Raw genomic sequence first — 144179 nt, forward strand, 5'->3', positions numbered from 1 at the left:
GGAGATAGGATATCTCCAATAATAATAATAATAATTCCTGGAGATTCCAAGACTAGGGTTTGCCAGGTGTGTTTTTTGTCTGGAACGCCCAGTCAAAAAGCGACCCTGGCCATTAAAAGTCTGGTCAGCGGTGCAGTAAGGCTAAGGCAGGCTCCTTGCCTGGCGTGGCTCTGCATGGCTCCCGGAAGCAGGGGCATGTGCTCCTATGGGTAGGGGCAGCTAGGTGGCTCTGCACCCTGCCCCCACCCCAAGTGCCATCTCTGCAGCTCCCATTGGCTGGGAACTGCTGCCAATGGGAACTGTGAGGGAAGAACCTGCGGACGGGGCAGTGCACAGAGCCATCTGGCCACACCTCTGCGTAGGAGCCAGAGGGACAAACATGCCACTGCTTCGGGGAGCTGCTTGAGGTAAGTGCTGCCCTGAGCCAGCCCTTATCCCCCTCTGAACCTCCCCAGCTGAGCCCAGACCTGTCATCCTCAGCCAGTCTGCACCCCCATGCGGAGCCTTCACACACACCCCCACTTCAAGCCCCTGCCCCAGCCCCCTCTCACACCCCAATCCCCTGCCTCAGCCCAGAGCCCCCTCCCATTCTCTGAATCCCTCAGCTCCACCCCCGCACCCCGGAGACACCCTCCTGCACTCCAAACCCCTCATCCCTGGCCCCACCCCAGAGCCTGCAGCCCCAGCTGGAGCCCTCACCCTCTCCCACACCCCAACCCCTTGAGCCAGCCCCCTGAAAACAAGCAAGTTTGTGAGGGTGCAGAAAGCGAGCGACGGGGGGGGGAGATGGAGGGAGCAGGGGGTGGGGGCCTCAGAGGAGCGGCGGGGGGGGGCAAGGGTGTTCAGTTTTGTGCAAGTAGAAAGTTGGCAACCCTATCCAGGACAATCCTGGAGGATTGGCAACCCTAGGAAGACAAAAGGCACACTGAGGACTAAGACTGTTGTCTCCTGTCCTCCAGACCAGGCTAGGGGAGCATCCCACCTGTGTCAGAGATTTGAGACAAAGAAAACAGAGCAGCCCAGTTTTGTCATCATCCCCATTTTACAGATGGGAAACTGAGGCACAGAAAATGTCTTGCAGGCCAGCAGCAGAGCTGAGAATAGACCAAGGTCTCCCACTTCCCAGTTCTGTGCTCCAACAACTAGAAACAGAAACTAGACTAATTCAGATAGAAGGAGTTGTGATTTGTTTATCAGATATTTTTCTAACTCCCAGAGGAGGAATGGTTGATCAGGTAATGCTCAGTAAATGCTTTGGGGGTGCCAAGTGTTTACTATAAATAAGTGCTGGTGAGAAAAGCTGGGCTGATAGCCCTGGAGACTTCAGAGTACAGGCTGAGGTCCTCCAAAGGGCCCACACTGCCGGTAAACAATAGTAACATTATTCAGTAGAGAGAGCAGCCACTAGGAGTGTAAACCAATGCCTAAGACCAGCTGGCTCAGGTGGTCTCAATCATTGGCTGGAAATCTAACTCAGGTTGGTAGTGACCAACCGCTGCATTAGAACTAGGCCTGTCAATTAATTGCAGTTAACTCAAGCGATTAACTCAAATCAAATTAATTTGATTTTAAAAAATCACAATTGCAGTTTTAATTGCACTGTTAAACTATAATAGAATACCAATTTAAATTTATTATAAATATTTTTGCATGTTTATCTATATTTTCAAATATATTGTTTTCAATTACAGCACAGAATACAAATTGTACAGTGCTTACTTTATATTATTTTTATTATCATTTTTATAGTGCAAATATATGTAATCAAAGGAAATGGTATTCTTCAATTCACCTCATACCAGAACTATAGTGCAACTTACAAATGAAGATTTTTGTTACATAACTGCACTTAAAAACAAAACAATGTAAAACTTTAGAGCCTACAAGTCCACTCAGTCCTACTTTTGTTCAGTCAATCTCTAAAACAAACAGGTTTGTTTACATTTACGGGAGATACTGCTGCCTGCTTATTTACAATGTCACTTGAAATTGAGAACAGGTGTTCACATGGCACTTCAAAATGTACAAAACATCCAAAAATATTTAAATAAATGGTATTCTATTATTGTTAAACAGTGCAATTAAAACTGATTATCACAATTTTTTTTTTTGAATCTCAATTTTTTTTAATAGTTTGACAGCCCTAATTAAAACATGAGCTGTTGGCTTTCGTTCAGTTCCCAGTGGGTAGGAATCCATCACCACTAGCTGCCAATGATTTTCCCCTTTTTGGTCATCACAGGAAGCCAATAGAAACAATCCCTCCAGAACACAGTGGAGACACTGCACAAAATCCAGTGGGGTCAGGATCTCCTGCAGTGAGGGAAAGGAGGTGGAAGTTTGCACTGCTACTATTGGAAGCCAAATGCCAGAGTAGAAAAAGACTCCTTTATCCCTGCACCACACTCAAGGGGACAACATATCACACCAATTTCATAGAATCATAGAATATTAGAGTTGGAAGAGACTTCAGGAGGTCATCTAGTCCAATCCCCTGCTCAAAGCAGGACCAACACCAACTAAATCATCCCAGCCAAGTCTTTGTCAAGCCGGGCCTTAAAAACCTCTAAGGATGGAGATTCCACCACCTCCCTAGGGAACCCATTCCAGTGCTTCACCACCCTCCTAGTGAAATAGTGTTTCCTAATATCCAACCTAGATCTCTCCCACTGCAACTTGAGACCACTGCTCCTTGTTCTGTCATCTACCACCACCGAGAACAGCCTAGTGCCATCCTCTTTGGAAACTCACTTCAGGTAGTTGAAGGGCTGCTATCAAATCCCCCCTCACTCTTCTCTTCAGACTAAATAACCCCCGTTCCCTCAGCCTCTCCTCGTCATGTGCCTCAGCCCCTAATCATTTTTGTTGCCCTCCACTGGACTCTCTCCAATTTGTCCACATCCCTTCTGTAGTGGGGGGACCAAAACTGGATGCAATACTCCAGGTGCAGCCTCACCAGTGCCGAATAGTATAATCACTTCCCTTGATCTGCTGGCAATCTTCCTAAAATACAGCCCAATATGCCGTTGGCCTTCTCTTCTCTGTTTGTCTACGTGGGGATGACACTCAGTTACGACACACGAGGCAGCCTTTGAATGGGGTTTAGTTTGTTTTAAACAAAAGAAGGTAACAGATAAAATTCAAAACATTTATTGGAGTGTGTTGTACAAAAAGATTTCCAGTCATAAAATGTATATTACAAATCATTGAAAGAGACATTTGGCATGCATATTTCTTAAAACAAAAAATTGTGAAATGATAAAGTCTAGATCTTTGTGTAGTTTTCATATGCTCCACACCAACATTTTCTATTTCTCTGTTCTTAACTTAGCAGATTTTTTTTCATAATTACTTATTTAAAAACTCAATAAGCCATTATCAAAAAGCTCTTTTACAGCAAATTTCCCAAGGAAATGTCAGTCAAGGCGAGCAGTGGCCTAGACCTGGAGCTACCAAAAGGCTGTGTTAAAAAATTACAATTCAAGTCAAAAGGCATCACTGTTACGAAAATAGAGTTCAAACAAGACAGTATCATTTTGTCCAAATGTAAAGCCTCTTGGCTTAAACTTTGTTTAAAATAGCTTATTGCTTGCAATATTAGTGTAACAATCTGGGTACTGAAAAACACCAGAATGTCTGTCCGACCCAGCAGACTACATCATGTAGACTACATCAAATCTACATAAACTCCTGACTACAAATTCTTGGAAATTCAATAAAAGACATTTTTCTTTTACTAACCCCAAAGTCAATACAGTGCACTGTGCTTCTTTGAACTAATTCTCTCAAAAGTAAGCATCTTTTTTTCCCTCTAGACGTTAGCATTTCAAGAAAGGCATTATGTTTACAAATAATAATTGCATGTAAATATGGGCTTATATAAAAATCACCTTTAAATTATTTTAAAGCTAAGCATATTTAAGGGCAAATAGAAATTCTGTTTCCCAGGCCACTTGAAGTTTCAAACAGTAAAAAAATCTAACACAATTTGTCTCCACATTCAGCTAATGCAATGCTTTGAAATGCAATCACCAACCATCCTTCCACTCACTGGTCCCTATAAGGCTGTGTTTCCTTCCAAGTCAGGGGTTTGGAATTGGGCCCAACGGTGATGGTAAAGGCCAGTATCCAATATGGACATGCCTGCTGTTTAGAGGTTAGCCTTTCAAAACTAGATATAGAAAGAATAATTATAAAATGGCTTAAGAGTGAGAAAGTGAGATAAGTGGCTACAGGGCATGCATTATATTGCTAAAAGCCTGCCTCTTGTACTATCCTTCTCGTATTAAAACAGGGAAGGGGAGAATACGAAAGGAAGGATTCACCTTTCAGATGGGATGAGGGTGCAGAGTAATCTCTAGGAACCACTTTCTGACCCCTACAGTATGTCTAACCGGTTTCAGGTTAAGGATCTTTACATGGGATGTTTGAAAAGAAGTATTTTTAAGTGTATAAAGAACACTAAACCCCTCTGGGCACATGCTGTGGGTTCTGGGTGCCCTGTTGCTCAACAAAAAAAACATGTATACTGAGTGCATTTCCCTTCACAGTACACTCTGGTTCACATTGTAATGTAACCAACAGCAATTACATTCAACAGAGTCAAATTAAGCTAGCCTTTACATTTCAGGCTGTGGGAAGCTGACTCTCCACACACACCACACACACCCCTGCTTCCTGAGACTATTTTGTGGTTCCTCCTATGAATGCACACTATATGCTGGCCAACCCCCAGCCATTGGCATAGCAACACTGATCAAAGACCTACAAATCATTCCTAACTCTTTCTTTTATAAAAAGAACAGGAGTACTTGTGGCACCTTAGAGACTAACAAATTTATATGAGCATAAGCTTTCATGGGCTACAGCCTACTTCATCGGATGCAACTCTGGACTCTGAATCACCAGGGTGACTCAGAGTCCAGAGTTGCATCCGATGAAGTAGGCTGTAGCCCACAAAAAATGTGTTAGTCCCTAAGGTGCCACAAGTACTCCTGTTCTTTTTGTGATACAGACTAACACGGCTGCTACTCTGAAATCTTTCTTTTATGCTTTCAGGGACAAATCCAGAGTCCTGTACCAGCCCAAGTAGCCAGACTGTGTACAGGGCAAGAGGAATCATGGCCGCTCCATTGCCTGGGCAGAGCTCCCGTTTCCCAGAGTCTATTGCAGCACAATAGTGAAGTGTGACCTGAAGCAGGTTGTCAGGAAGGAGAGGGGCAGGAGGATCTGTGTAGCCATGCCTCTCCCACTGCATGTTGTCACACCAGGAGCTCAGATTCCTCTGTGGCAGGGGTGGGCAAACTTTTTGGCCTGAGGGCCACATTGGGGTTCCGAAACTGTATGGAGGGCCAGGTAGGGAAGGCTGTGCCTCCCCAAACAACCTGGCCCTGGCCCCCTCCCTCTCCCTGCCCCCTGACTGCCCCCCTCAAACACCCGATCCATCCAAACCCCCCTGCTCCTTGTCCCCTGACCACCCCCTCCCGGGACCCCCCTGTCCCTAACCGCCCCCCCCCCCCCCCCCCAGGACCCTACCCCCTATCCAACCCCCCCCCGTCCCCTGACTGCCCCCACTCCTATCCATGCCCCCACCCCCTAACAGGTCCCCTGGGACTCCCACGTCTATCCAACCACGCCCTGCTCCGTCTGCTCCCCTGGGGCCTCCCGCCTCTTATCCAACCCCCCCAATCCCTGCCCCCTTACCATGCCGCTCGGAGCACCAAGACAGGCAGCCACACCGCCCAGCCGGAGCCAACAACACCACTGTGCAGTCTAGAGCACCGTGGCAGGCCAGCGGCTCTCGCAGCCACACTGTCCGGCAGGAGCCGCACCCCCGCCACCCAGAGCACTGGTGGCACGGCGAACTGAGGCTGTGGGGCAGGGGGGACAGCACGGGAGGAGCTGGGGGCTAGCCTCCCCGTCCGGGAGCTCAAGGGCCGTAGTTTGCCCACCTCTGCTCTATGGCCATGCCATGCAGGAGGGTGCTGGATTTGCTCCCCTCCCACACCCCAGGTACCTTCACAATATGCAAACCTGGGAGAGGGAGCATTTATAGTACGTTTTCACATAGCTCTTTGTTGCTGTTCCTGTGCTCTTAGTGAATAAAGGCTTGCCTACATGGGGAAATTGACCAGCTATAGCTATTCCAGTGTAACTCCCTTAGGTCAGAATAAAATGACTTGAATTCCAGAATAGAATGTCCACACCAATGAGTTACATTGGCATAGCTAGAGCAAAATCATTATTTTGTGCTAACTAGACTGATCAATTCTCCCTCACAGGCCAACTCTGCCTTCTTAAGGAACCTGCATTTGTAATATTAAGTCTATTGCCATGGAAATTCTGATGATCTTCCACATACAACATGAATGGCTCACTTGCAGGATCTAATAGAAAAAGATGGCGAGGTAGGGAGAAGCTACACTTGGTCTGAACATAAAGCTTTAATTAACTATTGGGATTGGCAAAAACGAAAAAAGAATAGAAAAATAAATACAAAAAACCCCCAAAAAATTAACAGTGCTGCTTTAGATCTGGTATAGCAGAAAATGCTTCCAGTTTGGAGTGCCTACATTAATCTGATGAAAGAGTCAGGCTGAATGCTCAGCAAGTCAAACATAAATGGGAAAGGGGGTGTTTTCAGAAGAGACACATTAATGCAAACAAGAAGCGGAATACAGTAGTTTTACTGTGTCTTGCACTTTACAATCAGGAATTGCTCCTTACATTTTAAGTAGCCTTCTGAAAAATGCAGTGGTAACAATCACCAAAGCAAAGATGCTTTTAGGAGGTTAGTCTTAGTCTATTGAGCTTCTTATACTGTCCCATCTCACCACCGTCTCTAAGCACCTATGTTACGTAAACATGGCATGGCAGGAGGAAGAAGCAATTTACATCCAGAAATCACTGTTGCAGCCTTTTTTGCCTTTCTTAATGGTGTAAGCTTGTGTGTCAGTTTCAGGCAGGATTATTACAGTTAACAAAGGCCATAAAACATCAAGCTCTTCAACCTTGCATGTGCAGAACTCAGAGGAAGTTAATCTGTACCAGCACTGGCATTTGAACAAGCTTTTAGGAAGTTTCATAGGAAACAACTCCAAACTTAGGGCCCAATTCTGTAGACACTTACTAGGGGATGTTGTGCTCACCACGTTGGCCAGTCCCACTGACTTCAATGAGCCAGTTCAGGGTAAAAGGCACTACAACCAGTAGTAAGGGTCTGTAAGCATCAGACCCTAAAGCAAGACACATTCTCATATTCAGTATGTGTTGCAGAAACTATGGCTCAGATCACATGAGGTCTTTTCTGATACAAGCTGCCCTTCTAGCCCAGACTTTACAAGGAAATTCACTAAATAAAGCCAACTGATTCTTCAATGAACTACATATTATTCTATATAGTTTAAAATATTAAAGGAATAAGTCTACTACAAAGCAGAATGAGCACTCTGAATACTGGCCAACATTAAAAAAAATATAGAGATCTTTAGAAAAAAAACCTATCTTCTATATAAGGTAAATCATGAAAACAGAGTTGGAAAGGGAAACAGAGTCCAGTGGTTAGAAGGTATATTGCAAAAACAGTTTCACCCTGATTGCATTCATTTGCATAACAATAATTTAGAAAAGGTAATTGGCAGTGGTATGGCTGAGAAACACAATTTCAGCTATATATGTTTTGCAGTGATAGGTATGATTTACTACATATTCAACCACCTACTCAAGCAGAGTGGGAATATAAGAAAAATGACCAAATACAAGGACAAAGAGAAACATTCTTCCAAAAATCCATTTCTTTTTACTGCTTTTTCACAATGAACATTGATAATGGACTAAAATATAATTCTAAATACTTTACTAGCATTTAATTGTGATAATTAAATCACCTGAGGTGAACATTTTGTGAACACCTGCAGAAAATTAGCACCTCAGACTTTTTTTTAAACGAGAAGAGAAAGTTCATAACCTTTTTAAAAATCACTTTCCCACCCTGCTTGCATTGTAGCAAAGCCATCAATTAAAGCCACTAACCTGGCCTTCTAAGTTATATCTGTCAGTCTAAATACTGTTCAGAGAACATAATGTCCAAAAGCCACCAAAAACATCCAAACCTTCTAGCTTGTGTGATGAATCTAAACTACTTGAATAACAAGATCAGAGTTCAAGAGTGCAGGTAGTACAAGAGTTCTATGCTGGCATCAAATGGTATCCAAATACTCAACTATTGGGAAAAAATGTTTGCTTACATTGCAGTCAATATATTCTTTGGAGCAATTATACTTCATAGTGTATAAAGGTACACTACCACAAGAATCCTAATGCTTCGGGTAGTCAAAAGTTACCTCTGGTAAAAACACAAGAGAGGAAACCAGAACTTAAGGAGACATTACCAGATACAATAACATTTTTTTAGTAATATCTTACTTCTAATATGAATTGTACTTACATTATTTGTATTTACTTAGAGCATTTCAGTCAGGCTGGACAACCTGCTGCGGCAAACAATGCAAGAAATTGCTTACACCCAAACCAAAAACTTCTCACTTTTTTAAGACATTTTGCAAATGCTTTGTTGCCTAAACTATCTGACAATGTCCCTTTACATACAAAAGAACTATTAATAAACTGAATGTAGCAGTGATAAAAAAAATCAACATTTACGATTGCTTTTTAAAACCCCATCAAATATGTATCATAGCCAAAAATAAAATATTTTAACATCTAAAATCTGAATTATTGAAACCAAAAGTTCTGTTTAATGCCAAATACTTTACAACCATTAGCTCATGATTCATATCATCATATCTATTGTCCATCACAATTTCACTCTTGCATCCACTATTTGTTAGGGTCTCAATCGTGACTGAAAGTCCCGATAAATAAAACTGAAAAATTTCAGCTTTGATCCCTCATTACATTCAGACTATACCTGCCCGAGAATAACTGGGATCCATGATTCTCCACCAGTGTTAGCAATGACCGAGCGATAACGCGGAAAGGTTCAGGTGTTGTCTAATCCTACTTGGAATAGGGTTAAATGCCACGGTACTCTTGCCACCTCTGTCTACACTGTAGCTTCTATCATTGCTTCCACTGGTGGAGCAGCATCTGTGGGAAATTCTGGGTTATAATTTTCCTAGTGTATACAGGACTCAATATATCAAAAGGTTATTACCATTTTCTTAAATGACTCCAGTACTGTGGGAAGCACTCATGTTGGGTTCTCTGAAAGCCCTGTACAGGCTCATACTGCCTTAAATCTGTTATTTAAAAACCAGCTTGAGGTTAAAGAATGACATATTTATTAGGGCTGTCAAGCAATTAAAAAAATTAGTCGCAATTAATCACGTGATTAAAAAAATTAGTTGTGATTAATTACACTGTTAAACAATAATAGAATACCATTTATTTAAATATTTGTGGATGTTTTCCACATTTTCAAATATATTGATTTCAATTACAACACAAAATACAAAGTGTACACTGCTCACTTTATATTTATTTTTGGTTACAAATATTTGCACTGAAAAAAACAAAAGAAATAGTATTTTTAATTCACCTAATACAAGTATTGTAGTGCAATCTCTTTCTCATGAAAGTTGAACTTATAAATGTAGAATTATTTTTTGTACATAACTCCATTCAAAATTAAAACAATGTAAAACTTTAGAGCCTACAAGTCCACTCAGTCCTACTTCAGCCAATCCCTCAGAGAAACGAGTTTGGTTACAATTTGCAGGAGATAATGCTGCCCACATCTTGTTTACAATGTCACCTGAAAGTGAGAACAGGCATTTGCATGACACTATTGTAAGCCAACGTGGCAAGATATTTACGTGCCAGATGCGCTAAAGATTCATATGTCCTTCATGCTTCAACCACCATTCCAGAGGACAAGCGTCCATGCTGATGACGGGTTCTGCTTGATAACGATCCAAAGCAGAGCAGACCGACACATGTTCATTTTCATCATCTGAGTCAAATGCCACCAGCAGAAGGTTAATTTTCTTTTTTGGTGGTTCAGGTACTATAGTTTTTGCATTGGCGTGTTGCTCTTTTAAAACTTCTGAAAGCATGCTCCACACCTCGTCCCACTCAGATTTTGGACGGCACTTCTGATTCTTAAACCTTGGGTCGAGTGCTGTAGCTATTTTTATAAATCTCACATTGGTATCTTCTTTGCATTTTGTCAAATTTGCTGTGAAACTGTTCTTAAAACGAACATGTGCTGGGTCATCATTCAAGACTGCCATAACATGAAATATATGGCAGAATGTGGGTAAAACAGGAGACATATAATTTTCCCCCAAGGAGTTCAGTCGCAAATTTAATTAATGCGTTATTTTTTTAATGAGCATCATCAGCATGGAAGCATGTCCTCTGGAATGGTGGTCAAAGCATGAAGGGGCATACAAATCTTTAGCATATCTGGCACGTAAATACCTTGCAACGCCCGCTACAAAATGCCATGCGAATGTCTGTTCTCACTTTCAGGTGACATTGCAAATAAGAAGCAGGCAGCAGTATCTCACGCAAATGTAAACAAACTTGTTTGTCTTAGCGATTGGCTGAACAAGAAGTAGGACTGAGTGGACTTGTAGGCTCTAAAGTTTTACATTGTTTTGTTTTTGAGTGCAGTTATGTCACAAAACAAATCTGCATTTGTAAGTTACACTTTCATGACAAAGATTGCACTACAATACTTGTATGAGGTGAATTGAAAAATACTATTTCTTTCGTTCATCATTTTTACAGTGCAAATATTTGTAATCAACAATAATATAAAGTGAGCACTGTACATTTTGTATTCTGTGTTATAGAAATCAATGTATTAGAAAATGTATGGAAAACATCCAAACATATTTCATAAATTCCAATTGGTATTCTTTTGTTTAACAGTGCGATTAATCGTGATTAATTTTTTTGAGTTAATCGCATGAGTTAACTGCGATTAATCAACAGCCCTAATATTTACCCTACTCTGAAGGAGTCCTGTCCCATTTTAGCTTAAAATTCATTCTACTGCAGGTTTGTATACAAGACAAAAGTTTTAATGGTGGGGAAATAATCCAATATTCCCATAGTAGGCAAGGGGGGAGGATAAAGAAATCTATTTAAAAATCTTGGCAGTTTTGCTTGATTAATTTTTTTTCTATAAAAATGTAACAAGGAATAAACTTTTAAAGAAATCAGATGATACATATAAAAATAGTTTTCAGTGGCTCTGCAGGAAAAAAAAATAGCAAAAATAAAAGGAAAGAAAGGAAAAAAGTAGCAAATAATGTTTTTTCACATCACTGAACATCCTCTAGACGTTGTCCTGGGATCCCCCTGGAGGAACAAAGAAATTAGTTAGTGCATAATAGAATGATAGCAGGCCACAAGCACCTCATGTCCTGTCTTGACTAGTACAAAAGATAACTCAAGTTAGCTAACATGACTTGAAACACCATTTGGCACCTACTGCAGACAGTTTAACACCTTTACAAACTTGTTAGTTGGTCATGTTGTAACCTAGGCTCAGGTATCATACTGGTTTAAAAAGTATCTTTCTCCTAATCCAGATAGACCCCCGGTGGGGGCTATCACTAAACATGTTGGGAATATGGCAAGAAGCAGTGTTGGCAGAGTTCCCTGCTATTATTCCACACTGGCAGAGAGGAGGGAAGAAGTGTGATATTGAGTCATCTTTGGAACTGTATTATCCTTCCTCTAAATGCAGTCTGTAATAATGCACAAACACACACCAATGAAGCTCGACCAGATATCTGGCACAGAACTGTATCCTGGCACCATGCTTCTATGGATACAAAACACACAACACTGTGTATTTGTTTTCAGATTCTTCCACTCTCTGAATTCAATCTCCTTGAAACCAAGAAATGTCCATAAGTTGATTTTAAAATTGCATTGGCCTAGCCTGCTGAGTTCATTGTGAAAGAGGCTACTAATGCTCACTGATCAAATCTGAATATATGGCAATAGTTTACAGTAGTTTGAAAGTGCCCTCTAGTATAACATGCACAAAGTTTTTCTCTTCTGTCAGCTCCATTAACTGCTGGCCATTCATTCTCCCATACTCATTCTAAAGCATTGGAATTTACATAAAAGGTAATCGTAACAAGGTCAGCCAAGTTTATTTATTGTGTAACATTTGTATCCTGCAGGAAAACACACCAGCAAAGTCCAGCTGCCATAGTGGGAACAGGATTGTCCATTTCCCTGTAATTAACTGCCATATTTTTCAGAATATCTTCTGTCTCTTTAGAGCAAGGATGCTACAGACATTAGTGCTAGCCCTGCTAGTAGGGAAGGCAGCACAGGCTGGTGGGAATCACTGATCACACAATTTCCCAGCTCTTCTTTCATACAGCTGTCGAAGAGCAGCAATAGGAATCTACAGGGCAATAAAGATTTTTCTTTGTTCTATGGAGTTTACACTATCACCAACCTTCACGGCCTTTCTCAAAAACACTCCTGCTGTTTCAAATCCATTAGCACCAGGATTATGTCCCAAAGTCTATGGCACCCTGACCTGTCAGCAGTCACTGCCTACAGTGCATCTTGTGGGGCCCAAAAGGATACATCAGTTCCTCAAGTTAAGAGCTCAGGAGCAGGGATTGCAGAATGCTCTCTTTGGCACATCCTTTACAGGAACCTATTCCAAAAGCTGGGATCAGAATGGTCACAGCTTGCAAAAGCTGTTGGAAGATGCACCATTCCATGCTTGAATCTAACCCAATTCACCAGGAACAAGTGAGGAGAAGTGGGAGGATAGCCTGAGTTTAAACAAACGGTTCTCATCATATTACCTGCTGGTGAAAGAGATCCTCTTCTCCAAACTCTGCTTCATCCTCCTCCTCATTCTCCCGCACCACAACTGATTTTGTGACGCTTCTTACTGCAACTTCCTAGACAAGGGGACAGACACAGGTGTTCGCTTTGCCATCAGCTCTTTCCCTCTCACCCAAACTTTGGGGAATTCCAAGCAGTTGGCCACATATTTGAACGATCATCCCTGGTTTGGGGTTTTTATGAAACCAAATCCTAGCCAATTAGGTTCTGCAAACTACAGGCCCTCCCTTATTTCTGCCCATCTCTAACTGTAGTGATGTAATTTTTGTTTTCAATCATCCTTATCTTTAGCTATTTTCTCTTATTCATAGAAGTTTGAGAGGGAGCAGATAAGATGCCTTTCTACCTCTCATGTGGGGTTTATTCATTTTTAAAAACCTACTAATGGGCTTAACTGGGAACTGTGTCATAAAAGACTGCGGAATGTGCTAAGATCTGATCTATTTCTCTTAACTATTACACAGCTAAACTGAAACCTCTATCTAATTTCCACTCATATTCTATGTCAGTTGCATGTACCAAATATTTGGAATTGTTGTCTTCACTAAGCTACTACAAGGATTATTTTAAAATTCAGGAAGTTTCCTTCCTTTCTAATTTATTGTAGCAAAGATTAGTAATAAGAAGCTGTTGGTCCTCACAGCAGTTGCACATTGGAATTGTATGTAGGGGATACATCTGAATTTCTGGGGAAATCTTCCTAAATACAGACATTTCCAAGTGGAGGGACTGACAAATATCAGGTTGTGGGGAGAGGTTATTTTATTTTTGAGGATCCTTCAGCTACTAATTGAATAAATGTGTCCAATTTGAATACTGAGCCAGTTCCCCTCCCTGTGTATATCTATGATCTTTTATCCTACCTCTGTGTCCTGTGCTGCTGTTCCTGCAATACCTTCATAGAACTGTCAGCAAGAAAGGCATGAAAACTGACACAATGCTGGTCAGTTTTACTTTGCTATTGCTTCTGGACAGCTGAAGCAATGCATGTTTACCAACAGCAGCCAAAGCATGATCCTCCCTTGCAAGATTCTTCTGCAGGGACAGTTTTCAAAAACAGTTGTGGGAGGATGCAGGACAATGAAGAATACTCAGAAACCTGTGCCCAGTGGAAACTCCTGATATGGTTGCAGTACTGAAGAAATCTCTATTTTTTTTGCATTATTATTGTTTACATAGCACCCTAAAATATGCTCAGTATCATCATTTGGAATAATGAGCAATGCACATTTGCTTTCTCTACTGGAAATGTATACTCAAATCCTCTACTCTCCAGGACAGTTCACTAAAAAGATCAACTAAAGTGATCAGTATGTTGAACCATGTTTCCTAAAACCACATTTGAGCTCATAAATGTTTATCACTTAAACGTTACAGACAAATGAAAACACTACTTTGTTTAAAAGAAGAGAGTTAAGGATAGTGTGAAACTGTGATTTTGTCAAAAATGCATAGATGGGTTTGGGAGGTAATGCAGCCCACATCATTTTCCAGAAGACAAAGCTTACCTCTCCATCAGAGTTCACCAGATATGTGCGGATGTCTCCTCCAGTGCCCCAGCTGCTCTGATTCTTCCACACAAGGACAGAAGGGGGGCTATGAGTCACACCTGCATCTGCAGCCCAGATCTAAGAAAGAGAAATTCTATATGCAGATGTTTATGCCCTTTTTCTTTTTATATATATGTAAAAAACCCTATATTTTTACTTTTCTCATTACCCTTTTCTTGCCACCCCACTTGCTCCTTCTCATTTCCCAATGACAGTGAAGTAGATGAAACTAGAGTGAAACTATTTGCAGGAAAATGTTTTTTCCCTTCAAAACGTTAAGAAGCTGCAAGTTAATAGCAACCACAGTTACAGAGAAGAGAAAATAAATGGAGTTTAATATTTCAGTCATTTCTTTTCTGCATATAGCAATTAATCTTCCTGGACTCAGTGCATTTACTATCATGGTAGAGCCCAGAGACAAAATACAGCTGCATACTCATCCCGTTAACCTCTTAAAAGGCTATAAGTTCCCACTTGCTATGGCAAATATTTAAGCAATAATACAAGGAAAGCTGCTCCTTTCCTATGGAGAGACTTTTAATGCAGATTGCAGACAAAATATCTAATTTAGTAATGATTCATTTGGTGAACACAAAAATGCATATAAAATGCCAAATAACAGGCCTAACCCGACAGTTCTTAATCCACTAAAACAGTATTGCAGAAATTCAACTCCCATATCGTATTCTTTAGGAGCATGATCTTACTCCAAACAAAAGTGAGCTCAATGGGAGCAGGGGCAAGCCCTATATCAAGCCCAGTTAAACACTCGCTCACATTCACACCAGATGCCACAGCAACAACAAAAGTGTCTCCTCAGTGACTTACTGTAACAGTTTGCCCAGCCCTGAGGACATACTTTGGAGTAAATTTATAAGCAATTTCTTCCGCATCTCCAATTTGTCTCTTCAGTCTCCAGTTACCCAGAGACTGGTCCTAATGGAAAGATATAGAAGTTTATTTAGGAATAGATATCTAGAGCCAGACAGATGGCATCTCTAATGCCTGTGTATTTATTAAAATGCTAAGGATACAGTCACTAGCTTTTCCCACGGTTTGTTATTGGGTCACATGCACTGTAGCTTCTGGGAGTATTTTTTTTAACCCAATGAACAGTTTAGATTGCAAGCTCCTTATTTAAGGCTCAATCCTGCAAATACACAAGTAAGTAACTTTACTCACCCACTAATCCCATTAGAGTCAATGAGACTACTCAAATGAGTAAACTTACCTAGAGGTTTGTTTGCAGGATCAGGCTACTAAATGGTAAGCTTCTTGGAACACAAACTATCCCCTCTTCTGTGTCCTGTATAGTGCTGACCACAATATTGGTGCTGAAACAATACTATCAGCATTTAAGTACCACTTTGTCACTTCTGAAGGAGCGGTGCCCAAGGGAGACTGGCCATCATCTCTCTCCAGGGTGCAGTATGTTTGGGTTACAAGAGGCCATGTCATATCTGCATGCTAGCTCACTGCGGCCTTTCTAAAGGTTCTACTAACACTCACCTTCTCAGAGTTGTTCTTCAGTTGAACATATTTTCCCTCCAGGTCTATCTCTTCTATGCTGATGCCTCCTGTGGCTGAGGCTTGCTGGGACATTTGGAAACTACTGCTGCTACCGCTGGTGCTACCACTACTACTCCCAGTGCCAATTCCACTTGTACCACTGCCTGAAAGCTCCTCTGCTTCAACCCGTTTTCTCTTGCCTCGAGAAGAGCGAACAACTGAAGTGCTGGTGCTACTGCTGCTGGAGGTAGCCTTGGAGACCGTAACACGGGAGGACGGGCTTGGCGACAGCTTCAATCTTAACGCAATCAAACAGACATTTTAACCAGATGAAGAAGGCTGCAGTTAGATTCTCAGGAGCGGTCCAGGGGATTATTTGAGAGAATTAATATATACAATAACATGCCACAGTACACCAATACCCTAGGCTTTTATATGAACTGCTTTAAGGCATGATGACAGAAGCAGGAGAAACACAGAGTCCTGCAACCTTTGGCAGGTAAGTACAAAAGGAGCTGAATGTCAAGTACATGTTATTCCACAGTATTTCATAAATATTTGAATAGATGGGTGTTCAGATGAGAGCAGCAGCAACTGCCTCATTTTATGAACATTATGTATATAGTGGCCTCAGGTTCCAAGAGGCCAGCGTAGCCCTCGATTAGGCAAAGTTTGTGCACTGGTGTTCAAAGGGGACAAAACAATGTCAGAGCTGGGGAAAATTCCCACCTGTGCAGAGTGTGAAGCATGTGAAACCTATACCTACCTCTTTTCCTCACCCTCCAGAAGTTTTCGGTAGGCACTGATCTCCATGTCCAGTGCTAATTTGACATCAAGCAGTTCTTGGTATTCTGCAAGCTGCTGCTGCATCTGGTCCCTCATTTCCATCATTTCCCTTTCCTTGGCATCTAGCATCTTCCTGAACTTGTCCTGCTCACCAGCCATCATATCCTCCAGTTCCCGAATGCGATCTTCTGCGACACTAGCCTATGGTCACAGTAAAACAAGAAGTCAACCTAGCGTGTGTGGAGACAGAGGAGGATACGTGATTTCCCTCTGACAGGTATTGCAAAAGGGGAAACAAAATCAGACAGCTAGACTCAGGAATTCAATTACAGCCATGCATTTCCAGAGGCAGAACAGACATATGGGTCACCATCTAGTCCATCCCACAGGGAAAGGGCAGTGTATTATTCTCTCTATAGCTTTAAGTGGCAAAAGCAACAGGGCTTTAGGGAACTCTTGGCAGGGTGTGCTCCTGCAACTAAGACATTTGCTAGGCCCCTTGTCTACTGAAATCCAGACTAGTTAATCTTTTGGGAATGCTCCAAAACCCCTTTCATCCCCTGAAATGTAGGAAAAAAGTTGAGTTTTGAGATAGAATATATGCAACAGGGGTTACTGTACCAGGAACAGTTGGTAGGATTGGGGCTATAATGGCAGTTTAATAATTAGTATAAGATGGGATACAGGTCACATTGTCTGATAAGTAACTTTGGAATAAGATTTTCAATGCAAATACTCACAATTACAAGTTTAAAATTCACCTTCCACTAAAATGTGTATAAAATGTACTGTTTTCTACAAACATACCTGCTAGTCAACTCATTCTCCAGAGCATTCATGGAGAGTGAACAAAGGGAAAGGAATTCAAGTTTTATTTGACCGACCGTTCACAGAGTTTTAGATGTACGGAAATGTAGTTCCTTCACCTGTTTTTGCAAGCCAGAAAGCTGGTAGCTGAGAGACTCTATCCTCATGCGAGCTTCCTTCAGCTCTTCCCGGGCAGCACTGGCAGCTTTGTCATTTTGGTCAGAGGACAGTTTGGCATTCTCCAACTGGAAGAGAGTTTGGCACAGGATACTCACATTAGACTAGGCTTCACAGGCTTAGGGCTGCACTGACTAAACCGGCTTGTGCTACTAGAACAGAAAGTCCATCATCTTCTCCATTACACACACTCAATTTTATTATGACTGCAAAACTGGCTAAGAAATATAACTAGGCACAGAGTCTGTGTCTAGAAATAACAGTTTAAAAGAGAATTTCAAATAAGTGAAATTTAAAATTAACTGCTTTCATTAACTTCCTGCAAAGTTAAATGTCATCTGTACAATCATGTTATAGCCATTCCATTAATAAGAAATGGTTATTCACCTATTTTTCTGTAGCTGTTGTTCTTGCAAGATGTGTTGCACATCTCCATTCCACTGTAGGTGTGTGCACACCTACAGCACAGCTGTCAGAAATTTTTCCCATGGCGGTCCCTGTTGGAGCAACTTGAGTGCCCTCTGTTGCCTTGCACTACTGCACGCAGGTATAAAAGATGGAACTGCCCCGACCCCCCTCAGTCTCTTCTTACCAGAACAATTCCGATAGAGAGAAGGAGGGAGGGTCATGGAATAGAAATGTGCAACACATCTTGAAATTACCAAAAAAAAAAGTTAGTAGCAGTCTCTACTTCGAGTGACTGCACATGTCCATTCACTGTAGGTGTCTCACAAGCAGTTTGAACTGGAAGTGGTTTCAGTGTTTACTTTAATAAAGAATAGACGATTACTCATCCAAATCTGGCATTGTCTCTGGATTGCTGAGAGGCAGCAAAGTGAGAGGCAAATGTATGGAATGATGACCAGGTTGCTTTCTTACAAATGTCAAAGATGGGCATATGAGCCAGAAATACCGCAGAAGCTGCCTGAGACCTCGCTGAATGGGCCACACTCTACTCAGGGGCTTCACATTACACTGCTCTACAGCCAAAATGCTTCTGAAATAAATGTAGTCAAACTTTACTAATTCCGGGTCACTGAGAACGAAAATGATGCTTAAAATTGTTGATTGGCTCTAGTTTTCAAGATATGCTATTGGGTCAGTATATACAACCCTTGACTTGGGAATGGCGGAGGATAAGTGAGTTATAAAGGGAAGGGATCTCAATTTAAACCAGAAATGACTAAAATACATCTTTGACTGGATCTATGAATAAATCTATGACTGGGTTTGGACAGTACTTGCTTTTTAGGCAAAACAATGAATGATGTAATCTGAAGCTGGAATTGCGTCATACATGATATGAATTGCATCATGTTATTCCTAGAAGTCATGGATGATGCAATCATAACAAAGCTTACATCACTCTGCTGAACAAATTGCCCTATATCAGCTCTAGAAATCATACAGTGTCGTGCTCTCTTATTTGTCAGTGTTTGATTTTGCAAAGGGACACATTTCTGTTTAGACAAAGTGAGCAGAGATGCCTCGTACTTGTGTGAACAGTGCAGATAACTTCTGCTATGTTTGTGGTGAAGTGACTTTTGCATCACAAAAGCACAGTAATAACCACAATGGTTAAGAAAGCCTATCACCTTTATTTTGGCTGCAAAATTGGAGATCGGGACAAGAGGTGGGCCCCACACATATGCTGCAACACTTGTGCAACAAATCTTCGCCAGTGGTTGAACAGGAAAAGGAAATCTATGCCTTTTGCAGTGTCAATGATTTGGAGAGAGCCAACAGATCATACCAGCAATTGTTACTTCTGCATGGTAACTCCAGTTGGGAAAGGTGTGTCAAAGAAGAAAAAGTGGACTGTGCATTATCCAAACATTCCATCAGCTATACGCCCAGTACCCCACGGAGAAGGACTGCCGGTTACTGATACACCAGAATCATTCTCACTTGAGTCAGACGAGGAAGAGGATGAAACTTCTGGTCCTGAACCATCATTGTCACAGGACCCACATTTTCTCCCATCCTCCTCCTCTGAACCACACCTCATAACACAAGGTGAACTGAATGACCTTGTCAGGGATTTGGAACTACCCAAGAATAAGGCAGAGCTGTTGGGCTCCAGACTACAGCAGTGGAATCTCCTGGCAGGTGATGTTAGGGTTTCCATGTTCCATGACTGTCAAGAGGATCTTGTCCCATTCTTCTTCATGGAAGGTGATCTTGTAGCCTGCAACCACATCGATGGTGTGATGGCAGCCCTCACCATGGTTCACGATCCAGATGAGGGGAGACTGTTCATTGATTCATCGAAGACGAGTCTTAAAGCTGTTTTACTGCATAATGGCAATTTTTGCCATCAATTCCAGTCCATATGAAGGAAACCTATGACAACATGAAACAACTTTTGAGGTGCATAAACTATGACCAACATCAGTGGCAGCTTTGTGGCGATTTGAAGGTTGTTGCTCTCTTGCTTGCCCTGCAGACTGGATACACAAAGTACTGCTGTTTTCTCTGCGAATGGGATAGTCGTGCAAGAGATTCCCACTACATCAAGAAAGATTGGCCACTCCGACAGTCATTGGAGCCTGGGAGGAAAAGTGTTCAGCATCCACCACTTGTTGAATCAAGGAAGATTTTGTTATTACCCTTACACATCAAGCTGGGTCTGACGAAGAACTTTGTCAAGGCCATTGACAAAACACAAGCAGCTTTCAAGTACCTCCGTGGAAAATTTCAAAAGGTTAAGTGAAGCTAAGATAAAGGAAGGTGTCTTTGTTGGTCCTCAGATTCGTGAACTTCTTCGAGATGATGCATTTGACCATGCACTGCGTGGCAAGGAAAAGACAGCATGGAAAGCCTTCCAGTTAGTGGCAATAAATTTTCTCAGAAACAACAAGGCAGACAACTACAGGTTGTTGGTGGAAAACCTCCTCAAGGCATACAAAAGCCTTGGTTGCAACATGTCACTAAAGATACATTTTTTGCACTCTCATCTAGATTTTTTTCCACCGAACTGCGGAGCAGTGAGCAACGAGCACAGTGAGCGATTTCACCAGGACATTGCAACAATGCAGAAACGCTATCAGGGCAAATGGAGCCCATCAATGCTTGCAGACTATTGCTGGACAGTGACAAGAGATGCTCCATTTAATGAATACAAGAGACAAGCCAAGAAGCGCCGAGTAGACACTGAATAGGACTAAACTATGTACATAATAGATTTTTGCCTTTTGTTTCATAATAAATTTTATTTATATAACCCTTTTGCTGATTTTTGAAGTGTTACATAAACAGGACAGGTGAAATATTATCATGTAAAGCAACCATAAACACATGAAAAGACCTAGGTTTACAATTTATGATTAAAACTCTACTATCTACACAATATACATAGACATAAAATGTAAAAACTTAAATATCTTAGAAACAGTAGCCAATCAGTTGTTTTGTCATATTTGAATTCTGCACATCAAAATACATAATAAATAGCACATTTTATCTCTGAAGCAGACGACTTCTCAAAAATTGTAGACCAGTGTTATCAAACTGATAGCGTAACTGAATATAACTGGATATCCAAGAAGAGATTCTCTGAGTGGACACTGGACAGCCTTTCATTCTGTCTGCAATTGTGATGAATAGTTGATTTGGAGACCGAAATGATTTAGTCTGATCCAGCTAAAAAGCCAAAGCTCTTCTAACATCTAGAGTGAGAAGCTTTTCCTTGTCTTTATGCATATGAGGCTTTGGAAAGAAGACAAGTCATCAGATTGCCTGATTAATGTGAAAGCTGGAAACTGCTTTAGAAAGAAACTTCGGGTGAGGACAAAGGCAAACTTACTACAGAAGACCATATAGGGAGGCTCTGACACATTAGCACTTGCAATGTCCCCACTTTTCTGGCCAACATAACAGCAGCCAAAAAAAAGCCACTTTAATTGAAAGGTGTAGCAGTGAACAGGTTGCCAGAAACCCAAAGGGGGAACCCATCAGCTTTGCTGAAACTAGATTCAAGTTCCATGGGGGAGGGGAGTGTCAGGATACTGTATCTGTGGATATAATTTTTTTTTTTGGTGCAGAATTCCCTCAGGAGTAAATTATATTCCTAAAGAATTGCCATTATTCTAAAAGTTAGTAAAGCCTCCGGGAGATTCAGCCTCCAGTGTCTCTCTGGGGTGCAGGAGCAATGTTAATTCCCTCTCTCTCTCAAGTTCAAGCTAAGACAATCCCTGCTGGTTTCCCTGATAGCTTTGTTTGTGACTAATATGTAAACTGAGGTAAACCCACATTTCTTTGTCTAAGACAGACCTGTTTATCACTTTTGCTAGGCTAGGATGTCTTTGTTTTAAACATGTTTTAATAACATTATACAAAGGGTATTAATAACTTCACATATAAATTCAAACACATCTTTTAAGTTGATGACAGCATACCAGTGCCTGGGATACAGAGAAGGAATAATGGAAGCTAGGGTGACCTTCTGGAATTTTATTTTCTTCAGGAACTTGTTGAGTTCTTTCAGATCTAAAATAGGCCTGAGACAGCCTTTTGCTTTCGGGATTAGAACGTAGCAGGAATAAAATCTCTTTCCTGTGAGTAACAGAGGAACTTCATCTATGGCTCCCACAAGACACAGAGATTGGACCTCCTGTAGTACAACAGCCTCATGACAGAGGTCCCTGGACAAGGCCAAGGAACAAGGGCGGGAGGGGGGATGGAAACAAACTCAAGGGTACATCCCAATTCCACTATGCTTAAAACCCACCAATCTGTGGTGATGCCAGACCAAGAATTTAGGAAGTGGGATAGGCGATTAGCAAATGGGGGATGTGAAAAGATGGCATTCTGGGGACTGGCAGTCTGTCCTTGACCAATGCATCAAAATGTTTGTTTGGAGGACCCAGCTTGCCTAGATGAACCGGCACTGCAGAGGCAGAAAGAGGTGGTAGACGTCTCTTGTAACTTCTGCTCTTCTTGCTGGACACGTCCTTGGTACAGGTCATGACATTTGGATAGTGGGAGTGCTATGGGTGAAAGGAGTTTCTTTTTGTTGCCAGCATATAAATACCCAGAGACTTAATGGTCACTTTTGATTCCTTGTGACTATGCAGCCTCTTGTCAGTCTTTCCAGAAAAAAGTGAAGGACCCTCAAAAAGGATCTTGAATGGTCTATTGGCACCACCCCCTATTGTAAGTACCCTTTTGGAGGTTTGGAATAGTCTGGTGAACCTCTGGAGGGGAGGGGGGGATGACCCAAAATGACTGCAGCCATGAACACCATCACCTAATGAGGCCACGTCTCAAGCTGCAGAGTCAGTTGGGTCTAGACCATCCTGCAAAGACGTTTTGGCAACTAATTTCCCCTCATCCACCATCACAGTAAATCCCTGTTTCAGCTCATCTAGTAGCCTGTCCTTAAATTTTACAATTTTACCCCGTGAGATAGTATTGTAATGACCCAGCAGAGCCTCCTGGTTTGCAATTCAAAACTATGAACCTCCTGTGGAATAAAGCTTCCTCCCAAATTAGTCCAATTTCTTTACTTCTTTGCTTTTCAGTAATAACACCTGGTGACCCTGTCTCCTCTTTTTCATTGGCTACAGAGACTACCAGGGAGCGCAGAGAGGGATGATTATAGAAATTTTTCAAGCCCTGTGAGGGGACGTAGTAACTACTCTGCTCTTTTTGCAGTAGTGGGCAGGGAAGGTGGGGTCTGCCACAGAACACTTTCAGGCTCAAGGATAGCCTCCTTAATAGGGAGTGCTACCTTACAGGGTCCCACCAAGGCTAAAATGTCCACAAGCACATGTGACTTTCCCTGGACCTCCTCCGGCTGGATATTCAGAGTTGCAGCCATCCTCTTCAACATCTCCCGATGGGCTCTGTAATCATCAGGTGTGGGAGAAACAGACTCTGCTTATCACTGCCTTATTGGTGGATGACGAGGAGGTGGTCAAGGACTGGTGACGTGAACCCTCTTCTGATTCCTCCAAGGTCAACTCCTGAGAGCAAACCTCTGCATATACAAGTCTCTACCAAGGGTGGTTTGATGTGATTCTGGTACAGACACTCGCAAAGGCAAGTTGTGAGGCATGCTCTAGATTGAGGAGGGAAACCCCAAAGATTCCTGAAAGGCCACTGATATGGCCCCTGGACCCCAATTATGTCTGGGCCATTGGTCCTTGTGAGATAGGCCATGCTGTGACTACGCCTGGTACCATGGTGAATAGGCACTCCATGGGAACTGCTGTATGTATTCGGGCAGTGACATGTAAGAACCTCAGAATCCAATGACAAGTCCTCATCCTCCCACCAGGAGAGAGCTGTCACCATCAGTACCGGGGAGACAGGTTCAGAGCCTGGAGTTGGAGGTACTGCAAGATCATGGCTGGTTTCCCCCTACTTGCTACTGATCTGAGATACACATTAAAGAGTGGGCCTGAAGGTACCGTATGGGGCATCTGAGGAACAGTCGACATTGATACTTTAGACACCGGAGCTGGGTTAGAGTCCTGAACAGCAAGGAAAATCGGTACTGACAGGCTGAATAACTCCCAAACTGCCATAAAAATGGCACTGTGACAGAATGCTGGGCAACAACAGCTGAGCCAGCACTCTGGTCACTGCAGCTCCAATTAAACACTGCAGAACAGACCTGGTTAAGAAGAGCTGTGCCTAACTGGTGAGGGGAGGAGAGTTGGAAGGCTAATTAAGCCATTATGCCAAGGCTCTGCTCTTCCCCGCTTGCCTCAGGAGCTGCGGGCTCCCTAAGATGGTAGGAGTACGGCTATATATTGTACAAGGGTGGTGGGAACCGACATTGTAAATAAACTGCACTGGGTGTGTTACTAGCATAAAGGTCTCTGAATGGTTTGTGGACTTGAGCAGAGGTAGGAGTGAGTGGGCCCTGCCACAGGCACCAGGAAATCCTACAATACTGATATCTGAACTGAGGTCCATCTAGTCCAGTGGAGGTCCACCAGTGCCAGATGCTTCAAAGGAAGGAGTAAAAGCCCTGCAGCTGGCAGATAATCCGCTCCCCTCATTAGGTCTCATGGTGATCTCTAGCAGTTCAGAGGTTGGTTGTAGCCCTGACACGAGATTTATTAACCCTTCCAAAATTTTTGTCAGCATTAACTGTAACACTGGATATTTGTTATCTTTACAAATGTCCAATCCCTTTCTGAATCTTGCTAAATTCTTTGTCTCAATGACTTCCTGAGGCAGTGAGTTTCACAGTCTAAGAAGTGCCGTGTGAAAAAGTATTTTTTTAGTCTATTATGAATTTATCTTCCCTTCTAATTTCATTGAAACTCTCCTTGTTCTTGTGTTATGACAGAGGGAGAACAGAAACTCCTGATACACCACCTCAGACCAGTTATTTTATATACTTTTATCAAGCCTCCCTCCACCCCAGGCAAACAATATGTTTTTTCATTCCCTCTTCATGTGAAAGTTTTTCCACCTCTCTAATCATTTTCAATGTCCTTGTCTGAACCCCCTTTAATTCCATACTATCCTTTTTGTGATGGGGTGACAGTACAGATTTTTATAATGCTATTATAATATATTCTTTATCCCTTTTCTTATACATCCAAACATTTTGTTAGCTTTTTTGACTGCAGCTGATCATCAAGCAAGTCTTCATAGAGCTGTCTACAGTGATGCCCAGGTTGCATTGCTGAGTTAATACATGCAGTGTTACTGTAATCATGTTGGTCCCAGGATATTAGAGAGAAAAAGTGGGTGAGGTAAGAGGAGGTTACTCACCCTGTGCAGTAACTGACATTCTTCGAGATGAGTGTCCCTGTGGGTGCTCCACTCTAGGTGTTGGTGCGTCCCTGCGCCTTCACTCGGAGACTTTTCGTAGCAGTACTCGTACTGGCCACACATGCGCAGAGGCTGCCCCCAGCAGTGAGTCTAGGATAATAGTGTGCATGCATGGCCAATCTCCTCAGTTCCTTCTCTACAACGGAGGCTACCCCAACTCCGAAGTATATGGGAGGAGGGTGGGTAGTGGAGCACCCACAGGGATACTCATCTCGAAGAACGTCAGTTACTGCACAGGGTGAGTAACCTCCTCTTCTTCTTCGAGAGATGTCCCTGTGGGTGCTCCACTCTAGCTGACTTAAAAGCCGTGTATCTTAAGGAGGTAGGGACTTCGGATCTGATAGGAACGCCGTTGATAGTACAGCCCTGCCCAAACGTATATCAGATAGAGGGCCTTGAGTAAGGGCATAGTGTTTAACAAAAGTGTGCTCAGAGGACCAGGTAGCTGCTTTACAGATATCAGCCAGGGGAACTTTGCGTAAGAATGCTACAGAGGCAGCCATAGATCTAGTGGAGTGTGTTCTGATGCCGTCTGGAGGTGTAACTTTCTTCATCTGATAGCACAACCGGATGCACTGAGAAATCCAGTTCGAAAGTCTCTGGGTAGAAATAGGTGTACCTCTGGAACGCTCCGCGATGGAAACAAAAAGTCTGGAAGAATTTCTAAAAGGTTTGGTTCTATCCAAATAGAAGGACAAGGCCCTGCGTACATCTAGTGTATGCATTGAGGCTTCGAACGAGTTCGCATGTGGCTTCGGGAAAAAGGTTGGTAAGTGAATCGGCTCATTAATGTGGAACGAGGAGTGTACTTTAGGAAGAAAATTGGGGTGTAACCTGAGGGTAACCTTGTCTTTGAAAAATATCGTATATGGTGGGTCTGCCATAAGAGCTGCTATTTCTCCTGCCCGCCTGGCGGAGGTAATTGCCACTAAAAATGCTGTTTTCATCAAAAGGTGTAAAAGGGAACACGTGGCTAGGGGTTCAAATGGTTGTTGGGTTAGGCAAGAGAGAACTAGATGAAGGTCCCACGGGGTGGTGGGTGGTTTTATGTCTGGGTATAGGGTTTGGAGTCCCTTGAGGAAGCGCTTGGTGATAGGATGAGCAAATACGGAAGTACCCTCAAATTTGTCATGAAAAGTTGTAATAGCAGCTAAATGGATCCTGATGGAACTGGAAGAAAGGCCGGATTGCTTAAGGTCCAATAGGTAGTCAAGTATGAGCGGAAGAGGTGCTGACGTGGGACTAAGTTGTTTAGTTGAACACCAGTGTGTGAATCGTTTCCACTTACATAGATAGGTGGTGCGAGTAGATTGTGTTCTGCTATGCAGGAGCACTCTTTGAACTTGTTCAGAACAATCTAGTTCATTTTGGGAGAACCATGTAGGAACCATGCTTTGAGGTGGAGCATGGATAAGTTGGGGTGGAGAAAACGGCCGTGTTGTTGTGATAGGAGGTTCGGAATGAGAGGCAAGGGGATTGGTGGTCGAATGGACATTTTGGTGAGAAACGGAAACCAGGGCTGTCTGGGCCATGATGGGGCAATTAGGATCACTTTGGCTCCATCTGTTCGTATTTTTATCAGGACCCTGTTCAGAACCGGTATCGGGGGAAACGCATACAGTAAGTTTTGGTGCCATGGGATCATGAATGCGTCTCCCAGGGAATGTTTGCCTAGCCCTGCTCTGGAGCAAAAATTGGGACATTTCTTGTTTTTTGCAGTTGCAAAGAGGTCTATTACTGGGTAGCCCCAAATGCGGAATATGTCGCGAATGATGTGCTCGTTTAATTCCCATTCGTGATCCCACAGGAAACGTCTGCTTAGTTCGTCCGCTGTGGTATTCATCACTCCAGGAAAGTAGGCCCCTGATACCCGGATGTTGTTCGCAATGCACCAGTTCCAGAGTTTCATAGCCTCTGTGCACAGGGACTGGGATCGAGCTCCCCCCTGCCTGTTCACGTAGAACATGCATGCAATATTGTCTGTCATTATGCGTACGTGTTGGTTCTTGATCAGTGGTAGGAACTGACGGCACGCATTGCGAATGGCTCGAAGTTCTAGGACATTTATATGGAGAGAGGTCTCGGTTGAAGACCAAAGCCCCTGGGCTGTGTGGTGAGACATGTGTGCACCCCATCCTGTCAGAGATGCATCGGTCGTCAGTATGAGGGATGGAGCCTGCTGAAGAAAGGGGACTCCAGAGCAGAGGTTGGAGTGAATTGTCCACCACTGTAGAGAATATTTGACTCGGGCAGGTATGGAGAGAGTCTTGTTTAGAGGGTGCACATTCGGTCTGTACACCGTGGCCAACCACGCTTGGAAGCACCTCATATATAGACGTGCATTTTGAACGACGGAGGTGCACGAGGCCATGTGACCTAGTATTTGTAGGCAGTCCCAGACAGTCACCTGGGGACTGTTGCGAATCCTTGTGGCTAGTTGTCTTATAGAATTGAAGCGAGCTGGTGGGAGAGATGCCAACCCCGTCCGGGAGTCGAGGTATGCCCCTATGAACTCCAGATGTTGGGTGGGGTATAATGTGGATTTGTTTTTGTTTACTTGCAGGCCTAAAGATAGGAAACAATCGATGGTAAGCCGTATGGATCGGAGAGCTTCATCGAACGTTGAAGCTTTGAGGAGGCAATTGTCTAGGTAAGGAAATATTACGACCCCTTGTTTTCTGAGGTAGGCTGTAACTACGGCTAGGATCTTGGAAAAAACACGGGGGGGCGTGGACAGTCCGAAAGGGAGAACCCTGTATTGGAAATGTGTGGAGCCGAGAGTAAAGCGTAGGAATCGTCTGTGGGATGGGTGTATAGTCACATGAAAAAAGGCATCCTGTAGGTCAAGGGCTGAAAACCAGTCGCCCTGCTCCAGCGCTGGGATTATAGTGGTGAGAGTGACCATCTTGAACTTTTGCTTTTTGACAAATTTGTTGAGCCGCCTGAGGTCGAGGATTGGTCGCCATCCCCCATTTTTCTTCTCTGTTAAGAAATAATGGGAGTAAAAACCCTTCCCTCTGTGTCGTTCTGGCACAGTTTCTACTGCTCCCAGTTGAAGGAGATGCTGCACTTCTTGGAAGAGTAGTTGCTTGTGAGATGGGTCCCTGAAGAGGGACGGGGAGGGTGGGTGGGTGGGAGGGAGCGAGAGGAAGGGGATGGCGTATCCAATTGTAACTACCTCTATGACCCATTTGTCGGATGTAATTTTCTGCCATTGATGAGAGAATGGTCGTAGGCGGTGTCCAAAGATAGGTGTGCCGGCTGAAGTGGGAATGCTGTTTTCTAAACCCTCGACCAATGCTTCAAATCTGCCTATTAGTTGGAGGGGGTTGCAGCGCCCCTGTAGAATTAGGACGACGACGCTGGAATCTTGGTCTTTGGCGTCGTTGTTGCTGTTGTTGTTCCTGTGGTCTATAGGAGTGTTGTGAAAGTGTGGGGTAGCGTGGTCGGTGATAAGGTTGATATCTATATTGTCGTCTTCTGGTCGCAGGTGGCTGGAGGCCTAGGGACCGGAGGGTTGCTCTTGCGTCCTTCATCGAATGCAGCATGTCGTTTGTGGTGGAGGCAAAAAGTTTTTCCCCATCGAAGGGAAGATCTTCAATGGTGCTCTGGACCTCTCGAGGGAAGAAGGAGGAAGAGAGCCATGAACCTCGTCGCATGACCACTGCTGTGGCGGTCGACCTTGCTGCAGTGTTAGCTACATCGAGGGCCGCTTGGAGAGCGGTGCGTGATATGGTTTGTCCCTCGGAAACCAGAGCTGTGAATTGTTGTTTCTTCTGTTCTGGGATGTGATCAATAAAATCCATGAATTTATTATAGTTTTTGTGGTCATATTTTGCAAGGACTGCGGTATAATTAGCTATGCGAAATTGTAGCGTCGAGGATGCATATACTTTACGGCCGAAGAGGTCCAGGCGTTTACTGTCCTTGTTGGCTGCAGTGGAGCGGGCGTACTGTTGTTTGGCCCTCTGGTTTGCTGCGTCCACTACCAATGAGTTTGGTGCTGGATGGGTAAAAAGGAATTCAGAGCCCTTTGAAGGAATTAAGTACTTCCTGTCCGCTTGTTTACAGGTAGGTAGGCTAGTGGCTGGATTCTGCCAGATGGATTTAGCGGGTTCTAAAAGGGCTATGTTGATTGGTAATGCCACTCTAGAGGAAGAAGAGGGCTGCAAAATGTCTGTTAGTTCATGCCGTTGTTCAGTGACTTCCTCTAAGTTAATTTTCAAGTCACCTGCAGCTCTTTTAAAGAGGTCTTGGAATTTGGCATAGTCATCCGACGGGGTTGGAGGAAGGGGAAGTAAGGCTTCCTCAAGCATTACGTCGGACTCTGCTGGAATAGGAGCAGGACTCAGTTGCTCCTGGGAGTGTGACGGTGCTGCCTGGTATCTTATGTCACTGGCAGGTCCGTCACGAGGCAGTGCTAAACCGGTGTTGCAGCTGGTCGAAGTGCCGTAGCGCATGTGTTCTCGGGGGTACGATGCCCATGGTGCCCAACATTGCCAAGGTGGTGGGTAGGGCATAGGTGTTGCCATCCAAGGGTTCACTCCCCATGGGGCAGGATACTGAGGACAGGCTGAGGTAGTTTTTTTGTAACCCCTGTTGATCTGGGTCTGGGAGTCTTGAGAAGGAGAAAAAACTGCCTGTGGATCAGTTTCCTCCTCACTGGAGGAAGGTTGTTCTGATCCTGAATCCAGCATTGGAGAAAAACAGGCATTTATCAGGGGAGACTGCTGAATAGGTGAGACCAATAGATCTGCTGTCTGAGTGAATTGAAAAGGTGAGGCTCCTGCATGAGGTGAAAGCTGCGGAGGAGGAAATTGCCCTGAGGGAACATTCCTCTGAGCAGGGGTTTTGCCTTTGATCTCCCTGTCAGCCTGTGCCGCGATTGCCGGTGCCGTGGTAGGTGCCGGGGGGACAACATCAGCCTGCACAGGGTCAGGCAAGGCTGGAAATGTCGGCACCGTGTTCGTCTCGGTGCCGAACGGTGCCATAAACGAGGCAGGCAACTGAAAGCCTGAAGCCTCGGCACCGGAGCTTCGCGCCACCGCCGCAGCCTGGGCGGCTTTCGTGCGGTGCCTGAGGAGCCCGGCTCTTCAAAAGTGCTGAGGCGAGGAAACACAGGCAGGGAAACTGTTGACCTGCCTGAGGCACTTTTGTGCCTCACCAACTTCTTTGCTGGAGAGGGCTGCCCCTTTTTTGTAGCTTTCTTCAGTTTTTTTGAAGCAGGGGGGCTGTGGCGGGCAGTAGAGCTGGAGTCGGCTCCTGGGTCTGAAACTGACCCGATAGACTTCTGCAGGAGGAGCAGTTTCAGTTTAAGCTCCCTGTCCTTTCGTGCCCTGGAACTGAGTTTGGTACAGTGGGCACATTTTTGGGGAATGTGTGTTTCCCCCAGGCATTTTATACAATGAGAGTGGCCATCAGAGAGCGGAATAGCGTCCTTACACGTAGCGCAGTGCTTAAAGCCTGTGGAGCCAGGCATGGTAGAAGCGGCTGCGGCTGAGAGAAATTTTTTTTTTTTAACAGATAAAAGAACTAATGAGCTACACTAACAAGAACTGACAACAAACTAACTACTAGAACAGGTAATAGTAACAAAGTGAGGGATTTCCTAACGAGTCTGCTGAGCTCCGTCTCAGGCCGGGGACGGTAGAGAAGGAACTGAGGAGACTGGCCACACATGCGCACTATTATCCTAGACTCACTGCGGGGGGCAGCCTCTGCGCATGTGTGGCCAGTACGAATACTGCTATGAAAAGTCTCCGAGTGAAGGCGCAGGGACGCACCAATACCTAGAGTGGAGCACCCACAGGGACATCTCTCGAAGAAGAATATCTTTTATTAGATCAACTTCAGTTGGCGAGAGCAACAAGTTTTCAAGCTTACACAGAGCTCTTCTTTGGGTGTGGAAGTTGATACAGTTAATTAGAATCCTGTAAGGTGTAGGAGTAGTTTACCTTTTTCCCTTCAATGTGCATTACTTTATTTTATCAATATTGAACTTCATCTGCCATCCAGACAACCTTAACCTGGCCCTCTGTTTGATACCATTGTTCTCATGGGATTAATTTATATTTCCCACTGTCTGTGGTTTTGAATCTCATGTTAATTCACTTTCACCATTTACAACAGATGTGTTCATTGGTTTATAATAATAGTACTGTTAACTATACTATCTTACTCAGGGGCGGGGTTTCTAATAGATAAGAGCATTTTTAATACATTTATTTGGTAGGTGTTCTATATGAGCACCTGGGTCTGATGCCATCAGCCTTTAGGTAAACTCCAGCTAGTACAGAACTCTGTGACACCTCAGCAACACCGGCTTCTGCAAGAACATCAAATCTGTCATCCACTCCCTACACTGACTTCCCACAGAACACTGAATCAAGTTCAAGGTCTCAAGCCTTATCTTCAAGGTGCTCAACAGCCTGGGCCCAGGGTATCTGAAAGACTATCCAAAGCTCTGGGATGAAGACTGTGGTCCTCGCATAGTGAGACTCCCTACAAGAAGAATAAAGCTTGTCTGTGCAGGAGACAGAGCTTTCTCGAAGGCCAGACCAAGAATGCAGAATTAATTCCCCCAGGAACTAAGAACCATCATAAACCTCCCCATCTTCCACTTCAAGGGCAAGGCACATTATTGTGACCTTGCCTCCTCTTAGAGAAACCCAGAGTAACAAGTGTACTTAGATACATTTTTCAAAAAATATTCAAGATGGAACTAGAAAATTGCACAGGTCCCGTTACAAAGAAAATCCTGGTGTTACCTTAACTATAGAGCCACTCCGAGTGCTTCCATAGTAGCATGAAAGCTCCCTGAGGTAGGGATAGAGTTTTCCCTTTGATTGTGAGGCAGCCAGTAGAACACTAAGATACCAGTAATATCTACCTTGGCCTGATAGGTCTGTTCCAGCTCCATTTTGTACAGTTTGACCTGTTCATCATGTTGATTGCGCAGATCCTGCAGGGCCTGGGCCATTTTGGATTCATACTCCTGCTGGTGACTGCTGTCTATCTCAACTAAACGGTGCTCATGCCGTTTCCTTGTCTCTCTTACTTCCTACATAAACAAAAATGCAGGCAAAGGCCCAAGTTAGGGTAAACAACATGATCAATTTCTTTTACACCACAATTAATTATTTCTGTTATTTAGCTGCCAAGGCATTGAAAGCATATCACAAAGTCCAACACAGTTAAAAACACGAACTTTAGATCTGTTAAGGTGAGCTAAATGTTTTAACAGATACAAAATTATCTGGTCCCTTTCTACAGGAGCTAATTTATAAACATGTTCAAACATTAATTGTCTTCACTTAAAAAACGCAAAGAGATTCTAAAATAAGGGGTTATTTTGTGCTGCATTAACCTAATAAGAGAGAGCAGGATCAAATATCAATTTTAACAGCAGATCGAGTGCAGCACAAAACCCTCTCCCCTCAACACACACACATTAAACCCACTGGTAGATGACACTCTCTGTAGAGATTCATATATTACTCTGGTAAAAATGGGTACACTGTGAACCAGTGACACGAGGTGAAAATAATGAATTCATATGGGTGTGCACTTAAGAGATCAATCTGGATGAGCCCTATTTATTTAAGACTTTGAATTAACAGCAAAAAACCTACATGCATCTTCTTTCCCTGAAGTATAACAGGACCTAAAATGTGATGCTCTTGAATTTTATTGTTTTCACTCAGACATTCTCTCTCTTTCCAGAGAACTGTGAGCTCTTGATGCCCTAAATTAACCTTTCAACATGTTTGCATGCATGAGCAACATACATAGAAGGCTAACAGGAATTCAGAACGACTTTACAAATTGTCTTACAGGAATACCCTACATCTGCAAACAGAAGAGAGACTCTCAAACGACAAAAAAATGTCTTTCCACTCACTGTGATGTGCCTTAATCTGATATAGAGAGAATTCCATTTTATATGCCAAGATAACTAGAAGTGCAGAGCCAGGTAGTTCTGGGTGCTTACCCCAGCTCTGCCACTGATTTAACGTGTGACTTTATGCAAGTCATTTAATAGCTTTGTGCCTCAGTTTCTCTATTTATAAAATGGGGACAATGATGATCATTTCCCTAACTCACAAGATTAGTCATTGTTTGTAGAGCACTTTGAGCAAAGGCTACATAAGCTCTGTGTTATGATTAAGCTGTTGGATTGATCATACCTCCTCAAATATGTTCTTCCGGAAATCCAGGTCCTCTTGTAAGCTCTGGCAGCGATTCTCCAAGTCCACTCGCATCAATGTCTCCTTTTCCAATTGCTTCTTAGCCACAGCATGACCATCTTCTGCCTAGTGAGAAATTCAGAATCCAAATTTTAAAACTGCATTTAAGTTCAACTGGCATCCTTGTTCTCCATTTATGAAATTCTACATAGTGCCCTTAATTTAACTGCCTGTTCCCAAGTGTTCCCAACTATTCATCCGTTCCCAAGTTAACGAGTTTCCCAAAAGAATACCAGTGACTACATTTAAAACAACTTTCATATGCTGGTATCACCTACTACAGTTCATGTTTATCTCAGTACTGTCTGATAACATAACTGGGAATTGTTAGCTCCCCACACTTTATACATGGAGTAGACTATTCTTTAAATATTTTTCATTGGGACAGCGTGGGTATTATTTCTGCATGTACTTGATGATGTAAAAGGATGGTGCTGAAGCAGTGCTGAAATGCCAGGCTTTACTCAAGACAATGTTAGGCTGCCCTTGCTCATGAACAAACATTTGTGGGTTTCATAAACCAGTTGAGAAAGACAGGCATCTGCATACCAGAGTTGTTCTATGGAGCAAGAGCCACACACATGCAAATTTAATCTCTATACTTCATGTATCAATCTCTAAGTAGATATATTAGCATGATTGTGCAACACATTACAACAGTAAACTAAAGTAACAAATTCAACAGGATAGAGTCTTTCTTTGTATGTAGGTAAACTCTAAAATGTTCCTTTACATACCTTAGCAAGCTGGGCCCGCAGGTCAGCAACCTCTGCTTCCAAACTGCGCTTCTCATTAAGAGCAGTACTGAGTTCTGCTTCACTTCTATGGAACAGGGCTTCAAGATCCTTAATGCGACTCTGAGCCACGGATAAATCTGCATCTTTCTTTTTGTAGCTAAAAAAATAATAGATATATGAGTCTTTATTTCCACAAGCTGGCTGCTAGTTTTATTTCTTTCAAAAGGTTTTGTTACATTGAGGTTCCATATCCCAAACTGACCTCTAGCAGTTATTACTCATTATTTACCACTAGGTGGCCCCAGACTACTATCTATTTTTGCGGATACAGACTAACACGGCTGCTACTCTGAAACCTATCTATTTTAAGTTATTAAAAATAAACCACTCTAAAAAAACTTTTTTTCCATTGAGCTGTTGCAAATCTGTTGATTACTTAAGAGAAACTTTAGCAACTTTAGCCACTTGTGGGGGGAAAAGTTACATTAAACTGTCTCCCCAACAGACCGTGATAAAGTCAGCATTAAATATACATACAGCACAATGTCCAGTGCTGAATAAAAATTCCATTAATCAATTAACTTAAAAGTTGGATAGCACATTTCATCCTGAGGAGCCTTACAAACCTTGGACCTGATCCTTAGAGTAGGAGAGCACCTGCAACTCCCACTGAAGTCAATGTGTGTTGCAGGTGTTCAGTGCTTCTAAGGATCAGGGCCATTCTACATAATGTGCTCATTCCCAAACCAAAAAATCGTTTCACCCACCACTGAAATGCAGTCACATCTTGGAGGCAAAGTAGCAATCATTTAACAGTACCCAGTACAATACACATCAAATGATGACAGATCATTTTCCCCAGTGCAGATAGCCAGGAATATTTGATAGTTGGCAATGTGAGTTTGTAGACTGATAGAAGAACAGGCTTTCCTTCTGAAAAGGTCAAGCTTTTTAGAGAGTCCATGTCTCTTGGTGTCATCTTAGGAAATCCTTGTTGTTCAGACTTTTCTTGCAAGAGATCCTGGCACCTGATGTGAGTAGAAATCCTCAAAGCTCTTAAGAAGGAGTTGATATCATCTATCAGCTCTTTTAGACGTAGACAATATCAGAGGTTAGGGTCTGCCACAAGTACTTAGCTGGCTCCAATAATTCCTTGTTGATCAGCATTGCAAGATTTCCAGGCATAGTGTGGTGCAGAATATCAAATAATTTTAGGCTTCTCTTGAACCACCTCCTGTGTAAAAGGTCTCAGCTATATATTTCACAAGGTTGTGGAAGATTCTGAGATTATCTGGTGGGTGGCATGGATGGATTAACAGTGTCATCAGGAAAGGAGGAGGATACTGGAGCTGGAATCAATTGCTCGTCCACCTCTGCACACTGATCTTCCTCACTCCACCTCTAGTCTCTAGATTCGGTGATTGCGCTAGCTGACTTAGGTAACTAACTAACCTGCCATAAGGTGAAGGCAATTTAACCAGTTGGGGGGAGCAGGAAGAAGGAGGCGGGAAGAGGCAGAGGATGGTGGCTTGCAGACATATGGCTACATAACCCATGCCCAGCACAGCCAAGACTGGTAAGCATATGCATACTGGACTGAACACCACAAAGGAGGATACTGAGGGCATGTTTCCAACAAGACTAATGTGTTTTCCTAATTACAGAGTGGTCTTGTGGCATCCCTCCCAGGATCCCAGTATAATGCCCAGGAAGAGGAATGGGAATGAGTAGGAGATGAATCCCAATGGAGAAGATGAAAGAGAATACATCTCTTTTAGTGGCACAACTACCCTTTCCAGTTTGCTATGGCACTCCAGCATAAGAAACATGTTACTGACCTCTCCCATGCAAAATGTGGCACTGTGATTTCAGTGACCAAAAACCTAATCATCGTTGCTGATGTTTGTACAAGCCAACAAGAGTGAGTGTGGTACAAGGCCCATATATAGACTGCTGAACAGGCCATTGATGCCAAGGTGGTCCAATAACAATGTGATGGATACAAACACACTCAGTATCAAGAAAGGCGGCACTGAAAAGTCAGCAAGAAGTTGTTAAACAAGTCTATCCTAAACAAAGAAAGAGGTGGTTATTTATCTGTAACTGGAGGTTCTTCAAGATGGGTGGTCCCTCTTTGTATTCCAAATGTGCGTGCGGATGTGCGCCAAGTGCAGAAAGATTTTCTTAACAGTGTCTGTTGACCCACATGTGTCATGCATCCCCTCATGCTCCCAGACAAGGTTATAATAAGCTGTGTGTATCAACACCTCTCCAGTGACCCTGATACTGCTGAGTTGTCCAGTCTGCAGTAGAGGGGTGAAAGGCAGGTTGTGGAATACAGGTAAGTAACCTCCTCTTCTTCTTTGAGTGATGGTCCCTATATGTATTCCAAATATGGGGGAGTAGTGAGCTGTGATCAACATGGAGTTGGGTGCAAGGATAAAGTGGAAGTGCAGTATCTGTTGCACGGTGTGGCACACTACAGCGTCCGCAGCCGCTCTTGGGTGAGGCGTAGTAGGCTATGAATGTGTGAATGGAATGCTGCATTGCCACCAGAGGCGGATTAAGCTTTTGTGGGGCCCTGGGCCAAAGCAAGTGGTGTCCTCTCCCACCCCTTCTGCCTGCTGTTCCCGATGTCACCCCCGCACTCTTGCCAGGAAAATGGGGTTGGGGCATGGGGGCTTGCCCTGCTCCCCATGGGCAGGCAGAATGGGGCAAGCCCCCATGCCCCAACCCCACTCCCCAGCAGCAGTGCCGGGTAGGCGGACGGAGCAGGGCAAGTGCTACCAGCTGGACCTATACAAAACTGAGGGGAATGTCCAACGTTTTGAGCCTAAAATGGTAATCAAGGATGATCGGTATGGATATTGCACTCAGTTGGTGGTGATGGCAGTGAGCTCATGAAGTGAAACGTTTCCATTTAGCCCAGTAGCAGGCCCTTCTGGATGTCCTCCAGCTTTGAGTATTGAATAGGGTAATCTAGGGGCCAGATCAGACGAGAAACATTCACATAAAAAAGAATCGGACACATCAGAAAAGGGCAGACAAATAAACAGTGACAATTTTTTAAAGTGCTTGTATATAAATGCTAAAAGTCTAAATAATAAGATGGGTGAACTAGAGTGCCTTGTGATAAAGGAGGATATTGATATAATAGGCATCACGGAAACCTGGTGGACTGAGGACAACCAAGGGGACACAATCATTCCGGGGTACAAAATATATTGGAAGGACAGAACAGGTCGTGCGACTGCGGGGGCGGGGAGTATGGAGTGGCAATATATGTGAAAGAAAATGTAGAATCAAATGAAGTAAAAATCTTAAGTGAATCCACATGTTCCATAGAATCTCTATGGATAGTAATTTCATGCTCTAATAAGAATATAACATTAGGGATCTATTATTGACCACCTGACCAGGACAGTGATAGTGACGATGAAATGCTAAGAGAAATTAGAGAGGCTATCAAAATTAAGAACTCAATGATAGTGGGGGATTTCAATTATCCCCATATTGATTGGAAACATGTCACCTCAGGACAAAATGCAGACACAAAATTTCTCGATACTTTAAATGACTGCTTCTTGGAGCAGCTGGTACGGGAACCCACAAGGGGAGAGGCAACTCTCTATTTAGTCCTGAGTGGAGTGCAGGAGCTGGTCCAAGAGGTAACTATAACAGGACAGCTTGGAAATAGTGACCATAATATAATACCATTTAACATCCCTGTGGTGGGAAGAACACCTCAACAGCCCAACACTGTGGCATTTAATTTCAGAAAGGTGAACTATGAAAAAATGAGGGGGTTAGTTAAACAGAAATTAAAAGGTACAGTGACTAAAGTGAAATCCCTGCAAACTGCATGGACCGTTTTCAAAGACGCCATAATCGAGGCCCAACTTAAACGTATACTCCAAATTAAAAAACACAGTAAAAACTAAAAAAGAGCCACCGTGGCTTAACAACCATGTAAAAGAAGCAGTGAAAGATAAAAAGGCATCTTTTAAAAAGTGGAAGTCAAATCCTAGTGAGGTAAATAGAAAGGAACATAAACACTGCCTAATTAAGTGTAAAAATGTAATAAGAAAAGCCAAAGAGGAGTTTGAAGAATGGCTAGCCAAAAACTCAAAAGGTAATAACAAAATGTTTTTTAAATACATCAGAAGCAGGAAGCCTGCTAAACAACCAGTGGGGCCCCTGGACAATCGAGATACAAAAGGAGCGCTTAAAGACGATAAAGTCATTGCGGAGAAACTAAATGGATTCTTTGCTTCAGTCTTCACGGCTGAGGATGTTAGGGAGATTCCCAAACCTGAGCCGGCTTTTGTAGGTGACAAATCGGAGGAATTGTCACAGATTGAGGTGTCACTAGAGGAGATTTTGGAATTAATTGATAAACTTAACAGTAACAAGTCACCGGGACCAGATGGCATTCACCCAAGAGTACTGAAAGAACTCAAATGTTAAGTTGCGGAACTATTAACTATGGTTTGTAACCTGTCCTTTAAATCGGCTTCTGTACCCAATGACTGGAAGATAGCTAATGTAACGCCAATATTTAAAAAGGGCTCTAGAGGTCACCCAGGCAATTACAGACCGGTAAGTCTAACGTCAGTACCAGGCAAATTAGTTGTAACAATCATAAAGAATAAAATTGTCAGACACATAGAAGAACATTGTTGGATAAAAGTCAACATGGTTTCTGTAAAGGGAAATCGTGTCTTACTAATCTATTAGAGTTCTTTGAAGGGGTCAACAAACATGTGGACAAGGGCGATCCAGTGGACATAGCGTACTTAGATTTCCAGAAAGCCTTTGACAAGGTTCCTCACCAAAGGATCTTACGTAAATTAAGTTGTCATGGGATAAGAGGGAAGGTCCTTTCATGGATTGAGAACTGGTTAAAGGACAGGGAACAAAGGGTAGGAATAAATGGTAAATTCTCAGAATGGAGAGGGGTAACAAGTGGTGTCCCCCTTGGTGGAATCTCCTTCCCTAGAGGATTTTAAGGTCAGGCTTGACAAAGCCCTGGCTCGGATGATTTAGTTGGGGATTGGTCCTGCTTTGAGCAGGGGTTGGACTAGATGACCTCCTCAGGTCCCTTCCAACACTGATATTCTATGATTCTATGAAATCCATGCTGGCTGCTAGTGATTACCACTTCGTCCTCCAGGTATTTGTAAATTTAATGTTTTATACATTGTTCTAGTAGCATCCCAGGTATCAAAGTAAAGCTGACCATCTATAGTTCAGTCTCTTTTCACCCTTTTTAAAAATGGGCACTATGTTAGCCCTTCTCCAGTCTTCTGGGACCTCTCTTGTCATCCATGAGTTTGTAAATATTATTGCCAGTGGCTCTGAGATTTCTTCAGCTAATTCCTTCAGTACCCTCAGGTGAATAGCATCCAGCTCCACTGATTTGAATTCATTCAAGTTGGTCAGAAGATCTCTGATGTGTTCTTTCCTTATCCTGATCTGTATCCCTTCCCCTTTATTGTCTATGGTAACTTCACTAGTCATCCGGTCACGTTATTTTTTGTGAGAAGACAAGAAAAGTAGGCAGTGAGCAGCTCTGCCTTCCTATCATCTTCCATTACCAGCTCACCTGCTCAATTGAGCAGCGGACCCACACCGTCCTTGATCTTTCTTTTTTGTCTGACATATTTGAAAAAACACTTCTTATTGCCTCTAACATTCCTTGCCAGCTGTAACTCATTCTTTGCCTTGGCTTTCCTGATTTTGTCCCTACACACTTGCCCATGTATACTTCAATGGTGACATGCCCCTCCTTCCATTTCCTGCATGTATCCCTTTTGGTTTTTAGATAGCTAAAAAGTTCCTTGTGCAGCCACACTGGCCTCCTGTGGCTGTTATCTTTCTTCTGTGTCAGAATAGCTTGACACAGAAGAGCCTCTAGTATTACACCTTTTAAGAACTGCCAGCCCCTTTTGACTCCTTTTCTTCAATTGGTCTTTCCATGGGACCTTGCCTACTACTTCTCTAAGCCGGTTGAATTCTGCCTTTCTGCAGTCCAGTGTCGTCCTTTTGCTGTTCTCATGTCCTCCTTTCTATCAGATCATGATCACTTCCTCCAAAGTTCCCAACCATCTTCACGTTCACAAGTAATTCATCCCGGTTGGTCAAAAACAGATCCAAAATGGACAATACGCAAGCTGTTCCCTCAACATTCTGAATCAGAAAGCTGTCTCCTACACGCTAAGAATTTGCAGGATGTATTATGTTTTGCTGCAACAGTCTTCCAACAGGTATCAGGTAAGTTAAAATCCCCATTTGGTTACCTGCAAACAGAGTACGTCACTCTCTTAGCTAAAAGACTAAGACCACACAGAAACAGGGTTCTGACTCAGGCAATGTGGCGGTAAGAGGGAATTGGAGAGGCGTCGACACGCACAGTCTATTATAACCTCGGCTGGGAACACATGATGCACGTGCAGGTCAACGGACACTGCTAAGAAAACCTGGCTCTGGCACATACGCCCTGGAATACATATAAGCACCATCACCTGAAGAATGTGTGTTTACCTCAATTTACATATAAGTAGTAAACAGGGATGACAGAACAGCAAGAAGGGGAGAACTGGTTTCTTAAAGACAAAGGACAAGCTAACACCTCTAGTCCAGTGTCATCAAAGGTGATTGGCAATCACTGGTCAAGTGGCCATTCTTTGGCAACAAAGGGGGGCAGGAACAGATCGATCTGCATTTTAGCAAGCAACAATATGGAACCTCTTTCACCACAAGACTCCAGATCCCTAGCCTCACAGTCAGAAGGAACTTTACCTAAGAGTCACCCTCAGAAAAAAATGCATTACAAAGGTTGACTGGAATATAAAAGTGAAGAGCAAAACCACCCCAGATTATCTTTCTCTCTCTCCCTCTTGATCACCTAAGAGGAAGGAACCAGCCTTTTGTCAGGATCCTGATGTGAAAATTTGGTTAGCAATGTTGCTGGGAACACATGCTAAGGATTTTACTTTGAACCAAGTCTAGTTTAAGTTTTAGCCATTAGAAAACATTATCTTTATTTCTCTTGTACCCAGTTCTGACTTTATGCAATATATTTATACTCAAAATCTCTTGTAGTTAAACAAACTTTTTAATAAAAACTAATCCAGTGCTGTGTTTAAACTGAGCTGTTTGTTAACACCATTTAAAATAGCAAGCTGTTGGATATTGACCCCTTACAGGGGTGATGAACCTATAATATCTGAACTGTCCAGAAGAGGGTTGGGCACTGCAGATCACACATTCTGGGGAAAACTCAAGACTAGGAATGTGTTGGGGTCACCCTGCAAGTAACAACCAAGGCTGCTGGAAGTCAGAGTGTGGCTGATGTGTTGCCGACAGGCCACTGGGGTCAGAATTGCTGGAGCAGGACATCAGCTATACACAGGACACTCAGGATGTAACTGTTCGGCTGTTTGTGAGCAACCCACGTTGGGAGCTACAAGAGCAAGGCATTGTGAGGCAGCCAAGGTTGCAGTGCTTGGACTGATCTGGACTGCACCCTAAACTGTGACAACTGCATCTCACGTTCATGCTCACCATCTTCCATGATCCAGCCACCAAGGTACTTGAACTGGTCAGTCCACTTTAGTCTCATTCCATTAATCTCTATGTCCAATTTCTCTGTGGCACTTCTACTGACTCTCATGCTCAGTCCTAGTCATGCTCATATATATAAGCACAATCATAAAATTATAAATGCCAGTTTAATCCTTGAGAGACTTAAAGAAAAGAACTGTTCACTAAATTACTAAAGCAAACTTACAGCACTGTGGATTTTACCACAGCTCTTAACACACTTTGTTTTCATCTTCTGGGAACTTGGTTATGTTCTGGAAGAGAAACCAGCAGTGGACAGCTAAGGAAATTTGTAAAATTAATTCACTGGCTTCCGTGTCTGAAAAGAGATGTGCAACTCTGCCCTGCATTGCACTTGTCTACATTAAGGAATTCTGTATAACTGTAGGTACACACCTGTGTGCCACACAAGAAGTTTCTTAGAAACAGAGGATTTGTCAACAGTCAGAAACTTAGCCCTAATATCAACACTGTAGTGGTGCAAACTCCTTATATCTAAACTCTCTGCAGCAGCACAAACTGGGGCTTGAATTAACTTACACCTGTATAAGCCCCACCGTGTGTCAGTGCAGCATGTCTATATAAGGAGCTGCACCACGGTGCATAACTACAGCAATGTAGCTAACCTAAAGCAAAATTTCTGAATGTAGACAAAACCTCTGTTTCCAATAAATTTCTCCATGTTTGGAACAGAGGTATCTAGCTTCAGGAATAGAAGCTCTTTCACTTTAAACAAGTCTCAAACATCTCTGGCTTAATTTATCCATCTATACAATGGGGATATTACTCCTAACACAGGCCTCAGCCTCATCATACAGTGGTAGTGGGAGGATTCACACTCACATTTGCACAAGACTTTGAGATGGAGAGTGCTATATAAATGATAAGTAGCATCCTTATGCAAAATTCTACTACCCACATGTTCAGCACAATTGATTTTTTGACTGACCGGTAAAACATTCTTAGTTTTTTTACTTTCATTACTCATTTCATTTCATTATTTGGTCAAGAGTGGAAGAGCAGCTTTTGTGTCTTGAATGGTAAACTTCCATGGCAATTTTGTCAGGCTATTCTAGCTTGAGTACATAAATATGTACACAAGAGCCAACTGTACTTCAGCTTTGGTCAGCACAAAGCCTTGTTTTTCAACAAATTGAATAGAGCAGGTCTAATGCAATTAGTTTGGTTACATACTAACGTAGCACCACAGCTTTGTGTGGTTTATTTATTTTTCTTCATTAAAATGTGATGTCATGAATTATGAGCTGTGCTCTGGCAGCTCTTGTTTTGCCTGTTACTTGGGATAATGATGAAGAAGCGATAAACAAACCTTATGCAGTTAAATGCATTAGGAGTACCAATAACAGATTTGTATAAAATGTGCAATATGTCTTCAAAATATCACCAGATGGATGTGGCTTGGCAGCACAACAACTCACTGTTGCTATTCATAGCTGGTTGTAGTGATACTGATCATGATACTGTAATTACAAGATTCAGAGGTGCCACTCTAAACACCAGGGGCCAGAGTTTTAAAGGCACCTAAAATGCAGATAGGTGCTTAGTGGGATTTTCCAAAGCACCTAGGCACCTAACTCATTTAAATCAATGGGAATTAGGAATCTAGACACTTCTGAAAATACCACTAGGGACTTATCTGCATCTTTAGGTGCCTAAACATTTTAAAATATGGCCCCTGACCCTCTGACAATATGACATTTGCACACATCTGTTTTACATACACTTCAAGTAACATGCCACTACAGTTTACTAATTCTAAATGACATGAAGCTCTTATATTTCTGCCACTAAGGAAAGAGAAGCCTCCAAGACCCATTTCAATGCAAGTCTAAAGGAAACTACTGATTTTGTTTCCATAACAGATCCATGCTGTTTGTCTCATCCATCCTGATGATGGATTCTCTACATTTCTTACCACTTTTTTTTTTAAGAACATAACGGCCATACAGGGTCAGACCAATGTCTTACGACAGTAGCCAATGCCAGATGCCCCAGAGGGAATGAACAGAACAGGTAATCATCAAGTGATCTGTCGCCTATTCCCAGCTTCTGGCAAACAGAGGCTAGGGACAACATCCCTGCCAATCCTGGCTAATAGCCATTGATGGACCTATTCTCCATGAATTTATCTAGATCTTTTTTGAACCCTGTTATAGTCTTGGCCTTCACAACAGCCTCTGGCAAAGAGTTCCACAGGTTGACTGTGCATTGGCTGAAGAAATATTTCCTTTTGTTTTAAACCTGCTGCCTACTAATTTCATTTGGTGACCCCTAGTTCTTGTGTTATGAGTAAATAACTCTTCCTTATTTACTTTCTCCACACCAGTCATGATTTTATAGACCTCTATTCACATCCTCCCTTAGGCATCCCCTTTCCAAGCTGAAAATTCCCAATCTTATTAATTCTCCTCATACGGAAGCCGTTCCATAGCCCTAAGTATTTTTGTTGCTCTTTTCTGAACCTTTTCCAATTCCAATTTATCTTTTTTGAAATGGGGTGACCACATCTGCATGCAGTATTCAAGATGTGGGCATACCATGGATTTATATAGAAGCAATATGGTATTTTCTGTCTTAATGATTCCCAACATTTTGTTAGCTTTTTTGACAGCCACTGCATATTGAGTGGATGTTTTCAGAGAACTATCCAAAATGACACCAAGATCTCTTTCTTGAGTGGTAACAGCTAATTTAGACCCATCATTTTATATCTATAGTTGGGATAATGTTTTCCAATGTGCATTACTTTGCCTTTATCAACATTGAATTTCATCTGCCATTGTGTTGCCCACTCACTCAGTTTTGTGAGATCCCTTTGGAGCTCTTCACAGTCTGCTCTGGACTTCACTATCTTGAGTAGTTTTGTATCATCAGCAAGTTTTGCTCCCACCTCACTGTTTACCTTTTTTTCCAGATATTTTATGAATATGTTGAATAGTACTGGTCCCAGTACAGACCCCTGGGGACTGACCATTTATTCCTACCTTTTGTTTCCTATCTTTTAACCAAATACTGATCCATGGGAGGACCTTCCTTCTTATACCAGGACAGCTTACTTTGCTTAAGAGCCTTTGGTGAAGGATCTTGTCACAAGTGTTCTGCAAATCTAAGTACACTATATCCACGGGATCCCCCTTTTCCATATGCTTGTTGACCCCCCCACCCCAACAAATTCTGGTATATTGGTGAGGCATGATTTTCCCTTTACAAAAACCTTGTTGACTCTTCCCCAACAAATTATGTTCATCTTAGGGTTGTCAAGTGATTAAAGAAATTAAGTATGATTAATTGTATGAGTAATCACACTGTTAAACAGAATACCATTTATTTAAATATTTTTGGATGTTTTCTACATTTTCAAATATATTAATTTCAATTACAACACAGAACACGCAGTGTACAGTGCTCACTTTTTTTTATTACAAATATTTGCACTGTAAAAAACAGAAACAGTACTTTTCAAATCACCTCATACAAGTACTGTAATGCAATCTCTATCATGAAAGTTGAACTTACAATTGTAGAATTATGTACAAAAAATAATTGCATTCAAAAATAAAACAATGTAAAACCTTAGAGCCTACAAGTCCACTCAGTCCTACTTCTTGTTCAGCCAATCACTCAGACAAACAAGTTTGGTTACAATTTGCAGGAGATAATGCTGCCCACTTCTTATTTACAATGTCACCTGAAAGTGAAAACAGGCGTTTGCATGACACTATTGTAAGCCAGCGTGGCAAAATATTTACGTGCCAGATGTGCTAAAGATTCATATGTCCCTTTATGCTTCAACCACCATTTCAGAGAACATGCATCCATGCTGACGACGGGTTCTGCTTGGTACCAATCCAAAGCAGAGCAGACCGACACATGTTCATTTTCATCATCTGAGTCTGATGCCACCAGCAGAAGGTTGATTTTCTTTTTTTGGTGGTTCAGGTTCTGTAGTTTCCACATCGGATTGTTGCTCTTTTAAGACTTCTGAAAGCAAGCATCAAGTGCTGTAGCTATTTTTAAAATTCTCACATTGGTACTTTCTTTGCATTTTATCAAATCTGCTGTGAAAGTGTTCTTAAAATGAACATGTTCAGGGTCATCATCCAAGACTGCTATAACATGAAATATATGGCAGAATGCGGGTAAAACAGAACAGGAGACATACAATTCTCCCCCCAAGGAGTTCAGTCAGAAATTTAATTAATGCATTCTTTTTTAGAAGAGCATCATCAGCATGGAAAAATTTCCTCTGGAATGGTGGCCGAAGCATGAAGGGGAATACGAATGTGTAGTGTATCTAGCACATACAGTAACTCCTCACTTAAACGTCTTCCCAGTTAAAGTTGTTTTGTTATTAAGTCGCTGTTTATTAGAGAACATGCTCATTTAAAGTTGCACAATGTTCTAATGCCCTCTACTTCCCCCCCCTCCAGCAGGCTCCACGGATCACCGTGTCCTGCCCGCTGCAATCAGCTGTTTCGCAGTATGCAGGGAGGCTGAGGGGGGAGGAATGATGACCCAGTGTGCTCGGGGGAGGGGCCTTGGGTGAAGTGGAGGCAGAACCAGGGGATGAGCACACCCCAGTACTTTGAAAATTTGGCACCTGTGGCCCCAGAAGCCTATGGCTATCTCCAGCTCTGCAGGGATATAGAGGTTCACTGCCTCTGTGTTGTGCATCCCGAGCATTCCATGCAACCTGGCAGATTAGTTCCCTTAAGAGACAACAGGTATCCCCAGCACCCTGGGGGATAGGGGGGCGTTCAGTGACTAACTGGAGCAGGCATTTGTGTGATTTGCTGCTCAAATGGCCAAAGACATCCCCACTGGTGCTTGGGAAGGATGCAGCAGAGTGTTCCTTTCTATGTGCTGCAGCTTGCCTGCTCTGCCTGGCTCCCGTGTTGAGCCCAAACCCGCAGAGCTTATACGAGGAGAACTCTGCAGGCCGATGAGTGGGGGTGTTGTTGGCCCACTACCTCACCAGAGGATATTCACAACTGTGAGTCAAACTGCACATAAGGTCTTTTGTCTGGCAAAAAAAGTTTCCCTGGAACCTAGCCCCCCCATTTACATTAATTCTTATAGGGAAATTCACTTAACATCATTTTGCTTAAAGTCACATTTTTCAAGAACAAAACTACAATGTTAATTGAGGAGTTACTGTAAATACTTTGCAACGCCGGCTACAAAAGTGCCGTGCGAATGCCTGTGCTCACTTTCAGGTGACATTGTAAATAAGAAGCAGGCAGCATTATCTCCTGAAAATGTAAACAAACTTGTTTGAGTGACTGTCTGAACAAGAAATAGGACTGAGTAGACTTATAGGCGCTAAAGTTTTGCATTGTTTTGTTTTTGAGTGCAGTTAGGGAACAAAAAAAATATCCACATTTGTAAATTACACTTTCACGATAAAGAGATTACACTATAGTACTTGTATGAGGTGAACTGTAAAATACTATTTCTTTTGTTTACCATTTTTACAGTGCAAATATTTGTAATCAAAAATAAATATAAAGTGAGCACTATACACTTGGTACTGTGTTGGAACTGAAATCAATTTATTTGAAAACATAGAAAAACATCCACAAATATTTCATAAATTTCAATTTTATTGTTTAACAGTGCAATTAATCAAGATTAATTTTTTAATTGTGATTAATTTTTTTTAATCACTTGAGTTAACTGCAATTAATTGACAGCCCTAATTCATCTATGTGTCTGACAATTCTGTTCTTTACTATAGTTTCAAACAGTTTGTCCGGTACTGAAGTCAGGCTTACTGGCATGTAATTGCCGGAATCATCTTAGGAGCCCTTTTTAAAAACTGGCATCACATTAGTTATCCTCCAGTCATTTTTCAGCCACTAATATAATTTTAAGAACATAATAGCTATTAAAGATGGGAGAGACCATGCTAAACTAACTCCAAGCCATGCTAATGCAGGATTGTTCATTGCAATGCCTCTGTCAGTTCTTTTTCTAGGATAGTTTTAAATGTTTCAAGCAATGGTGTTTCCACCCATTCCCTCAAACCTATTCTAGTCTTCTAGATCTCATCACTATCAATTTTTCCCATTACTCGCTTTCATTTTATCCTTACTGGTTATCCATTATTTTACCATATACAATTTTACATCTTAAATTTACACTGTAAATATTTAAAGATAATGCTCCCTCACACTTTAGCTGTAGCTCAGTCAAGTCTTACAGTACACCTGGATTTAATTCTTTTCATTCTTTCTTCACGTGATAATCCCTCCAGCCCTGGTACTTGTTGCTCCTCTCTTAAACCTCTCACCTTTCTGATAAGGTGCTCAAAAATGAATTAGATATTCCCTTCTCTTGTGATGTGTTCCCTTGTTGTACTCACCCCAAAATCATAAAGGCTTTCTGACTGCCAGACTGCATTGCAAACTCTTATTAAACTGCCTGTCCCCTGTCACTTTCTTCATTCCTGTTTCCAAGGCCCTTCCCCCCCCCTTCTAGTTTGGAGGCCATTTCCCCATATATCTATCTATCTATAGTTGCATTCTTCCAAGCTGAACCTCATGCAAATTCCTGTACCCATATCTAATCTCACTACATTCATTTATTTTATCTTTGTCCTCACTAAGTTTTAATTTCTACTAATTTATTATCTACAACTGTCTGACATGCAGTGTTTTCTCCTCCTCCTCACCCCTAATCACTATGGTATCCCAGGTTTCAGAGTAACAGCCGTGTTAGTCTGTATCCGCAAAAAAGAAGAACAGGAGTAGTGGTATCCCACTAACCTCTCCCCATTATGTGATATTTTACCTCAGGCCCAGTCTATACAGAGCTATCAAACTGAATCAGTTCCTAAATCCATTTAGTTAAATTGGGATAAACACACTGTGTGAATACTATCAATTTAAGATTGCCTTTTATCAATATAAACTGATATTAGGTACTACACAGCACTGAACCTGTTTACAAGCACTTCATTTTGGAAGGTTTACTTCACAGCCATAACAGATAAAAGCTTAATTTTATTAAGTTAAAGATTACATTCTCCAGAAGCTAACAGGCAAGCCCCCTGCTAATCAGGAAATAGTTCCTAGTAACTATCAGCAACTGGATTGTCAACCCCTGCCCCTTCTCTCAGTACAAAGTGCTTCATATGAGATACCAGTTACTCTCACTGTAAAACTGCATTACAGAAACTCCTTCCTTCAATAGTGACCCATAACAGAGGAGTTCTTTTCCCCAAGTCTCGTTCCCTTCTGAGATCAGAAAGATCTGTTTCTTACTACAACTGTTGTATAGAATCTAGCATTTGCTCAATGAGTAGTGCCTACATTTATGACTTAGATATACAGTGGCTGATGAGAGAAAACCAACTGATGTATATTTATTAGCATTTGCAAAAAAGTGAAAGGAAATTAAGTTTTTTTCCTACCTTCTGGGGTAAGTTTGTTTGGGGGTGGGGGAGGAAAGGATGGACAAACAAAGCCGATCCCTACCAGTATGGATATTGGAAAGATCTCTATATTCAATAATCAACTCCTACTAGATGTCATCTTTAATTTGTGAAGTGTGAATGAGACAAAACACTTGTGCTAGTGGAACAGAGTAGTGAACTGGCATGTATCAGAATTTTCAGGTGTAGGTAAGGTTTTAAAATAAGCTATACGTTCACATGCAGACTAGCTCACTAATCAAGCTGGCCCTCACTTACACAGACACTTCCATGCATATACAGGTCTGTGGGGGAAGCTTCACATTTAAAGTGAGTTGTGCATGAAAGCAGGAGCTGGAAACAGCATGAAAGAGAGAGCAGGTCCACCTGAAGCTTACTCCCTGTAAGGCTGGTATGCTCCATGGCCTGAGAGGCTGTCAAACAGTTCTGCTCAGAGCATGGAACAGAAAAGCAGGAGGCAGACAGTCAGACAGGAGCAGATGACAAACCTGCAGGATTCTGATGATGACCATCCTTTTTATTTTCTGGAGCCCTGGCTCAGAAGAACAGGCATCTCTCTAAGATTCTACCTTGTACTACCGTAGCACACAAGCCCTAAGCTTGATCTCCTTGGATGGGTCTTAAATTACCCCTTACACCAAGAAGCATAGGGCCAAATTTTCAAAGGTATTCTGTTGCCTAAAGGTGCAGACAGATGCCTAATTGAATTTTCAAAAGCACTGAAGTAGGCCTACACTATTTCAATGCTTTTGAAAATTCCACCAGGCACCTATTTGCACTTTTAGACACCAAAATACCTTTGAAAACCTGGCCCAGAGTCTCCTTCTGGCTCTGTTTTCTCTGTGATGATTTTTCTATAAATTTTTGCCCAACTTATTCAGAAGGGATGCAACCAGATTGCATGCATCCCCTTCCCAACTAACTTGCACCAGAAGTTAATTTTATCCAGGTCTAAAAATGAGTTTGTCTCTCTCCCCAGCAGCAGAACAGCACAAAGGAAAACCCCGCTCCAGGGGCATCAGGCTCCATTCAACCTTACCCCTTCTGACACAGTTATCTGAGCTCAAAGAAAAAAGAAAAAATCCTCACTTGATCTACCCAGAGACTTAGCCAGCTGAAGCAAAGAAGCATCTGCATGAGGGACCACCAGACACCGATGGCCCTCTGGGCCCCAATGGTGGGTGGGTGGGGGTTTGTGCGTGTGTCCCCAAAGTAAAAACTTTAGACACACACCCAGTGCTAACTGTTCCAACCCTTTCCTTCCAGTCTCTGACTTCTGTCCTTCACCCACACACCTGCCTCCAACACCTCTCCTTTGGCTGTTTAAAATTTTGTGGATAGGTTTTCATGGGGAGGGGATAAAACAACAGAAGAAACGGAATGAACAAGATAGTCATAGGCCTGGTCCCACTAAGTCCCCAAATCTGACTAAGGTACGCAAATTCAGCTACGTTAATAACGTAGCTGAATTCGAAGTACCTTAGTCCGAACTTACCGCGGTCCAGACGCGGCAGGAAGTCTCCCCCCGTCGATGCCGCGTACTCCTCTCGGCGAGCTGGAGTACCGGCGCCGACTGTGAGCACTTCCGGGATCGATCCGGGATCGATTTATCACGTCTTAACCAGACGCGATAAATCGATCCCAGAACATCGATGGTGTGCCGCCGGACCCGCCGGTAAGTGAAGACAAGGCCATAGGCTAACACATTGTTCCCTCTACTTTGTCTCTCATCCCATCCCCTCCCTCATCTATTCAGACTGTAAACTCTTTGGGGCAGGAGCTGTCTCTTATCCTGTTTGCGCACAGTGCCCAACCGAACAAGACCCCAATCTGGGCTGGGTGCTGTAGTTATCTTAATAGAAAAACAATACCATGACAGGCTATAAGGAAGTCAAGTCACCAGGCCTTCCTCCCTGCCTAAATTACAGCCAGGCTGTCTGACCACACCCTCCATTTGCAGCAAGGGACCCTAATCACTTCCTGTGTGCCAACATCAGAGGCTGGAAAAATGCTAAGGACAGAGGGGAGGATAGTATGTATTTACTGTTATGTGTCTATTAAAGGTAGTTGTTTTTTTTTTAAATAATTTAATAGGAAAAATCCTCCTCCTGTTTCAATTTTAAAGAAAGATTTACTACGATAAGGTTAATTTCCTATATGTAGTGTTACAACTACCACTAAGAGCATCTGAAAATATATACATCAAATACACCAGTTATTTTCTATAGTGATAGTTTTTGTAAGGCACCCACATGCACTCTACAAAGCTTATTTTTCTTGACTACTATAAAGGTGCTTCTGTTCATAAGAAAAAGAATCTGAAGTTAGCAGATAGATTTCTGAAGACAGATGGGCTGCTAACAAACACACTGGTTTAGTTTCCCAGCATTTCTGTAAGTAGCAGCATAACTTTCATTCACCGGGGACTGATTCCCTCTTCCTCGATACTCTCATTTTTTTGACTTTGTCAAGATTTCTGTAGTACTTGTTTAGAAGCAAACAATAGAATTAAGTAGATGCCATACTCTCATTATGAAGGCACATAGTAGCAACCTCACAGGTATGACAGCATAGTAAAATGGGCTGAAAATGAGTTATAAAGTCCTCTTCTGCTTCTGAAAGTAGGTGGTCAGTATTAAGTTTCAAACTGGGTTAGTTTTCCTATCCTTTGTTTTTTCTGTATAGTTTGCCTAATTTCTTCATTAATTTTTAATAGGCAGCCCTACATCCTGGGACTCTGGATGAAAATTGCCTTGGAGTCAATTTTTTCATGATTAAACGATCTCTGAAGAAACACTGTATCTATACAACTTTGGTGGTGCAATGAGTAGCTTTAAAAAAAAAGGTGTTGGATTTAGGATATTAGCCACTATTCATATAAGAGGATAATTGTTTTCAAACCTGACTGGACTGGGGTGGGAAGTACAGTTTTCTGGTTGATTACATCCTTCAATGAAGGGTTCATGTACAGCTGCTGGAAGATGAAATAAAATCAAAGTGCCACCAGCTAATCTTGATTAAGATTTATCTGGCAAATTAGTGGAGATAAATTGCTATAAGGCCACTGAGTCAGCAATTTAAATTTAAAGGATGAAACTTACTAGCTTCCTTTGCTTAAAATGTTCACTTTGGTAGAAAAATTATACTACTTCCTCTAAGTCTCTGGTACCCCGTGCATTTCCTGAATACTTTATTTCATTTTGGGGAAGTTATACAGGAGGTCAGACTAGATGATCACAATGGTCCCTTGGGGTTTTGGAATCTATTAATCTGATGGGGTAGAGGCTAAAGGTGTTTCACTTTGAAAAAAGTGTGTTCTTAACTCAAGTTAACTAGGATTTTAACTCAAGTTAGCTAAGACAAGCAGTCTGTAGCTTTCACGTGTGTTAGCAGACCAAGTTAAAGACCAGAGGGAAGCCTACGGTTACCCTGGGTTGACCGGCTAATTCATGTGAAAACTAAACTGACTTGTCTTCACTAAGTTTTTACCTCGTGTTAGCTAACTCGAGTTAACTCCCCTCTTTTTTACCTAGTGAAAACAAAGCCATAGGGCGGGATCTGCTAAAACATTTAACTAACTTAGGGGCACAAGATGAACTGACTTTCAATGGCGCTTGTGCTCTCAAGTCTCAAACACTTTTTAAATGCCCACCCTAAAGCACTATTGATCAGGCCTCTTTCAAATTAAAGATGGGAATACTTACTTCTGCCCTTCTATTTCTGCCAGTTCCACCTTTGCATGCATGCACACACATGCCTGATTTGCACACCATTATCAGGGAAGTAGGGGACTAAAACATCCCCAGATTAAACCTGTTTAGCAACAATATTAAATACCAGACTCAACAGGGTCCCTCAAACTTCTCATCACAAACAAACCATACATTGCATCAATTGTTGACAATGTGTTTTTCATAATTCAGTTGCCTTAAGTAGAAAGGCAGGTTTCACCATGAAACCTGCAGCTGAAATAGGATAATGGACTGCCACTCAGTACAGCTACTTTTTAAAGTCTCCAGCATATAACAAGTTACTTGACTCAAGAGGGAGGACATCAAATTTGGAGCATGGCCAAAAGTTATAAAACCAGATTTAAAGCCTTTTCAGCAGTGATGTATTCAGGGCCGGCACAACCCATTAGGCGACCTAGACGGTCGCCTAGGGCGCTAACATTTGGGGGTCCGGATCTTCGGCCGCCCCGGTTGGCGGCGGTATTTCAAGGGTGGGACCTTCTGCCGCCTAGGGCGGCAAAAAAGCTGGCAGTGCTCCTGGATGTATTCTCCCCCACACACACTTTTTTAAAAAAACAAAACAAAAAAAACACACACACACAGATGAACTAATTAAGGGACTCAGACCAAGACTGTCAAGTTTCATCCTGATATAAGTCTCCTCCTTTTAGGGAAATTATAAAAGTGTGACTATTTATACAACTGCCACATATGTAAATTAGCCTTCCTACAATGGTAACATATGCAGAGGAATCAAATTTTAGCAATTATTTAACATCAGTAATGTTGAACTAGCAGCAGAGTTTCAGATCAAACAGACTGATTTATTTGGAAAACCTATCCCTTTTGGCATCAACACCAAAGTGTTCCAGTCAGTGCAAAGTGAACTGTAAAGTATTTCAAATGTTTCATATCATTTTGCGGAAGTTAAAACAGAAAAATATGCTAAATATTTGGCATTTACTCACAATATGCAGTTTTAAATCACCCATTGAGAACCATTTGGTATGGGGGCAGAGGGATAGCTCAGTAGTTTGAGCATTGGCCTGCTAAACCCAGGGTTGTGAGCTCAATCCTTGAGGGGGCCACTTAGGGAACTGGGATAAAAATCTGGGGATTGGTCCTGCTTTGAGCAGGGGGTTGGACTAGATGACCTCTTGAGGTCCCTTCCAACCCTTATGTTCTATGATTATATGAGTGTGCTTGCCCATATTTACTAAAAGTACATACCAATTGGAAGTGAGAGATTACTAAAGCCGATTTGCTCTAAGTGCTTTCTCCACAGTAGCTTCCTAAACTAAATATATATAATAGGTATCACCTACATTCAGAGGTAATTTTAACATAGGCATGTAATATCTTGAACACCAAACTTGTTTCACATGCTGGACAGTGCTCCCAGAGTAAGGACCGGTCTTCAAAATAACTGCATAAACAGGATGGGGAAGGCAATATTAAATCATGTTGGGTTTTTTCCCTGTTTGGATTTAAAATGTATATGCATACACATATTCCCTATCATACTAGCCTTGCCTGTGTGGACAGAAAAATGTATTATAGCCATAACTGACCATAAACTTGAGCTTTGTGTTAGACTTAAGTCAGAACGGTTTCTGTACAAACAACTTTCCCGTAATAAAGATTCATTTTTATTCAAATATTCTTTGGTGCTGACTCACTCGTCACCTTGTTCAAAAAGCTTTACACTTCTGTGACTCAGTTTGCTCACCTGTAAAATGATGTACATAACTCTCAAGATGCTTTATTGCTTAGAAAGTGATTTGAGAGGCTCTGAAAAACTTCGTGCCAAGTATTAAAACACAAAACAGATACAACCCAGTTATAAATTCTAAATTCAAATTAACAAGAATTATAACATATTAACCAAATTCTATTAAGTAAAGTTATACTGCAAACAAGGAGTTATTTGCATCAGTTTATAAGGAAGCAGGCTTAAGTTTTCAAGAGTAACTAGTAATATTGTATGTGCAACTTGAAACTGCGAAGGTTTTTGATTTTCAATGATCAGATATGCAGCACTTGTGAACATTAGACCCCCCTTTCAGGTACCTCAAGCTGGGAACCCCATATTCAAAATCAGTAGTTGGCTTTGAAAGTGCAGGCCAGTGTTACGAGAAAACCTTATCTGTAGTCGTTCTCAGAAAGCAAAAGTTTTAACTGACATTTACTCCTGAAATAAGGACACCCTTTTATAGATAAGGCCAGAAGGGACCACTGATCATCTAGTCTAGCCTCCTGTGTAATACAGGCCACAGAACTTCCCTGAATCAGTTCCCCGTGATGATCCAGCCCTCACTTTTGCCCCTTCTTTATTAACCCTTTGGAAAAACACCAGCTGAAAAACAGCTTAAATAAAAAGGGATCTTAGTGTTTTCCTGCAATTCAATCTCCTCAGGTCAACAGGAGACCCAGAACTGTTAAGGTGGAGAACACTTAAGGTGCCATATCAACATTTCTGGATTAGTTTCACAACCTGTGTCTGCCCTTTACCACTTCAGAAACCAGAAAATAGCAAGAGCTGGAAATGGATAAGCCAGAGAGATGAAGAGCAACATTACTTCCAAAAACAGGGATCTATTGTAAAATATGGAGAAAGTACTCTTACTCATGAGAGAAATTCATATAGGCATTCCTATTTCTAGCAGATAATTCACAGAAAGTGAATAAAAATATAAAATCCCTCTGGATTTCGTATTGCTTGAGGCCAGAACTTGTGTGTGTAAAAAGCAGTGCCTATAAGTGGCATTCTTTGTAACTCTAAAGAAGTGTAGGATCTCCTAGCATAGAAACAGATCTCGTAATAAAGTGGAAGAGTTTAATTCCAAATAAGCAGTAAGCAACTATAGCAAACATCTGAGAAGCCACACAATCTTCACAAAAAGAACAGGAGTACTTGTGGCACCTTAGAGACTAACAAAGGTATTTCAGCATAAGCTTTCGTGGGCTACAGCTCACTTCTTCAGATGCATACAGTGAAACACACAGACAGAAGATATTTATACATACAGAGAACATGAAAAGGTGGAAGTACGCATACCAATTGTAAGAGGCCAATCAATTGGGTTGAGCTATCAGTAGCAGCAGAAGAAAAAACTTTGAAGTGATAATCGAGATGACCCATAGAAGGTGTGAGAACTTAACATGGGGGGAAAAAAATTCCATTAGTGTAATGACCCAACCATTCCCAGTCTCTGTTTAGACCCAAGTTAATTGTGTCTAATTTGCATATTAATTTGAGTTCAGAGTCTCTCTTTGGAATCTGTTTTTGAAGTTTTTTTGTTGCAAAACTGACACCTTCAAGTCTGCCACTGAGTGATTAGAGAGGTTGAAGTGTTCTCCCACTGGTTTTTGAATGTTATGATTCCTGATGTCAGATTTGTGTCCATTTATTCTTTTGTGTAGAGACTGTCCAGTCTGGCCAATGTACAGGAATCATAACATTCAAAAACCAGTTCAGTTTGAATAGAAGCCACCACATTTGGTTACACATTTATTCTACAAGTGTGGAGAAAGGATGACAAGTACAAATTCTCAGATTAAATTGTGTATGTGAGAGATCCATTCACATGTACAAATCCAATGCCTCATTTGCTTAAGGAGTTAGCAAAACTATATTCAGACCACACAGGTTTTTTTTAAAAACTCTTTTAGATGTTATAACTTGCATAACAGCATTCAAAGAAATCTCTTTATTTGAATGGAACAGAAACATCTCCCCGTTTCAAGTCAGACCTGCCTCTTCACCAGGAAATAGTAGCCTTCACAGAATGATTAAGTTTTGCTCAATTAAATACCATTTTTAAAAAAACAGTTCTATTTGATACACAACTAAATCAAATTCTGACACTGGATTTAAACAATTCTGTAAATGTATCAGGAATAACCTTTCCTGTAGTAACTGGATTTAAACTACAGAAATGTTATCCCCGGAACATTTACACAAATGTTGGCTATGTACATGCTCTGGGGTCTGAACACTAGTGAAGAGGCTTTGATTCTTCATTCTATACTATTCAGCTTCTGGAATATAAATGTGAGCTACAGGATTCATAATAATTTCCTCAGTTATAGCTATGTTTCACACCAAAATTTACAAAAACCGATTTCACTTGTCATACTGACTCACACTATTGTGTAATGTGAAACATTTAGCCACATGCATTCATTAACTGCTCAATAAGGAACAAGACAAGCATATGCAGGACTTGACGTCTGCCAGGCACCTATCATCTAGAGATTTATATCCCAGCCTCCTTCCTTTTCCTGACAGCTGCTGGTGGGCAAGTACCAGGGGGTTTCTCCTGGACCCTTTTGGTGGATGTTCTCCTCCCCACTTGAAAATCTTTCATATCTATTTTGAGGCTGAAGTAGAGGACTAAAACCCACCAGGAAGGCACAGGAGAAACCACCCCCAATTGCATAGTACAAGTCCTGCTCCTATGCAACCAGCTGTCTAGAAGCGAAGAGAACTGGGATTTATCAAGCTGCTGTTTCTGGACACATTTTAGGGGTTCTTTCCCATAGTCTAGTAGGTAGCTGAAAAATGTAAAGTTCAACCCCCTCTAGCTGCTTAAAAAGAATGAATTCCTGCCTCCCCCACACACCTGCAGCAGTCAGGTCTGTTTGAAAGAAGGGAATATGAAGCAGGATCTGCTAGTCTACTCCTCCAGCAGTTTGTTTTGGGGTCGTTGTCGTCCTACGTCACTCCAGTATCTTCCTTTGCTGCTCCTTACTTTACCAAGCAGTCTCTTAATTAACTTGATATTCTCAGTTTTACTGCTGCCCACATGGTATTGAATACAAGCACTGAACCTGGTAAGTTTTGTAACCGCCACTCTACTGCTTCTTGAAGCAGGAACAGACCTGTGATTCCACAGAAGCAGTATAGCTTATGTAGATACCCAATACCTCAGTAGGCAAGGTCTTGTTTTCATCTCTGAGAAAGGTTTTTCAAGCCCTGGGTATACTAAACCAAATCCAGCCGCCTCCCCCGCACACACACACACACTCCTATTAAACTTCAGAAATAAAACATATCTGGACACAGACAAAAAGACAAAAAAAAAACCAAAACCTTTTTGTAACCATTGTTCTTCAAAATGTGTTGCACATGTCCATTCCAATGTACGTGTGTGAGTGCCCCGAGCACAGTTGACAGACATTTCTCTCTCAGCAGTATCCATTGGGTCAGCTCTAACGCCCCCTGTTGTCGTGTGCTCATAGCACCAGTATAAACGGGCCTCGCCGAACTTACCCTCCTTCAGTTTCTTCTGATCGACCGCCTCCAAAGAGGCAACAGAAGGTGCATTTTGGAACAGACGCGCAACACATCGTGAAGAACAGTTACAGAAAGGTTAGTAACCGTTTTTCTTCGAGTGCTTGCACATATCCCTTCCAATGTAGGTGACTTACAAGCAGCTGCCTCAGAGGTGGGTTCAGAGATCAAGGGCAACCTGACTGCAATACAGCCCAGCCAAAATAGTTTCTGGCCTGTTGTGAGATGGCATATAGCGTGGTGAACATATGAACCGACAATCAGGTTGTCACCCTGCAGATGTCCTGCATTGGAACCTGTGGTTAAAAAAGCTGTGGAAGAAGCTTGAGACATTGTAGAGCCATTAGGTTAGCCAGGGTGAGATGCCTTGATACATGAAGTGATCCACAATGAGATTCTCTGTGGCGAAATGGTGAGACCTTTCATTCTTTCTGCATCGCTATAACAACTGAGTGGATCTGTGGAATGGTTTGGTCCTTTGTATGTAGAAGGCCAGGGCATTGAAGTCGTAACACCCCAGCAGCGTCTGCTGGTTTGCTATATGAAGTTGCAGGCCCCCTGAAGAGTAAGCCTTGCGCCCAAGGAGGTCCAGCTTCTTAGGGTCCTTTGCCTTGGGCAGAGAGCTTGACCCTCACTGGCAGTCTTGCACATTGGCCACTGCAACCACCAATGAACCCAGAGGAAAAGAGGTAAAGAGGAACTTATACCCCCTTGGCCAGAACAAAGTATTTACACGCCGAGTGTTTTGCTGTTGATGGAAGGGAGGCAGGGGTTTGCAGTAGTGCCTTAACAGGGTCCACAATGGCATTGTGTAGAAGCAAAGCAACTCTGGACAGGACCACTGACCACAGAATATCCATGAGGCCGTGTCACCTCCTTAACCACCTCCCTTGGACCCCTAGGTTTGAGGCTACCCATTTCAGTAGGTCTTGGTATGCCTTGTGGTCATCTGGAGGTGGGGAGACCGCAGATGCCACTGTGGCTTCATCCAGAGAGTATGAAGAGGAAGCTAAACCCAGATGAGGAGCCTGAATCGGTGTCCACGGGAGCCTCAGGGGCTTCCTCTTGGGGTCTGGTTCCAGGGTCGGTACCAGAGTCTGGTTCCAGGGTGTGTCTACACAGTATTAGGGATACTGTAGCCTCCAAGATGACCGAATAAGATCACCTTGAAGGGGTCCCTTGCGGTGGACGAAACCCCCACGGGTTCCAAAAAGGCAACTGTACGGTGGTTGGGCCCCATGGGTATGGTGGCCAGGCACCCAGAGGTCCTGATGAACTCAGTGTCGTGATGGACTGGGAACACCAAGATCGGTCACTTTGGTGGGGGAATACTAATCCTCCTCCGAGTCCGATGAGGATGAAGAGATGCGTTGCGGAGATCACGGCGGTGCCGTGCCAGTGGGTGCTGGAGAAGGCTGCCTGGGGCACCTTGAGGCTGTCAACGAGGATTTCCTCTTGGACAGCTGACACACTGACTGTCTAGGTACTGGCATCAATTCCCTGCTGTTTGGGGTCACTGGCGGTGCCAAGCCCTGACTATCCGGGGAGCCTGGTACCGGCAGGGTCAAAAGATCCCTGGCAGCCGCAAATGCTTCAGGGATCGACGGGACCAAAAATTGGCCAGTACAACGGGCTTGAGTGGGCATTGTAGGATGCTGTGGAACCAAGGCTATGGGCACCTGGCAACATGGTACCGGGGATGAAGAGCAGCCCGGCATGGGTCTCGTTCTCCCAGTCTTTATCCTTTGGCACTAGAAACCAGCTCTTCTCCTGGTGCTTCTTAGGCACTGGCGAAGACGATCAGTGCCGAGGGACCTGTGTTAATAGAGGAGCACTCTGCAGCGAGGCTGAAGCTGCGGGTCCGAGGCCAGTCTGAAGGCTGCCTCCATGAGGAGGACCTTCAAGTAAGAAGCGTGGTTCTTCTAGCTCCAGGGCTTGAATTCTTTACAAATTTGGAAGCAGTCTTTCCTACAAGCTTCCCCTAAACACTTGAGACAGTTCGAGTGCGGATTGTTCAAAGGCATAGACTTGCTGCATGAAGGCAAGTCTCGGCACCAGGACAAAGGACAACTCTGCTAGCTATGGACAGAGGCGTCCAAACTATCTAACTACTCTACTACCTACCCTAACTACTAAAAACTATGAGAACTATTTACACTAAAGATTAGAAAACCATTAAGGGAGGAGATTGCCAGCAACGATCACGGGCAGTAAGAAGGAACTGAAGGAGAGCAGGGTCGGCAGGGCCCCTTATACCGGTGCTATGAGCATGCAACACCAGAGCGCGTTCGAGCCAATCAACGGATACCGCTGAAGGAAAAATTTCCAGCAACTGGGCTCGGTGTGCACACACACTTACATTGAAATGGATATGTGCAAGCACTCAAAGAAAGTGGTCAGATTTTAATGCCATGAGAGGCAATTATGGTCATCTGGTCAGAATTCTGCACAAAGCAGGACAGATAATTTCACCAAGTGATTCCTGCATCAAGCCCGTAACTTCTTGTAAAGCTATAGCACACTTTAGAAAGCCATCCATCAATCCCAATCTAAAATGTGCTAATGTTACCCATTATTCTGAATGGGAGTAAAATCACACTGAAGTTCAGTTTCCTTACCTCTTATTGACCTCATCAAGTTCTGCTCTTAGCTTTCCTATTTCAATCTGCAGTTTGGCCCTCTCTCTTGCCGTCTCATCCAGAACTCTTCGGGCATCAGCCAGCTCAGATTCATAGAGGGTCTTGACTCCACTCACCTAAGATACGGAAAGAAATAGATACAGTGATTATCCTAAAGACTGAATTTCAAAGTAAAAAAAAAATAAGTTTTATTTCAATGAAATCTCTATTTATGAAAGTGACTAATGGCTTTCTTGATTCTTGTCTTAAAACAAGAAAGATACACCATGCTACTCTGAACAGAAAGCATGGACCTACTGTTTAGAAGTGATCCATTCCTTTAATTAAGGATTTATTTAAAGAACAAAAATAGAGAAATGAACGTTCACATGTTTACGGCACCCAAGTCTAAGAACCAAACTGAAGTGGATTAAGCCCTAGGATCAGATACTATCTATTCCCATTTACTTAGAATATTACCGCTTTATAGGGTTACTTGAGGTAGTATCATCCCTTAGATATAAGCCACAAGTGACTTTGGATTGGGGAAATTAAGATTCGGTATTTTAACCCAGTTTCACATCTTTAAATTTAGAATCCAACAATTAGTCTGGCCAACAGTTTATTTCCAGTAATACCTACAAAGACATGCTTCCACTCCTGCTTTTCCTACTATGTAGTAGGAGTTTCCCCCCTGAAATCCTAGAAAATGTAAGCCACTTCCACGCTGCCTCCAGCCACCCATCCAGTCCCTTTTTCTGCCTAATAGCCTTCTCTCTTTATGCTTTTGTTTTTAAGTTGCCAAGCTTTTTCTACTTTTAGGACACAATGAGACCATAAGCCACATATAGCAGGTACAAGATTTTAGGTCCAACCAGGATCACTGCAGGTGATCTATGAATGATTATGGGAACACTCTTCAGAAGTATGAAGGAGATTAACAACAGCGGAAAGATCGGGGGGGGGGGGGGGGGGAGAAGAGGACCAAGACACTGGTGAAAAGGAAGAGAAACTTGATGGCAAAGCAGGAGAGACAGATAAGGAAAAATAAAGCGTGCTGCACTATCTCCAGAAAAGCCAATTCAGATCAGAAAGTGGCAGCAGCAGTAAGAATGATCTTAAATACCTAATCTGAAGAAAAAATGGGGTACAACTACGATTCTCATCCTGTTACATTTCTGAAGTGAGGCTTGTTTTTGCCAAGCAAAACTTGACAAATTACTTAACACACAAGAGTCATTTTTTAGTGACGTAACTTTAGTTTACTTGCTGCATATGCATTCTTACTCATTTCCTTTCACTCACTGCCTAGTATTTGAAGGTCTAGTCACCAGAAGTTTAGTTTACACAGCTGAACCATGGAGGTTGTATGTAGCACATAGGAGCTTAGCTCAGTATGGAAGTACCGAAATTTAGGAAGTTCTCCTCAGAGATTCAGTATGGTTATAATAAAAAGAACAGGAGTACTTGTGGCACCTTAGAGACTAACAAATTTATTAGAGCATAAGCTTTCGTGGACTACAGCCCACTTCTTCGGATGCATATAGAGTGGAATAAATATTGAGGAGATACATATACACACATACAGAGAGCATAAACAGGTGGGAGTTGTCTTACCAACTCTGAGAGGTCAATTAAGTAAGAGGAAAAAAAGAAAAAAAAAACTTTTGAAGTGATAATCAAGATAGCCCAGTACAGACAGTTTGATAAGAAGTGTGAGAATACTTACAAGGGGAGATAGATTCAATGTTTGTAATGGCTCAGCCATTCCCAGCCATTCTGGATTTCTACATAGATTGCTTCCGTCAACGTGCAAAGGCTGAAATTGTGGAAAAGCAACATCACTTGCCCCATAACCTCAGCCATGCTGAACACAACGCCATCTACAGCCTCAGAAACAACTCTGACATCATAATCAAAAAGGCTGACAAAGGAGGTGCTGTCGTCATCATGAATAAATTGGAATATGACCAAGAGGCTGCTAGACAGCTCTCTAACACCACATTCTACAGGCCATTATCCTCTGATCCCACTGAGGATTACCTAAAGAAACTACACCATCTGCTAAAAAACTCCCTGACAAAGCACAGGAACAAATCTGTACAGACACATGCCTAGAACCCTGACCAGGGGTATTCTATTTGCTACCCAAGATCCATAAACCTGGAAATCCTGGACGCCCCATCATCTCAGGCATTGGCACCCTAACATCAGGCTTGTCTGGTTATGTGGACTCTCTCCTCAGACCCTACGCTACCAGCACTCCCAGCTATCTTCGAGACACCACTGACTTCCTGAGGAAACTACAATCCATCGGTGATCTTCCAGAAAACACCATCCTGGCCACTATGGACGTAGAAGCCCTCTACACCAATATTCCACACAAAGATGGACTACAAGCTATCAGGAACAGTATCCCCGATAATGTCACAGCTAACCTGGTGACTGAACTTTGTGACTTTGTCCTCACCCACAACTATTTCACATTTGGGGACAATATATACCTTCAAGTCAGCGGCACTGCTATGGGTACCCGCATGGCCCCACAATATGCCAACATTTTTATGGCTGACTTAGAACAACGCTTCCTTAGCTCTCGTCCCCTAACGCCCCTACTCTACTTGCGCTACATTGATGACATCATCATCATCTGGATCCATGGAAGAGAAGCCCTTAAGGAATTCCACCATGATTTCAATAATTTCCATCCCACCATCAACCTCAGCCTAGATCAATCCACACAAGCGGTCCATTTCCTGGACACTACTGTGCTAATAAGCGATGGTCACATAAATACCACCCTATACCGGAAACCTACTGACCGCTACACTTACCTACATGCCTCCAGCTTCCATCCAGGACACACCACACGATCCATTGTCTACAGCCAAGCTCTAAGATATAACCGCATTTGCTCCAACCCCTCAGATAGAGACAAGCACCTACAAGATCTCTATCAAGCATTCTTAAAACTACAATACCCACCTGCTGAAGTGAAAAAAACAGATTGACAGAGCCAGACGAGTACCCAGAAGTCACCTCCTACAAGACAGGCCCAACAAAGAAAATAACAGAACACCACTAGCTGTCACCTTCAGCCCCCAACTAAAACCTCTCCAGCGCATCATCAGAGATCTACAACCTATCCTGAAAGATGATCCTTTACTCTCACAGATCTTGGGAAACAGACCTGTCCTCGCTTACAGACAACCCCCCAACCTAAAGCAAATACTCACCAGCAACCACACATCACTGAACAAAACCACTGACCCAGGAACCTATCCTTGTAACAAAGCCCTATGCCAACTCTGTCCACATATCTATTCAAGTGACATCATCATAGGACCTAATCACATCAGCCATACCATCAGGGGCTCGTTCACCTGCACATCTACCAATGTGATATATGCCATCATGTGCCAGCAATGCCCCTCTGCCATGTACATTGGCCAAACCGGACAGTCTCTACGCAAAAGAATTAATGGACACAAATCTGACATCAGGAATCATAATATTCAAAAACCAGTGGGAGAACACTTTGAATGACCAGACAGGTTAATGACAGACCTGCGGGTGGCTATATTACAACAGAAAAACTTCAAAAACAGACTCCAACGAGAGACTGCTGAGCTGGAATTGATATGCAAACTAGACACAATCAACTCAGGATTGAATAAGGACTGGGAATGGCTGAGCCATTACAAACATTGAATCTTTCTCACACTTCTTATCAAACTGTCTGTACTGGGCTATCTTGATTATCACTTCAAAAGTTTTTTTTCCTCTTACTTAATTGGCCTCTCAGAGTTGGTAAGACAACTCCCACCTGTTTATGCTCTCTGTATGTGTATATATATATATCAATATTTATTCCACTCTATATGCATCTGAAGAAGTGGGCTGTAGTCCACGAAAGCTTATGCTCTAATATATTTGTTAGTCTCTAAGGTGCCACAAGTACTCCTGTTCTTTTTGCGGATACAGACTAACACGGCTGCTACTCTGAAACCTATGGCTATAATATTGCTCCTGCACACAGCACTTGCCAGTGACACTGTCATAACTATAAAGGGAAGGGTAATAGTTGTCCTGTGTACAGTACTATAAAAATCCCTCCTGGCCAGAGACTCCAAAATCCTTTTCCCTGTAAAGGGTTAAGAAGCTCAGGTAACCTGGCTGGCATCTGACCTAAAGGACCAATAAGGGGACAAGATACTTTCAAATCTTGGGGGGGGGAAGGCTGTTTGTGTTCTTTGTTTGGGAGTGTGTTCGTTCTCGGGACTGAGAGGGACCAGACATCAATCCAGGTTCTCCACATCTTTCTAAACAAGTCTCTCCTATTTCAAACTTGTAAGTAAATAGCCAGGCAAGGCGTGTTAGTTTTCCTTTGTTTTCTCAACTTGTAAATGTACCTTTTACCAGAGTGTTTATCTTTGTTTGCTGTACTTTGAACCTAAGACTAGAGGGGAGTCCTCTGAGCTCTATAAGTTTGATTACCCTGTAAGGTTAATTTCCATACTGATTTTACAGAGATGATTTTTACCTTTTTCTTTAATTAAAAACCTTCTTTTTAAGAACCTGATTGATTTTTCCTTGTTCAAGATCCAAGGGGTTTGGATCTTGATTCACCAGGAGTTGGTGGGAGGAAGGAGGGGGAATGGTTAATTTCTCCTTGTTTTAAGATCCAAGGGGTTTGGATTTGTATTCACCAGGAATTTGGTGAAGGTTTTTCAAGGTTTCCCAGGAATGGAATCCATTGAAATGGTGGCAGCCGAACCAGAGCTAAGCTGGTAGTTAAGCTCAGAAGTTTTCATGCAGGCCCCTACATTTGTACCCTAAAGTTCAAAGTGGGGATCCAGCCTTGACAGACATCAATAGAAATGTAGCAGTTTTCACATCCAGAGGACCTTTCATTCTGGGTGATCCATCAGTGCCATACATAAGGGTACATTGGAATCACACACTATTTGATGCAACTTTCCATAGGGTTTGATTTCATTTTCACCAGGAAAATCTCCCACAAAGAGACAGACTTTAAGATCAGAAGGGACCATTATGATTATCTAGTCTGACCTCCTGCACAACGCAGGCCACAGAATCTCACCCACCCACTCCTGTAATAAACCCATAACCTATGTCTGAGCTATTGAGGTCCTCAAATCATGGTTTAAAGACTTCAATGTGCTCGTCAATTGAAAATGAACAAATTAGACTTAGGAAATTGGAATTTCAAATCTTTCCTAGGCTATATCAGGGGTAAATTCTTCTGTGCCACACCCAGTGTGTTCTTCCATCTAACTCACGCATTGCTCAACAACATGGGACAGGGATGGTGTCCCTAGCCTCTGTTTGCCAGAAGCTGGGAATGTGCAAATGGGGATGGATCACTTGATTACCTGTTCTGTTCATTCCCTCTGGGGCACCTGGCATTGGCCACTGTCAGAAGACAGGATACTGGGCTAGATGGACCTTTGGTCTGACCCAGTACACCCGTTATGTCCTTAACATGGGGACAGCACACAGTATACCACGAAAAAATTCGATCCTTAGACAGTTCCATGAGCCAGAAAAAGGAGCAACCCGCAAAGCAGAAGATGCATGCAGAGCTAGAGACCACTGTTCAAAACTTGTGGAATCTTAAAGCCTGCTGAAGGTTTTCAGAAGCTCCTATGGTCTCTGTTCCTCCAGTACAGTATGACTGTGTGGAGTTGTTGCTGAACAAAGGCTTCTGCTCCATCCCCATTCAGCATGCCAGGAGTCTTAGGCCTGGTCTACACAAAAGTAGTAACATTATAACTACATCAGCTGGGGTCGTGATTTTTGCCAGCATTGCTATACTGGAATATGCCCTAGTGTGGATACAGATGTATTGGTATAACTGCTTGTCCAAGTATAAGCACGATTATACCAATACAACTTCATCTACACTGAACTGGTTTTGCTGGTAAACTATGTTGGAAAAACCCTCCTAGAACAGACAAGCCCTTATATAAATGGGAGAGTGGCTTTGGATCCTATGTGCCTCCGACAGCCTGCAGTAATGGGATGAGGGAAAGATGTGAACTCCAACACACAGTCTGTTACACCCTGCTCATTTTTTTCCAGCAAATTATGTCAACTAGTGAGGATTTGGAGATTATGTAGAATCATAGAATCATAGAATATCAGAGTTGGAAGGGACCTCAAGAGGTCATCTAGTCCAACCCCCTGCTCAAAGCAGGACCAATTCCCAGCTAAATCATCCCAGCCAGGGCTTTGTCAAGCCGGGCCTTAAAAACCTCCAAGGAAGGAGACTCCACCACCTCCCTAGGGAACCCAGTCCAGTGCTTCACCACCCTCCGAGTGAAATAGTTTTTCCTGATATCCAACCTGGACCTCCCCCACTGCAACTTGAGACCATTGCTCCTTGTACTGTCATCTGCCACCACTGAGAACAGCCAAGCTCCATCCTCTTTGGAACCCCCCTTCAGGTAGTTGAAGGCTGCTATCAAATCCCCCCTCATTCTTCTCTTCTGGAGACTAAACAATCCCAGTTCTCTCAGCCTCTCCGCATAAGTCATGTGCTCCAGACCCCTAATCATTTTTGTTGCCCTCCGCTGGACTCTTTCCAATTTTTCCACATCCTTCTTGTAGTGTGGGGCCCAAAACTGGACACAGTATTCCAGATGAGGCCTCACCAATGTCGAATATAGGGGAACGATCACGTTCCTCGATCTGCTGGCAATGCCCCTACTTATACAGCCCAAAATGCCGTTAGCCTTCTTGGCAACAAGAGCACACTGTTGACTCATATCCAGCTTCTCGTCCACTGTGACCCCTAGGTCCTTTTCAGCAGACCTGCTACCTAGCCATTCGGTCCCTAGTCTGTAGCAGTGCATGGGATTCTTCCGTCCTAAGTGCAGGACTCTGCACTTGTTCTTGTTGAACCTCATCAGGTTTTTTTCTGCCCAATCCTCTAATTTGTCTAGGTCCCTCTGTATCCGATCCCTACCCTCTAGTGTATCTACCACGCCTCCTAGTTTAGTGTCATCTGCAAACTTGCTGAGAGTGTAGTCCACACCATCCTCCAGATCATTAATAAAGATATTAAACAAAACCGGCCCCAGGACCGACCCTTGGGGCACTCCACTTGAAACCGGCTGCCAACTAGACATGGAGCCATTGATCACTACCCGTTGAGCCCGACGATCTAGCCAGCTTTCTATCCACCTTACAGTCCATTCATCCAGCCCATACTTCTTTAACTTGGTGGCAAGAATACTGTGGGAGACAGTATCAAAAGCTTTGCTAAAGTCAAGGAATAACACATCCACTGCTTTCCCCTCATCCACAGAGCCAGTTATCTCATCATAGAAGGCAATTAGGTTAGTCAGGCACGACTTCCCCTTCGTGAATCCATGCTGACTGTTCCTGATCATTTTCCTCTCCTCTAAACGTTTCATAATTGATTCCTTGAGGACCTGCTCCATGATTTTTCCATGATTGAGGACCTGCTCCATGATTAGGGTTGGAGAGAGTGTCATTTCTGGCACTGTTACAGATCTGCTACCCTAGCAGCTGCACAGAGGCTCCATCTATACTAGGGGTTTGTTGTGGGTGGTTTTTATTTTTAAGTTTCCCACTCTTGCTAAAACCAGTAGAGATAAACTGATATTCACATTATACACAGGCCAATGGTTGCTGGCAATGTTTACCACCATGTTATGCAACCCTGTTCAGAGCAGTGCTAACCAACTGTGTCAGAAGAGGCAGTCTATAGTAGGACTCTTCGTCTTAGTTTAGAGATGGAGTTACTGGGTACATTAGGCCAGTTTGTGCTGTTATGGAACAGTTGCTAAGTGAGTGAATTGAATGTAATTCTTAGATCTCAGATTGAATAGTATGCACTCTTTAATAATGTGTCTAAGACCTAAGATAGACCCTTAAGAAATCCAAATACACCCATTATTCAACATTGGTGAATAATGATTCACTGCATGCCCAATTATATTTCTCCCCAGCAACTCCATCTTCCTTAGGTAGTCTCACATCCAAGTATTGAATGTGCCTAACTGCTTAGCCTGCGAAACTTGATAAGATCAAAAGTCTGTGCATTTGAAACTCAAAGACAAACACTAAACCAAGGTGCAAGGCTTGGGGACAAAATTCCTGTCTACGTATTTTAGTATTTGGTTCCACATTATACTCTAAGACAAAGGAAGAGTGTATTGTAAGTGTTTCAGGGTGTAATAGGCACCAAGTAATGTATCCTTATGAAGCACTTGTGCCAAGGCACAATAGAAGTACAATAAAACAAAGCAGCGGCAATTCAGTAAGGAGAACGGCAGTCAGATCTTTTACGTCATGTCTGTTTAGAGATAAAAAAATTTCTCCCACACACTTTCAGGTTCACTTTAACTATTTAGGAAGGACAGAATGGATATGAGAAGATGTGGCATTCTATATCAGAGATTCCATTACCTATTTTAAAGTTAATTCAGAAACAGGACTTGGAAGTCTTCTGGATCAATGTTCTAACTGATGAAGCAAGAGTTGGGGCACCAATGTTACAGACAATGACAAGACATTCTTTAAGCATCTTTCTACCATGTATAGGAACAAAAAAACTGCATTATCTTGGGATACACTTTGGGCAAACAGACCAGTCTCAAATAAGATTTTTTTTGGGGGGGTTGTTTTTTGTTAAAAAAATTATTTAAAGGGGTCAAATTCTCAAAGCTAAATAATGGAGGAATTTATTGGAAAAATTTCTGTTCACTTTTAGTTTTTTTGGTCATCAAAAATATAATATAACTTTACAGTTCTGTTGCAAGAGAGGCTACTTTGGTTCGAAAGCCATCTTGGTTAAGTGGGGACATTAAGCAACAACACAAAAATGAGAAAGCAAATGGAAAATAAGTGAGATGATAGTCGGAGAATGTAGGCAATTGATGGGAGAAGGAAATGGTAACCATATTGGGACCACATATTGATAAGGACAATAAGGAGGAACTTAAAAAAAACCAGGAACAAAAGAACATTAAAATTCTGTTGTCACCTGAAAAGACTGCCAGATATCCAAACTATAAAAGGCTACACAGCTAAAGGGAAAGGAGTACAGAAAATTTGTTTTAAAAAGCATTAAATCTGGGTTTTAAATGCTTTAACTATTTGTGTGCGCACACACACGTGCACAACAGTAGAGTGAGAATGAGAGAAAGCCAGTGGCAGAGTTACAGAACTCTAGACTACAGTTAACCATTCAGTGTTGTAACAGTAAGCAAGGGTTTTGGTAAGATCTTATTCCTTGGTGGACCTGAGATCCCACAAAAGATGCAAGTGTATTGGTAGGAAGATTGAGTTTTCAACTGCCAATCCAATTAACCCATGTTGTCTGGGCAGCCAAAATCGAAACCATTTCTGCCCCAAAATGAAGGAATTCACTTCTATTTTTTCTTCAGCGTCCCCCACCCTTGCCACTTCCATGGGATGCATCTTTTTGCCACATACCACTATGTTCAGATGCATCACAACACTGTACACAGAGGTGAAACAAAGGCCCTCCACTCAGCTTAGACTCCTCCACCTCCTGCTACATGATAGGAGAGAAGGTCTAAAGCTACTCCCTTGCCCCAGCTCTACAGTGCCCAGGCTGAATGGAACAATGCCTCCCCCTGCAGACTCAAAGGATTCTTCCACTTTGGGTAACAAGAAATATAAGGGCCACTGAACAACTGTGCTTTTCATGCAGTCATGGAGTGACTATAAAGCCCCAATTGATGTCCTGCAGCCAAATACTGACTTCAAGTAGAAGCCATCATCTCTCCTGTTACAGACTTGTTCCTTGGACAACATCAGCCACAATTAGGGCAGCAGATTTTAAAAGAAGCCATAAGTCAAAGCGCAATGATGGTAAATTTAGTAAAAAGTCAGGTTTAGTGACTTGTGTGATATTTGATAAAAAATATCCTAACAAATGAGGGGACACCCACAGCAGCAGCACCCTCCACCCCAGCAGCACCCTATCCCTAATCCTGGCCCAATGCAGAGGGAAGGCGTAACTGGAGAGCAAGCCTGCCCCACATTCATGGGTGGCTCCTCTGAACCACAAGGCTGGACCCCAGGTTTGAAAAGGAGCCCATCTTTCACTCACACCAGTCATGGTCACCGGCAGCTCCTGTGTCCCTCGGGGCTGACATGGCTCTTTATTTCCCCATCATAGAGTCATAGACTTTAAGATCAGAAGGGACCATTATGATCATCTAGTCTGACCTCCTGCACAACGCAGGACACAGAATCTCACCCACCCATTCCTGTAATAAACCCATAACCTATGTCTGAGCTACTGAGGTCCTCAAATCATGGTTTAAAGACTTCAAGGTGTAGAAAATCCTCCAGCAAGTGACCCATGCCCCACGCTGCAGAGGAAGGTGAAAAACCCCCTCTGACAATCTGCCCCGGAGGAAAATTAATTCCCAACTCCAAATATGGCGATCAGCTAAACCCTGAGCATGTGGGCAAGACTCACCAGCCAGACACCCAGAAAAGAATTCTCTGTAGTAACTCAGATCCCACCCCATCTAAGATCCCATCACAGGCCATTGGGCATATTTACCGCTAATAGCACTGCTCTACAGCCAAAATGCTTCTGAAATAAATGTAGTCAAACTTTACTAATTCTGGGTCACTGAGAACGAAAATGATGCTTAAAATTGTTGATTGGCTCTAGTTTTCAAGATATGTTATTGGGTCAGTATATACAACCCTTGACTTGGGAATGGTGGTGGATAAGTGAGTTATAAAGGGAAGGGATCTCAATTTAAACCAGAAATGACTAAAATACATCTTTGACTGGATCTATGAATAAATCTATGACTGGGTTTGGACAGTACTTGCTTTTTAGGCAAAAACAATGAATGATGCAATCTGAAGCTGGTATTGCATCATACATGATATGAATTGCATACATATGTTATTCCTAGACGTCATGGATGATGCAATCATAACGAAGCTTACATCACTCTGCTGAACAAATTGCCCTATATCAGCTCTAGAAATCATACAGTGTCGTGCTCTTATTTGTCAGTGTTTGATTTTACAAAGGGACACATTTCTGTTTAGACAAAGTGAGCAGAGATGCCTCGTACTTGTGTGAACAGTGCAGATAACTTCTGCTATGTTTGTGGTGAAGTGACTTTTGCATCACAAAAGCGCAGTATAACCACTATGGTTAAGAAAGCCTATCACCTTTATTTTGGCTGCAAAATTGGAGATCGGGACAAGAGGTGGCCCCACACATATGCTGCAACACTTGTGCAACAAATCTTCGCCAGTGGTTGAACAGGAAAAGGAAATTTATGTCTTTTGCAGTGCCAATGATTTGGAGAGAGCCAACAGATCATACCAGCAATTGTTACTTCTGCATGGTGCCTCCAGTTGGAAAAGGTGTGTCAAAGAAGAAAAAGTGGACTGTGCATTATCCAAACATTCCATCAGCTATACGCCCAGTACCCCACGGAGAAGGACTGCCGGTTACTGATGCACCAGAATCATTCTCACTTGAGTCAGACGAGGAAGAGGATGAAACTTCTGGTCCTGAACCATCAATGTCACAGGACCCACATTTTCTCCCATCCTCCTCCTCTGACCCACACCTCATAACACAAGGTGAACTGAATGACCTTGTCAGGGATTTGGAACTACCCAAGAGTAAGGCAGAGCTGTTGGGCTCCAGACTACAGCAGTGGAATCTCTTGGCAGGTGATGTTAAGGTTTCCATGTTCTGTGACCGTCAAAAGGATCTTGTCCCATTCTTCTTCATGGAAGGTGATCTTGTAGCCTGCAACAACATCGATGGTGTGATGGCACCCTCAACATCGTTCATGATCCAGATGAGTGGAGACCGTTCATTGATTCATGGAAGATGAGTCTTAAAGCTGTTTTACTGCATAATGGCAATATTTTGCCATCAATTCCAGTTGGTCATACAGTCCATATGAAGGAAACCTATGACAACATGAAACTACTTTTGAGGTGCATAAACTATGACCAACATCAATGGCAGCTTTGTGGCGATTTGAAGGTTGTTGCTCTCTTGCTTGCTCTGCAGACTGGATTCACAAAGTACTGCTGTTTTTCTGCAAATGGGATAGTCGTGCAAGAGATTCCCACTACATCAAGAAAGATTGGCCACTCCGACAGTCATTGGAGCCTGGGAGGAAAAGTGTTCAGCATCCACCACTTGTTGAATCAAGGAAGATTTTGTTACTACCCTTACACATCAAGCTAGGTCTGATGAAGAACTTTGTCAAGGCCATTGACAAAACACAAGCAGCTTTCAAGTACCTCCATGGAAAATTTCAAAAGGTTAAGTGAAGCTGAGATAAAGGAAGGTGTCTTTGTTGGTCCTCAGATTCGTGAACTTCTTCGAGATGATGCATTTGACCATGCACTGCGTGGCAAGGAAAAGACGGCATGGAAAGCCTTCCAGTTAGTGGCAATAAATTCTCGGAAACAACAAGGCAGACAGCTACAGGTTGTTGGTGGAAAACCTCCTCAAGGCATACAAAAGCCTTGATTGCAACATGTCACTAAAGATACATTTTTTGCACTCTCATCTAGATTTTTTTCCACCGAACTGCGGAGCAGCGAGCCACAAGCACGGTGAGCGATTTCACCAGGACATTGCAACAATGGAGAAACGCTATCAGGGCAAATGGAGCCTATCAATGCTTGCAGACTATTGCTGGACAGTGACAAGAGATGCTCCATTTAATGAATACAAGAGACAAGCCAAGAAGCGCCGAGTAGACACTGAATAGGACTAAACTATGTACATAATAGTTTTTTGCCTTTTGTTTCTTAATACATTTTATTTATACAACCCTTTTGCTGATTTTTAAAGTGTTACATAAACAGGACAGGTGAAATATCATCATGTAAAGCAACCATAAACCCATGAAAAGACCTAAGTTTACAATTTATGATTAAAACTCTACTATCTACACAATATACATAGATATAAAATGTAAAAACTTAAATACCTTCGAAACAGTAGCCAATCAGTTGTTTTAATTGTCATATTTGAATTCAGCACATCAAAATACATAATAAATAGCACATTTTATCTCTGAAGCAGACGACTTCTCAAAAATCGTAGACCAGTGTAGTCAAAGATCAATTAATTACCAAAATTAGGCTATCCCATCATACCATCCCCTCCATAAAGCCAGAAATGTCTTTTGCCCCCACTACTCCCCTTGGAAGGCTGTTGCCAGAACTTCACTCCTCTGATAGTTAAGATACCTTCGCCTAATTTCAAGTCTAAACTTCCTGATGGCCAGTTTATATCCTTTTGTTCTTGTGTCCACATTGGTAACTGAGCTTAAATAACTCCTCTCTCTCCCTGGTATTTATCCCTCTGATATATTTATAAAGTGCAATCATATCTCCCCTCAGCCTTCTTTTGGTTAGGCTAAACAAGCTGAGCTCTTTGAGTCTCCTTGCATAAGACAGGTTTTCCATTCCTCGGATCATCTTAGTAGCCCTTCTCTGTACCTGTTCCAGTTTGAATTCATCTTTCTTAAACATGGGAGACGAGAACTGCACACGGGTATTCCAGAGGAGGTCTCACCAGTGCCTTGTATAACTAACACCTCCTTATCTCTACTGGAAATACCTCACCTGATGCATCCCAAGACCGCATTAGCTTTTTTCACGGCCACATTACATTGGCGGCTTATAGTCATCCTGTGATCAACCAATACTCCGAGGTCCTTCTCCTCCAACTTCCATTACTTCCAACTGATTCACCCCCAGTTTATAACAAATTCTTATTAATCCCTAAATGCATGACCTTGCACTTTTCACTATTAAATTTCATCCTATTACTATTACTCCAGTTTACAAGGTCATCCAGATCTTCCTGTATGATATCCCGGTCCTTCTCTATATTGGCAATACCTCCCAGCTTTGTCTCATCTGCAAACTTTATTAGCACACTCCCACTTTTTGTGCCAAGGTCAGTAATACAAAGATTAAATAAGATTGGTCCCAAAACCGATCCCTGAGGAACTCCACTAGTAACCTCCCTCCAGCCTGACAGTTCAACTTTCAGTATGACCTGTTGTAGTCTCCCCTTTAAACCAGTTCCTTATCCACCTTTCAATTTTCATACTGATCCCTATCTTTTCCAATTTAACTAATAATTCCATGTGGAACCGTAACAAATGCCTTACTGAAATCAAGGTAAATTAGATCCACTGCGTTTAAAAAAATCTGTTACCCTCACAAAGGAGATCAGGTTGGTTTGGCATGATCTACCTTTTGTAAAACCATGTTGTATTTTGTCCCAATTACCATTGACCTCAATGTCCTTAACTACTTCCTCCTTCAAAATTTTTTCCAAGACCTTGCATACTACAGATGTCAAACTAACAGGCCTGTAGTTACCCGGATCACCTTTTTTCCCCTTTCTTAAAAACAGGAACTATGTTAGCAGTTCTCCAGTCGTACGGTACAACCCCCGAGTTTACAGATTCATTAAAAATTCTTGCTAATGGGCTTGCAATTTCATGTGCCAGTTCCTTTAATATTCTTGGATGAAGATTATCTGGGCCCCTGATTTAGTCCTATTAAACTGTTAGAGTTTGGCTTCTACCTCAGATGTGGTAATATCTACCTCCATATTCTCATTCCCATTTGTCATCCTACCATTATCCCTAAACTCCTCATTGCCCCAGTCTTTAATAAAAAGAAGAACAGGAGGACTTGTGGCACCTTAGAAACTAACAAATTTATTAGAGCATAAGCTTTCGTGGATACAGACTAACACGGCTGCTACTCTGAAACCAGTCTTTAATGAGGCTAAAGTATTTGTTTAGATATTGGGCCATGCCTAGATTATCCTTAACCTCCACTCCATCCCCACTACTACTTTCTTTGTTTTCTTCTTATTTATATGGCTATAGAACCTTTTACTATTGTTTTTAATTCCCTTTGCAAGGTCCAACTCTACATGGCTTTTGGCCTCTCTCACTTTATCCCTACAGGTTCTGACCTCAATAAGGTAGCTTTCCTTGCTGATCCGCCTTTAGATCCACAAGTTCTTCAGTCCAATCCATTTCCTTAACTAATTTCCTTAATTTTTTTTAAAGTTAGCCCTTTTGAAATCAAAAACCCTAGTCACAGATCTATTTTTGTTTATCCTTCCATTTAGTTTGAACTGAGTTAGCTCATGATCACTCGAACCAAGGTTGTCCCCTACAACCATTTCTTCTATGAGGTCCTCACTAAAACCAAATCTCAAATGGCATCCCCTCTTGTTGGTTCAGCAACTACTTGGTGAAGGAATCCATCAGCTATCGCATCCAGGAAAATCCGAACCCTATTATTACTACTAGCACTTGTCCTCCAGTCTATATCTGGGAAATTGAAGTCTCCCATAATCACGCAATTCCCATTACTATTTACTTCATTAAAAACATTAAAGAGATCTCTATCCTTTTCCAAATCAGATCCCAGTGGTCTATAGCACAGCCCAGCACTATCCCAGGGGAGGCTCTAGTAGCCTTCTTCCCCAATGTGATTTTTGCCCAGAGACCGTCTTATCCATTCCATCATTTATTTCTTTACAGTCTACCTCATCATTAATATACAATGCTACTCCACCACCTTTGCCTTTATTTCGGTCTTTCCTAAACAGCACATACCCTTCAATACCTGTACTCCAGTCATGGCTACTATTCCACCATGTTTCTGTTGTCCCTATAATATCTGGTTTCACTTCCTGAACCAGTAGCTCTAGTTCCTCCATTTTGTTACCTAGGCTCCTCGCATTGTTGTACAAACACTTAATTTTTGCTGTTTGGCTTCGCTCACATTCTTTACCCGATTAGGCACAGACATTCTACCGCCAGTATCACCTATTAGACTGGTATCTACCGTACCCTTCCTCCTTATGTCCATTCTCCTACCCACAGCTTTATCCTTTCTTACTTCGTTTTCTTCACTCTCAATGTTAAAATCCGGCATGGAGATTATCTTGGACATCTCCCAACCATCTCCCCCAAATTCCTAGTTTAAAGCTCTCTTAATCAGTTGTGCCAGCCTCCATCCTAGAAGTCTATTTCCCTCCCTACTCAGGTGAAGTCCATCCCGAGAGAACAGTCCTCTGTCCATTAATGCCTCCCAGTGGCCATACATCCCAAAGCCCTCTTTATAGCACCACTGCCTGAGCCATCTGTTTATCATTATAATCATAGAATATCAGGGTTGGAAGGGACCTCAGGAGGTCATCTAGTCCAACCCCTGCTCAAAGCAGGACCAATCCCCAACTAAATCATCCCAGCCAGGGCTTTGTCTAGCCTGACCTTAAAATCCTCTAGGGAAGGAGATTCCACCACCTCCCTGGGTAACCCATTCCAGTGCTTCACCACCCTCCTAGTGAAAAAGTTTTTCCTAATATCCAACCTAAACCTCCCCCACTGCAACTTGAGACCATTACTCCTTGTTCTGTCATCAGGTACCACTGAGAACAGTCTAGATCCATCCTCTTTGGAACCCCCTTTCAGGTAGTTGAAAGCAGCTATCAAATCCCCCCTCATTCTTCTCTTCCGCAGACTAAACAATCCCAGTTCCCTCAGCCTCTCCTCATAAGTCATGTGCTCCAGACCCCTAATCATTTTTGTTGCCCTCTGCTGGACTCTTTCCAATTTTTCCACATCCTTCTTGTAGTGTGGGGCCCAAAACTGGACACAGTACTCCAGGTGAGGCCTCACCAATGTCAAATAGAGGGGAATGATCACGTCCCTTGATCTGCTGGCAATGCCCCTACTTATACAGGGCAAAATGCCATTAGCCTTCTTGCCATCAAGGGCACACTGCTGACTCTCATCCAGCTTCTCATCCACTGTAACCCCTCGGTCCTTTTTTGCAGAACTGCTGCTTACTCACTCTGTCCCTAGTCTGTAGTGGTGCATGGGATTCTTTTGTACTAAGTGCAGGACTCTGCACTTGCCCTTGTTGAACCTCATCAGATTTCTCTTGGCCCAATCCTCCAATTTGTCTAGGTCCCTCTGTATCCTATCCCTACCCTCCAGCGTATCTACCACTGCTCCCAGTTTTGTGTCATCTGCAAACTTGCTGAGGGTGCAGTACACGCTATCCTCCAGATCATTAATTAATAATTTTGTCACACCTTTGTTGCCTTCTCTAGGAAGGGGCAGAATCCCACTGAAGATCACCTGAGCCTCCATTGCCTTAAGTGTCTTCCCCAACCTGGTATAGTCTCCCTTGATACGTTCCAGCGAGAACCTAGCCGTATCATTTGTTCCCACATGAAGGACAATCAGTGGATTCTTTCCCGCTCCAGTTAGGATCCTCTTCAGCCTCAGGTTCACATCCTGTATCTTAGCACCCAGCAGACAGTACACACTTCTGTTCTCTGGATCAGCTCTGGTTACAGGCCTGTCTATTCTTCTCAGTAAGGAGTCCCTAATCATGTAGGCCTGCCTTTTCCTGGTGATAGTGCGATTCTCCGGTCTATCCCCTGTTCCCTCTGGCTGCAAGTCTTCTCAATTACTCTTCTACCTTGTAATCCTCTGCAACCCATCCTGTATCCTCCTGGGGCTCATATTTGGTGTTATCTCCCTTGACTCTTCCCCTCTTCCTATAGGACTAGCTGCTCTTTTCTTCCTTGCCTTCCCACCTTTGGTGATCACCTGCTGTGCCTCTTCTTCATTTTCCAACTCCACAAACCTGTTCCTGAGCTCTATTTCTCTCTCACTAGCCCGGCTTTTCCTGTGCCTGGTTCTCTTAGTCACATGCTTCCACTGTCCACTTTCCTCACCCAGCAGTCTCCCCTCAGAGTTTCTTGGTCCTGCTTTCATCTGCAAATCTGAGCTTGTCCCTTCAGCCTCCTCATGTCTTTGCACCATCATCTGCTCAAACCCCCTTCTAAACTCAGAGTTTCCACTTGCATCTCCAATCCTCGGATCTTTTCTTCCACCAGCTCCATCAGGCAACACTTCATGCAGACGAAACTTTTCAGGTATCCCCTCCAGGATCATGTACATACTGCAGCTTCCACAGCCAGTCATCTTCAATGTGTCTTCCACTGCATGGGTCACTACTACTGCTGCCTCTGTATCTGTCATAGCCTTCTCACCTAAATCCTGTTAGTCTGGGAAACACAAACCAAACCACCACCATCCACAGCAAAACAAACCCCCAACAAGCACCACAACGCTGCCAGAACAGCACACACCCCCTTCATGAGCCTGTCTGTTCCTCTGCCTGGTTCTCTTAGTCTTCCCCCAAACTCATGAGAGGGGGCAGGAGAGTCAAACCTGAGCTGCAACATCCAGAGTAGGAAGCCAGGCCCAACCCCATGGGACAGGAGCCACCATTGCGGGTGAGTCACAGATACAAGAGTGTCACAGACAAAACAGGAAAGTTATACTCAGTTTTTCCCCCCTGCCACGACAAACTTTTAGACATATAAATAATTAATTTTATTTCACATTCTCCTAGAGAGTCTTGTGCTTGGGGCTCATGGTAGCTACATTATTTTAGTTAAGACTTATTTTAACAAGAGCTGTAGGCAACATCAGCCTTAACAGTATGTCTCAAACAAATGCCTATTTAACCAGTTTCAAATGAGATTAATTACCCTGTCTTCATATTCATTGACAGTTGAGAGGCCACAGAGAGATCCAGGCCAATGTCAAAGCATGCTTTAGGATCAAGTTGTCATAGAAGAGGATTAACAAGAGGGAGGGGACCAACTCAGGGACAAAGCAAGCAGAATACTGATATTAAGGTGTTCAAGTTCATTTTCTAGACACCGCACGAAGGAACAAAGTACAGACATACTCCAAAATTTGAGTAAGGTCTTTATATAGTCTGTGCACAACCATGTATTACACCAGGAAGTTTTCACCAGGACTGTATACAGTGTAATTGTAGCTGTGTCAGTCCCAGGATATGAGAGAGACAGGGTGGGTGAGCATACATATATAATTGTTCCACCTTGAATGGTCAATTATAATGTGCGCTAACTACTTTGCTAAACAAAATGCAAGATGGGACAGATTACTGAGAGGTTGGGAGTACCTTTCCCAGACCTGAAGATGAGCTCTGTGTGGCTTGAAAGCTTGTCTCATTCACCAGGATTGGTAATTTATAGCTTAAATGTGTTATCAGAAGTCAGTTTTTATTAACTTTGAAGATCAAGTGAGGAGGAACACACATTTTAGGTATAGGGAACAAGGATATTGTGCACTTCAAGGGACTGCACAGACATGTCTCACATATGGCATCTGCAGAGCAACATTCTATAGATGCAGTTGTAGGTCCATAAGCCATTCCAAGGCCTCCTCTATAACACAGTGGACATCATTCAGTTAATCTTTGAATCTGCATTATGATGCATTCAATGGTTTTGATGTTCTCACCACAGTTCCATGAAGAGGAGTCTGATTTTTCACTTGTGCATCAAGTAGCTGCATCTTCCATGGTTTGTTTGGATGTGGATCAACGTGGTCCAAAGTCTGCATGGCAAGTTGAAACTGGAAGGGCAGCTTGTTGGATCAGTAAAAATGTGCTTGTTTGGGACATAACAGCAATACTGGATCAGATCAATGGATCATCTAGCTCAGGGGTGGGCAAACTTTTTGGCCCAAGGGCCACATTGGTGTTGCAAAACTGTATGGGGGCCTGGTAGGGAAGGCTGCGCCTCCCCAAACAGCCTGACCCCTCCCCCTGCTCCCCTCAGAACCCCCGACCCATCCAACCGCCCCCCCCCCACTCCTTGTCCCCTGACCGCACCCTCCCATGACTCCCCCCCCCCAACTGCCCCTGGGACCCCATCCCCTATCCAAACCCCCTGCTCCCAGTCCCGACTGCTCTGACCCCTATCCACACACCCCGCCCCTTGACAGGCCCCCCGGGGCCCCATGCCTATCCAACTCCCCATTCCCCATCCCCTGACCCCTATCTACACCCCTACCCCCTGACAGGCCCCCCTGGGACTCCCAAACTTATCCAATCTACCCCCTCGAATCTCCACCCCATCCAACCGCTCTGACTGCCCCCTGGGACCCCCCCGCCCCTTATCCAACCCTCCGGCCCCCTTATCTTACAGAACAGCATGTCTGGCAGCTGCATTGCCTGGAGCCAGACACGCTGCCGCTCTGCTCGACAAAAGCGTGCAATCCCACCGCCCAGAGCACTGCCTGCACAGCGGCGGCATGGCTGCAGGGGAGGGACGACAGCAGGGGAGGGACCAGGGGCTGGCCTCCCGGGCCAGGAGCTCAAGGACCAAGCAGGACGGTCCCGTGGGCCACCGTAGTTTGCCCACCTCTGATCTAGCCCAATACCCTGTCTTCTGACAGTGGCCAATGTTAGGTGCTTCAGAGGGAATGAACAGAACAGGCAAATCATCAAGTAATCATCCCCTGTTGTCCACTCCCAACTTCTGGCAGTCACAGGCTAGGGACACCCAGAGTGTAGGGCCCTAACCATCTTGGCTAGTAGCCATTGATGGACCTATCCTCCACAAACTTACCTAATTCTTTTTGATTTAGGTGGTTGTGGACTTCAAAACATTCACTGACAAGTTCCACGGGTTGAATGTGTATTGTATGAAGTAGAACTTCCCTTTGTTTTAAACTTGCTCCCTATTAATTTCATTGGGTGATCCCTGGTTCTTGTTATGGGAAGAAGTAAATAACACTTCCCTATTCATTTTCTCCACAACATTCACGATTTAATAGATCTCGACCATATCCCCCATTAGTCATCTCTTTTCCAAGTTAACCAGTCCCAGTCTTTTTAATCTCTCCTCATATGGAAGCTGTTCTATACCCTTAGTCATCTTTGTTGCCCTTCTTTGTACCTTTACCAATTCTAACAGAACCTCAAAGATACAAACACAAGAGTTACAGACTGATCGGTCAACTGGACGCCATGTGAAACCAGAAGTAACCAATCAGGCAGGAGCGGAGACAAAAAAAAGGAAATACTGTACTGTGCCTGTATTGCATCTTAAAGATAGGCACATCTGGGCTGCCTGTCCCCACCCCTATCCCCATCTCCACATGGGGGGCACCCACTTACAGTTAGGAGGTTGCTGAGATTCACAGACAAAGCTGTGAGCCCCTACTACCAGCCCAAGTCAACCAGAGCAGGAGCAGCACTGGGGTATGCGCCACTTTCCTGTAAGACATGGGTGCTGTTTTCACACACACCCCACCGGGAGGATGACGTGCTGTTTTCACAACCACCACCACTCCCAGCTGGGAGGGAAACAAGCTTGCCCAGGAAAGAAGCTGCCTGCAAGGAAGCTGCCTAGCTGCCTCTGGAACCTGGCCGAGAGCGTGAACTGCTGGAGCCAGAGTTGTGTTTTGTTCAACGTTATGAACATTTCAGAGTTATGGACAACCTCCATTCCTGAGGTGTCCATAACTCTGAGGTTCTACTGTATATCTTTTTTTGAGATGGAGCAACGAGAATCGCATGCAGTATTCAAGGTGTGGGGATCCCATGGATTTATATAGCAGCATTATGATATTTTGTCATCTTATCTATTGCTTTCCTAATGGTTCCTAACGTTCTTTAGCTTTTTTGACTGCACACTGAGCAGATGTTTTCAGAGAACTATCCACAAGAACTTCAAGATCTCTTTCTTAAGTGGTAACAGCTAATTTAGACCCCATCGTTTTGTATGTATGGTTTTAAATGTGCATTTACTTTGCATTTATCAACATTGAATTTTATCTGCCATTTTCTTGCCCACTCATCCAGTTTTGAGAGATCCCTTTGTAACGCTTCGCAGTCTGATCTTCACTATCTTAAGTAGTTTTGTATCTGCAAATTTTGCCACTTCACTTCAAATTTTGCTCTTTTCCAGATTATGATTATATTAAACCTCTCTCCATTCTGAGAACTGACCATTTATTCCTAGCCTTTGTTTCCTGTCTTAACTAATTGCTGATCCATCAGAGAACCTTCCTTTTTTTACCATGACTGCTTACTTTCCTTAAGAGCCTTTGGTGAGAGACCTTGTCAAAGGCTTTCTGGAAGTCCAAGTATACTTTATCCACTGGATCCCCCTTATCAACATGCTTGTTGACCCCCCAAAGAATTATCATAGATTGGTGAGGTCTGATTTACCTTTACAAAAGCCATGTTGACATTTCTCCAATAAACTGTATTAAGCTACGTGTCTGTTCTTTACCATAGTTTCTACTAATCTGCCTGGTACTAAAGTTTGGCTTACCAGCCTGTAATTGCCAGGATCACCTCTGGAGCCTTTTTAAAAAACTGGTGTCGCATTAGCTATGCTCCAGTCTTCTGGTACAAAAGAAGACTGAAGTGATTGGATAACTATTAAGTGTGGTATGTAACCTATTTCATATTTCAGTTCCTTCAGAACTCTTGGGTGACTACCATCTGGTCCTGGTGACTTATTACTGTTTATTTTACCGATTTGTTCCGAAGTCTCCTGTATTGATACTTCAGCCTGGTACAGTTCCTCAGATTTTACAACTAAAAAGAATGTCTCTCACACCTGAGCCACTCTCACTTTCTCTGCAATGAAGACCAATGCAAATAATTCTTTTGAATTCTCCCCAACAGCCTTGTCTTCCTTCATTGCTCCTTTAGCACCTTGTCAAGTGGCCCCACCGATTATTTGGTAGGCTTCCTGCTTCAGATGTACTTAAAAAAATTTTGCTGTAGGTTTGAGTCTTTTGCAAGCTGCTCTTCAAATTCTCTTTTGGGCTACCCAATTATTCTTTTACACTTGACTTGCCAGAGTTTATGCTCTTTTCTATTTCCCTCACATGCCAGATGGAGAGGCCTGGATGGTCTCCACCACGTTTAAGTTCTCATGCTATGGCTATATCTCGGATAGCTGAAGATTCAATGTTTGCTAATACAGAAAGCGATAACAGAAGGGTTGATTTTAAGAAGTTCCCATGATGATTCACATGTCTGATTCAGCTGCCTTTACACAAGTTGGGTATGGCAGCTTCTTGTCCACACCAATGAACAGTACTCTGCAACTAAATACGCCAAGGCCAATGTTTGTAGTACTGGGCCTGTTGATTCCCAGCTGGTTCCAGTTAACTTTTGAAGCATGTTGATGCAAGTCTTCACTTTAGAGGCTTCTTTCTTGAGGTGGCTGTCATCCACAGTGGGCCCAATTCGGTTCAGAATCATACACGCCACCACTTTGTGCTCAAGAGGGAGATTAGCCTACAACTAGAAAGGTGATCTGCAGGTTTTCCAGGCTTTAGAAGTGCAATGACTGTAGCTTCTCATCACACCAGGGATTTCACCAGTCTGCAGGATGTTGGTGAAAATCTGCTTCATACATTTCCATACCACCAGACCCAGATTATATAGGAACTCAGGACAGACATCTTTTCCTGCTGCTTTTCCCAATTTTGTGGCTACAATGGCTGCATCTATCTCCTCACCTGTGAATGGTCCTTTGGGACACTGGACTACATATGGACATCATCTGCCCAAGCTGATGCTGGACGTGTCTGTGATACTGTTTGTCCACTAGCTATTTTGACATCCACAAAAGTTTAGCAACGATGGCATTGATTTTCACCTGCAGCACGGTGGCATGTGTGGTATTTGCAGCCCCCAGCTGTCTCAGCAGGTTCCAAGCGTGTCTGCTCCAGTGTGAAGTTTAGACCTTCTACACATTCAAGACACCATTTCTGCCTTGCTACATGCAGTGACACCAGGAGGGCTTTTCCAATTTCTGAGTCTCTACACATCATATTTGTGGAGGAGCTCTTGGCTCTCTGCAGCCCAGCAAGGAACGTATGGTGACCTCTCCCCCCTCCCGCCCCCCGCCACTCCCCCAGGGGATGTTCTTCTTTGTGACAGAGATTAGGAGTGCAGCAAAATGGTCAAAAGTCTTTGGCATTGTGTATGGGGGGGGGGGCTGAGAGAGAGAGAGATTGTATTGTCCACAGTTATTGTGAATGTGGTCCAGTCTGATTTTTTGTAGTTCCAGAACAATGCTGGTTTTGAGTAGAAAACTGGGATTAGGATGCCAATATGGGTCAGTACTGGTCTGTATTGGCTGTTCGGAAAGTCATTAAGGACAATCCACAATGCAGGCATCTGTGTCAGTACCCAGCCCGGGAAGGTAATGATCCAACCAGTGGTCCAAATACCTGGTCATGCACCACCTGAGGCACGTTGTGCATACGCTAAGAATATGTAGTTCAGTGTTCTGCTCATAACATCAGTGAATACCTGAAGAGCGATGTAAGGTGGAGAGGAGAGGTAGCTAGAGACATTTCCCCCTCCTCCTTCTTATACTCCAAACCTTGTGTACTGGAAAAATCCTTGCTGGGTCACGTGGGCAGGCAGTTCCATGGCATATGCGAGCTCCAAACTGTCCTCCAGATGAATTGTAAATTTCCTGTTTACAACTCCCCTGCTGGTGAATCTCTGATTAAGCAGGTAATGGCATTTAGCACTTCACTGGCGTGCTAGTGCGTCTATGTCTCTGAGGAAATGGCTCATGGGTATTACCCAGAATTACAATATATTTCAGTAACAATCATACAACAAAATCTCATAATTACACATGCAGTGTTGTTACACTCATTTCAACAGGATAATATTCAGCAGATTGAGTTTCTAATGATATCTCACAAGGCATACTTTCTACAAAATATAACAACTATATAAAAGCGGTGAACATGGGGTACACGGTGTCACACCCGCTTTATGACCGCTTGTATTTTGGGTGGTAATTGCTGGCAATTAGGATTTCGTAGCAACAGGCTTTTTGTTCATTTGTGACATGGGTTTCCTGGAGGGTGAGGACATCAATGGTGGTCATCTTCAGCATTTTCTTCAGGGAGTCACACTTGGACCATGAGAGGCCTTCAACATTCAATTGGCAGATCTTTACCTCAGATCTGATCTGCTTAGAACGTTAGTCCTGGGAAAGTAGACTTATTTTGTTGACCTGGTCAAAAGAGCAACAACCAACATTCGGTCACAAGTTTGATGATGTTAGTTGTGGTTTCCCACTTAACAGGATGAAACATATAAAGGTTGTCATCTTCCATTCTGAACCCTGAATACATGGGTTCATATGTGGAAGTGTTTGCAAACCTGTGCTATCCATCCCAAGCAAAGTACTCAACTGACATTCTAGGGGTTTGCCTACACTTGAAGTTCTACAGCAGCACAAGTACCAGGGGGTAGCCGTGTTAGTCTTCTTGCATCTGAAGAAGTGAGGTTTTCACCCACGAAAGCTTATGCCCAAATAAATCTGTTAGTCTTTAAGATGCCACCAGACTCCTTGTTGTTTTTACAGCAGCACAGCTGCACCCCTGCAGCTGGGCTGCTACAGCACTTCAGCGTGGACACTACCGGTGCCAACAGGGTTCCCCCATTGGCATACACAACCCACTTCCTTAAGAGGCAGTAAGTAGGCTAATGAAAGAATTATTACGTCAACCTACCGGTCTCTACACTCAGGGTTATGTCGGCTTAACTACACTGCTCAAAGGTGCGGATTTTTCACACCCTGAGCAATGCAGTTAAGCAGACTTAATTTTCTAAGAAGACCAGGCCTAAGTGGGGAGCAGAAGAGAAACCAGCATGACATCTTGGTCTATGTGATTTAAAGACGCCAAATCAGACAAAACAAGAGTAGAAAACTAATCTGTGAATACTGGCCATGGTCTCTAGTTGCAGCAGCAGAAAAGTTATTAATACAGCCCTGCAAATATGTGATTATCAGCGGACCATGTTTGCGGATGGACGTGGATTCAAACGTTATGTCTAGAGCCCTGCAAATCTGCAGATATCCACTTTATATCTGCAGACCATGTTTGTGGATCGGATGCAGATACAAATTTTGTTTCCATGCAGAGCTCCAATTATAAAGCAGAGCAGAGCATTCTCACAACACTGAAGACACCAAAGAGTCCCACCATTTTTGCCTCCCAGAAAGGTAATATTCCAGACACCTTATCACTTCCCACTTGAAGATGGAAACTAAAATGAGCACAAGAAAGAAGAGATTGACAGTTGAGTGGGAGGAAAGGGCTCAGAACATCATTTAAGAACCATACTGTCCAACATATGGAATTAGTTAAGACATGCAATGAAGTACAGCTCAAAGACAAACAATGCAAAGTAATCCCTTATTCTTTGAACTGTGGCTTGGGGCAAATTGTGAACAAATTTCAACCTAAATAAAACTAATTTTCAATTTAAGGCTTTTGGCTTTTTGAATATCTGCCACTACTCACATCTTGAAGAATGGCTGATACATGCTCTGTTCTCATGTCAGCTCTTCTAGGAAATCACCTTGCCACAGAGGAAGTATTTTTCCATGAAAAACTATACAATATTTAAATTGTAAGCTCTTTGGGGGCAGGGACCATCTTCTTTGTTATTTGTACAGCACCCAGCACAGTGGAGTCCAGTCCAAAAATCTAGCGTTTGCGGGAGCTATGGTAATACAAATAAATATAAAACTGGCCAGGTGACAATGGAATGCAGCATTTTTCCTCAGTTCTTTCCACAATCAAGGCAGGAATATGAATAACGTTTCGATCCTTGATATGCCTGTGGAAAATCCTCATTTGCCATGGCTTTATGAATGGTCATGCCTGAGCAGATCACTGTTGTCCATCCATTTGGCTGCCTATTTAATCACTGAGCCTTCATTAAAATTCTGAAGCTAAAAAACAATAACCACCTGCAATATTCTAAGACGATAAGAGAACTTAGGAGGTGCAGCCTCAAAGATTTAGCGTAGTTTCAGTGAAATAGAGATTTACCTAATGTCTGTATCGTGAAGTTATTGTAAGGTCTGAAAAACTCCATAACTGAGACCTTTCAGGAAGAGTGAGTTTCCAGCAAACCGATCCTGCTTAGCTACATGAACATACTATTAATTTTCAGAAAAAATGCTCAATATCAGTCATAAGAAACAACATGTTCATTTTATAAAGTTTAGAAAAAGGTTGACTGATCTAATATTATCTACAATAGAGCCTTGGAATCCAACAAGAGCAGACATGTTGAATCTGGATCGCCTCTGATGACCTTCTCTGGCTTGTAGAGTCAGCACTGTGCGTGCTGCAGAGCGTCTGCACCAATGGGTCACAGCACCTCTCACTCTACAGCAGGGATTCTCAAACTGGGGGTCAGGATATAGTGCCCCTCTATAAAAAGGGAAATAAAAACAACCCAGGAAACTACAGACCAGTCAGTTTAACTTCTGTGCCAGGGAAGATAATGGAGCAAGAAATTAAGGAAATCATCTGCAAACACTTGGAAGGTGGTAAGATGATAGGGAATAGCCAGCATGGATTTGTAAAGAACGAATCGTGTCAAACCAATCTCATAGCTTTCTTTGGTAGGATAACAAGTCTTGTGGATAAGGGAGAAGCTCTGGATGTGGTATACCTAGACTTTAGTAAGGCATTTGATACAGTCTCGAATGATATTCTTATCGATAAACTAGGCAAATACAATTTAGATGAAGCTACTCTAAGGTGGGTGCATAACTGGCTGGATAACCGTACTCAGTTGTTATTAATGGTTCCCAATTCTGCTGGAAAGGCATAACAAGTGGGGTTCCGCAGGGATCTGTTTTGGGACCGGCTCTGTTCAATATCTTCATTAACGACTTAGATATTGGCATAGAAAGTACGCTTATTAAGTTTGCAGATGATACCAAACTGGGAGGGATTGCAACTGCTTTGGAGGACAGGGTCATAATTCAAAATGATCTGGACAAATTGGAGAAATGGTCTGAGGTAAACAGGATGAAGTTTAATAAAGACAAATGCAAAGTGCTCCACTTAGGAAGGAAAAATCAGTTTCACACATACAGAATGGGAAGAGACTCTCTAGGAAGGAGTACGGCAGAAAGGGATCTAGGGGTTATAGTGGACCACAAGCTAAATATGAGTCAACAGTGTGATGCTGTTGCAAAAAAAGCAAACATGATTCTGGGATGTATTAACAGGTGTGTTGTGAGCAAGACACAAGAAGTCATTCTTCCGCTCTACTCTGCGCTGGTTAGGCCTCAGCTGGAGTATTGTGTCCGGTTCTGGGCACCGCATTTTAAAAAAAGATGTGGAGAAATTGGAGCGGGTCCAGAGAAGAGCAACAAGAATGATTAAAGGTCTTGAGAACATGACCTATGAAGGAAGGCTGAAAGAATGGGTTTGTTTGGCTCGAAAAAGAGAAGACAGAGGGGACATGATAGTTTTCAGGTATCTAAAAAGGTGTCATAAGGAGGAGGGAGAAAACTTGTTCACCTTAGTCTCTAAGGATAGAACAAGCAGCAATGGGCTTAAACTGCAAGGGAGGTTTAGGTTGGATATTAGGGGAAGTTCCTAACTATCAGGGTGGTTAAACACTGGAATAAATTGCCTAGGGAGGTTGTGGAATCTCCATCTCTGGAGATATTTAAGAGTAGTTTAGATAAATGTCTATCAAGGATGGATCTAAACAGTATTTGGTCCTGCCATGAGGGCAGGGGACTGGACTCCATGCCCTCTCGAGGTCGCTTCCAGTCCTAGAATCTATGAATCTATTTGGGGGGGGGGGTGAGTCAAGAGCTGTCAGCCTGCACCCCAAACCCAGCTTTGCCTCAAGCATTTATAATGGTGTTAAATATATCAAAAAGTGTTTTTAATTCATAAAGGGGGTTGCACTCAGAGGTTTGCTATACGAAAGGGGTCACCAGTACAAAAGTTTGAGAACCACTGTTGTTTTCAGAAACTTTTTTTCTGGGGACCCAGTTAAAGAAAACTGTTGATGCCTACAACCCAACAGAGCTGGGGATGAGGGGTTTGAGGTGTGGGAGGGGCTCAGGGCTCTGGACTGGGATGCAGACTCTGGGGGGGGGGCAAGGATGAGGGGTTTGGCATGCAGGAAGGGGTCCCAGGTTTGGGGGGGGGGGGGGGAGCTCAGGGCTGGGGCAGGGGACTGGGGCATGGGCTTACCTTGGGTGGCTCCCGGTCAGCAGCAAAGCTGGGATGCAGAGGCAGGCTTCCCGCCTGTCCTGGCACCGCGGACCGCACTGCGCCCTGGAAGCAGTCAGCCACAGGTCTGGCTCCCCGTGGCCCCCCTGTCTAGAAACCAGAACCGCTGCTTGCCACATCCGGGACACAGCGTAGTTTCGGAGCAGGTAGGCCTTAGCTGGGCAGCACCACCAACAGCACTTTTAACGCCCCGGTCGGCAGTGCTGACCAGAGCCGCTAGGGTCCCTGGGTTCTGAGCAAGGCGACCCAGTGCCTTACATGCCGCAACCCAGTACTGTGTAGCGACCCGAACTTTGAAAAACACTGCTTTACAGCACGCACACAGTACTGCAAAAGAGCAACAGCCAGTAGGAGCTGGCATAGAGTTGCCATATCAACCCTACAAGCAGGAAGCAGTGGCACTGACTCAGGTTTGGGACAGGCTGGAAAATGACTTGACCTTCTTGGGGTGGGATCAGGCCAGGTGGTTTTGGGTCCATGCCAGGCTTAAAAATTAGACCTGAGCAGAATTCTAATCTACAAGCGTCAAACAATAACACAGCATGTACTCCTAGTTTGGGGATGCTTGGCCAACAAGAGAATCAGCTTCTAGATGAAGTGTCACTTGCATCCTGTGAACAGCCATTCACTAAAAAAGTGATGTATAACGTTTATTTTAATACCTATGTTAAAGCTTCTTGAAACATCAGCACATGTCAAAGTATATGGAATTACTGCAAGATTGCAAAAGAAAAAAAATTGTTCCTTTACTACCAGAAAAATGACTATTTGCCAGTCTTCAAGAGGTTAGGAGTCTTAAAATGCATAATTCAGTGCCAGGATGTTTCCCACCATGGCTTTCTATCAAGTAGAATGAATATATTTAAAATGCATGAATCTAAGCAGGAAGAGGTATGCTAAAGAGGTTTTCTATGTATAAATATATCTATAACTGGTTCAAAATATACAGGTTACACCAAGGGTCTCAATCACGCGGCCCGCGGGGTTATTTTCTGCAGCCCGCGAGATCCTCGCGGCCCCCCTGCCCTCCCCCAATGTTTACCTAGAGCGGCTCCGACCCAACGCGCACTGGGAGCAGGGCAGGCTCCCTGCCTGCCCTGCCCCCATGCCGCTTCCCGGAGCAGCGTGGGGGAAGGGAGCCTACCCTGCCCCTGTTGTGTGTCCGGCTGAAGCCCGCCCCCCGAACCCCTCCTGCAGCCAAACCCCCTGCCCTGAGCCCCCTGCTGCATCTCAATCCCCTGCCTATACCCCCTCCTGCACCCCAACCCCCTGTCCTGAGTCCCCCGCCACACCCTGCACCCCAACCCCTTGCCCTGAGCCTCCTGCCACACCCCACACCCCTGCACCCCGCACCCCTCCTGCACCCTGCACCCCAACCCCCTGCCGTAAGTCCCCGCCACACCCCACACCCCTCCTGCACCCCCTGGGGGCAGGGAGGGGGCAGAGTTGGGGGAGATTTCAGGGAAGGGGTGGGAAGAGACAAGGCCGGGGCGGGATCTCATGGAAGGGGTGGAGTGGGGGCAGGGCCGAGGGGGAGGGGTCAGTAAATGCAGCCCTCGAGCCAATGTACGAGTCCTCATGTGGCCCTCGTGGTCATTTGAGTTTGAGACCCCTGGGTTACACTATCACCAATACTGTGAAACTAACCTTTAAGCACAACAGAATAGAGTACTTGAACTCAGTTTAGTTCCCAGGTAAACTTGCTATTCTCAAAACAAAACTCTCATAGACAATCTACAGGAACTCACTACATTAATCCAAAAACAATAATCTGACTTTTCAACAAGTCAATACCAAACATTAAAATAAAGAAAAAACAAGAGTTCTGTCACCATTCTTGGCATCAACACCTATTGTAACAGGCAGTTACATTCAACAGCCTTTTCACAGAAGTTTAGTTTCAACAATTTGCTCTCTCACTACTGTTACAAAATGTGGGTTCTATGCATGTACAGTAGCAAGTGAAATAACTATCTTTGTCTAAGCGTTGTTTAATCTGTATGCCACCCAAAGCTACCAAAATCCATCCTTCCAATTACACATCCAAACTATATTATACTAACAAGCTAAACTTGTGACTATTGTAACTATAAAGACCGATACTCAACTCCTTTAAACAGTAATTTATCTATTACTCCTGGGGAAATTCTGTGCTGTATGTGTGCATAATTAATGAGCCACAAATTTTTAAATTTTTAGAAAGAAAAAAGCTTCTGCTGAAATGTTGCTGCAGTTCTGCTTTTTGCCCACCAGAGGGCGCTGTGGTGAACGACCACAGCAACAGTTCCCAGCCAGCTAAGGAAAAGAAAGAGCCTGCCTTCTTCGTAGCGCCTGTCAGGCCAGGTCAGGAGACGGGGTTATGGGGAGACAGGGGCTTATAAGGACTAGTGGGGGAGGACAGACTGGGGCAGGGGGCTAAATGGAACTGGAGCATAGGGCCACAGAGGAGAGGGAGGTGTAAGGCCACATGGTGATGGTGGGCAGTGGATAGAAAGCTGGCTAGATTGTTGGGCTCAACGGGTAGTGATCAATGGCTTGATGTCTAATTGGCAGCTGGTATCAAGCAGAGTGCCCCAGGGGTCGCTCCTGGGGCCGGTTTTGTTCAACATCTTCATTACTGATCTGGATGATGGGTCAGATTGCACCCTTAGCAAGCTCGCAGATGACACTAAGCTGGGGGGAGAGGTAGATAGGGTCCAGAGTGACCTAGACAAATTGGAGGATTGGGCCAAAAGAAATCTGATAAGGTTCAACAAGGACAAGTGCAGAGTCCTGCACTTAGGAAGGAAGAATCCCATACACTGCTACAGGCTGGGGATCAACTGGCTAAGTGGCAGTTCTGCAGAAAAGGACCTAGGGATTACAATGGATGAGAAGCTGGATAGGAGTCAACAGTGTGCCCTTGTTGCCAAGAAGGCTAACAGCATATTGGGCTGCACTAGTAGGGGCACTGCCAGCAGATCGAGGGAAGGGATTATTCCCCTCTATTCGGCACTGGTGAGGCCACATCTGGAGTAGAGTGTTTGTAGAGGCCTGCAGGGGCAGGGTGCTGGGAGGGACGCCGAGCCCTGATTAGGGGGCGGGGCTTGGCTGAGTAGGGGGCCCATAAAGGCGGCCGCCCAGCCAGGCAGCGGCACAGCTGCGAGCAGCGGCACCGGAGGCAGCAAACAGGGCGGCTAACAGGGGAGTTTGCAGGGGGAGGTTAAGGGGGAGGCAGGAGGGCGCGGTGTGTTGTGTGCTCTGTGCCCTCAGATGCAGAGACCAGAGACTGCAGCAGCCATGAGCCAAGCAGCAGGAGACAGAATGCAGATGGCAGCATGTGGAAGCTGTGGTATGTATATACTCCTAGCAGGGGAGCTGGAACACAGGTATGTTTGTATGAAGTGTCGCCTTATAGTGTTACTGGAGGAAAAGATTAAGGGGTTGGAGATGCAGGTAGACACCCTGGTGGAGTTTAGATGGGGATTTGAGCAGCTGATGGAGGACAGGCAAGTGGGTGCTGAAGGGGAATGCTCTGCAGTGCAGGTGGAGGCAGAGGTAGAGGTCGGTGAGAGGGGAATGGAAGAGGGAGAACAAGGGAGGTGGAAGCATGTGACTGTGAGAAGCAGGCCAAGGAAAAGGAGGGCCAGTGAGGGGGGGATAGAACTCAGGAACAGGTTTGGGTGTTTGGATGACGAGGTGGACAGGCAGCAGGTGGTGACTGAAGGTGGGGGGGTGAGGAAGAAGAGAAGAGCAGCTAGTCCGAGAGAGAGAGGGGAGGTGTTGATGGAGACAGCACAAAACCTGGGCCCCCAGAGGATAGAGGAAGGCATAAGGGGGAGCATAAGGAAAGATAGGAACAGACACGGGTCAGGACTAGAGGGATCAGAGACTAGATTACTAGATCGCACTGTTGCCAGGCGACAGCAGGTGTATGTAATTGGAGACTCTTTACTGAGGAGATTGGACAGGCCTGTGACCAGGGCAGACCCGGAGAACAGAAGGGTGTGCTGTCTACCAGGCGCAAAGATACGCGATGTGGACCTGCGGTTGAAAAGGATCCTAAAAGGAGCAGGTAAGAACCCCTTGATAATCCTTCATGTAGGAACGAATGACACGGCTAGGTTCTTGTTAGAGAGAATCAAGGGAGATTATGCCAGGCTGGGGAAGACGCTCAAGGAGATAGAGGCTCAGATTATCTTTAGTGGGATTCTGCCTGTTCCTAGGGAAGGGCAGCAAAGGGCTGATAGGATTGTGAGAATAAATAGCTGGCTAAGGGAGTGGTGCTATAAGGAGGGCTTTGGGATGTATGGCCACTGGGAGACTTTTGAGGACAGACACCTGTTCTCGCGGGATGGGCTTCACCTGAGTAGGGAAGGAAATAGACTTCTGGGAGGGAAGCTAGCTCACCTTATCAAAAGAGCTTTAAACTAGGAAGTTTGGGGAGACGGTTGGGAGATGCACAGTTAATCTCCACGCCAGATTCCAGTATTGAAAAGGTGAGTGAAATGAGAGGAGACATAGCCGGGGAGATGAGATTGGACATAGGAGGGACAGGGGGAACAGACACAAAGAGGCCCGCAACATATAGTGTTACTAATGGGAGACAGGCTAAACAACATACATTAGGGTGTTTATACACCAATGCAAGAAGCCTAGGTAATAAAATGGAGGAATTGGAGCTCTTGGTCCGAGAATTGAAACCGGATAGCGTAGGAATAACTGAAACGTGGTGGAATGGCAGTCACGACTGGAGCACAGGTATGGAGGGGTATGCACTGTTTAGGAAAGACCGGGACAAAGGTAAAGGTGGGGGGGTGGCACTGTATGTCAATAGTGAAATAAGCTGTAAAGAAATAATAGTTGATGGAATAGATAACACGGAGTCTGTCTGGGCAATACTCACACTGGATAAAAGGACTACTAGAGTCTCTCCAGGGATAGTGCTTGGGGTGTGCTATAGACCGCCGGGATCGACCCAGGATATGGATAAGGAACTATTTAATGTGTTTAGAGAAGTAAATACTAATAGAAACTGTGTAATTATGGGGGACTTTAACTTCCCGGAGATAGATTGGGGAACAAACGCTAGTAGCAATAATAGGGCTCAGATGTTCCTAGATGTGCTTGCTGATCAATTCCTTCATCAAGTGGTAGCTGAACCGACGAGGGGGGAGGCCATTTTAGATTTCATTCTGGTAAGTAGTGAGGACCTCGTCGAGGAAGTGGTAGTAGGGGACAACTTGGGCTCCAGTGATCATGAGCTAATTCGGTTTAAACTAAATGGAAGGAGTAACAGAATTAAGTAAAAGACTAGGGTTTATAATTTTAAAAAGGCCAATTTTAACAAATTAAGGGGACTGGTAAGGGAAGTGGATTGGGCAAACATATTAATGGATCTAAAGGCAGAAGAAGCCTGGGATTACTTTAAGTTAAAGATGCATGAGCTGTCAGAGGCCTGTATCCCAAAAAAGGGAAAAAGATTACTAAGCAAGAGATTTAGACCAAGCTGGATGAGCGACCGACTCAAAGGGGCGATTAGGAAAAAAACAGAAAGCGTACAAAGAGTGGAAGAGGGGAGGGATCAGTAAGGAAACTTACCTTAGTGAAGTCAGAGAATGTAGAGATAGAGTGAGAAAGGCCAAAGGCCGTGTAGAGTTGGACCTAGCGAGGGGAATTAAAAGCAATAGTAAGAGGTTTTACAGCCATATAAATAGGAAGAAAGCAAAGAAAGAAGAAGTGGGACCGCTGAAGACTATAGCCGGAGAGGAGATTAAAGATACTCTAGGCATGGCGCAATATCTCAATGAATATTTTGCATCGGTGTTTAATGAGGCCAATGGAGGTATTAGGGATACTAGCACTGTGACAGAAGGGCATAACCGTATCCGAGGTAGAAACAAACCTTGAACACCTTAATGGGGCTAAGTCAGGAGGACCAGACGATCTTCATCCGAGGATATTGAAGGAATTGGCACGGGAAATAGCAGGCCCATTAGCGATAATATTTAATGAATCTGTAAACTCGGGGGTGGTCCCGTTAGACTGGAGAATAGCTAATGTGGTTCCTATTTTCAAGAAAGGGAAAAAAGTGATCCGGGTAACTACAGGCCTGTTAGTTTAACATCTGTAGTGTGCAAGGTGCTGGAGAAAATTCTGAAAGGGAAACTAGTTGAGGACCTTGAGGTTAATGGCAATTGCGATAAATTGCAACATGGTTTTACGAAGGGCAGATCGTGCCAAACGAATCTGATCTCCTTCTTTGAGAAAGTAACGGACTTATTAGATAAGGGAAATGCGGTGGACCTAATATACCTGGATTTCAGTAAAGGGTTGGATACTGTACCCCATGAGGAATTATTGGTTAAACTGGAAAACATGGGGATCGATATGAAAATCCAGAGGTGGATAAGGAATTGGTTAATGGGGAGAATGCAGCGGGTCGTATTAAAGGGTGAACTGTCAGGTTGGAGGGAGGTTACTAGTGGAGTGCCTCAAGGTTCAGTTTTGGGACCCATTTTATTTAATCTATTTATAACTGACCTCGGAACCAATTGCAGGAGTGGGCTGATAAAGTTTGCGGATGATACAAAGGTGGGAGGCGTTGCAAATTCGGAGGAGGATAGGGATATTCTGCAGGGAGACTTGAATGAGCTTGTGAATTGGAGTGTCAGAAATAGGATGAAGTTTAATAGTGAAAAGTGTAAGGTGATGCACTTGGGGATGACTAATAACAATTTTAGTTACAAGTTGGGGACGCATTGGTTAGAAGTAACGGAAGAGGAGAAGGACCTAGGGGTCCTTGTAGACCGCAGGATGACTATGAGTCGACAATGTGACGTGGCGGTGAAGAAAGCCAATGCGGTCTTGGGATGCATTAGGCGAGGTATATCTAGTAGGGATAAGGATATCCTGCTTCCGTTGTATAAGGCACTGGTGAGACCTCATTTGGAGTATGTGTGCAGTTCTGGTCTCCCATGTTTAAAAAAGATGAACTCAAACTGGAACGGGTGCAGAGAAGGGCGACTAGGATGATTAGAGGAATGGAAAACCTGTCGTATGAAAGGAGACTAGAGGAGCTTGGGTTGTTTAGTCTGACAAAACGAAGGCTGAGGGGGATATGATTGCTATCTTTAAATATATCAGAGGGGTAAATACAAGGGAGGGAGAGGAATTATTCCAGCTTAGTACTAATGTGGACACGAGAACGAATGGATATAAACTGGCCGTGGGGAAGTTCAGGCTTGAAATTAGACGAAGGTTTCTGACCGTTAGAGGGGTGAAATATTGGAACGGCCTTCCGAGGGAAACGGTGGGGGCGACGGACCTGTCTGGTTTTAAGATTAAGTTAGATAAGTTTATGGAGGGAATGGTTTAATGGTAAAACATAGTAGCCAAGGAATACCAAGCAATGGTAGGTAAATAATATAATGGCTAACAGGGGTCAGGCTAGAGACTCTTGCCTAAATGCTCGGGGTCTTACTGATCACCATATTTGGGGTCGGGAAGGAATTTTCCTCCAGGGTAGATTGGCTGAGCCTCTGGAGGTTTTTCGCCTTCCTCCGCAGCATGGGGCAGGGATCACTAGCAGGAGGGTCTCTGCCAATTGAAGTCACTAAAACACAGGATTGGGGACTTCAACAGCAGAGTCCAGGGAAGGGGTAGGGACGGTTTTGTGGCCTGCAGCATGCAGGGGGTCAGACCAGATGATCATAATGGTCCCTTCTGACCTTAAAGTCTATGAGTCTAGGAGTACTGCGTCCAGTTTTGGGGCCCCCACTCCAGAAAGGATGTGGACAAATTGGAGAGAATCCAGGGGAGGGCAATGAAAATTATTATGGTGCTGGGGCACGTGACTTATGAGGAGAGGCTGAGGGAACTGGGCTTATATAGTCTGCAGAAGAGAAGAGTGAGGGAGGATTTGATAGCAGCCTTCAACTACAAGGAAGGGGGTGGGGGGGGGGTTCCCAACGAGGATGGAGCTCGGCGGTTCTCAGTGGTGGCAGATGACAGAACAAAGAGCAAAGGTCTCAAGTTGAAGTGGGGGAGGTCTAGGTTCGATATCACTGGTCTACAATTTGAGAAGTCGTCTGCTTCAGAGATAAAATGTGCTATTTATTATGTATTTTGATGCGTTGAATTCAAATATGACAATTAAAACAACTGATTGGCTACTGTTTCTAAGATATTTAAGTTTTTACATTTTATGTCTATGTATATTGTGTAGATAGTAGAGTTTTAATCATAAATTGTAAACCTAGGTCTTTTCATGTGTTTATGGTTGCTTTACATGATAATATTTCACCTGTCCTGTTTATGTAACACTTCAAAAATCCGCAAAAGGGTTATACAAATAAAATTTATTATGAAACAAAAGGCAAAAAAATATTATGTACATAGTTTAGTCCTATTCAGTGTCTACTCGGCGCTTCTTGGCTTGTCTCTTGTATTCATTAAATGGAGCATCTCTTGTCACTGTCCAACAATAGTCTGCAAGCATTGATGGGCTCCATTTGCCCTGACAGCGTTTCTCCATTGTTGCAATGTCCTGGTGAAATCACTCGCCGTGCTTGTCGCTCACTGCTCCGCAGTTCGGTGGAAAAAAAATCTAGATGAGAGTGCAAAAATGTATCTTTAGTGACATGTTGCAATCAAGGCTTTTGTATGCCTTGAGGAGGTTTTCCACCAACAACCTGTAGTTGTCTGCCTTGTTGTTTCCGAGAAAATTTATTGCCACTAACTGGAAGGCTTTCCATGCCGTCTTTTCCTTGCCACGCAGTGCATGGTCAAATGCATCATCTCGAAGAAGTTCACGAATCTGAGGACCAACAAAGACACCTTCCTTTATCTTAGCTTCACTTAACCTTTTGAAATTTTCCACGGAGGTACTTGAAAGCTGCTTGTGTTTTGTCAATGGCCTTGACAAAGTTCTTCATCAGACCCAGCTTGATGTGTAAGGGTAATAACAAAATCTTCCTTGATTCAACAAGTGGTGGATGCTGAACACTTTTCCTCCCAGGCTCCAATGACTGTCGGAGTGGCCAATCTTTCTTGATGTAGTGGGAATCTCTTGCACGACTATCCCATTCGCAGAGAAAACAGCAGTACTTTGTGTATCCAGTCTGCAGAGCAAGCCAGAGAGCAACAACCTTCAAATCGCCACAAAGCTGCCACTGATGTTGGTCATAGTTTATGCATCTCAAAAGTTGTTTCATGTTGGTCATGCAGTCCATATGAAGGAAACCTATGACAACTGGAATTGATGGCAAAACATTGCCATTATGCAGTAAAATAGCTTTAAGACTCATCTTCCATGAATCAATGAACAGTCTCCACTCATCTGGATCGTGAACGATGTTGAGGGTGCCATCACACCACTGATGTTGTTGCAGGCTACAAGATCACTTTCCATGAAGAAGAAAGTGACAAGATCCTTTTGATGGTCCCGGAACATGGAAACCCTAACATCACCTGCCAGGAGATTCCACTGCTGTAGTCTGGAGCCCAACAGCTCTGCCTTACTCTTGGGTAGTTCCAAATCCCTGACAAGGTCATTCAGTTCACCTTGTGTTATGAGGTGTGGGTCAGAGGAGGAGGATGGGAGAAAATGTGGGTCCTGTGACATTGATGGTTCAGGACCAGAAGTTTCTTCCTCTTCCTCAAGTGAGAATGATTCTGGTGCATCAGGAACTGGCAGTCCTTCTCCGTGGGGTACTGGGCGTATAGCTGATGGAATGTTTGGATAATGCACAGTCCACTTTTTCTTCTTTGACACACCTTTCCCAACTGGAGGCACCATGCAGAAGTAACAATTGCTGGTATGATCTGTTGGCTCTCTCCAAATCATTGGCAGTGCAAAAGGCATAGATTTCCTTTTCCTGTTCAACCACTGGCGAAGATTTGTTGCACAAGTGTTGCAGCATATGTGTGGGGCCCACCTCTTGTCCTGATCTCCATTTTTGCAGCCAAAATAAAGGTGATAGGCTTTCTTAACCATAGTGGTTATACTGCGCTTTTGTGATGCAAAAGTCACTTCACCACAAACATAGCAGAAGTTATCTGCACTGTTCACACAAGTACGAGGCATCTCTGCTCACTTTGGCTAAACAGAAATGTGTCCCTTTGCAAAATCAAACACTGACAAATAAGAGCACAACACCGTATGATTTCTAGAGCTGATATAGGGCAATTTGTTCAGCAGAGTGATGTAAGCTTCGTTATGATTGCATCATCCATGACTTCTAGGAATAACATGATGCAATTCGTATCATGTATGATGCAATACCAGCTGCAGATTGCATCATTCATTGTTTTGCCTAAAAAGCAAGTAATGTCCAGACCCAGTCATAGATTTATTCATAGATCCAGTCAAAGATGTATTTTAGTCATTTCTGGTTTAAATTGAGATCCTTTCCCTTTATAACTCACTTATCCTCCGCCATTCCCAAGTCAAGGGTAGTATATACTGACCCAATAGCATATTTTGAAAACTAGAGCCAATCAACAATTTTAAGCATCATTTTCGTTCTCAGTGATCCAGAATTAGTAAAGTTTGACTACATTTATTTCAGAAGTATTTTGGCTGTAGAGCAGTGTATTAGGAAACACTTTTACTACAAGGGTGGTGAAGCACTGGAATGGGTTACCTAGGGAGGTGGTGGAATCTCCATCCTTAAAGGTTTATAAGGCCTGGCTTGACAAAGCTCTGGCTGGGATGATTTAGTTGGTGTTGGTCCTGCTTTGAGCGGGGGGTTGGACTAGATGACCTCCTGAGGTCCCTTCCAATCCTAATCTTTTATGACGTGGTGTAGAGCTACATAGCGCCAAAGGGTGGCTGAGTGGGGGCACAGAGACAGATGGGGGTATAGGGACAAATAGGGACAGGGGAGGGGCTGAGTGTGGGCACAGAGACACATGGGGACAGGGGAGCAGGGCCATCTGGGGATGGGAAGAGGGGGTGTATGAGTGGGGGTGGAGGGGCATGTGGACAAGGAGTGCAAGGACTCATGAGGTGCAGGAACACACAGGAGCAGGGACAGATGTTCCTGACTGAATGGGAGAGAATAGGGGTGAGCCAGGGTCTACATGGGGGAAGCTCCCTAACAATCCCTCCCCACACCCCAAAAAATACCTGTTGCATACTTTTCCCACCCATACCCAACAACCCTCCAAGTTTACACCCAGGCACCTTTCCAGCAATTTACTTCCCTCTCCCTCAGCTCCATCATTACTCCTAACTCCCCCAAGCCTTTGCACTGCTTCTGAGGGATGCAGGAAATACGGTTCTGTATTGTAGTTTAAATAAATTATTACTCAGAGTTCTGTAGTAATATGCCTAGTAAGGAATCTATTTGTCAAAAAACATTTCCTGAATCTTTTTTGTTGTCTGTATTGTTACCCACATACTTGCTGACAGGTTTTTTGAAATAAATCATCAAAACTAATTGAAACTGGTGAGATTATATTGTGTTATTTTGACAAAATATGCAGAATTTTTATTTTTTTTTTGGCAGATTTTTAATTTTTTTGGTGCATAATTCCCCCAGGCTTAATTAAGATCAAGAATTTTGTTTACCCTAAATACAGTTTCTAACTCTAAACTGTTAAGTACTACCTGCCAGGCAAACAATATTTTCCTGTAGTTCCAAATATCACATGAAGACACACTGATGTGAAATGAAGCACACTGAAGGCCACCTTGGAAGTTAATTACAGCAAAATAGCATATCTATATCTATAGGACAGATTTCTTAGTGGGATGAGGTAAACACACAAAAACAGGAGTAACTGACTTTATTAGCAAGCCTGGCAGCATTCGTTGACATGTATCAGAGGGGTAGCACCTGGTAGTCTGCATCCAGAAAAACAACGAGGAGTTCGGTGGCACCTTAAAGACTAACAGATTTCTCTCTTAGTCTTTAAGGTGCCACCGGACTCCCTGTTATTAGTTGACAAGATCACCTTATATAAGAACAAGTGACACAGAACTGAGAGGAGACTATGATAAAGATGAACAAAGCCAGCCATTTCAAGTATACATCTAACCTACATCACTGGGAATTAAAAATATAAACATGTTTTTCTTTAAAAAAAGTGTTAATGCTACAACACTGTAATAGCTAGTAACACACTACAGAATACTTCGCAATTATTCACCGATCTAGCTAGGTTCTTATAGTCACAACCATTACCATTGTATCTGAGCACCTCCCATAAGTAGTTTTAGAGACACTTCTGTTTCCAAAAATCTTCTCTATTGAGATCACAAATACGACCATCGCATAACTAGAGCACAAATCTCTATTACTACAATTTAGATTCAGATATTTGAAAGACCTCAGAGTTCATTCCTGCTCGCTGGTTAATCAACTCCACCAAACAAATACAACATGTAACGCTAGGGTAACAGCCACCACACCGACCTGCCCTAGCCTCCCCGCCACAGCCCCTCCACCTCGGCCCATGCCTCGCTAGGCGTGACCCCCACAGGCAGCCCCCCCCCCATGCCTCGCTAGGCGTGACCCCCACAGGCAGCCCCGCCACAGCCCCCCCCCCATGCCTCGCTAGGCGTGACCCCCACAGCCTCCCCCCATGCCTCGCTAGGCGTGACCCCCACAGCCTCCCCCCATGCCTCGCTAGGCGTGACCCCCACAGCCCCCCCCATGCCTCGCTAGGCGTGACCCCCCACAGCCTCCCCCCATGCCTCGCTAGGCGTGACCCCCACAGCCTCCCCCCATGCCTCGCTAGGCGTGACCCCCACAGCCTCCCCCCATGCCTCGCTAGGCGTGACCCCCACAGCCCCCCCCCATGCCTCGCTAGGCGTGACCCCCACAGGCGGGACGGAGTGTACCCCCAACACACACTGTGCAAACGGCGCCCAGAACGGGCGCAACCTCTCTCTCGGAGCAGTCTTTCGAGACCGGGGACCAACCAGAGACCCCCGCCGCCCCGGCCCCGCAAGGCTCAGGCAGGGCAGCCGGTCGCGAGCCCCCGCCCCTCACTCAGGTAAGCCCCCAGCAGCCGGGCTCCAAGGAGGGCGGGCGGGTCCCGGCGGCCCCGCTCCCCACGCTACCTCCCGGGTGGTGACCTCCTCCTTCTCGGAAATCTTCAGCAGTAACCGGTCGTTCTCCAGCTCCAGCGCTCGCACCCGGTCGATGTAGATGGCCAGGCGGTCATTGAGCTGCCGCAGCTCCTCCTTCTCTTGCAGCCGGGAGATGCGGGCGGGGGAGAGCGGGGTCCCGCCGGGGGCGGCGCGGCTCGGGGTGCCCGACATGGCGCTCGTTTCGCGGGACGAGCAAGCGGCGCGCTCATTCAATCCGGCCACACTGAGGGAGGGAGGGAGGGAACGGCAAGATGGCGGAGGAAACCGCCTCCCAGCTGCGCGGCGCCACCTGGGAAATGAAGTCTCCGCGCCAAGATGGCCGCCGGCGGCTGTGCTCTGGGAGTGGCCGAGGGGGGCGAGGAAAAAAAGATGGCGGGAACTCCTACCGCAGGGCATGCTGGGGATTGTAGTCACAACCTGGCCTCCATTTTGTGGCCCGATGCCAACAACCCTGCATCCGCCTCCGCGCAGTCTCTGTCAGCCCTTATTTCCCGCGTGTAAGGCTGAGCTTGGAGGTGCCCTGGCTGGCCCTATGCAAGGGGCGGGGCCTCCCCTCCCCACCCCACCCACACACCCCCTCAGGCCCTGGCCTGGCAGGAACCGGCCGAGGTGCACTTTGGAGTGTCCTTTTCATTGACTAGCAGTGAAAAGCTCCTTCATGAGGCAGGCTGACCCCTTTGAGGCCATTTTAGCAACCTAGGCTCCCCCAGGAGTCTCCCTTAGGCTACAACAAGGCCACTAGCTGGCTTCAAGCATGACAGCTGGCTTTTCAACTGTAGCTGCCACATCTGAAAACCAGGGCCGCCCTGGGCCCTGCAGGGGTCCCCACCAGAATACAGTATTCTGTTGTACTGCAACTTTTTTTATGGGTCCCCGAAATTGCTTTGCCCCAGGCCCCCTGAATCTCCTGCTGAAAACCACTCTCCTTGTGCTGCTCACCGCTTTGTCTAGGCTAACCTCCGAGAACAGAGGTGGTGTTGGATGGAGTTAACGAACTCTAACAAGCTGGAAACCTCTGTGCTGTAATGCGACCAGTTTGGCATGTGTTAAATTACACACACTTTCAAGCACCTTAGTTAACACCTGACATCACACCATCAAATCCCAAACTAGACAAGGCCTATAACAGGATTAGGGGATCCCTTTATCAGTAGGAGAAGGGGGAACTCTTCCCGACAGAGTCTTGTAGCTAGAGAGTAGGGTTGCCAGGTGTCTGGTTTTCGACCAGAACACCCAGTTGACAAGGGACCCCAGCGGCTCCGGTCAGCACAGCTGACTGGGCTGCTAAAAGTCCGATTGGCCGCAGAGTCAGCGGGGCAGTCAGGCTCTGTTCCCAGCTCCGCGCAGCTTGGGGCGGGGACTTTGGGGAAGGGGCGGAGTTGGGGCGTGGGCGGGGCCCCGTGGAGTGTCCTCCTTTTGGAGGCTCAAAATATGGTAACCCTACCCTATCCCAGCCTGGTGAAAATGAGCAAGTGATTGAGGATGGGGGAGAGCGAGGGAGGGAGGGAGGGGGGATGGCATAGGTTGGGGGGGGCTCGGAGCAGGGGTGAGGAAGGGGCGGGGTCTGGGGGAAGGTGCAGGGAAAGGGTGTTTGGTTTTCTGCAATTAGAAAGTTGGCAACCCTACTAGAGAGAAACTCAACAGGAAGCGAGAGGCAGCAAGGGCCAGATTTCCCAGGGTATTTAGTTGCCTAAAGATGCTGATAAACACCTAATGGGGTTTTCAAAAGTACCTCAGCAGGTTAGGTACCTAATTTCAATTGATTTCTGTGGGAGTTAGGTGCCTAACCTGCTTAGCCTGGTCTACACCAGCAAATTTGGTCAGTATAACTATGTCACTCAGGGGTGTCAAAAATCCACAATGCACACAGTGCTAGCTTAGCGGGAGAATTCTTTTGCGGGAGGTAGATTCACTGAAGCATTGCTACAGTGTGTTAAGTGTAGACAAGCCCTTAGGTTAGAGTTACTATATGTCTGGGTTTTCCCTGACATTTCCTGTTTTTTGATCCTCTGTCTGGGTGTATTTTTCAAATTAGAGGAAATGTCCGGGATTTTTGCGGAGAAGATGTTGCAACTCAGAAAGAGCTGTCTCCAAATCCGGATTGGTCCCTCTACTGCAGCCATAGATGCTGGATCCTGCCCACCAAGGCCCCAGCTCCCAGCCCTGGAGAGGGTGAGAGGCAGGGAAGTGTTGATGGATGGATGGCGTTGCATCCGGGGCCTGCACCAGCCGCCCTACTATCGTGACAGGAAGTGACACTGCACCCCATCTTGAGATTGAGATTGCAGGTTCCCCTTCCAGCACCCCCAGGTACCCCTCCCAGTACACAGACCCCTCCAGCGCCCCCCAAATGCCCCCACACAGTACACACACACCCTTCCAGCATCATATCCTATCCAGCACTCCCCAACTGTGCCCCCCTTCCAACTCCCCCCGCTTTCGGCTGTGTCCTCTTTTTGGGAACCTGAAAGATGGTAACCCTACCTTAGGCACTTTTGAAAATCCCAGTAGGCACCTATCTTTATCTTAGGCACCTAAATACCTTTGAAAATCTCACCTGAGATCACTGCATAGGAGCCCAAAACTCATTCCAGCAATGATGGAAGTAATGAGCATTAAGACCCAGGTCCATAAAGATTTAGGCACCTAAATCCCAGTTTTAGGCACCACTGCAATCCACAGCACTCCTGCAGCCGAATCCTGTAGGTGCCTAAGTTTTCAAGGTAAAAGTTTCCTAAGTACCTCTGTTTCTGCCTCTAGGCATATGCACTTCTGCCTTACTGTAGACGTCCAGATGCCTATCTCCTGCCTAAGGATGATCCATGAACCGGGGATGATAGGTGGAGGAGCCCGTATCTCACCTGCAGGCCCTGATCCAGCAGGCATGCTTACAGGCTGCCTGCTGGATCAGGCCCCATTCAAAAGCTGGCTCGAGGAGGACAAGAGAGAGGCGGCAGTGCCCCTCTTATAGCTTGTAGCCCACTGTTAGCATGCCCCCCCACCCAGGGCCAGCTTTAGGAATCGGGCCCCGTGCCCGCGCCTAAGAGAGCCCCGCACCTTAGGCGCCTTTTTAAATTTTTAATCTTTTTTACTCACCCAGCGGCAGTCCGCTCCAGGTCTTCGGCGGCACTTCGGCGGCGGGAGGTCCTTCAGTGCTGCCGAAGACCTGGACCGCTGCCGGGTATTTGAATCGGGCCCCGCAGGTCCTAAAGCTGGCCCTGCCCCCACTCCTACACACACATGTGGGAGACACAGGTTCAAGTCCCCCTTCAGCTGCGCTCTAACCACTGGGCTAAAAGTTATAAGGTGCGCAGCGCCACCAGCTCTGGCCATTTTGTGTGCAGTGTGGCAGACACCTAACAAGAAAAGACTTAGGTATTGCAGCTGCCTGACTCTAGAAGAATGGTTCACATTCATGGATCACAAGCAGAGATTGGTGCCTCGCTGCAGCCCAGAATTATGCACATATCTCTGGGATAGAGGCATGGCTTTGGAGACACCTTTCTTATTAGCATCTCCCATTGGCTAGTTTAGGTGGGTCCCCAGCTAGTGTGCTGGCTTTTGTGGATCGCATTCTTAGGTGCCAGAGTAGCAGCCGTGTTAGTCTGTATCTGCAAAAAGAACAGGAGTACTTGTGGCACCTTAGAGACTAACAAATTTATTAGAGCATAAGCTTTCGTGGACTACAGCCCACTTCTTCTTAGGTGCCTAACCTTCCCTATTTATTGCATAGGGAGCCTAGGCACCTAGCTCAGGCTTCAGGGACTGCAGTGCTATTCCTGTGATTTTCTAGGTACCTAAAACTTGACACTGCGACTCCTAAGTCCCTTTGTGGATCCAGGCCTAACCCTATATTTTATTACCTCATTTTAAATACAGTTATACCTAACTTAAATGCACAGGAATAAGGTTGCATCTCCTGTATATTCAGCTGCAGTATGATGCTGTGATAAAGTGATACCATGATATTCTCAGGGCTGGGTATTTTGATCTTTTCTGAAATTCTAGATGACAATTTAAAACAATGAATACATGGGAAGTTCAAGCAAAGGACATGGACGTATTGTAATCACGCAGTACCAACAAATATGTTTTCTTATTTGGAAAATTTCAGTAACTTCAATATAAAAATAATTTTGGGGGGAAAAGGCAAATTCACTAAAATCCTAAAGAGTTAATTAAATTTAACTGCACAATCTCGATTAAAGCTCTATTGAAATAATACTACCAACACCATAACCGCATTGAAATCTTCAGATTAGGGAGGTAAAAATGCCTCATGGAAAACAAGGAAAGACATTTTATCTGAAAGGAATTTTGCTGTCCATACAGTATGTAATTTTACAGGGAGGTTTCACCTCTCAATAATTTCCATAAAACCAGGATCATTGTTGCTCAGACTTGGTCCACATGAGGAACTTATGTTGGTATAACTATGTCACTCAAGGGTATGGAAAATCCACACCCCTGAGTAACGTAGTTATATCGACCTAACCCCCAGTGTAGACAGCGCTCTGTCAATGGGAGGGCTTCTCCCATCGACATAGATATGACCTGTCGGGAGGTGGAGTACCTACGCTGACAAAGGAAGTTCTCCCATTGGTGTAGGTCAGGGGTAGGCAACCTATGGCACGCATGCCGAAGGTGGCACGCAAGCTGATTTTCAGTGGCACTCGCACTGCCCAGGTCCTGGCCACCAGTCTGGGGGGCTCTGCATTTTAATTTAATTTTAATGAAGTTTCTTAAACATTTTAAAAACCTTATTTACTTTATATACAACAATAATTTAGTTATATATTATAGACTTATAGAAAAATCTTCTAAAAACGTTCAAATATCTGACTGGCACGTGAAACCTTAAATCAGAGTGAATAAATGAAGACTCGGCACACCACTTCTGAAAGGTTGCCGACCCCTGGTGTAGGTAATGTCTTCACTAAGCGCTACAGCAGCACAGCTACACTGTCGCAGTTGCAGTGCTAGAAGTATAGACAAGCCCTCAGTAATTCATCAACTACTGCTGTTTATTCCTCACTTAAAGACATACTCAAACTCTTCTCTAAACAACTGTGTTGCAAAATAATTGTGACCATGGGTGAAGAATAAGGAGCAGAAACAAGTCAAACTCCTAAAATACAAGAATCTTGTAAAAAACTGGAAGGAAAATAAAGTTGCAAATAAGCAGATTTAGCCAAATCAAATGTCTATCAAACATTTCCAGGAGGCATCAATTGTTTTTAACCTGGCAAAACTGAAGCACTTTGCTGTGCTTGGAACCATCTGTGCTGGGCTTCTTCTGAGATGCAAACTCTCAGTTTTTATATCTGAAGACTCACCAATTGCTACCAAACAGCTGAGCAGCCACCACAGCACACACTGTTCGTCAATTAAGCAATTTTTGTAAATTCAGCCCTGTGTGACCAGGGCTTGAGAGAGGGAGCTGGAGAAGAGAGATCTAATATACAAATATCACTGGTCTACAATTTTTGGCCAATCTTTCTTGATGTAGTGGGAATCTCTTGCACGACTATCCCATGATTCATATAATGTATGACGCAATACCAGCTTCAGATTGCATCATTCATTGTTTTGCCTAAAAAGCAAGTACTGACCAAACCCAGTCATAGATTTATTCATAGATCCAGTCAAAGATGTATTTTAGTCATTTCTGATTTAAATTGAGATCCCTTCCCTTTATAACTCACTTATCCTCCGCCATTCCCAAGTCAAGGGTCATATATACTGACCCAATAGCATATCTTGAAAACTAGAGCCAATCAACAATTTTAAGCATCATTTTCGTTCTCAGTGACCCGGAATTAGTAAAGTTTGACTACATTTATTTCAGAAGCATTTTGGCTGTAGAGCAGTGTAATTGAATACACCTCTACCCCGCTATAACGCGACCCGATATAACACGGGTTTGCGTATAGTGCGGTAGCAGCGGGGCTCCAGTGGCACTTTAAAGGGTCCGGGGCTCTGGCTGCTGCGGGGAGCCCCGGGCCCTTTAAATCACCGCCGGAGCCCTGCCGCTCCTACCCCGGGGCTGCGGCAGTGGGGCTTGCCGGTGATTTAAAGGGCCTGGGGCTCCCCGCAGCGGCTGGAGCCTGGAGCTCTTTAAATCACCGCCAGAGCCCTGCCACTCCTACCCCGATATAACGGGGTTTCAGCTATAACGCGGTAGGGATTTTTGACTCCCCACGACCGCGTTATAGCGGGGTAGAGGTGTACTCAAACAGCATACACCATACACACTCTGTAAAGCAAATTCATTAAAGATGGTATAGTGCTGCCAATTCTCATGATTTTATTTCAAGTCTCACAATATGTCATTTATAGGCAGCACGGGTAGTGAACCTATGGTTAAGGCTGCCTAAAAAGTTCCATTATAAGCAGGATCGGCTTTAGGCCAATTCATCCAATTTCCCTGAATCGGGCCCCGCGCCTAAGAGGGCCCCGCGCCCAAGCCCCGGTACGGCGTACCGGCGTGGCCTGGCTTCCCCAGGGGGCAATTTAAAGGGCCTGGGGCTCCCAGCAGGGGCTGGAGCCCCAGGCCCTTTAAATTGCCACCAGAGCCCCACTGCTGGAGCCCTGGGGTAGGGCTGCGGGGCTCTGGGGGCTATTTAAAAAGTCCGGGGCTCCCGCTGCCTCTACTGCCCCGGCCCTTTAAATAGCCGCTGGAGCCCCGACGCTTTCCCAGGGTTCCCTCGGCTATTTAAAGGGCCAGGGCGGTAGAAGCAGGGGAGCCCCAGGGCCTTTAAATAGCCCCCATTGCCCTGGGATAGCGGGGGCTCGGGGGCTATTTAAAGGGCCAGGGCTCCAGCTGCACCCCCTGCCCACACCAGCCCCACACCCCCTGCCCTGCCCGCAGCCAGCCCCTGTCTCCAGCCAGCCCTGCACCCCCTGTCCACAGCCAACCCTTACCGCACCCTCTGCTCTGTCTCCAGTCAACCCCTGCCACACCCCGCTGCGGACCTGCCCAAAGCCAGCCAGCCCCACGCACACCCCTACCCGCACCAGCCCAGCACACCCTGCCCTGCCCGCACCAGCCCTGCACCCCCTGCCCTGCCTGCAGCCAGCCCCGCACCCCCTGCCCAGTCTCCAGCCAACCCCTGCCGCACTCCCCTGCCTGAAGCCAGCCAGTCCCGCACTCCTCTGTCGCCAGCCCTGCCAACCCCTGCCACACACCCCTGCGACCCTGCCTGAAGCCAGCCAGCCTGCCCCACACACCCCTGTCTCCAGCCAGCCCTGCACCCCTTGCCCGGCCTGCAGCCAGACCCTACCTCCAGTCAGCCCCTGCCCTGCCTCCAGCCAGCCCCATGTCCACTGGTGACCTGCAGTTCCCAGGGCAGTAACCCTGCACACCTGCTTCAATGAAGGGGGCAGGGAGCAGCTGGGACCCACACACGTGCACACCACCCCAGGGAATGGCGGGGACCCACACATGTGAAACGGAGCTCATTAATAACCAATCAACAGCATATATGACGCAATGTACATAATATATAATTTTATTATTTATATAGTTATGGAAAGTAAATAATACATGGAAGAAACAAAAGGCTTTTTTTTACATGTTTTTTTGTTGTTGTTGTTAGTCATCCCTGCCGGGGCCCCGCCGAAAATGTTTGAATTGGGCCCCGCACTTCCTAAAGCCGGCCCTGATTATAAGGCTCTGTTTTCAGTTGCTTATAACTTTGCCAAACTTTAACTATCTGAACAAACTATCTTAACAGCAAAGTTCTCATTTCCTAGGCTGAGTGGGGTAACAGAGTGGCTCACAGTTCTGGGAACCCCAGCAGGTTATAAAGGTCTAGCCTCTAAGGCGTTGTCTATACTGGCAAGTGAAAGACAAAACTTTTGTCGTTCAGAGGCGTTAAAAAAACACACATCCCAAAAGACAAAAGTTTTGTCGACAACAGGCGTCAGTGTGAGCAGCGCCTTGTGAGCAGGAGCACTCTCCTGCCGACATGCTAAAGCTATTCATTGGGGGTGGAAGATTTTTGTTGGCAGGAGAGCTCTCTCCTGCCAACAAACAGCGGCTACACTGCATGCCTTTTAGCTGTGTAGTGTAGACATAACCTAAAAGCACACTCACCCCTACCCAACCCGAGAACTGAACCCAAGATTCCTGCATATCAACATTGCTTTGTTATCCAGCAAATAGCTGTGAATCCCCTTGTATCTTATGGTACCTGCGTTTAGTGCCTGGTCCACAAAGAGGATTACAGCCTACTGCTGCTTCTAGTTACTCAGTGAGCTCAAGTGATAGAGGTCTGTGCAGTGAATCTAAAATTTCCAACATTGGTGTTGGAATGTGACTGATGAAATGGAATGGTGGAATTTCTGGTTTTCTTAGTTTGTGCTTTTAAAAACTTCAGAAATTGGACAGCCTTAATTCTGGCATTTCCTAACTTTTGTGTGCTTGACTGTGCAAGTCTAATGTTTTAGAGTAGTTTTTGCCCAATGTGTGAGCTGAGGGGTAAAAACATTATCTATCTACCCTAGGTACTTATCTATCCCTCATCACTATGTATCTGTGCACCTCACAGTCTCAAATGTGTTTATCCTCATGAGTCACAACACCCCATGAAGTGGAGAAGTGCTGTGATCCCCATTTTAGAGATGGGGAACTGAGGCACAGTGATGCTACCTTTAAGACTAACAGAAGTATTGGGAGCATAAGCTTTCGTGGGTAAGAACCTCACTTCTTCAGATGCATTACTTGCATCTGAAGAAGTGAGGTTCTTACCCACGAAAGCTTATGCTCCCAATACTTCTGTTAGTCTTAAAGGTGCCACAGGACCCTCTAAAAAGAACAGGAGTACTTGTTCTAACACGGCTTCTACTCTGAAAAAGGACCCTCTGTTGCTTTTTACAGATTCAGACTAACACGGCTACCCCTCTGATACAGTGATGCTACATGACTTACACAAAATGACACACGAAGTCTGTGGCAGAGCAGGGAATTGTACCCAGGTCTCAGACTAGCACTATACCAGGGGTAGGCAACCTATGGCACGCGTGCCGAAGGCGGCACGCAAGCTGATTTTCAGTGGCACTCACACTGCCCAGGTCCTGGCCACCAGTCCGGGGGGGCTCTGCATTTTAATTTCATTTTAAATGAAGCTTCTTAAACATTTTAAAAACCTTATTTACTTTACATACAACAATAGTTTGGTTATATATTATAGACTTAGAGAAACAGACCTTCTAAACACATTAAAATGTATTACTGGCATGTGAAACCTGAAATTAGAGTGAACAAATGAAGTCTCGGCACAACACTTCTGAAAGGTTCCCGACCCCTGCACTAAACGTTTCTCAAATGTGGCCACCGTGGCCAGATGCGGCCACAAGGCGCTTTTCTTGCAGCCACAGCCTTCTGGACGGTGACTGGTGGGGTGGAGGCAAAGCAGCGACCCCTTCCCTGGAGCTGCAAGAAGGGGTTGAGCCCTGTGGTCCTCTGGAGCCAGAAACGCTGGAGGAGTAGGCAGCCAGTGAGCTCTCCATCTTTCCTGGGATGGTGGGGTTCTGGCTTCTGGCTTCAGCCCTGGGGTGGCGGGTTGCAGGCAGCAGGTTCTGGTCACGGACTCTGACCATGGGGATTTAGGCTTCGGGCTTTGGCTGCGCATCAGTGGCCTCCGTCCCCCAGCCGATGGACTTCAGGTTCACCAGCCCCATCATTGCCCCTGGCCCCCGCTGCTGCCCCCAGTCCTTCACCTATCCACCCCATCACCCCGGACCCCCACTGCCTCCCTACCCACTCCCCAATCCAAGGCTTAATTTGTCCCCCAGCTCGCCAGAGCTGAGTAAGTCTGCTGTGAAAAGTGACATTTGTATGATTGTTAATATCACTTTTCACTGACTCCCAGCCAGCTAACATGTCTGCTGCTGTGAAAAGTGCTATTAACAAACATACAAATATCACTTTTCACAGAAGCAGACTTACTAGCTAGCAAGTCTAAAAAAATAACTGCAGCCAAAAAAGCAAGAGAAACAACAACAAAAAAGACAATAACATGCAAAGCACCTTATTTGTGTTTCTATTCTGTTTAGGTCATAGAATCATAGAACATTAGGACTGGAAGAGACCTCAGGAAGTCATCTAGTCCAACCCCCTGCTCAAAGCAGGACCAACACCAACTAAATCATCCCAGTCAGGGCTTTGTCAAGCCAGGCCTTAAAAACCTCTAAGGAAGGAGATTCCACCACCTCCCTAGGGAACCCATTCCAGTGCTTCACCACCCTCCTAGTGAAATAATTTTTCCTAATTTCCAACCTAGACCTCCCCCACTGCAACTTGAGACCATTGCTCCTTGTTCTGTCATCTGCCACCACTGAGAACCGCCAAGCTCCATCCTCGTTGGAACCCCTCCCTTCAGGTAGTTGAAGGCTGCTATCAAATCCCCCCTCACTCTTCTGCAGACTATATAAGCCCAGTTCCCTCAGCCTCTCCTCATAAGTCACGTGCCCCAGCCCCATAATCATTTTCATTGCCCTCCACTGGACTCTCTCCAATTTGTCCACATCCTTTCTGGAGTGGGAGGCCCAAAACTGGATGCAATATTCCAGATGTGGCCTCACCAGTGTCGAACAGAGGGGAATAATCACTTCCTTTGATCTGCTGGCAATGCTCCTACTGATGCAGCCCAATATGCCGTTAGGGTCCTTTTCTGCACAACTGCCGCTTAGCCAGTTGGTCCCCAGACTGTAGCTGTGCCTGGGATTCTTCCATCCTAAGTGCAGGACTCTGCACTTGTCCTTGTTGAACCTCATCAGATTTATTTTTGGCCCTATCCTCCAATTTGTCTAATTCACTCTGGACCCTATCCCTACCCTCCAGAGTATCTACCTCTCCTAAGGTGACAGATGTCCCGATTTTATAGGGACAGTCCTGTTTTGGGAGGCTTTTTCCAATATAGGCACATATTACCCCCCACCTCTTTTTACACTTGTTATCTGGTCACCCTAACCTCTCCCCCAAGCTTAGTGTCATCTGCGAACTTGCTGAGGATGCAATCCATCCCATCATTCAGATCATTAATGAAGATGTTGAACAAAACCAGCCCCAGGACAGACCCCTAGGGCACTCCACTTGATACTGCTTCAGGTCCAGTAAAGAATAGAGATAACTGTACGTTATTATTATTGAGTCTGAAAAAAAAAATCCTACATAAATAAATGACTATGGGTTGGGCATGTATATGTGCATATTTAGTTCTTTTTCCTAATGTTAATTAAGTATTTTAGGAAAAAATGTCATAGCAGCCACCAGCAAGAGTTGGTGGCCGCACTCTGAGGCCACCAAAAAATGTGTTGTGAGCATCCAATACTACATACATTATCTGTATGAACTGACTCTCTATTCATATCACTAGTTTTCGTTCCTTTGTGTAAGCTGGGGTCTGAATGAGCTCTCCCCTGACATCCACAGATGAACTGGCATAGGCGTGCGCATGGGGTGTGCCGGGTGTGCCCGTGCACACCCTAATGCAGGGCAGTCAGAGCTGTGGGGGGCGGGACTGCGTGTATGGCTCCGCGCTGAGCCAGACGCTGCTAGGAGCCTGAGGGGGCTTGGACAAGGGGTGGGGGCAGTCGGGGGACAAGGATCAGGGTGTGTTGGGCTGGGGGGTGGGGTGCTCTCATCTCGGGGGCAGCTCCCCCCTCCCCAGCATCCTTGCGTGCAGGGAGAGTCTCGGCAGACGCAGGGCAACGCTGCACAGTGCCCCCCTCCCAGCGCTGACCCGGTTCCCAGCCCATTGGCCAGGAACCCCGGCCAATGGGAGCTGTGGGGAGGGGGGGCGGCTCTAGAGCTCCCTGACTGTGTCTCCCCAGCAGGGAGGGGGAGGGAGCTACTCCAGCTCGTCTTGCTCAGGCTGCCTCACCTCCCGGGGCTGAGCCGCCTGGGATCAGTGCAGGGACCAGGTCATTCTCGGCCAGCATGGGGGGAGAGGGCTCGTCTGGGCCCCAGGCAAGGGAGTTATGAGCGGGGCAGGCCCGCTCCCACTCTGATTCCCCCACCAACCCCAGCGGTGACGCTGGCTCAGCCCAGGCAAGGCAAATAGCCCCCGCCCAGCAGGCCGGTGAGTGTGGCTGGGGGGCAGGCAGATAGGGGCGCTGGGTCTCTGGGGATGGTGCTGGGCAGTGGGGGTCTGTGTGGGATACTCCTGGGCCCCAGGGGGAATGAAAACAGCCCAGGTCCCCCTCCTGCAGCGTTCTTTGCTTCCCTGCAGAAAGTGAAGGAGAAACAGGGGTGTGTGATTGGGAATGTTCATGGCATAGTTTGGGGGCATTACCCCCCAAATAGAGGTGAGAGGTGGGGGGCCACATGGGATGCAAGGTCACGCCACTGTCCCCCCCACCATTTCTGTGAACACAGAGTTGCTGCAGCCCCACTGAAAAAAGAAGGCGCTGCTCAGCTTCCTGGATTTTGCAGCTGGACACCACCTTCTGGGTCCTAGGGCTGGTTGAGCTCCCTTCTGTGTGCTGGGAGCCATCCTTCATCTTGTACAACAGTGAGTTGTGGGGCGGGGCAAGGGAAAAGAGGCAGGGGGGAAAGAAGGGGGTGGGATGGGGAGGAGATGGAGTGCTGGGGAAGGGGCATGGAATGGGAAAGAGAAGGGGATGGGGGAAGAGGGGACAGGGGGAAAGAGGCAGTTTGGGAAGGAAGGGGGTGGAATGCAGAAGAGATGGAATGGTGGGGAAGGGGCATGGGATGGGGAAGAGAAGGGGATAGGGGAAGTGGGGGCCCAGCGTGCAGATCCCCTTGGCAGCAGCTGGGGCTCCCCTGTTAAGCAGGCCCCTCAAACCCTCACTCTGACAAGCCCCACCTCCCCTGCATCTGTACCACCCTGATGAGCCCCCCCAGACACCCTCCCCACTGAGCCCCAACCACCTACACTCAGACCCTCACCCAAATGAACCCCAACTTCCCTGCACCCAGACCCCTTCCCCGGCTGTGTTCCAGCCACTTTCAGTTGGTCCCCCGTGCAGACTCCCATTACCCCTGCACCTGGAATCTCCCTGTACATCCAGATCCCCCACTGAGCTGCCTGCACCCAGACTGCCCCACACAGAACCCTCTTACCCCCGCCCAGCCAATCACCGCCTCCCCAGCGCTACACATGATCTTTGTTGACTTACATCAGTCATAGCGCTCTTCCACCACTGCGCTCCAGCTTGGTTGGCGCTCTCTGCACCCGCCCTGTAAGTGCCATCACGCCATTTGTCAAGGGGATGTCCAGGGGGTGGGATTTGGTGGGGACTCTGTTCGGAGCTGCAGCGTGGTAAGGGGGCCGTGCCGGGCGGTTTGGATATGGGCCAGAGGGTCTCGGGGGCAGTCAGGGGACGGGGAGCAATTGGATAGGCATGGGGGTTCTGGGGGTCTGTCCGGGGGCAGGGGTGTGGTTAAGGGTCGGGGCAGTCAGGGGACAGGTAGGGGGTTGGGTCCTAGAAAGCAGTTACAGTGGGGGGGGAGTCTCAGGAGGGGGCAGTCAGGGGACAAGGAGCAGGGGGGGTTGGAGGTTCTGAGGGGGGCAGTCGGGGGCGGGAAGTAGGAGGGAGTGGATGGGAGCAGGGCAGGGGCGGGGCTAGGGGGGGGCTCCCTGGGTGCACACCCTAATGACATGTGCTGCGCACGCCTATGTGAACTGGGGGAAAACACCTCAGGAACAGACCAGATTTGCATAGAGATGAAGACTCTGCCTACGTGATAAGCAGAAAGAGCTGCTTTGCCAAAGTGATACATTTTGTCTGTTTTGGGTTAAAATTCACTTTAGTCTTGAATGCAGAGGTAATGAAATGTTATTACCCTTATTGTAGGACTAAAGGGTAGCAGAAATGTATGTAATATGCCCTCACTGAGGGGTAATTCTAACTTAACTTCACTCACTAAGCAGAGGGTACTGATGCCAAATCCAAGTAAAATTCAGAGGGAGTGGGGATACGTATTCCTTCCTGCTGTTGTGGATGCTATTTGACATTCTTTTGATCTAGGGATAGTGTTGCAGCAAAAGACAAGGGAGAGGCTGCAGCCGCAGTAGAGATTCCCCACTACCTGGTAAAATCATTAAGAGCTGGGCTAAGTGGTAGTACCTCAGAACATGGTATTACAGCTAGACACACATAAGAGAACCAATGGCCTGGTGTTTAGGATACTCACCTGGGAAGTGGGAGATGCAGGTTCTAAATCCAGCAGAGCAGGGATTTGAAAACAAGTCTCTCACGTCACGGGTGAGTGCCTGAATGGCTGGGCTATTCGGTGCCCTGAGATGGACAGACCTAGCCAGCTCCCAGAATTCCCGTTCTGATCACCCTCTTGGCCAGCTTTTGTGCTCCGAGCACACCTACCAGACCGGGCTCACAGGCGAGACGGAGAGACGGCTAGTTTGCGAATCCTGCCAGAGTTTAGGTGACAGCTTGGGGCGGAGCAGCTTGGCGGGGCCAGGACTGAGGCAGTTTTCTGCATGTCAGCTGGCTGAAGCTTAGGCATCTCCAGGGTTAGATGGCAGCTGATGTCCTCAGAATTTACTTGTGGCCTGGGTTTAATGGCCCCTCCCGCTTGGTTGATGGAGAGGGCCTTTAGCTTTGGACTGGCTTAGGCCCGCTGTCTCCCAGCAACCACAACAGGTACAGCTAGAGGCAGAGGCAGCAGCAAGTGGCAAGCATTGCCAGAGATAACAGTGGTAGTGATGAGCAGCGGCAAGCGGTGGCAGAGACAGCAGAGAGCAGCAGCAAAGGAGGCAGTGATGGTGGCAAGCAGCAGCAGAGTCATTGCTTGACCCCACCCCTAAAGGGGTGGGTGTTGAACCCACAGAAATACACCTCTGGTACTTTGCTGACTTCAGACAACCAGCTGTGGGTGCGGTGGAGCAGAGTGAAAGGAGAGTGGCGTATTAAAGGGACATGTGTCCATCGGACTTTCACACCGTAACGTGGGAAACTAAGACAAGGGACGCTGCCCAAGATACTGTGGGGCAGGTGATTACTTCTCACATGCATACTTTTGAATTGTTGTGGTGGTGTTTTCCCAAATTAATGCTGGGTTCCCTTTCCCTTTTAATAAAAGTTTTCCTTTGTTATACACAGACTCAGCACTTGCAAATAGGAAGCATTGCCTCTTAGAGGCAGCTAGGGGTGGTGGTTAGTTTTCCGAGACTTATTGGTGGGAGCTGTTTTGTAATGTTAAGAAGAACCCCTAGTTGTTGAACCTGGCACTTGTTGCTGCCAACACCACCTGGCAGAAGGGTTAAAATTGCCTTTGAACTCAGAACCCTTCTGTAATGGTGACATTCCTTTTGCATGTTGCTATATGACCACAAGCACTCTTTTCAGTTCGGTGCTGACTATTAATATTCTAACCAAGTCAGTTCAAATGATATGGCCCTGCTGTGACTCTTGTCCCAGGATGAAATCATAAGCAGCTCGGTTGGGCTTGGATTTGTTGGAAAGAGGTGGAGCAAAAGGCAGACTACAAATCCCACAGTGCTTTGGGCTCTTCACTCAAGTGGAGGCTAGGCCATACACCATCTGTCAGCCCAGGGCAGAGAGCCACACCAAGGACGGCCCATTGGCTGCTGGAAGCCACTTCCTTCCACATTGTTTTCAGCTGATCCTTTGGATTTGAAGCACAGTGCAGTTTTTGAATTTTGGCGCCTGTCTAAATCTGCAAACTAACAGCTGCTGGCCCAGCTCCAGAGCCCAGCCACACCCCTCTCGCTGGGGTGAGTCAGTGTCTGTGTGCATGTATTGTTTCAAATCTGCCTTCACCGTCACCAGTTAAAGCAGTGAGCTCTTGTCAGCACCAAGCTGTGCACTTATGATGTACTTCTTGTCTCTGCCAGCATTCGTGGTTCCCAACACCAGCAAATAGTTGGAAGATCAGTACCAAGAGAGTTTTAGAATCAACTACCATATGATTTTTAGGAATGCAGAAAAGCCCCCATCTAACACTTTTTGTTTTGTTTAGCTTATTTCCTCCTTCCTGCTCTGCCATTAAATCCCTCACGCATGGTGTCTTGTGAACTCATTTAAACCCTTCCCTCCGTCATTTTTACTGGTAACTTAATCCTAATGTTCATCCCCCTTTGCTTGAAGCAGTTCAGCCCCAGCTCCCCTACTCTGACTCGTCTCAATTTTAGATGATGTGTTTGACGCTGTCAGAGTTATGGAAGATTTTTCCTTGACAGTTTTATCAATCCCCTTCAAAATACAGAAAACTTCTACTATATCGCCACAAAACCTCCCCTTGTCCCACATCAGCTTCCTTCAACCTTCCTCACAACGTATAGATTCATAGAGACCATGGTGATCATCTAGTCTGACCTCCTGTATGACACAGGCCAGAGACCCGACCCAAAATAATTCCTAGAGCAGAGCTTTTAGAAAAAAAAATCCAATCTTGATTTTAAAATTGTCAGGGATGGAGAATCCACTACGACGCTTGGTAAATTGTTCCAGTGGTTAATTACTCTCTCTCTCACCATTAAAAGTTTACACCTTATTTCCAGTCTTAATTTGTCTAGCTTCAACTTCCAGCCCTTGGATCGTGTTAGACCTTTCTCTGCTAGAGTGAAGAGCCCATTATCAAATATTTATTCCCCCACAGATAAGTATATAGACGGCAACCAAGTAACTCCTTAACCTCTCTTTATTAATTACATTGAACTCTTTGAAGCTATCACTGTACGTACAGATATGGTTTTGGCATAGTACAATTAGGCAAAATTCAAGGAGCAGTCATGTTAAAAATATACAAAATCGGGGTATGGTCACAGCGGGGCCCAAGCCCAGCCGTGGGGGGACCGAAGCTGAAGAAGTCACTGAGATCTGTTAAAGTCACATAATCTTTGACTCCCGTGACCAAATCATATTCTTAACTATAAGGCACGTTTTCTAATCTTTTAATCCTTCTCATGGCTCTTCTCTGAACCCTCTCCAGTTTATCACCATCCTTCTTGAATTGTGGACGCGAGAACTGGACACGTTATTCCACCAGCGGTCACACCAGTGCCCAACATAACATTTCTACTCCTAATCGCAAAAAGAACAGGAGTACTTGTGGCACCTTAGAGACTAACAAATTTATTAGAGCATAAGCTTTCGTGGACTACAGTCCACGAAAGCTTATGCTCTAATAAATTTGTTAGTCTCTAAGGTGCCACAAGTACTCCTGTTCTTTTTGCGGATACAGACTAACACGGCTGCTACTCTGAAACTACTCCTAATCGAGATCCTCCCCTTTATGCATCCCAGGATTGCATTAGCTCTTGTGGCCATAGCGTTGCAGTGGAAGCTCAGGCGCCATGTTGGAGGTTGGGGCTTCCCTGAGTTCCTCCTAGACCCACTTCCGGCTGTTTATAATGTCCTCCGCCAGTTTGTAGCATCTGAGGGGTTCACCAAGCAAACAAAAGAAAGGTCCTTTTCTCTCACTTTCCCTTATGAGAGAGGGGAATCAGAGTGAAAGAAAAGAAAGGCAAAGGTGGCCTGTCTCTTAGGCAGTCTTTTGGGATTCAGACCTTTGGGGCTTGGCTTATCAGCTGGTTTGTTGTCTTTAATAAGGATCTACCCTCCTCTTTACAGCTGGTCCATGCAGTTTCAGGATCATGAGGTTTGCCAGTGTCTCCCTCTTGGCTGATCAGTTTCTGTAGTCAGTAACCTCTGAGGTGTATCGGTCACTGTCTTCTTCCTGGTTCACCGCCCCTTCCTGTGGCAGGTTTTTCCCTTTTGAGCTCCGCTCCCCTCTTCCAGGCAGCATAGGCCTTACAGATGCACCTCGTTAGTGCTGAACGAGCCCAGAAGAGCTCATTAGTCTCTTCTCCACCAGAATGTGGGTGTGCCCCTTCACACACCATGGGCGGCAGGTATAATAGGCCAGGAGAGGCTGAGCCTCCCCGGCGGAGCTGCCGCCGACTCTGCTGCCAGACACGTGGGCCGTGGTGGTCCCGCCTCTTCCCCTCCCTGCTGGCAACAGGCTTCCGCGGGAAGTTTTTGCTTATGTATTATGTGCCATGCAGGTTCCCGGGCGGCTGAAGAGGGGCTATTTGCTACTCAGCTTCCTAGGTCCCTTGGACTCCCCAGGGAGATTACTGATGAACCCAGGAAGCTGAGTCGCAGATACCACCTCCTCAGCCGCCCGGGAACCTGCATGGCGCATATAAAAGCTCAGCGTGCTTCACCTGGCTGCTCCTTTCCAGCACTCTCCACTCCCCTCTTTGGAGGTCCCCGCTGCTGCTCGCCGGTTCCTCCTCTCCTCCCCGCTCGGCCCCCCCCCCCGCCACCACTCGCTGGTCCCTCCTCCCTCCCCTCCCGCTGGTGAGGGGGGCCAAGTGAGGACGGGGGAAGGAGAGGAGAGACCGCATGCGTCAAGAGACAGTGGGCGGACTGAGCGGAGAAGGGGGAAGGAGAGGAGGGATGCAGGTGGTGAGAGGCGGCAAGGGGGGCCGAGCGAGGGAGGAGGTGGGGCCTGGGGCAGAGCAGGGAGGGGCGGGGCCTTGGGCGGAGTGGGCGTGAAGTGTGGGCGTGGCCAGGGGCAGAAGAGGTGGGATGGGGAGCTAGCCTCCCCCGGGGGAAGCTTCACCTGCCGCCCACACATGACCCCCAAAGCTTTTTCAAAGTCACTGCTTCCCAGGATAGTCCCCCACCCTGTAAGTATGGCCAACGTTCTTTGTTCCTAGATGGATACATTTACATATAGCTGTATTAAAACATATATTGTTTGCTTGTGTCCAGTTTCCCAAGTGATCAAGATCGCTCTGTATCAGTGACCTGTCCTCTTCATTATTTACCACCTCCCAATTGTTGTGTCATCTTTATCAATGATGATTTTATGGTTTCTTTCAGGTCATTGATAAGAATGTTAACTAGCAAAGGGCCAAGGAATGATCTCTGCAAGACCCCACTGGAAACTCAGCTCCATGATGATTCCCCATTTACAATTACATTTTGAGACCCATCTGTTAGCCAGTTTTTAATCCATTTAAAGCATTCCGTGATAATTGTATAGATTCTTATGGTCTTAATTTAGACTCTTAAGATCTGATATTGTCTACATTATCTTACACAGCCCTGTGACAGGGCAGGGTCACACTTCTGTCTCTTCTCAAGCAACAAATCTCTCGGAGACCTTCTTCTGGTCAAATACCTCATGATTTATTCACCGTTTTCTCCCAGCCCTCATACAAATCTGTGCAGCTCTGTATTTACAATATCATGCATTCCTGAGTTCTCTCAGCCAAGAAGAGGGAGACGGACAGTACTTTGCCCCTGAAAGATCTCTTCTGACTCTGAGAAGCTTACCAGTCTCTCATTTTCCCCCTGAGCACTTCCTTCCTCTGCCTTTCCTACTTCTTGAGTAATGGGCGAATTAGCCTTTTGGGCTCTCGTCAGCCTATCCCAATCAGAGAATCATAGAAGATTAGAAAGAGACCTCAGGAGGTCATCTAGTCCAATCCCCTGCTCAAAGCAGGACCAACACCAACTTGAGACCATTGCTCCTTGTTCTGTCATCTGCCACCACTGAGAACAGCCGAGCTCCAACCTCTTTGGAACCCCCCTTCAGGTAGTTGAAGGCTGCTCTCAAATCCCCCCTCACTCTTCTCTTCTCCAGACTAAATAACGCCAGTTCCCTCGGCCTTTCCTCGTAAGTCATGTGCCCCAGCCCCCTAATCATTTTCATTGCCCTCCGCTGGACTCTCTCCAATTTGTCCACATCCCTTCTGTAGTGGGGGGACCAAAACTGGACTCAGTACTCCAGATGTGGCCTCACCAGTGCCGAATAGAGGGGAATAATCACTTCCCTCGATCTGCCGGCAATGCTCCTACTAATGCAGCCCACTATGCCGTTAGCCTTCTTGACAACAAGGGTATACTGTTGACTCATATCCTGCTTCTCGTCCACTGTAATCCCCGGGTCTTTTTCTGCCGAACTGCTGCTTAGCCAGTCGGTCCCCAGCTGTAGCAGTGCATGGGATTCATTAATGAAGATGTTGAGGACCTGCTCCATGATTTTTCCGGGGACAGAGGTAAGGCTAACCGGTCTGTAGTTCCCCGGATTCTCCTTCTTCTCTTTTTTAAAGATGGGCACTATATTTGCCTTTTTCCAATTGTCTGGGACCTACCCCGATCACCACGAGTTTTCAAAGATAGTGGCCGATGGCTCTGTGATCACATCAGCCAACTCCCTCAGCACCCTCGCATGCATTGCATCCGGCCCCATGGACTTGTGCGTGTCCAGCTTTTCTAAATAGTCCATAACTTGTTCTTTCACCACTGAGGGCTGCTCCCCCGATAATCCGCTGCTTAGGAAAGAATGTTCCTGCTTGCAGCTTTCTGAGCAGTCCTGTGTTCTTAGTGATGCAAGCATCATGCACCTTGTGTGACCAGCCCATGTTGATACTGGTAAAACTTCTCCCCACCTGTGATCCACCAATGTGTGCATAATTATAGAAAAGTAGCTGTGACGGGTTGGATCACAGAAACCCCCTTGGGAGCTGCCAACTGATGTGCCAAGACTACTTCTGCCCCTGCTTTCCTGCCCTGTCAGCTTAGGACTTCAGTGCCCTGCCCGGTTTGAGCCAGACTTGCTAGCCTGTTGCAAACCCAGACCCAGGTCTGAACCACGTCTCCTAACAGCTGTAGCCTTGACTGAAAGCAGCTTACAGAAGTGTTCTTATCTTTAACTCTCAGATGCCCAACTCCCAATGGGGTCTAAACCCAAATAAATCCGTTTTACCCTGTATAACGCTTATACAGGGTAAACTCATAAATTGTTCGCCCTCTATAACACTGATAGAGTGATATGCACAGAGCAATCATACCGTTCTCTTACATACAGTGCAACTCCTCCACCTTTCCTCCTGTACCTGTCCTTCCTGACCAGTTTATACCCATCCATGACAGTGCTCTAGTCATGTGAGTTACCCCAGCAAGTCTCTGTTATTCCAATCACATCATCGTTCCTTGACTGTGCCAGGACTTCCAATTCTTCCTACTTGTTTCCCAGGCTTCTTGCGTTTGTGTACAGGCACCTAATATAACTAGCCGATTGCCCTACTTTCTCACTATGAATCAGGAGGCCTCCCCTGTTGCACCCGCCTCTCTGAAAATATCCACTCAATGTGCAGCGGCAGTCAAAAAAGTGAACAGAATGTTGGGAATCATTAAGAAAGGGATAAATAATAAGACAGAAAATATCATATTGCCTCTAGATAAATCCATGGTACACCCACATCTTGACTACTGTGTGCAGATGTGATCGCCCCATCTCAAAAAAGATAAATTAGAATTGGAAAAGGTTCAGTAAATGACAACAAAATGATGAGGGGTATGGACGGCTGCCATATGAGGAGAGATTAATAAGACTGGGACTTTTCAGCTTGGAAAATAGACTACTAAAGGGGGATATGATTGAGGTCTATAAAATCATGATGGCTGTGGAGAAAGTAAATAAGGAAGTGTGATTTACTCCTTCTCGTAACACAAGAACCAGGGGTCATCAAATGAAATTAATAGACAGCAAACAAACAAACAAAAGGAAGTATTCACACAACACACACTCAACCTGTGGAACTCCTTGCCAGAGGATGTTGTGAAGGCCAAGACTATAACAGGGTTCAAAAAAGAACTAGATAAGTTAATGGAGAATAGGTTCATCAATGGCTATTAGCCAGGATGGGCAGCGATAGCCAGGTTGGGCAGGCAAGTCATGCCTGACCAACGTGATTGCCTTCTATGATGAAATAACTCTGTGGGTATGGGGAAAGCGCTGGACGTGTTGTGCTGCTGAGTCGTGCCTGACTAACCTAATTGCCTTCTATGAGGAGATAACTGGCTCTGTGGATGAGGGGAAGCAGTGGATGTGTTATTCCTTGACCTTAGCAAAGCTTTTGATACGGTCTCCCACAGTATTCTTGTCAGCAAGTTAAAAAAGTATGAGTTGGATAAATGGACTATAAGGTGGACAGAAAGCTGGCTAGATTGTCGGGCTCAACGGGTAGTGATCAGTGGCTCAATGTCTAGTTGGCAGCTGGTATCAAGAGGAGTGCCCTGGGGGTAGGTCCTGGGGCCGGTTTTGTTCAACATCTTTATTAATGATCTGGATGATGGGTCAGATTGCACCCTCAGCAAGTTTGCAGATGACACTAAGCTGGGGGGAGAGGTAGATACTCTGGAGTGTAGGGACAGGGTCCAGAGTGACCTAGACAAATTGGAGGATTGGGCCAAAACAAATCTGATAAGGTTCAACAAGGACAAGTGCAGAGTCCTGAACTTAGGAAGGAAGAATCCCATGCACTGCTACAGGCTGGGGACCAACTGGCTAAGTGGCAGTTCTGCAGAAAAGGACCTGGGGATTACAGTGGACGAGAAGCTGGATAGGAGTCAGCAGTGTGCCCTTGTTGCCAAGAAGGCCAGCGGCATAGTGGGCTGCATTAGTAGGAGCATTGCCAGCAGATCGAGGGAAGTGATTATTCCCCTCTATTCGGCACTGGTGAGGCCACACCTGGAGTACTGAGTCCAGTTTTGGGCCCCCCACTATGGAAGGGATGTGGACAAATTGGAGAGAGTCCAGCGGAGGGCAATGAAAATGATTAGGGGGCCGGGGCACATGACTTACGAGGAAAGGCTGAGGGAACTGGGGTTATTTAGTCTGGAGAAGAGAAGAGTGAGGGGGGATTTGAGAGCAGCCTTCAACTACCTGAAGGGGGTTCCAAAGAGGTTGGAGCTCGGCTGTTCTCAGTGGTGGCAGATGACAGAACAAGAAGCAATGGTCTGAAGTTGCAGTGGCGGGAGTCTAGGTTGGATATTAGGAAGCTCTATTTCATTAGGAGGGTGGTGAAGCACTGGACTGGGTTCCCTAGGGAGGTGATGGAATCTCCACCCTTAGAGGATTTTAAGGCCCGGCTTGACAAAGCCCTGGCTGGGATGATTTAGTTGGTGTTAGTCCTGGTTTGAGCAGGGGATTGGACTAAATGACCTAGCCTCTGTTTGCCAGAGACTGGGAATGGGCAACAGGGGATGGATCACTTAATGCTTACCTGTTCTGTTCATTCCCTCTGGGGTACCTGGTATTGGCCACTGTCAGAGGACAGGAGACTGGGCTAGATGGACCACTGGTCTGGCCCAGTATGGCCATTCTTATGTTTTTATGTTCTTATGCTGCACACAGCCAGCCAGCCAGCAGCGCATAGTACCACAGTGCACAAACCCAGTGGCAATAAACTATACCAAACTTCACAAACCCAGTCAGCAGTGCACAGGACCAACTGCACAAACCCAGCCAGCAGTGCACAGCACCACACTGCACAAATACAGTGTCACGGACTCACAGGTCGTGCCCACTCTTGGCTCCGTGCGGTCCAGGATGGGAACCCCTTTCAGTGAGACAGCCCTCTTCCCGGGGGTCCACTCTCTCTCGGGGTTAGGCCCCTCCGCCTCCTGGAGCCGCACTTCTCTGAGCCTTAGCTTGCCTGTCTCTCGCTGTGGGCCCCCTCAGGGAGTCCACTTGCTCTGGACTCCCGGGGCCTCCACCCCCCGAAGGGGACGATGCAACCCTGTTCTCTAGACTGGAGCGACTCTCAGCCAGCGTAAAACAGGAGGGTTTATTGAGCGTTGAACACAGCACAGGAAACTCTCAGGGCCTCAGGCCTGGCCTTCCTCAGCACAGCACATCCAAGTCTCCCCTGCATCCAGGTGGGCTCTGCCTGCTCCCCCTCTCCAGCCCCGAGCCCCCCTGCTTCCCAGAGGAGCATCTGAGATCACCGGCCCCAAGCCCCGCCTCTGTCCATTGTCTTCTCTCCAGGGAAACAGGGTCATAAACCGAGTTGCCTAGGCCTCCTCTCCTCTCCCCTGTCCTCTGGCCCCCTCTGTCTGGAACCGGCTGGGTAGGTCACAGGGTCCTCTTTTTACAGCCCATTGTCCTCCCACTGGCCAGAACTGGCTGCGACTCCTGAGCTGGGTCCTCGGGTGGTCAGGTCACCAGCAGGGCCGGCTTTAGAATCATAGATTCATAGAATATCAGGGTTGGAAGGGACCTCAGGAGGTCATCTAGTCCAACCCCCTGCTCAAAGCAGGACCAATCCCCAGACAGATTTTTGCCCCAGATCCCTAAATGGCCCCCTCAAAGATTGAATCCACAACCCTGGGTTTAGCAGGCCAATGCTCAAACCACTGAGCTATTTCTCCCCCCAGGTGGGCTGTAGCCATTGAAAGCTTATGCTCAAAGAAATTTGTTAGTCTCTAAGGTGCCACAAGTTCTCCTGTTTTTTTAGGAACTGCGGGGCCCAATTCGAATACCCGGTGGTGGTCCGGGTCTTCGGCGGCACTTTGGCGCCGGGGGATCCTTCACTCGCTCTGGGTCTTCCTTAGCACTGAAGGAGCCCCGCCTCCGAAATGCCGCCGAAGACCCGGAGCGAGTGAAGGACCCCCCACCGCCAAAATGCCGCTGAAGACCCGGAGCGAGTGAAGGACCCCCCACCGCTGAAGACCCAGACTGCCACCAGGTGAGTAAAAAAAATTAAAAAGGCACCTATGGCGCGGGGCCCGATTCCAGGGAATCGGCCTAAAGCCAGCCCTGGTCACCAGTTGCTGTGGGGTCCATCCTCGAGGCCATTGGCTGGGATCCCAAGTTCCCTCTCTGGTCCTCTGTAATAACAAACTCCCTCTCCCCTCACCTGGTTAAACCAGTAACACTCAGGGACACTGAGCCCCACTCCCTCTGCATGCAAACCATTGGAAAAACTAGGAAACACAAGAAAATCCCCCACTTTGTCACACCCAGCCAGCAGTGCACAACACCACAGTGCACAAACCCAGCCTGCAGCACACTGCACCACATTGTACACATCCAGCCGGCAGTGCACAACACCACAGTGCACAAACCCAGCCTGCAGCACACTGCACCACATTGTACACATCCAGCCGGCAGTGCACAACACCACAGTGCACAAACCCAGCCTGCAGCACACTGCACCACATTGTACACATCCAGCCGGCAGTGCACAGCACCACAGTGCACAAACCCAGCCTGCAGCACACTGCACCACATTGTACACATCCAGCCGGCAGTGCACAGTACCACACTGCACAAACCCAGCCTGCAGCACACTGCACCACATTGTACACATCCAGCCGGCAGTGCACAGTACCACACTGCACAAACCCAGCCTGCAGCACACTGCACCACATTGTACACATCCAGCCGGCAGTGCACAACACCACAGTGCACAAACCCAGCCTGCAGCACATTGCACCACATTGTACACATCCAGCCGGCAGTGCACAACACCACAGTGCACAAACCCAGCCTGCAGCACACTGCACCACATTGTACACATCCAGCCGGCAGTGCACAGTACCACACTGCACAAACCCAGCCTGCAGCACATTGCACCACATTGTACACATCCAGCCGGCAGTGCACAACACCACAGTGCACAAACCCAGCCTGCAGCACATTGCACCACATTGTACACATCCAGCCGGCAGTGCACAGTACCACACTGCACAAACCCAGCCTGCAGCACACTGCACCACATTGTACACATCCAGCCGGCAGTGCACAGTACCACACTGCACAAACCCAGCCTGCAGCACATTGCACCACATTGTACACATCCAGCCGGCAGTGCACAACACCACAGTGCACAAACCCAGCCTGCAGCACACTGCACCACATTGTACACATCCAGCCGGCAGTGCACAGCACCACAGTGCACAAACCCAGCCTGCAGCACACTGCACCACATTGTACACATCCAGCCGGCAGTGCACAGTACCACACTGCACAAACCCAGCCTGCAGCACACTGCACCACATTGTACACATCCAGCCGGCAGTGCACAGTACCACACTGCACAAACCCAGCCTGCAGCACACTGCACCACATTGTACACATCCAGCCGGCAGTGCACAACACCACAGTGCACAAACCCAGCCTGCAGCACATTGCACCACATTGTACACATCCAGCCGGCAGTGCACAACACCACAGTGCACAAACCCAGCCTGCAGCACACTGCACCACATTGTACACATCCAGCCGGCAGTGCACAGTACCACACTGCACAAACCCAGCCTGCAGCACATTGCACCACATTGTACACATCCAGCCGGCAGTGCACAACACCACAGTGCACAAACCCAGCCTGCAGCACACTGCACCACATTGTACACATCCAGCCAGCAGTGCACAGTACCACACTGCACAAACCCAGCCAGCAACATACTGCACAAATCCAGCCTGCAGCACACAGTGTGCAGCACATTACACAAACCCAGCCTGCAGCACACAGCACCATGCTGCACACAGCCAGCCTGCAGTGGACAGCACCAGGCAATGCAGGAGTTACAGACCCCCTTTGTGGACTCCCTGTATCCTGTCCCAATAAGTTCTTCAGTGTTTGGGGACTTCTGCATCCACGTGAGGAAGTGGGGGCAGGCTTTGTCCAAGGACTCTAAATAACAAAGGACAGAATAGAACCCAAAGCTCCTGGGACCCAGCATCAAGAGGGGTAAGAATGTCCCTGTAAATAAAGGTGAGGGGAGGAACGTGAGTACGGTACCAAGCACCGTGGACTAGCTTTACCTTGGGTGCTGTGGGGAGACCTAGAGCCAAGGAACAGAGGGGAACACAGTGTACATTTGGGGGACTAGACCAATACAGGTTGGATACTGTCTGTAAAACAAGTGCCCGTTCGGGACAGGATGAGATGTGTGTCAGACCCACGAACTCTTTGCCAAGTGGCTTTCCCTCAGTACTGTAACCAGACTTCGTGCACAGGGCTGCCCAGAGGATTCAGCAGGCCTGGGGCAAAGCAATTTTGGGGGCCCCTTCCATAAAAAAAAGTTGCAATACTATAGAATACTATATTCTCGTGGGGGCCCCTGTATGGCCCGGGTCCTGGGGCAAATTGCCCCACTCTCCCTCCCCTCTCCCCGGGTGGCCCTGTTCGTGCATGGGGCTTCTTGAAACTTATGGCAAAGTTATCCTCACAGAACTATAGATCTCTTATCTGCAAGGTCGATCGTGGAACACAGGAATTGCCATACCAGAGTGGCCCATCCCATCCAGAATCCTGTGTCTGACCATGGCCAGTACCAAATGTTTCAGAGGAAGGTGCAAGAAACCCAGTGGTGGACATTGTGGAATACCCTGCCTACAGGAAATGTTTCTTTCTATCACCGGATTGACTAGTACCCTGAAGCAGAAGGGTTAATATCTCTCTATTGCATAATCAGCACGCAGGTCATGGGAATTTTGTACAGGATGAGGGCAGAATACACAATAGACCCACGCGGGATGGGGGGGAAGCGCCGACTGGAGAGGAGAATTTTAATCTGTGTTTGGAATTCCTGGCTTCTTCTAGCACAAAAGAAAGTGCCTCCCATTAGCAGGGCGTTGGGATCCTTTTGTTCTGAAATTGAAGAGGCCTCTGAGAAACAGAGAAAGGTGGAGCTGGGGGCTCAACGCAGCACACGCCAGTGCCTTGGCCAGAATTGCACTTGGCTGCACTTGCCTGCTGAGTGAGTCACTCAGAAGGTGCAGTCACAAACATCAGAAAACTGTGTGCCAAAGTGAGCCATCTCAATAGTACTGCGGAAGAGAAGGAACTTTCCTGGGTCCAGGTAATTCGCCCTCGTCCGCCATAGAAATGAAATGCCTTCCCACTTAAACCAAAAGGCAGCTAGTGAGCAGGGTACAGCAGGTTTGAGTGGAATATAAACTGCTGGATTTTGCCATTATAGGCTCATTATAGTGCAGACACGCTGCAGAACAACAGGACTATGATGGAGTTAGGGAGAATCTAAACTGACTTCACTGTCATGGTTCTTCGTGTAAGTTTTAATTAGAAGCCAGCACTTCTGCTCCCAACAGACCCAGAATTTGTGCCGTTTGAAATTCTGACCCAGGGCAGCGTTTCATTCTAGTTATATTTGATAGAGCCCCAAAGTTAAAAAAGCCCTTGCAGGGAGTTGTGGCAGCAAGTGAGGCTTTGCAAATGAGAGGGGCCCAAACCAAACCCAACATTCAAATTCTGGATATGATTGACACTTTTAACGCAACAAAGTCACTCCTGGATTACACCGGTGCAATCGGAATCTGACCTGCATATCTGCATACCTCTGTCATCTCTAGAATGAAATAGCCTCATGTCCTCCAGCTGGGGCTGCCCAATACATCCTTTCAGGAGCTGAAGTTGGTGCGGAAGGTGGCAGCCTGTTTGCTAAGTGGACTGTCCAGCCAGAAGCATATGACACCTGCTCTCTGGGAACTGCATTGGCTTCCAGGAGATGAAGGTGTTGCTTTTGACTCATCAAGCCCTAACTGGCTTGGACCTTCCTCCTTGTGAGGCTCCTCTCTCCCTCTCTTTGTGATATTGCTGAAGCTGAGGCCTGAGCTATGACATTCAGGGGCTGAAAACCCCACAGCCCGGCCTGCCACAGCTGTGCTGACCCAGGGTAGACTCAGCTCTGTCAGTGGACGAATGCTTCCATCAACCTAGCTACCATCACTTGCAGAGGTGGCATTCCTGCAGCAATGGAAAAGCCTGCTGTCACTGTAGGTTGTGTGTATGTAACCCACACACCTTCTGGGTGTGGTGCTCTGTCCCCTCTAGTGGACCACTTAGGGTACGTCTTCACTACCCGCCGTATCTGCGGGTAGCAATCGATTTATCCAGGATCGATATATCGCGTCTCCTTAAGACACGATATATCGATCCCCGAACGCGCTCACCGTTGAGTCCAGAACTCCACCAGAGCGAGCGGCGGTAGCGCCGTCGACGGGGGAGCCATGGACGTCGATCCCGCGCCATCTGGACCCCAGGTAATTCGATCCAAGATACTTCGACTTCAGCTACGCTATTCGCGTAGCTGAAGTTGCATATCTTGGATCGATCCCCCCCGCAGTGCAGACCAGCCCTTAGAGAGAGATTAATAAGTCTGCTCTACAGCTTTAGCTAAGGGCCACATGGCTTTTAGATCACGCAGTAGAGCCTCATGCATTTCGCTCCCGAGGTTCCCAGGTTCGATCCTGCCGCTGATGACCAGGGATCTGTCGGTGTTACATCGACACTATGAGGTTATGCCAGCATAGCTATGCTGCTATGGTCCCCATAGTATAGACATGGCCTGAGGCCAGTTGAAAGTGTTCAAACTGGCACTCCCAAGGTATAAAAGAGGGCACTCTGTGAGGGGTCTCTGCTTTACAATTCACTGTGCCTCACTCCAAAATAGCCCAGATCTGTTGACCTTCCAGGCACACTGCAAAGCCCATGTATAGAGCTGTAGACATTTTCTATTCAAAACCCTTTTTGACCAAAAATAGCCTTTTTCAGAAATAAACATTTTTGCAGAATTTTTTTGGTTAAAAAAATCTAATTTCTGATTACAAAAACAAACCAAACCTTCCCTCCTCCCCAATACTTGAAAACAGGTTTTGGGGCGTTATTATTCAGCATTTGTTTTTTTTCCTCTTTCTTTCCTTTTTTTCCATGTTGCGTCTAAAAAAGGGGAAAATAAAAACTGAAGCTTTTTTGGGTTTCAGTATTTTGAAAAAAAAAATGGATTGTTTTTAAATGTGAATCACACTCACCTCATTTCAGTTGCCAGCTCCTCCACCTTTGTGAGTGGGCTTTTGGGGTGGGAGAGAGTGGGTGGGGCAGGGTCTCCTGGGAGGGGATTTGGTGATGTAATTGAATGTGCATATTAATGCGTGTCTGTAGGGAGATAGGGTTGGTTTGCAGGGATATATTGGTTATAGCTTGTGCACCCAGCTCTCCACTGCACTTGAGCACCACTTGGATACAAAGGAGAGGTGGAGCTGTAGGGAGGTGGCACAGGAGTTGTTTTTGCTACTTCTGATGCCTTATGCCAATGGGGAGTTTCCCTGCACAGGGGCCATTTTCCACTGTGCATTTATGGCCAGAATTCAGCCCCTTTGTGCTGCTGAGTGGTGCAAAGGGGCTATAGCTGATGAGAAAATCCAGCCATGTGTCTTTAATTCACAGAGGACCATAAGGAACCTGAGACTGGTGTATCTGAGGTGTGTTTAAATCGAATTAAATTAATATAATGGGCAGAATCCTCAATTCAAACTCCAGATCTGAATCCAAATGACCTATCTGTCTTCACGAACAAGGTCAGCTCTCAGACTGCTGCACTGGCCAGCACAGTATGGGGAGAAGGTGACCAGCCCTCTGTGGAGAAAGAAGTGGTTCGGGACTATTTAGAAAAACTGGACGTGCACAAGTCCATGGGGTCGGATGCACTGCATCCGAGGGTGCTAAAGGAGTTGGCGGATGAGATTGCAGAGCCATTAGCCATTATTTTTGAAAACTCATGGCGACCGGGGGAGGTCCCAGATGACTGGAAAAAGGCTACTGTAGTGCCCATCTTTAAAAAAGGGAAGAAGGAGGATCCAGGGAACTACAGGCCAGTCAGCCTCACCTCAGTCCCTGGAAAAATCATGGAGCAGGTCCTCAAGGAACCAATTATGAAACACTTAGAGGAGAGGAAAGTGATCAGGAACAGTCAGCATGGATTCACCAAGGGGAAGTCGTGCCTGACTAACTTAATTGCCTTCTATGAGGAGATAACTGGCTCTGTGGATGAGGGGAAAGCAGTGAATGTGTTATTCCTTGACCTTAGCAAAGCTTTTGATACGGTCTCCCACAGTATTCTTGCCGCCAAGTTAAAAAAGTATGGGCTGGATGAATGGACTGTAAGGTGGATAGAAAGCTGGCTAGATCGTCGGGCTCAGCGGGTAGTGATCAATGGCTCCATGTCTAGTTGGCAGCCGGTTTCAAGCGGAGTGCCCCAAGGGTCGGTCCTGGGGCCGGTTTTGTTTAATATCTTTATTAATGATCTGGAGGATGGTGTGGACTGCACTCTCAGCAAGTTTGCAGATGACACTAAACTAGGAGGCGTGGTAGATACACTAGAGAGTAGGGATCGGATACAGAGGGACCTAGACAAATTAGAGGATTGGGCCAAAAAAAACCTGATGAGGTTCAACAAGGACAAGTGCAGAGTCCTGCACTTAGGACGGAAGAATTCCATGCACTGCTACAGACTAGGGACTGAATGGCTAGGTAGCAGTTCTGCAGAAAAGGGCCTAGGGGTCACAGTGGACGAGAAGCTGGATATGAGTCAACAGTGTGCTCTTGTTGCCAAGAAGGCTAACGGCATTTTGGGCTGTATAAGTAGGGGCATTGCCAGCAGATCGAGGAACGTGATCGTTCCCCTTTATTCGACATTGGTGAGGCCTCATCTGGAGTACTGTGTCCAGTTTTGGGCCCCACACTACAAGAAGGATGAGGAAAAATTGGAAAGAGTCCAGCGGAGGGCAACAAAAATGATTAGGGGTCTGGAGCACATGACTTATGAGGAGAGGCTGAGGGAACTGGGATTGTTTAGTCTCCAGAAGAGAAGAATGAGAGGGGATTTGATAGCAGCCTTCAACTACCTGAAAGGGGGTTCCAAAGAGGATGGAGCTCGGCTGTTCTCAGTGGTGGCAGATGACAGAACAAGGAGCAATGGTCTCAAGTTGCAGTGGGGGAGGTCCAGGTTGGATATTAGGAAACACTATTTCACTCGGAGGGTGGTGAAGCACTGGACTGGGTTCCCTAGGGAGGTGGTGGAGTCTCCTTCCTTGGAGGTTTTTAAGGCCCGGCTTGACAAAGCCCTGGCTGGGATGATTTAGTTGGGAATTGGTCCTGCTTTGAGCAGGGGGTTGGACTAGATGACCTCTTGAGGTCCCTTCCAACGCTGATATTCTATGATTCTATGATTCCATGATCTCTATAAGTGTGCAGAACCAAACCCCAGATCTGAACTCTCTGGAATTTGGGGGTTCGGAATCCAGATCCCAACTTTCTCCATAATTCTGGGCTTTGAGACTAGCTGTTCCAGTTTGGCCCATTAGAGGAATAGCTTGCACACTTGGCTTTTGGGTTCATAACCCACTAGTACAAACATGACTGAATGATCACTGTTGAGTTCTTAATAACGTGCAGAATTTCAGGTTTCACCAATCTGCAGTAGGGTGAACCCCAGCAGAACTAATCATCTGTTTGACATTTGTTGGACACTAACGGTCACATGTTCAGTATTAGTAGAGGAAGGGGGTTGCTGATTAAATCTGTGAATTCATGACACTCCCTTTATTAGTCCTCCCTAGTCCAAGCTGTAGAGCCTGGTGTAGCAATCACTGAAATCATTGCTGCCCAGGCTGCGATGTTTTGGAGGGGAGCTGCCTTGCACACAGTCCCATACTAATACGACATAAAACCTTGGCAGTGGTCCCAACAGCAATGCAAACAAACTCCGTATTCTTTCAAAAACATTTGGCGCCTTATTTTCAAATCTGCAGACCAACTGCTGCTGGCACAATGCCCATCACCATGAAGCTGTTTACATTTTTTCTCCAGCAGCTGCAGTGGCCTGTTATGCCCCTCCTCGTGCCTGCCCAGGCTGACCTAAGGTCTCGGTCAACGTTTCACCAGAGGAAGGGGAAAGAGTTCAGTTTATTCTGTTAAAGAAAAGCCGACTCCACTAGGTGCTGATTGAGGGGTCGGCAGAAACCTTTGGCAAAGAGGAGCACCACTCTGAAAGGTAAAGGAGGCTCAAACTAGAATTCGTTATAACAGAAGAGGTGTTTTTACTGAGGGAAACTGGAAGTGCTGGAGTTCCTAAAGACGGGAACATTCTTCTCCTACCGTCAGTCTAGTGTAGAGTGTACGGTGCGAACACAGCTCTGGCCACGTCTACGCTACAAATTTTGGTTGACGCAAGTTTTGTCAGTGTACAGCTGCCACTGTTAGTAGATCGCACAGGGGCACGCACACTTGGCTGTTTGCATCAGCACAGCTTGTACTCACCAGGAGCGCTGGTGTCAATGCAATGTGCAGTGCACCACTGTGGCATATGGCACCACCCAGTGCAAAGCCTTTGGGAAAGTTTTCACAATGTGTTGGGGGGTAGAAATGTGCTAGGGATCAAGTTCCCAGAATACATCATTCTCCATCCAATAATACCATTCTGATCCCAGATTTTTTGTGCCTTTTTTTAAACCCCACAAACCTATGCAACACTTTTCAGTGTCTGCCACATCTCTGACAGAAGCCTGGAGTCCTCAGAGCTCTGCTCTGTTCTCATGAACATTGCAAATACAGGACAAATGATCCTCCAGTATTTGCAGACCCATAGGAAGAACTGTAACAACGGGGGATATGATGCTTTCTTGGACGACAGTTTGCTAAGGGAGATAGTGAAAAAGACATTGGTGGTGTTCACGGAGCAGCTACAAATGGTGGAGCAGCACTTCTGGGTCTAAGAAAGGAACACTAACTGGTGGGATCTCATTGTCATGCAGGTTTGGGATGTCAAGAAGTGGCTGCAGAACTCTTGGATGCGCAAGACCACACTCCTGGATCTGTGAGCTGAGCTTGCCCCAGCTCTCCGCGCAGGGACATCAGAATGAGAGCTGCACTGACAGCTGAGAAGCGAGTCACAATCACACTCTGGAAGCTTTCAGTGCTGATTTTTACTCAGTCGAGGTGTTTGTCCTGGGGCCCCCCCTGCAAACCTCAATTTCTCTCAGTGCCAGGTAGGGGCCCTGGTAGATGGGGGCAGTGGGAGAGCTGGGAGAGGCCCAGGGAAGCAGGGGGTGACATCCCTAGAGCCTGTCCCATCCCCGCCTCCCCCTGCATCCCCCTGCCTGTGCCCATCTCCTGCTCCTAGCTGGTCACTCCACTCTCTAGGCGGCCCTGCTTCTCAACTCCGCACCGGCAGCAAAGCACTGATAGGCTCATAAGCATCCTGGAGCGCCAAGCAGATGCTATCTAGTAGCTGGTAGCCCGCCCCCCCCCCCCCCCACAGCCCTTGTCCCAAACCTCTTTCCGTTGTGCCCCACTGTCACCTCCAACCCAAGTCATTGCCCACATGGTATCTTGTATGTCTCCAGGAAGACTTCTTATATGGATTGGAGTATTCCAAGATGCATTGTTTCTTAAGTGCTTCTTGACTGGGCACTTAACTTTGTGAATTCCTTTCTCCAGGAAGTGACCAGATGCCTTACAAAGCTTACTAAGGCCTTGGCTACACTTGCAGATGTACAGCGCTGAGTTAAACCTGACTTCGTGCAGCTGAGTAGGGAAAGCGCTGCAGTCTGTCCACACTGACAGCTGCCCAGCGCACTTTTGTGGCCACATTTGCAGCAACTGCAGCGCTATTGGGAGCGGTGCATTATGGGCAGCTATCCCACAGAGCACCTCTTTCCCCATTCTGGCGCAGTGGGTTGTGGGAAGGGGGCGTGGGGTGCAGGGGATTCTGGGTCCTGTCCCAATGCCCCGTGATGCATCGCTTCGCATCCCAGAAATCCCTTTGTTTCCGTCCACCTTTGGCGCCTTCTTTCAACGGTTTCTGTGCAGCGCGATCTGTCTGCGGGAAATGGAGTCCGAACTGCTGAGGCGTATGCTGACGAGTCTCGCCAGCACGTCACGTTTGGGCTGTCGAACTATTCCTTAAGATCCAAAGTGACAGTGAGAGTGAGAGGTGAGGAATCCGACGATGCTATCGAGCCGCATAACGCGTACGACACGAAATTGCTTGTGGCATTCGTGGACGTGCTCAGCACCATGGAACGCCGCTTTTGGGCTCGGGAAACAAGCACCGAGTGGTGGGATCACATCGTCATGGAAGTCTGGGATGACGAGCAGTGGCTGCAGAATTTTTGGATGAGAAAAGCCACTTCCATGGGACTGTGTGAGGAGCTCGCCCCCACCCTGCGGCGCAAGGACACGAGATTGAGAGCTGCCCTGCCAGTGGAGAAGCGGGTGGCTATTGCAATCTGGAAGCTGGCAACTCCAGACAGCTACCAGGTTGGTCGCAAACCAGTTTGGAGTGGGAAAGTCGACCGTTGGAATTGTGTTGATGCAAGTTTGCAAGGCCATTAATCGCATCCTACTCAGAGAGAACCGTGACTCTAGGTAACGTGCAGGAAATAGTGTATGGCTTTGCACAAATGGGGGTTCCCTAACTGTGGAGGGGCGATAGATGGATGCACATTCCTATTTTGGCACCACCCCCACCTAGGATCCGAGTATGTTAATCGGAAGGGATATTTCTCTATGGTTCTCCAGGCGCTTGTGGATCACCGTGGGCATTTCATTGACATTAACACAGGCTGCCCCGGAAAGGTGCATGACGCACGCATCTTTCGGAACACTTGGCTGTTCAGGAAGATGCAGGCCGGGACTTTTTTTCCAGAGCGGAAGATAACGGTAGGGGAAGTTGAAATGCCCATTGTGATCCTTGGAGATCACGCTTACCTGTTAATGCCGTGGCTCATAAAAGCCTACACAGGGAGCCTTGACAACAGCAACGAACGGTTCAACTACAGGCTGAGCCAGTGCCGAATGACTGTGGAGTGTGCCTTTGGCCGTTTAAAGGGCCACTGGCGATCTCTCTGTATGGGAAGCTGGACTTGGCCGAAAACAGCATCCCTGTGGTTATATCCGCATACTGTGCCCTCCATAATATTTGTGAATGGAAGGGTGTAAGCTTCACACAGGCATGCACCTCCGAGGTTCAAAACCTGGAGGCTGAATTTGCACAGCCAGAGAGCAGGGCTATTACAGGGGCCCAGCGCGGGGGCTACAAGGATTAGGGATGCCTTGAGGGAGCAATTTGAGGCTGAAAACCAGCAGTGATATCTGGGTGCCCTGCACAGGAGTGAAGTGCAGTAGCTCCAATCTTTAGGAATCAGTATCTGCTTAGCAGACAAGCAGACTTGCAGTGCCCTGTTTATTTCCTGGGCTAAGGAGTCTTTTACTTTATGCAATAATAAAGAATGTTTTCAAAGCCAAGGAATCCATTTATTGAAAAGAAAAAAAAATTATTTATTGAAAAGAAACAAGGGGGTGGAGTGGGGAACAGAGCAATCACAGATTCGCGTATGTCCTGTCTGGTGTGCTGTGCAGTGAGTGCCTGCACTTCAGGGCAGCTATACTGCATGGTGATTGGGGGTTGAGTGCAGAGGGAAGGGTCGTGGTTTTCAGGGCTGGGTGGTGAAGATACAGGTGTTTGGAGGCAGCGGGTGGCGTGAAGAACACAGAAGTTGGGGAAAGTGGGTTGAAGGTGACAGTCGGGCACAACGGAAGAAGAGTTTTGGGACAAAGGCTGTAGGGGGGGGTGGCGTTTTCTTTTGCGGTACTGCTCCTCTTTCTGCATGGCTACAAGCTCCTGGATAGCATCTGCTTGGCGCTCCAGGATGCTTATGAGCCTATCAGTGCTTTGCTGCTGGTGCGCGGTGCTTTGCCGCCGGTGCGCTGCGTTTTCTCCTGGCGGATCCTGCTTTCTCTCTCTCCCTCCAGTCCTGTGCTTTCTCATTCTCTTTAATAGATTGCCACATTACTTCTTGCAGCATGTCTTCTTTGCTTTTTCGCGGTCTCTTCCTGAATCTTTGTAGTCTCTGAGCAGGCGATAAGAGGGGACGGCTGAGGTCTCAAGGTTGATGCAGCTGTATAGGCAAAATGCAACATTTAACAGAGGCAGCATTGTTTATACCAGACAAAGTAATGATTCCCCCGCACCCTAAGGAGTAGAAAACACATAGGGTCTACACAATAGCATAATTTTCCCGTCTGAAACAGAGCACACATATAGAATCATTGAATCATAGAATATCAGGGTTGGAAGGGACCTCAAGAGGTCATCTAGTCCAACCCCCTGCTCAAAGCAGGACCAATTCCTAACTAAATCATCCCAGCCAGGGCTTTGTCAAGCCGGGCCTTAAAAACCTCCAAGGAAGGAGACTCCACCACCTCCCTAGGTAAAGCATTCCAGTGCTTCACCACCCTCCTAGTGAAATTGTGTTTCCTAATATCCAACCTAGACCTCCCCCACTGCAACTTGAGACCATTGCTCCTTGTTCTGTCCATCTGCCACCACTGAGAACAGCCGAGCTCCATCCTCTTTGGAACCCCCTTCAGGTAGTTGAAAGCAGCTATCAAAATCCCCCCCCCCCCCCATTCTTCTCTTCTGCAGACTAAACAATCCCAGTTCCCTCAGCCTCTCCTCATAAGTCATGTGCTCCAGACCCCTAATCATTTTTTGTTGCCCTCCGCTGGACTCTTTCCAATATTTCCACATCCTTCTTGTAGTGTGGGGCCCAAAAACTGGACACAGTACTCCAGATGAAGCCTCACCAATGTCCGAATAAAGGGGAACGATCATGTTCCTCGATCTGCTGGCAATGCCCTACTTATACAGCCCAAAATGCCGTTAGCCTTCTTGGCAACAAGAGCACACTGTTGACTCATATCCAGCTTCTCGTCCACTGTGACCCCTAGGCCCTTTTCTGCAGAACTGCTACCTAGCCATTCGGTCCCTAGTCTGTAGCAGTGCATGGGGATTCTTCCGTCCTAAGTGCAGGACTCTGCACTTGTCCTTGTTGAACCTCATCAGGTTTTTTTTGGCCCAATCCTCTAATTTGTCTAGGTCCCTCTGTATCTGATCCCTACCACTCCAGCGTATCTACCACGCCTCCCAGTTTAGTGTCATCTGCAAACTTGCTGAGAGTGCAGTCCACACCATCCTGCAGATCATTAATAAATATATTAAACAAAATATCCCACGGGAACCTCAAAATGGTGAGTAAGGGGGGACTGATTGTTTCAGGGCTGCACTGTCCTCTGGGTTTCTGTGCCTTGGGGAGAGCCAACAGCTTCAGGGGGCACCTACACTGAACACTGTCCCAACATTTTCCACAGGAGTTCGTCCTGGACGATATCTCGCTGCTGAGGGGTGACCTGGGAAGCAAGGGAGGGTCTTCTACTGCAATGCGGCTTCCGCCCTGGCCCATATGCCGCTTGCCTGTGTGCAGCAATGGCCCCGCCCCTCGCGGCACAGTGGCGCAGACACGTTAGCCTGGCTGGGGACAAGGACCCACGGTGGCTCTCTCCCGATAATCCTGCACAAGTGCATTGCACACATTCTGGATGAGACATTCGAGGAGATTACCAAGGCCGATTACCGCAATGTGATAAACCACATCAATGCACTATTCCGCATCTAGGCATGCATGCCTAACCCTCCTCTCCCAAAGAGCCCGCACCGAAAAAATTCCTTCCCGAAAAAAAAACGCTTACCGGGAACCTGCTCTTCTGTTTGTCCTCCACCAACTACCAGCCGCTGCGACTGGCTACCTTCCTCCTGGCTCGAGAAGAGCTCCTGGCTGCATGGCTCCAGGGATTCCGGGGTGTCTCCATCCGGCCCACCACCATCACTCCCGTTTTCCTCCTCCTCCTCCTCCCCCCGCCACCTCGGCTCTGAAGTGTCCATGGTGGTGCTCAGAGTGGAGGTGGGGTTAACCCCAAGTATTGCATCCAGCTCTTTGTAGAATTGGCAGGTCGCGGGGGGAGCACCCGAGCGGCCGTTCGCGTCGCGGGCTTTGCGGTAGGCACTCCGCAGCTCCTTCACTTTAATCCTGCACTGCAGGGTGTCCTGGTCATGGCCCCTTTCCATCATGACCTTTGATACCTTCCCAAAGGTATCGTAATTCCTACGGCTAGAGCGCAGCTGGGATTGTACAGCTTTCTCCCCCCAAACACTGATGAGGTCCAGCAACTCGCCATTGCTCCATGCTGGGGCTCGCTTGGCGCGTGGAGGCATGGTCACCTGGAAAGATTCGCTGATAGCACTCCACGCCACGCCTAGCTGAACAAACAAGAAGGGGATTTTTAAAATTCCCGGGGAATGTAAAGGGCGGGTCACATGGTTGGTTACCTGAGGCCAGGGCAGTAGAGTTTGAACTGATGACCAGAGTGGCTAGAACAGGCATTGTGGGATACTGCCGAATACTTCTGGAGGCCATTCACAGCGCATTGGGCAGCCACACTGGCGCCACAGCGCAGCAGTGGCTGCGCAATACTTGCTATTCCTCTCGGAGAGGTGGAGTACAAGCAGCGCTGCAACCACGGAGATACAGCGCTGCAAATGCCTTGCCAGTGTAGACGGGGAGTGAGTTACAGCGCTGGGGGAGCCTTTACAGCGCTGTAACTTGCAAGTGTAGCCAAGGCCTTAGAAATCAAGCAAGTATACAGCCAATATTCATAAGTTCAAATAAAAAAATGATATATGTGTACAAATAGGATGAATAGATTCAGTAAACCATAACCTTTACAGAGATATGTTACATGGCACATGTAGCATAAAACACATTCCAGTTATGTCATATTCCCATAAAGCATTATGGGACACATCGCCACAGTAGCCCTTTCTGTTGATGTATTCAGTGGCAAGGTGATCTGGTGCCAAAATAGGGATGTGTGTGTTGTCTCTTGCTCCACCACAGTTCAGGGACCCCATTGCTGCACTTCCATCCACTATGTCCTGCATACTGCCAAGAGTGACAGTCCTGTGTAGCAGGGGATGAGTAATGGCCCTACACACTTGCTGTCAGGGAGCACAGGTCTTCAACTCTGCCCCAGGGCTCTTTGGAGCTAGAACGCTCCCACCTGCCAATGAGTGGTCCCCTAGCAGCTGTCAGAATAGGAGCTGGGCTGTCCTGCCCAGTCCCAGCTGCAGCATTACCATGCTGACCCACCTCTGAGCACCATCCCCTGCCAGCTCAGAGGATGCTTGCAGCCGGGTGGGGAAGGGACTGCATGGCAGCCAAGGAGCCCAAGGGCCAGCGTGTCAGGAGCCGAGAGGCAGCCAGAGCTGGGTAGCAGGTCAGCCTTTACAGCAGAGCCCCCAGTGGGGAGCAGGAAAGAACAGCTGATGCCCGGCAAGCCAAATGGAAGGCCCTTGCTGCCATCTCTGACCCCTGCGTTCCCTTGCCAGGCAGCCCTTTTCCCTCCCCTGCAGAGCATTCTCTGAGCTAGCAGGTGCTGGTACTGGGCCTGCCTGGGAGTGGAAGGGTGCTCAGAGGTAAGTCAGCATATGCATGCTGCATCCCAGGACTGGGCAGGGGAGCCCATGGGCTGGAACTGCTGGGAGCCTGGGGTGGAGTTGAGAAGCAGGGCCGCCTAGAGAGTGGAGTGACCAGCTAGGAGCAGGAGATGGGCACAGGCAGGGGGATGCAGGGGGAGGCGGGGATGGGACAGGCTCTAGGGATGTCACCCCCTGCTTCCCTGGGCCTCTCCCAGCTCTCCCACTGCCCCCATCTACCAGGGCCCCTACCTGGCACTGAGAGAAATTGAGGTTTGCAGGGGGGGGCCCCAGGACAAACACCTCGACTGAGTAAAAATCAGCACTGAAAGCTTCCAGAGTGTGATTGTGACTCGCTTCTCAGCTGTCAGTGCAGCTCTCATTCTGATGTCCCTGCGCGGAGAGCTGGGGCAAGCTCAGCTCACAGATCCAGGAGTGTGGTCTTGCGCATCCAAGAGTTCTGCAGCCACTTCTTGACATCCCAAACCTGCATGACAATGAGATCCCACCAGTTAGTGTTCCTTTCTTAGACCCAGAAGTGCTGCTCCACCATTTGTAGCTGCTCCGTGAACACCACCAATGTCTTTTTCACTATCTCCCTTAGCAAACTGTCGTCCAAGAAAGCATCATATCCCCCGTTGTTACAGTTCTTCCTATGGGTCTGCAAATACTGGAGGATCATTTGTCCTGTATTTGCAATGTTCATGAGAACAGAGCAGAGCTCTGAGGACTCCAGGCTTCTGTCAGAGATGTGGCAGACACTGAAAAGTGTTGCATAGGTTTGTGGGGTTTAAAAAAAGGCACAAAAAATCTGGGATCAGAATGGTATTATTGGATGGAGAATGATGTATTCTGGGAACTTGATCCCTAGCACATTTCTACCCCCCAACACATTGTGAAAACTTTCCCAAAGGCTTTGCACTGGGTGGTGCCATATGCCACAGTGGTGCACTGCACATTGC

General features: G+C 45.7%; 2 protein-coding genes across 2 annotated transcripts in view; both read right to left on the bottom strand.

The window, feature by feature from the left end:
• Positions 1-10003: 10003 nt before the first annotated feature.
• On the bottom strand, positions 10004-103555 carry LMNB2 (lamin B2). The gene is made up of 12 exons (XM_065578399.1): positions 103255-103555; positions 61168-61304; positions 34462-34618; positions 33665-33790; positions 32368-32538; positions 17627-17752; positions 16681-16901; positions 15915-16212; positions 15234-15341; positions 14364-14483; positions 12813-12911; positions 10004-11331 (listed from the first exon to the last, which is right to left on the bottom strand). The coding sequence occupies exons 1-12, from the start codon at positions 103453-103455 to the stop codon at positions 11290-11292; spliced, it is 1806 nt and encodes a 601-aa protein (XP_065434471.1). The 5' UTR covers positions 103456-103555; the 3' UTR covers positions 10004-11289.
• Positions 103556-139649: 36094 nt separating this feature from the next.
• LOC135977449 (zinc finger and SCAN domain-containing protein 20-like) overlaps positions 139650-144179 on the bottom strand; it is a 5062-nt gene continuing 532 nt past the window's right edge. Inside the window, exons 2-3 of the mRNA XM_065578524.1 lie at positions 141435-143704; positions 139650-139804 (exon numbers count right to left, since the gene is read on the bottom strand). Coding sequence (XP_065434596.1) covers positions 139680-139804; positions 141435-141957 — 648 coding nt within the window. The 5' untranslated portion in view covers positions 141958-143704 and the 3' untranslated portion in view covers positions 139650-139679. The remainder of the gene's footprint in view (positions 139805-141434; positions 143705-144179) is intronic.

The sequence above is a fragment of the Chrysemys picta genome, chromosome 25 (assembly GCF_011386835.1).
Source record: "Chrysemys picta bellii isolate R12L10 chromosome 25, ASM1138683v2, whole genome shotgun sequence".
Taxonomy (NCBI): Eukaryota; Metazoa; Chordata; order Testudines; family Emydidae; genus Chrysemys; species Chrysemys picta.

Excerpts from the sequence above, each read along its gene's own strand:
- LMNB2 (XM_065578399.1), bottom strand. The coding sequence starts at position 103,455 with ATGTCGGGCACCCCGAGCCGCGCCGCCCCCGGCGGGACCCCGCTCTCC. Across the intron at positions 33,791-34,461 it reads TGCGGGCCCAGCTTGCTAAG|GCAGAAGATGGTCATGCTGT; the intron begins GTATGTAAAGGA and ends ATTTCTCACTAG. Across the intron at positions 12,912-14,363 it reads TGGTGAACTCTGATGGAGAG|GAAGTTGCAGTAAGAAGCGT; the intron begins GTAAGCTTTGTC and ends CCCCTTGTCTAG.